The 129,239-nt window shown below is 45.6% G+C and overlaps 6 protein-coding genes and 1 long non-coding RNA gene across 11 annotated transcripts; 3 read left to right on the forward strand and 4 right to left on the reverse strand.

The window, feature by feature from the left end:
• Positions 1–752: 752 nt before the first annotated feature.
• RASL12 (RAS like family 12) lies at positions 753–15,371 on the forward strand. The gene is made up of 6 exons (XM_081171316.1): positions 753–1,231; positions 5,573–5,697; positions 6,571–6,627; positions 12,071–12,144; positions 13,748–13,938; positions 14,771–15,371. The coding sequence occupies exons 2-6, from the start codon at positions 5,580–5,582 to the stop codon at positions 15,153–15,155; spliced, it is 825 nt and encodes a 274-aa protein (XP_081027442.1). The 5' UTR covers positions 753–1,231; positions 5,573–5,579; the 3' UTR covers positions 15,156–15,371.
• A 1,286-nt stretch (positions 15,372–16,657) lies between these two features.
• LOC308573938 lies at positions 16,658–78,484 on the reverse strand. The gene is made up of 2 exons (XR_014002260.1): positions 78,371–78,484; positions 16,658–17,253 (listed from the first exon to the last, which is right to left on the reverse strand). It is a non-coding gene; the product is annotated as an uncharacterized lncRNA (long non-coding RNA).
• Positions 18,616–26,398, reverse strand: SLC51B (SLC51 subunit beta). Its single transcript, XM_081171345.1, has 5 exons — positions 26,170–26,398; positions 23,502–23,592; positions 21,088–21,237; positions 19,900–19,990; positions 18,616–19,162 (listed from the first exon to the last, which is right to left on the reverse strand). The coding sequence occupies exons 2-5, from the start codon at positions 23,539–23,541 to the stop codon at positions 18,940–18,942; spliced, it is 504 nt and encodes a 167-aa protein (XP_081027471.1). The 5' UTR covers positions 23,542–23,592; positions 26,170–26,398; the 3' UTR covers positions 18,616–18,939.
• MTFMT (mitochondrial methionyl-tRNA formyltransferase) lies at positions 30,945–39,039 on the forward strand. Of its 2 annotated transcripts, none has more exons than XM_081171251.1 (9): positions 30,945–31,131; positions 32,466–32,678; positions 33,891–34,013; positions 34,830–34,932; positions 35,422–35,497; positions 36,244–36,335; positions 36,979–37,060; positions 37,608–37,690; positions 38,406–39,039. In XM_081171251.1, the coding sequence occupies exons 1-9, from the start codon at positions 30,965–30,967 to the stop codon at positions 38,598–38,600; spliced, it is 1,134 nt and encodes a 377-aa protein (XP_081027377.1). In that variant the 5' UTR covers positions 30,945–30,964; the 3' UTR covers positions 38,601–39,039. The 2 variants fall into 2 exon arrangements, with proteins under 2 accessions (XP_081027377.1, XP_081027378.1); XM_081171252.1 differs by lacking the exon at positions 30,945–31,131 and adding an exon at positions 31,180–31,700 and having other exon boundaries at positions 32,051–32,678.
• On the reverse strand, positions 41,073–65,527 carry CILP (cartilage intermediate layer protein). 2 transcript variants are annotated; one of them, XM_081171043.1, is made up of 9 exons: positions 65,397–65,527; positions 61,170–61,346; positions 55,350–55,433; positions 52,789–53,058; positions 50,944–51,129; positions 48,902–49,216; positions 48,537–48,645; positions 46,079–46,236; positions 41,073–44,307 (listed from the first exon to the last, which is right to left on the reverse strand). In XM_081171043.1, the coding sequence occupies exons 2-9, from the start codon at positions 61,231–61,233 to the stop codon at positions 41,960–41,962; spliced, it is 3,534 nt and encodes a 1,177-aa protein (XP_081027169.1). In that variant the 5' UTR covers positions 61,234–61,346; positions 65,397–65,527; the 3' UTR covers positions 41,073–41,959. The 2 variants fall into 2 exon arrangements, with proteins under 2 accessions (XP_081027169.1, XP_081027170.1); XM_081171044.1 differs by lacking the exon at positions 65,397–65,527 and adding an exon at positions 61,735–61,814.
• Positions 78,485–84,344: 5,860 nt separating the features above from the next.
• Positions 84,345–94,326, forward strand: LOC308573414 (gonadotropin-releasing hormone II receptor-like). Its single transcript, XM_081170300.1, has 4 exons — positions 84,345–85,203; positions 88,632–89,150; positions 90,834–91,035; positions 92,994–94,326. Exons 2-4 carry the CDS (start codon positions 88,635–88,637, stop codon positions 93,398–93,400), a joined length of 1,125 nt encoding a protein of 374 aa, XP_081026426.1. The 5' UTR covers positions 84,345–85,203; positions 88,632–88,634; the 3' UTR covers positions 93,401–94,326.
• A 131-nt stretch (positions 94,327–94,457) lies between these two features.
• PARP16 (poly(ADP-ribose) polymerase family member 16) lies at positions 94,458–103,081 on the reverse strand. Of its 3 annotated transcripts, none has more exons than XM_081170301.1 (8): positions 102,932–103,081; positions 102,358–102,452; positions 101,792–101,998; positions 100,567–100,704; positions 99,373–99,579; positions 98,362–98,533; positions 97,054–97,195; positions 94,458–96,310 (listed from the first exon to the last, which is right to left on the reverse strand). In XM_081170301.1, the coding sequence occupies exons 2-8, from the start codon at positions 102,358–102,360 to the stop codon at positions 96,169–96,171; spliced, it is 1,011 nt and encodes a 336-aa protein (XP_081026427.1). In that variant the 5' UTR covers positions 102,361–102,452; positions 102,932–103,081; the 3' UTR covers positions 94,458–96,168. The 3 variants fall into 3 exon arrangements, with proteins under 3 accessions (XP_081026427.1, XP_081026428.1, XP_081026429.1); XM_081170302.1 differs by having other exon boundaries at positions 102,801–102,938; XM_081170303.1 differs by lacking the exon at positions 102,358–102,452 and having other exon boundaries at positions 102,932–103,030.
• Positions 103,082–129,239: the final 26,158 nt, after the last annotated feature.

Here is a 129,239-nt window from a genome sequence, read left to right on the forward strand (position 1 = left end):
TTGGGGGCGTATGCCTGTTTGGAGGAGAGGAGTCTGAACCTCACCACTTTTCCTTCTGCGAAATGGGCATTTTGTAGTGCCCAAAACATACTGTTAGATTTCCAAATGCATCCAAAAAATTTGGGGAGCCCTTCTAACAGGTGCATGGCCCTATCTAAAGCTCACATACAGTATAAGACAAGGGTGGCACCCATGCAGACTGCAGGTACCCTCGGCCACTCTAAAGCTGGGGGGAGGCAGGGGCCATCTTCTCACCCTCCCAGAGTGGCACCCAGGGTGGCCCGCCCCCTCTGCCCCCCTTCCTATGCCACTGCCCTTGTCTCTACCCATTTTCTCCTTGCCATGCATAATGATATAAATGTACTATCATTTCATCTCTTAATTGCCTAAATTAATCAACCTGTATTTGGGTAAGAATTGCATACAGACGGAGTTGGTGGACAGTTTGAAGGACCCTGTGTGAGAGAGGGAAGGGGAGATCTCACAGGGTGAGAGGCTGTCAGAAGAAAAAGATGTTCCTAGGTGATAGCTGGTGGGGGGGCATATATTTTTCAGAATGGGACAAAGGATGGGATGCACTTGTGAGAGAAAATCTTGTCTGTTTCTATCTTCTTTTTATTATTCTTTGTGTGGGTTGTGGGTGGGTGGGTGCCTTTTATTGCATGGTGAAAATCTCAGGAAAGCTTTATTATCAACCTGCGACACAGGGTAGGCTGAAAAAGATGGCTCTGCTGCGGTGGGGGCATGTAGGTGGTTCTACTTTAAGAATGAAGCCAGAAAGATTCCCTTCCCCCTTTCTGGGCATCTTTTATATGATGTTGATTACTCGCCCAGAAGAAAAGGCCTCCTCCTCTTAAGCCTGCCCTTTGCTGATGGGAAACTCTGTCCATCAGAGGCCAGGAGAGGCAGCAGCTTTCCTTACAAGGAGTTTGGCAAGAGCTCAGCTGGCGAAAGTCTCAGGGAACGGGAGTTCCTCTTCCTCTGCCTCATTCATTCAAGTCAAATCGGAGTGACCTGCAGCTGTAGGGAGCAAGCAGACGCCTCTTTGTTCCCAGCGGTGAGAGAGAAGGGGGGAGCCCTCCTCGTTGCTCACTCCCTGCTTCGATTTGGGGAGGGAGGCCTTGGAGAGGGACTCTCGGCAGCCCGAAGGTGGAAACAGTTGTGGATGTGTGGCTGTCAAGTGACTGTGTCTTGCCAAGAGGTCCCATGGCCATCCAGCTCTAATCTGAAGGTGAGCGACTGCTGGTGGTGGTCCATTTTTGCTACTTCTTGGTAGCTCCATGGTAGAGCATCTGCCCTGCATGCAGGAGATCCTAGGTTCAATCCCCAACAGCATCTTTCCAGGTAGGTCTGAGAACATCCTCCCTCTGAAATCCTTGAGAGCGGCTGCCAGTCAGAGCAGACAATGCCGATCTAGATGGACCTGGTGGTCTGACTCAGAATAAGGCAGCTTCCCAAATCCCTGTGACCCTGGGGCCAAAAGGAAGGAGGGAATGCATGGCACCTGTGTCATGTGGGGTTGAATGAGGGGTGGGAAGAGTCAGCCAATGGATTTAAGACATAGGAGCATAAGAATCTGCCTTATACAGAGTTGAACCAGTGATCTAGCTCAGTATTGTCTACACTGGCTGGCAGCAGCTCTGCAGGATTTTGGGCAGAGGACATTCTGGCCTTACTTGGAGATGTCGTTCTGCATGCGGCACAGATGCCCTGATTGAGGCATAGATGTCCTTGCAGGGCTTTTTTGTTGCCCCACTGTCTTCTCTGCTTGAACAGGTTGTCTAGACTTCTACAGCATTCTGCTTGTTCTAGTTACTTTTTAAAATTATCTATCAAAATAAATTAAATCTCCCACTCTTCATCCAAAAAGAAGAAGAAAGTTCTCAGAGCAGCTTACGATTGTCTTTTTCTTTGGGGGAAAAAAGAAAAAGACAAGGCTTGCAATCTAAAAAGATACAACACTAAAGGAAAACAGATCAGGAGGGAGGAGGAAGAGTAGAGCACAGGAAACAAGGGTGCATACTCTGGGCCTTGTTGCATCTCTCCTATCAGCCTCAATACTCTATGGAAGAAAATATTGCCAGTCACCACCAGACTTTTAGAGAATTATGGGCTGGATGGGGGGATGAATTGTTGGTCTACCTATTTGCAGCTCTCAGACTTTCATATTCAGAGCTAACTCTGGATGTCAGATATTGTAGGCAGACATCTCAGAAGAGCTATAGCCGTGGCTTGTGAGCTTTCTAGAGGGATCTGCTTAGAAACAGAATGCTTGACCAGGTCAGTGTCAGTCTCACCCAGGAGTGCTTTGACAGATGTCCCTTACTGTGTTGGTGTGAAACCTGTTTACAGAATGCCAGTCACCCTTTGCTCACCTAGCCTCTACATTTTTCTCCCCTCCTCTCATAACTGTTACTTGCTGTTTAGATTGTAAGGTCCTTGGGGCAGTGACCTCCTCCCTCCATGAAACACCATTTAAGTGCATCGCTAATGATTTAAAATCAGGGACCTTGTCAGCTTGAAAGCTGTAAGGCTGCAATCTGGGAGCTGAGATGCAAACAGGAGCTTCACTTCAGCCAGTCATCATCGTCTGGACTTAGCTTTGGACCCTGTTTCCAGATCCAGGGTTCTACGCCAGCTTATGGAAAGGAATGACAAACCAGGCAGGGCCTCTGGGCATGTGCAGAAAGTTCTGCTCCCTGTCCACAAAGCAAGCTCTGCAGAGTTCCCTTCCCACCTAGGAAAGGGTGTGCGACACCCAGTTCAGAGAGGTGATCATGAGAATGGGAAATGCCCAGGTTTGAGAACCTTTGCGCTTCTGGCTAACAGTTGCAAGAGCAGGAAAGGCTGTTGGTTTCACGTCTTGCTCAAGTGGTTTCCTGGAGACCATCGTGGGAAGCAGAGATCCCTTAATGATCCCCAGTTTGCCAGGGATGAGTGTAATTTTATGCCAAGGACAGAAAATTAACTCATCTCATGAGAACTGGAGGAAGTCCTTGAATGAGTCAGATGTTCCTTGTTTTTCATGATGACCAGACTTGATCCTCAAAGCCTCTTACTTTGTTAGACAGGAGATAGTCAAGAGTTAAGAGTGGCATGAAGGAGGCATCATTTCCTATGATGAACACACATCTTCATTTTGACTTGCATCCAAAGCTGCACTAAGCCACTCGTTATATTAGTGCAAGGATTTCTGTTTGTGCAACAGAATGTTCTCTACCTCCCCCCATAGAATCACAGATTTGGAAGCAACCCTGAATGTCATCTAGTCCAACCCCCTGCAATGCAGGAATCCTGCCCACAGCTGTTCCTGAGTGGGCTTAAACCACCATCCACCAGCCAGATTCATTGCAGTCCCCATGCACCCCCTAAACCTGTTCTGGGGTTTCCCCCCAACTCTTCAGAACAGATATGGGGAGGGTGGATGGCACCTGAGATGAGAGAAGAGGGGCAAGTTTTTTTTGCACAAGCCAAAATCCTTTTGCTAATGGAACAAGGGCTTTAAATAATGTTCTTTGTCCCGCCATCGTCATCGTTGGTCATTCTCAAGATCTGTAACACAATGGCAGTGCACATGCTTAGCTTGCAGAAGGTTCAGTCCTCAGCATCTTCAGGTAGGGCAGGGAGACAGGCGTTTTTGAAATCATGGAGAGCCACTGCCAGTCATTGTAGACCACTGACAACTAACATGGTGCCCTTTGCATATTGTTGGACTACAACTCCCATCAGCCTCAGCCAATGTGTCCAACAGGGATGATGGGAGCCCAGTGAAACCTAGAGGGCACCAGGTTCACTTCCCCTGATGCAGACTATCCTGAGCTAGATGGACAAAATGGGGAGTGACCATAACTCAACACTAGAACATTTCTCTGCATGTAGGAGGTCGCCAGTTCAATCCATGACATCTTCAAGTAGGGCTGGGAAGGACTCCTGCCCCAAACCCTGAAGCCAATCAGCACTGAGCAAGATGGACCATGGTCTGGTGTGGTAGAAAGCAGTTCCTACGTTTCTAAGCAGGCTTGGAAGTTATCAAGAAACCTATCGTGCCCGCTGAGCAGAAGCACAAATGGGATTTTGTGAACACCCCACAGCAGGGGTAGCCAACATGGTGCTCTCCATATCTTGTTGGACTACAGGTCCCATCAGCCCTGGCCAGCATGGCCAAGGGTACAGGGCTGATGGGAATTGTAGCTCAACAAGATTTACAGGTTTGCCACGTTGGCTACCCTGACATCACAGACTTTGAAAATGTCATGCCAGTTCTGTGGACAAACTCTAGTCTTCATTGACAGTGCACAGCAGGGCCTTAGGGGGATGTTGTAACAGCTTGGTTTTCACAATTTCAGAAGAAAGAAATTGTCCTAGAAAACAGTAAATCACACTATTTATTTATTTAATTTAAAAATATCACTTAATAAATTTTTTTATCTCCGAGGCAATCAAACAAAACATTGGTATCAATTTGTAGAAAAGTACAAGCTTTCCTAAAAGCTAAGGAAAAACAGACCCGAAGTACAAATCACAGATTAAACTGAGCAGCTTACAAAACAGATAATTAAAAAACTAAGAGTCCAAGTCCAGGAAATCTGGAGTAAACAACATACCGGTATAAGTTTTCATGAGGTGTTCAGAGGTCATTACCATATCTGCCTCCTTAATCACCTGAGGGAGAACATTCCAGAGGGTGCATGATGTCATCGAGAAGGCCGGCTTCTGTGACCACTGGCTGGTTGTGGAATGATCTGCAGGGACTTCTCAGAATATATTCAAAACCAGCTTGGTATGTACTACGGGGGGGGGGCAGTCCACTAGGTATCCTGCCCCCAGTTTACTTCTACCTTGAACTTCATATCCACCAAGGAATTAGTGAACATGCTTGTGCTTCTGGCAGCGTGCCTGCTTATTGTGCAATTAAGAAAAACCAAATTATTAAAATTATTAGAAGTGTGTCCTAGGGTTGCCATATTCCCCAAAGTGAAAATCTGGTCAAAGTTGTTGGCCTTTATTGGGAACATCTCCCTTTTTAAATCGCTCTACTTGCCCATGGGGTGCTCTGGTCCATGGGGTCACGAAGAGTCGGACATGACTAAACAACTCAACAACAACAACAACTCACCCATATGTCCAGGTTTTCCCAGACATTTTGCAGATTCAGCAAAAATCCACACGGACGCCATTTTTAGAGCCTGATTCCCGGACATATGGCAGCCCTATATCTTAGGAGCTGTAATTTGTTAAGGATGCTGAGAGTTGGAGACCTTAGTCTCTTTATTCCCCTCCCAGAGCTACAACTCCAAGAGTAGTTTAACAATCAATCCCTCTTCCCAGGAAATTCTGGGAATTGAAGCTCTAGCAGGGGACCAGGTGTCTCCTACCAACTCTCAGCACCCTTAACACATGACAGCTCCCAAAATCCTTTGGGGGAAGCCATGACTGTTTAAAATGGTATCCTGGTGCTTTAATATGTAGTGTGACTGTTACTTGAGGCTGTCTCAACAGGACAGGCTGGAAAGAGAAAAAACGAACTGATTACTACCGGAGGATGTCCCCAAATTTGTTTCTGTTCCCACAGCCAGAGGATGTCTTCCATGTTCAGCAAGACTCGGACAGCCCACTGTGCGAATGAGCGCCATCTCCACACCTTTCCCCAGGAATGCAACGTGGCCATATTGGGGTGTCAAGGATCTGGAAAATCAGGTTAGGAGATGTTGGAGGACCTGGGAGTAGGGAGGGGGAAGAAATTGTAATTCAGCTCACTTGTAAAGTTGAACCTGTTTAATTCGCACAGGGAGCAGCACATTCCCATTTCTCCTCAGGTGGTGAAAAGGGACAAAAACCCCAACCCCCCATTATATCACAGCTTTCGTCCATCCTGGAACCCAAAGTGATGTTCATGTGGTTCCCAGGAGCTCACTTAACCAGGCACTGATAAGACTACGATTGTCTAACTTGTGGCCCTCCAGATGTTGTTGGATTCCATCAACTTCCAGCCCCAGCCAGTGCACCCAGCTGTCAAGGATGATGGGAATTGTAGTTCAACAACACCTGGAAGGCCACAGGCTAGCTAGTCCTCAAAAACACCCCAATCTGCTTTAGCTATAGCAAAGTGATGGTCCCATGAGCTCTCACATCATGCCCTGGGACCATCTGCCGCAGTAGTCCCAGCTGTGGTACTGCCCATGCACCTGCTCAAAAGCGGAACTGCTCTCTCTTCATGTCTACTGCTTGCAGGCTAGAAGGTAGGTCTTCGCAGGATAGGGTCCCAAGCAGAAGGGTCCGTTCCTTGTGTGTGTGAGGCTTTTCAGGGGTCGCTGGGAAGATGGCGGCTGTAACAACTTCTCCTTCGTGAACCCTCCGGATTACAAACCTTTTATAGCCTTTTATAGCCGTTTACTGCCATTTTTATAGCTGTTTTATTAGACTTTTAAATTATTTTACTTCTGTTACTTGTGTGCAAAACTGAGGTCTTTCTCATCCATTTCAGCAATAAAATAAAATAATAATCTTCCTCTTCTGGTGAGGACTCACTGCTGGAACTAAGTATCTCTCTCTTTCTCTGGCTTCTTTCAGCGTTGACAGTGAAGTTTCTAACCAAGAGGTTTATAAGCGAATATGATCCTAACCTAGGTAAGAAGACCTTGCTCTGATCTCATGGATTCCCCTTGCACCCCTCCTTCCTCCTCCCTCCTCCTCCCCTTCTTCCTATGTTCATTTTTGAATCAGTCCTTTATTCAGAACCATGAGGCCTAGAATCTTGCTTTATCATTAGGGGAAAGATCATAGATGAGTGATATAGTACATGCTTTGCATGCAGAAGGCCTAAGGTTCAATCCCCAGCATCTCTGGGTAGGACTGGGAGAGGTCCCTGGCTGAAACCTTAGGACTCCTAGAAACAATGCCTTATATGGAGTCTGGCATTGGGCTCATCTACCTCCAAATGCTCAAAATCCAAAGATCTGCTTGTGCAAATTTATTTATTTATTGCAATTATATCCCACCTTCTCATCCGAGTTGCTCAAGGTGGTTCTCCCCTTCTTCACTGAATCCCAACAACATCCCTGTGAGGTAGATTAGGCTGAGAGGCAATGACTGGCCCAAGGTCACCCAGTGGTGATTTGAACCCTGTTTTCCCAGATCCTAGACTAACACTCTAATCACTACACCACACTGGCTCTCTCTATTCTTTGCAAGAAAAGTTTGCTTTTCAATTGGGTAAAGGAGGGCAGTGGTGGAAGTGCCTCCCTTCCCTCAGAGGAACTTATCTTCCACCCCACTGTATTTCTAAATGTGCCTCTGAGAATAAGTATCGTTGCATGCCACTCCAGTCTCTGAGCGGTGTGAGATTCCAGGTGCTTACCACCCAGGGTTTGTATTTCCTTTTGGAAATGAGGCACAGCGGAGACTATGGTGTCTTTATGATAAATGGTTTACCTGAGCCTACAATGGAGGGGTTCACAGCATTAACTATTGGATCAACTATTGCTCTGCTTCTCGGGCTTTGCAGCTTGCTGCTTTGCTTCTCAGTCACATCACAACAAAACTCAACCCTAAATTCAGGCTTTGTCCCTCTAACAATCCCTAAATTGAGGGAGGGGCCCCAGCCTTTTGGCATCTGGCACAGAGTCCCCTTTCCTTTGTTCTCTTAATGGCCAATCTCTCAGGTGATTATCTCATCAGGAAACTGGCCTGACTTCTATTTTAACACTTGCTGGATCCAGGAATTGGAAAGGGTAGGGTACCCTGAACCCATAACAGTATTTATGCAAAGACAATTTATCTGCCTCCTGGATGAACAGAGCAATAGCACTTTGAGATCACTTGGGACAAACCTGCAACTCTCACCCACAAGGACTCCTCAGAGACACAAAAAAGGGGGTGGGTTGTTTGTCCTAGAAGTGTCCAGTAATAATTAAGCAGAAAAGAGACCCAATTGTTGGGTCTCTGGGGGACATCAGCCACCGTTCCATCTGCCTTCTCGGAGAAATGGCGAGATGGGGGGGTGGGGAGAGCTTGTCCGGAAATATTCCAAGGTATTTTAAGTTGCGATGTTTTTTTCCGCCATTGTTTCAAAACAAACTGCCAAATTTAGAGCACATACCAAGGGACGAAGCAGAGATGGAAAACACTGATTGTGTAGCAAGCAAAGGCAAGGCAGCCAGGATATAAAACGAAACCCTCTAAATATCTCTGTGTTGCTCTCTTTTACTGTTTGTGAGCTGGGAGGCTTGTGGACGGCATGCACATTTCATTGAGGCAGCGATAGTCAGCTTTCCCCAACCTGGTAACCTGAGGAGGTTGCTGGACTACAGTTCCCATTACCACTGACCATCCCTGTCTGGGGATGATGGGAACTGCGGTCCAGCAACATCTGGGAGGCCACATCTCAGTCACTTCTGTGCTACAGGGTTGTCCAGATAGTGGCTACACTGACTGATATGGGCTCTCCGAGGTTTCGATTTCCCAGCAATTTCTGGAAATGGCAGGGAATTGAAATTGCCATCTTCTGCTGCTCTACCACAGACACAGACCCTCTCATGTTTTGCCAAGAACCAGAAAATCAGGGGTGTACATAGAAGCAGTGACAGAGCTTCATGCTCCAGTACTGGGGGCGGGGCGGGGAGCAGGAGGGGGAAAGCCTGGCATGTGTCCCGGGGTGGGGCATGCCACCTGCAGGGGCGTGGCACCCAGCACTCTTCCCGCACTCCTCTTCTTCCGCCAGTGCATAGAAGACACAGGAAGAAGAAAGGTACCAGAAGATGGGACACAGGCCATATCTGCACTACACATTTAAAACAGTATCATCCCACTTTAAACAGCCATGTCTTCCCCTAAAGAATCCTGGGAGCCATAGTTCATTAAGTGTGCTGAGAGTTGTTTGGAAACCAACTCTCAATTCCCCAAATGGTTTAACAATCAATTCCCTCTTCCTAGCACCCTTTACGTACAAACCACAGATCCCAGAATTCTTGGGGGTAGGGAAGCCACGACTGCTTAAAGTGGGTCGATACTGCTTTAAATCTATAGTCCAGATGGGGTCTCAGATCAAATGTCCAATCTGTGGTTTGCTTGCTACTTCCAAGCCATTGCATTGAAAATGTGTTTTTAAGGGTTGAGGGTACAGCATTTCTGACATTCTGCAGTGTGATAAGCTGCGGTATACGGAGTCCCTTTTCTATGCAACTTTTAAGGATGCGATTGCCATGCATTTCCATGGGTTTGCTTCTGAAAGCAGCCTAAACACTAATATAGATACCTGATTCCCTCTCTTCCTTTTTTTATTTTTAAACATAGTCTAAATGGTGCAGAAACAGCTCTATCTGAATGCACAAACCTGCAATGCGTTAACTTTGGCAGGGGTCTTCTTTCTAAAAACAAATGGGTCTGGCTGGGCCAGAATTCAGCGCTCACAATTACCTTGTGCTGCCAATGTTAAACATTTCCAGCATACTTTCCCACTGATTGCATTCAAGCAAACGGGGCTGCTTTTTTTAATAGGCCAACCTCAAAGGGGATGGCAACGAGCCGCAAATGATTTATGGTGAGTTATGCATGCAGGCAAAACCCAGGAACTCATCTGAAGGCCTCCTCACTTTAATGGGTTCTGTGTTCCCAAATATTCATTCTTCAAATGTCGGCAATTATAACCTTGTTTTCAACAAAAGGAAAAGGAGTGGAGGATGCCGCTGCACCAGTTTTGAAGTCTCTGTGAAAATATTACTCTGCGGAAATATCTTGCTAGATGAATCACTGGGCATTCATTTAGCAGAGCAATGAAAAGGGCATGGAAATGTTTTTTAATTGGACCGAGAGAGTTTTCCCTTTGCTTTGAAGGTCATTATTGTCCAGCTTCTGGGGCAATCCAGAAAAGAGGTGGGGTGGAATTTCCAGTGTGGTTTCTTGTCCTCTGGGATGCCCGTCCTCTGAGATGAAAATGGTCCCTGGTGACTGCGGGGAAAACCCTTCAAAAGATGGAGCTAGGGGCTCTTTTGTCCTTGCAGAATAAACTTTGCAACCCCATGCACTGCTTAGTTAACCAGGGAAACTGTAGAGGGGCAAAGGATAGCCCTTAGCTTGGTCATGGGGCATCTGCTTTGCATGAAGAAGGTCCAGTGGTTGGGAAGGACTCTGAACTGTAAGTTAGGAGAGCTGCTGCTGGTCAGTGTGAACAATACTGAGCTAGATAGACCAAGGATCTGGCTGTATGTATGTATACAAGCAGGGAAATCTCGCTTGATTCTGGAGGGAAGGCTTAGTGGAAGAGCACACACTTTGCATGCAGAAGCTTCCAGATTCATTCCCTGGCGTCTCCAGGTAGGGCAGGGAAAGACTCTCTGTCTCAAACCCTGCTGCCTGTCAGAGCAGACAATACTGAACAAGATGGACCAAGAATCAGACCTGGGATTTTTTCCCCTGCTAATTGATGCATCTGCAGAGAAGAAGAGCTCAGGCTGCCAACAGCTTCATCTGTGTGTCAGTGACAAGACAGTTGAGATGTAATCTTGCAGAAATTCTTGGCAGGTGACTATTCTGAGTCAAGCCCAGAGGCCTGGGATGGGGAGAGGAAAATTTAGGAGAAAGCCAGAGAGCCGTGTGTGTGTGTGAGAGAGGTGGCAAAGGTCTGGACCTATCAAATCTCTTTCCTGAATGTAGAGATTCCAGGAAAGGGGGCTAGAGATTATGTTTGCCAGTTTGCCTGCCTGCCTGCCCATCCATCCATCCATCCGTCCGTCCGTCCATCATCTATCTATCTAACTATAACTGTCTGTCTATCCCCTCATCTCTTTTCTTGATTCAAGAGGAAACATTCAGGCAATATTTCTACCTGCTTTCTCAGCAAGAAGCAGATTCCAGATCCCAGTGTTTTGGCCAATCGGTCCAAAGGGGACCGAGATGACTGTCAAGCACTTGACACTTTCTACTTTTGCATTTTTAATGTGACGGAGCCAGTTTAGGTTTGAAGCACAGAAGACGCAGCAGAAGGCAGCCACTCCAGCCTGTAAGCCCAGGACACATCACTGGTGCCTTCCAGGTGGCAGGAGACAAAAGACATATTGAGGGCTTCTCCTTGCAGCCAATTGCTCATCTAGCTTTGATTATGGTGGGATGGAAGCAGGGCTAGCCCTACCATGAGAAGCAGAAGGAGGGGTCCACTCAGGAGGTAGAGGCTGGGGGAAGCAGGCAGTAGCAACATTTTGGAAAACAGAGCTGTGTGGAACCCACAGTTCTGTCCCATCACCAGGGTTGACATAAGATCAACTGCTTGCCTAATTGGCTTCTGCCCATGGAATGGGATGGAATCTCACTTAGCCTCAAGCAGAAAAAAGTATTGGATGAATCCTGGACAGAAAGGCTCCATTCTGACATAGCATGTTGCTTGAGGGTAGCCGGGTGGAAAAGTGGATGGGACTCCTGAACCTTTAATAGTGTGTAGAAGAGAAGATTTCAGCTGGTCATGCAACTATCAAAGGTGCAGGAGCCCAGTCCTCCTCCTCCTCATTATTATTATTATTATTATTATTATTATTATTATTATTATTATTACTACTACTACTACTACTACTACTACTACTACTACTACTACTGCATTTATATACCGCCCTATACTCACAGGTCTCAGGGTGGTTCACAAGATAAAATCATAAGATAAAAACACAAAATGCATAATAAAAATAAGAACAAGAACAACCTAATAATCCCCCCAACACACTTTTAAAGGGCATTGGATGTCAATCAGCCAAAGGCCTGGTTAAAGAGGAATGTTCTGCCTTGCGCCTCAAGGTGTATAATGAAGGCACCAGGCGAACCTCCCTAGGGAGAGCATTCCACAAATGGGGGACCACTGCAGAAAAGGCCCATTGTTGCGATGTCACCCTCTGGACCTCTAATAGAGGAGGCACATGAAGAAAGGCCTCAGATTATGATCTCAGAGTCTGGGTAGGTTTATATGGAGAGAGGAAGTCATTGAGGTATTGCAGTCCTGTTGACCACCCTAGTAATGGCTTGGGTTTGGGTTTAGAAGCTGGTCTGCTTCTAGATTAATGCCATTTTTAAAAAAAACATTGTCTTGCAGAGGACACATATGCTTCAGAAGAGGTGGTGGACCAACAACCAGTTCTACTGAAAGTCATGGATACAGCCGACCAGGTAATGGAGAACTGAGTCCTGGCACAAAGGCTCCTTTGCAACTGCACCATTCATGCACTATCTTACTGTGAACTTGAGCATTTCTGTTCACCAGAGGCACACTCTGCTTTGGACACTGGCGTCAAGTTGCCTCTTTCTCCTCTTCATTGCCCTGGAATATTTTTAAAGTTTATTAGGGACAGTGTCAGGTAAATAGAATAGGGTTTATTTTAAAACCAAGCTTCTTTTAATTGCCTTCTTTTGAAAGGCAGAATGACAGATTAAATGGATGAATGCCAAAGCCAGCCTGCAAGCCTATCTAAGCACAGGAACAAAATGCCCCATTCTTATAAGGCTCTGAGGATTAGTTGGCCCTAGGCACATCAGGAGTCAAATTGCATAATGGCTCTTGTTTCTAATGCTGCAAACAATGGACAAAAGCGGGAGGAAGAGGAGGGGAGCTGCTAGCAGCTGGCCTGCAGCACCTTTCTTGTGAGTAACAGCCAAAGCATTTTGAAAGTTTTTCAGTTTAGAAATAACAAGGCACGATGCAGATTTTTGACATTATACATGGTGTCTGGGGATGGAGAGAATTCTTTCTCCCTCGTAGCACTAGAATTCAGGGTCACTCAGTGGCATTCATTGGTTGGCTTTAGAGGCGGAACAGAGAAAAGGAAGCCCTTCTAACAACTCCTGTGACCAACTTGCAGAACTCACTGCTGTTATAAGTTGTGCTGCTGTCCTTAGTTGCTTTTAAAGGGGTGGGAGGCGGGGATAAACAAATTCCTGGAGGAAACAGCTATGAAGTTTAATTTATTTGTTGCATTTATACCCCCCCCCACCTTCTTCTGCAAAGAGCCAAAGGTGGCCTACATGGATTCCCCTCCTTCTTGAATCCCAACAAAAACCTTGTCAGATTGGTTGGGCTAAGAGGCTGTGAAATTCTTATGGGTACCGTGCAAGTTGCTTCATAGCCAAGTGGGGATTTGAACCCTGGTCTCTCAGGCCCTAGCCTAACACTCTAACCACTACACCAAGAGCCATTCAGCGTTCTTGGTGCAGTGTGGGACTAGGCTTGGGGAGACCTGGGTTCAAATCTCACACAGCAGTTAAGTTCACAGGATGGCCTTGGACCAGTCACCATTTTCCAGCCTACCCAACCTTGCAGGTTTGTTGTGAGGTTAAAATGAAGATGGGAGTTACCAGGTCCTTGCAAGCATCCTTTTTATTGTACTGAGGCAGTTATACCGCAGCATTCTGCAGCCTCCCCAGGTGCCTGCATTTCCTGTTCTGAAACAGCCCAATGAGAGGAGTTGCCTCATGTTGCCTTCTCATCATGGATACCCGGGAAGGCTGCAGAGTGTGGACCACTGGAAAGATGATTTGTAGAATGAAATCACAAACAACTTTCAGCCACCCATGAAAATTTCATTTAAATTTTCTCTCCCTTTTGAGGAGGAAGAGCAGGATATGCATGGGATTGGTAAATAAATTTTCAAATGCAATTTAAGAACATAAGATGAGCTTCCTAGATCATGCCAATGGCCCATCTAGTCCAACATGCTGTCCTCAGTGACCACCCAGATAGTCACTAATGATCCCCATGTGGTTGGTTCCCTGCTAGGATGTGCCAGTGAGCTGCGAGCGATACTTGAATTGGGCCAGCGCATTCATGGTGGTCTACAGCATTGACAACCGGAAGAGCTTTGAGGGAAGCCAGCAATACTTGGACATCATAGCACTGCACCTGAAAAATGCCCAGCATGAATCTCCGGTTTTCCTGGTGGGGAACAAGCTGGACATGGAACAATACAGGTAATGCCTTAAGCAGGCACCTACTGAGACCATTACTGTTTACACTGACTGGCAGCAGCTCTCCAGGGTTTCAGGGAGTAGTCACTCCCAGCCCTGCCTGGAGATGCCAGGGATTGAACTTAGGACCTTCTGCATACAAGGCAAGACGCTGTACCATGGACTTATGGCCCTTCCCCATAAATGAGAATGATGAAGAAGCCTGACGCTCCCCAAACAGGCTTCTTAGTTCAAATGATGATGTAAAATTGAGCACCCTATATCAGGGCTGGGGGACTTCAGGTTTTCTGAATCTAGTTTAAGAAAACCAGAACCCCACGATCTATCAGCCAGACCTATGCAGTGGCATACTTAATTTGCATTTTCTGAAATATGCAAACTGAAACTCAGACATCTTTCAAAATTCTCACTTCTCTGAATTTGCCATGCAGTTCCCCAGCCAAGAAAAGTGTGCAAAATTCCATACGCTAGCATGAAGTGTGCATAAAAATGCATGCGAAATAACATACAAAAATTCATTAAAGAAGGGAATATATTAGCGAAAGCATGCTTTGCAAAAATGTTGTTATTAGGAGCAGTTCACACAAAATCTTATGAATTGTCTTGAGGACTTTAAAACAAAAACAAAAAAACAAACTCAGAAATTGAAATGTGGAGAACTCAACTTAATGAGAAATGAGAAACAGAAAAACAAAAAATGGCCAGATTCACCCACCATCAGAGTCCCTAGCCCAGGCCTTGCAATGCCTAGACCCCCAGAGCACTATTTGAGCAGGGGTTATTTGTAGGTCAAATGGTCTGTTGGAGAGTGACCATTTCTGATTTCTTTTCTCAGGCAGGTGACCAAAGCTGAGGGGATTTCTCTGGCCTCCAAGTATGGCTCCTCCTTCTATGAAGTCTCGGCCTGCCTGGATTTTGAATCCGTGCAGCACATGTTCCACGAGGCGGTGCGTGAGGTGAGGCGGGAGATGGAGAGGCACATGGCGGTCCGCCCCTTGTTCATCATCGAGGAGAAGCCGTCCCTTCACCTTGTCCCTCCAGCCGCCATGGCCTCCAAGCACAGTCTGGCCAGCTGCACCTACAACACTCTCTCCACCGTGAACTTCAAGGAAATCCCTTCGGTGGCCCAGGCCAAGCTGGTCACGGTAAAATCCTCCAGGGCCCAGAGCAAGAGGAAGGCTCCAACGTTGACATTACTGAAGGGATTTAAGATCTTTTGAAGGGAGCCTGCAAAGGGCTGCTTCAGGATGGGAGAGCAAGTTGGGGCCCTTTGCCTGACTGCATTAACCCTCAGCAGCCATCTTAAAGGCTGGTGTACTGGCCTTCCTTGCTTTCCGTGTGGTCTCTCGTACTAGAGCAAAGCATGCTGGGAACATAAAAAGAGCCTTGCTAAAGATTCATCTAGTCCAGTGACCAGTTCTCACAGTGACCAACAGATGCTTATGGGGAAAACACAAGTAGCACATGAGCGGAACAGCAACTCTCCCTATTTGTGATTCCTAGCGGCTGCTGTTTTGGGACCTAACATCTCCAACAATAGTGGTTTTCAGTGACAAGGCTGCACCCTCCTGTTCAGGCTCCAGTTCAGTCACTGCTGTGCTGCTTTCTGCTCTCCCTCAACCCGGCTGATCAAAATCCTCCCCAGCTTCCACTGGGGCTCTCTACTCCTCGGGAAGGTCAAACGGGAAGAGCTGACATCCCTGCTCCCCCTTCCAAAGTGACTGAAGTCCAACCCGGGTCAGCACCCCATTTCTCCCTCCTCCATCAGAGCCTGCTATGCCAATGCCAAAACTGCAGGGCTAACGGCATCAAGCGACTGTGCTGCATGCAGCTTGACCAGGATTAGGATTGACGCTGCTCCAAGACCTTTTTCAAATTCTGCACCTAACGCACGGATACCTTACAACCGACAGAAATTGCATTGCATACTTGCATACTTTTGTCGCTCTTACAAAGTTTGTCTGCATTATGATTGGCATTTTGTAACTGCCAAACTGTGTGTGTGATAGGCTAGGAAATGGAGATAGCAGATGGAGATAGCAGGAGGACAGGCAAATGTGCTGGGGTGTGTGGGCAGGAGCACATGATGCATGTGCCGTTGAAACAAAAAGTGCCTGTTGTTTGGGTATTGAGGATGCCTCCACGTCCAGCTTTCCAACGCACTGCCAAAGAACAGGCTAAAGGGACACAGAGCCCCCTGGTGAAAGAATGACATATCGTTCCTTGCATACCTTTCCCGTCAGTGCTCCTGGAGCAGGGGTCACCAGCTTTTTTTGGCCTATGAGCACATTTGCAAACCGGAGAATCTGTCCTGGGCATCACACACACACAGCACATTCAAGTACACACTGCAAACCTAAAGTGCATTCAGAAGCGGAGAGTATTGTGTTCGTTTTCCTGCTAGCCCTTCTGAACTGATTTCTAATGTTCCTTTCACACTGCAGTGTCACAGAGCTCTGGCTTTATGGCTAAGATACAGGCCTGCCACTATAGGTGCCAACTCCCCAATAAAATATTTGAGGGGGTAAGTTAATGGGCATTGCCATTCAAATGGTGTTTGTGTGTGCCATATCTTGTGATTGATTATGCAGGGCAGGGCTTACCTGGGCCCCCTTGAAATATTTTATTCAAGTTGGCACCCAACAGTGGGTGAGGTGTGACACGACAACAAGCATCATGGGACCACATTGCTACTACCCACCTCAAAAAAGGTTTTTTTTTGGTCTTGTAAACAAAACAGCCCCAAAGACACCTGAATAGCCTCAAAACTACAGTGGTGGGGCAGGTAAGTTCCACTCTTTACCTGCTGTGCAAGGCAAAGAGAGCTTCCCTTGAAATGCAAATAGCAGCTTCTAAGGGGCAGTTGTGGACTGTGGCAGGGAGAGAGAGAACAAAACTTCGCAATCTTTGCATGCCCCAAACCCACCCTGTAACAGACCAGAGCTGGTCAGGCTCCATTGTGGCTGCTGCTTACACCTCACAAGAACAAAGATGCCAACTGCATCTGTGCCACTGAGGTCCCATCTATTTCTGTCCTTAAACTAGTTTTGGGGTCCAGAGAAGGATCTGTGAGTGAGGCTGGGAGGTTTCTAATAGGGGAATATAAGGTAAAAGCCCATTCTAGCCCATCATCTGGTTCTCACACTGGCTAACCAGCTGCTCCCAAGCAGGACCTGAGTGCAACAGTGCTCTCAAAATAAGGACATAAGATTTTCCCTACTGGATCTGGCCAAAGCCCCTCTAATCCAACACCCTGTTCTCACAGTGGCCAACCTAGAAGATATCCACAAGTAAGACCTTAGAGCAGCCTTTCTCAACCTGTGGGTCCCCAGATGTTGTTGAACTACAACTCCCATCACCCCTAGCTAGCAAACCCAAAGCTCAGGGATGATGGGAGTTGTAGTCCAAGAACATCTGGGGACCCACAGGTTGAGAACCGCTGCCTTAGAGGAACAACAGCACTCTTCACACCTATGATTCCAAGCAACCGGCTCTGACTTTGAAGGAACAGCATAGCCATTGATAGTCCTATCCTCCATTATAGCCTTATGTACAGAAGCCTGGTGAAGGCGCTGAAACTCCAGTTCTCAGTACCAGGCAGTGGAAGGGTGTGGGGAGAAAGAGATGGCAATTAAACTAGTACAAAACCAGCATCAGTTAGATCTGACCTCGGTAAACACCCAGTATCATTTTGCCTGTTCAACTGAAGTAATGAGTTAAATGGTACCTTAGCTTAGAATGCCTTCATTTTCTTCTTTTTCCCTTCTAAGTCTGATCTGTTTCCCACTTGCCCCAAATTATTTTGCAATCGAATGACAACATGCAGCAATGCTGCTCTAAAGGTAACCAAGAAACTAAGAGTGAAGAAAACCAGCGCGGCACTTTCATAATAAAGACCATTGATTTATTTCCCCATCTGTTCTCTTTTTCCGCAAGGGTAGTAGGAAGGAAGTGGGCTGTGTGTGCAGAACCAACTTTAGCTTCTATCTTGATGCTTCTTGGGGAGCGGTGACCTTTAAATCCAGCATTGCTATTTCACCCAACTGGTGCGGAAAATATTTTGATGAAGGAAACTTTGGGAAAGCCAAGTGCGGAATCTTTTGTTTCATTCTGCTTGTTGGCACAATTGCAATTTCCCCTCCCCCTCCCCTTCTCTGTTTAGGGTTTGATTTATTCAGCCCTAGGATCCTGTAATACCAAAGCCTTGTGCATTCATTCATTCATAGGGATTAATTACCACTCCTGGTTCCATTGGCGTATATAAAAGCTATATATGTAACTTTGTAATGTAAATGTGTTCATTTATTCATTCCTTCCATGTTCTTGGACATTCTGGTCACTCTCTCCAGTTCAGTTTCAGAATTCACCGTTTTAAACTGCACTTTTAAATTGTTATTTCTCCCCCTTTCTCCCCTTTACTGAGCTTTTTTGAAAATGCAAATTAAAGAGAAAGAAAAACAAAACAGATGCAAGGGGTACTGACATAACGGGCTTAAGATAGCTCAGTCATTATACAGGCTGATCATCTTAACGCTTCTTTCCTCCTGAACAAGCAGATGTAGCTCAGAACTGGAAGACCCTTTGGAATGTAAACAATATTGACCTGTCGTACCAAAAAGTTTGGCAATGTGCCTTTTTAGAGAAATGAACACACACAAAATGTAACAAGGGGACAAATGGTAAATTAAGAAAATATGGAAAGCGTTTATTGATCATACAGATGTACAGAATAATACCTGCCCTCCACTCCTTGATGTACAGCAGACCATGGAACTTTTGAGTTACTTTCTCTTTTCATCTCAAACCCCTTGTAAAGAAAATCTGAAGGAGCACTTTTAAATTATAATTACACCCACTGCATGAATAGAAATAGTCAATTTGGTACCTTGCACCACATGTAACATTAATACCTCCCCCCTTTGCAGCTACTTTGGGTCCAGTTGATGAATTTTGCTTTGCTTAGAAACCCAATTTCCAAAAAACTAATGGCAATCTTGTGTAACCCTATGCATCCTCTTCAGGCGCATCTGCAAACATGGTTGTAACGTCCCCATCCTTCCAATGGATCGTCACCTGCCCTGCATTTTCTACTTTTGGAAGGAAGTTCTCTGGGGGGGAACCAGAGTTGTTATCTTCCTTCAAAGGCACAAAAGCTTGCTTCATTTCCGTCTCTTCAGGCTGGCCAGCTGCATACCCTTCTTGGTGCATGAGGGCAATCTTCTGGGCTCTAGCAGGATGGGAGGAGAAGAAATAAATAAAATAAATTCATCAGGCTCAGATTAATTTTGAGGCAGGAAGAGAATGAAAACTATATTTCTCAAGGTTTCCTGGGGATAGAAAATGGCTCAAACCCATTTAAGTCTGTAGCGGAGACACATCCACAGTATTCAGGCTACATGGCTGGTGCTTCTGCACAGCTCCAACTTGCAGCCCCTCTGCACTATCACACCACATTGAAAAGTTATGGCTTCTCCCAAAGAATCCTGAGAAACATATGAAAAAGTTCAGAAACATGCCAATTTTGAAGGCTAGCTGCATTTCCTTTCAAGTATTGTTTTCAGGAAGTGTAAATGAGGTAAGTTTGTATTGAAAGGTACATTATTTTTTGCTCTATAAGAATCACTTTTTCCCTCCTAAAAAGTAAGGGGAAATATGTGTGCGTCTTATGGAGTGAATGCAGGCTGCGCGGCTATCCCAGAAGCCAGAACAGCAAGAGTGATTGCTGCTTTCACTGTGTAGCGATCCCTCTTGTTCTTCTGGCTTCTGAGATTCAGAATATTTTTTTTTCTTGTTTTCCTCCTCCAAAAACTAGGTGCGTCTTATGGTCTGGTGCGTCTTATAGAGCAAAAAATACGGTAAGCTGAACCAAATTTCTTCCTCATCTCCAGCTCCAACTCTGCAAGCCGACGTGCCCAGCTGAGGAGAGAATTACATAAGAACCCTCCATTCTGGCATTATCCTTACCTGTTTGCTGCAATATTTTTCCACAAGAGGACTATGCCTACAAGCAGAACCAGCACTGAAAGGCCGAGAATGCAGTAATTCCATGTAGTTGCTGCAAGAGAAAACAGGGAGCCATGATAATATGGGTCAATAGCTCCTGGGAATCGCTGTCCGGCTGTCTCTCTCACAGCCTGTCCCACCCTTTCTGCCTTTCCAACATGGGCTCCATCTGCATTATACATTTAAACCACCTTTGTACCACTTTAAACAGTCACAGCTTCCACCAAGGAATTCTGGGAACTGTGTTTTCTTAAGGGTGTTGAGAGTTGCTAGGAGCACCTGTTCCCCTCAAGAATTACCATTCCCAGAGTTCCCTGGGAAGAGAGATTGACTGTTAATTCACTCTCTAAGCTCCACCCTGGACTCTCAGTCGCCACGCTCTGAGTCTTAGAAAGACTGTCCACACATTGCACTGAAAACAGGTACAAGCTCTCTCTTACACATCGACGGGTGCATGTGTGGAGGAGCATACATTTGGTAACTTGTACAGCTGAACTGTTGCATGCACAGGCTGCGCACACGTCGAAGGTTACATGTGAAAAGCTCTGTAAGTGTGAAACTCAGCTATTACACAGAATGTGTGATGTGGGAACTGCCATAGGGCCTGCAACACTCATCAGTGACAATTCTGCAACAAGCCTATTGTGGTGATCACACAGGGTCCCAGGACGTTTGACAGTGTATTGATCCCTGTGCCACCACTGTGATTGCTTCCCCACTGTCACCAACTCGTTTCTCTCGGGTACACACGGAGTCCAGACAGTTGTTAACATTAAACCAAATAAACAAGTTTATTTTATAAGCATTAACAAGTTTATGGTTTCAGATAATTTTTCTTGTCAGTTTCTTAATCTTAGCTTCTTTACTGGCCTATACCTTCCTAATAACTTCTGACTGATTATCCCAACTGTCTATCTGACTCCTCTTAACAGATTCTCTCACTCTCTCACATCAAACTATCCCAACCCACAGACTTATCCTCCCTCTCTCTTCTCTAACACCCACTGACTCCTTAACAACACTAACTCTAACTCCTCCCCTTGGGTTCCCACTTGCCAATCACTTGACACTTATTTAACCCCTTCCTTATGACCCAGCATGATGTCACCTAGGAGGGCAAACGCCACAGCTATCTTTGTGAGAACTCACATTCTTCTCTCCGGAAAAACCACAGCAGCTCTTGCAGCATCGCTGAAGGCATCTCTTCTGTTTCAGGCTTACCGCTGATCTCTGGGGGATCTTGAGCATGCGGGCTAGACATGGCCAGGGCAGAGTGTCCACTCAGGTCTGTGTTCACTGCTGGGTGAGAGAACAGCACAAAATGAGTTTCCAGTCATACCTTTAACCCTGGGCTGTAATGACTATCAAACACTGTCCCTTGGTTCTGTATTTAACCTTTAAAACAACACTGTAACTCAGCCACCTCCCAACCCAGTGTCCTCCACATTATTTGGACTGCAACTCCTGTTACCTCTGACCATTGGCCCTGCTGGCTGGGGCTGATGGGAGCTGGAATCCAAAGCCTTGGGAAGGCACCAGGTTATGGGAATGTAATCGGAACCGGCCCATCATGACATGGAGTTGTGCCCAACATTCTCTGTCCGCTAGCGCCAGGGCTTTCGTGCTAGTGAACAGATGAGTTTTAATGTCACAGCAGAGGACTCCAACACAGCAGTAGTGCCAATGGAAACTTGCTGCACAACAGATTGTGTGTTCTACTGTGCAACAAGGTGAACAGCAACCTACTGGTGCAACGTCATGTGCAACAATGTTACACTGGTGCAAAACAGTACAGTGATACCTCGGGTTAAGTACTTAATTCGTTCCGGAGGTCCGTTCTTAACCTGAAACTGTTCTTAACCTGAAGCACCACTTTAGCTAATGGAGCCTCCTGTTGCCGTTGCGCCGCTGGAGCACGATTTCTGTTCTCATCCTGAAGCAAAGTTCTTAACCCAAGGTACTATTTCTGGGTTAGTGGAGTCTGTAACCTGAAGCATATGTAACCTGAAGCATATGTAACCCGAGGTACCACTGGACATCAACGGAGCAACTACAGTAAGCCCAGAACTTACGCAAATTTAACTTGTGCTCATTCAGCTTTACATGTGTGGCACAAAATTTAAAAAACAGAAAGGGAGTGGAGTTCCAGGGGGGGAAATGAATTGGACAATCCCACCCACCACCGAACCAGATGTGTTTTGACTATACACAATTTTAGCTTTGGGTGCAATCTCTGGAACGTAACCCCTGCGTAAGTTGTGGGTTTACTGTATACCACTAAGTGACATAAATTTGGTGCTACATTGGACACACAACCCGTGACTGGGTTTTAAATATGGTTAATGCATTGGACAGTTCATAATTTCCCAGGTTGTGAGTGCCTGCGCGTCTATAGAGCTCTCTGACAATTGTTTCATTCACTGGCCTGGACTCTTTGTTTCAGGTTGGGAGAGGCTCTTCAGATCCTGAAATGGAAGTGCCTTTCCCAGCTGTCTCACTTGACATTCTTTAATCCCAGTACAAGATATTGGACCAGGCTGAGATGCGACAGAGACAGATCATGCTAGTATTTGTACTCTATTGCATTGTACACATATAGTGAATAGTGTTAAAGACAGGAGGAGGCAGTTGGCAGTTGGCAGTTGGTTGATTATTCCGTTAGTTGATTTTTTGACTGAGAATGTTGAGTGGGGTGACTTCAAGCAGACACCTTCTGGAGGAGTTTCTGAGAATAGGCAAGGTTTGGATTTGTAAGGCATCTATTTTATCACAAACAGATAACAGATCATTTGCTCTAAGACCAGTGCCAGATTTATGTATAAGCTAAACAAGCTATAGCTTAGGTCCCCACTCTCTTCACTCCCCCCCAAAAAAATCACTATTAATATACGTCTTCTTAATTGTATTTCAGTTCAACAATTACTTTGATAAAATACATACTTTGTTATGTGCAAATGGCTTTAGATACCGTGCGCACCGACCCCTCTCGCTCTCCAGGCTTTAGGAAGCTCTGCGCAACCCTTGGGAGACCGGCTCGACTTCGCGCCGGGCTCCCAAGGGTTGCGCAGAGCTGCCTGCACTCCCGGGCTTCGCGCAGCTCTGCGCAACCCTAGGGAGCCCGGCACGAAGCCACGCCGGGCTCCCAAAGGTTGCGCAGAGCTGCCTGCATTCCGAAGCCTGGGGCGTGCTGAAGAGTACGCCCGGGCTTCGCGCAGCTCTCCACAAACCTGGGGAGACCGGCGCGGCTCCCTAGGCTTGTGGATAGCAGGCTGTTCTGGGGGCTGGGGTCGGGGGAAGTTTGAGCGCCAGCCCCGTGCCTGGGGGGGAATTTTTTTTTTCTTTATTCCCCCCCAAAAAAAACTAGGTGTGTCCTATGGGGCGGTGCACCCTATGGGGCGAAAAATACGGTACTTAAATAAAAAAGCGAAAGCTAGCTTATCCACTTCTTCCTTATTTTTGCTGGCAAAGGAGTGTACTCTGCTGAACTCACAAACGTAAGTAAGGAAGGATGATACCTAAGAAATATATCCTCTCCTAGTTTCTATACACACCCCTATACTTACCATACACCATAAAACAGAGGATTGCCCAGAAAGTGTTCATGATGGAGCAGGAATTCTTCCGGTCTTCTTTCAAAGGATCTTCAAATAGAACCTAGATGGGGGAGGGGAACCAATATGCTTATATGCGTACAGATTATTGATATTCTGAAAATGGACAGCATCACAAGAGACAGGGTCCAATTGCAGCAAAGCCCATGAGATTTGAAGAGGAAAACATGTTTCCATTCCATTCCACTACACACATGTACACACAGTAGCCGGGGGGAGGGGGCGGTCCACACTGGGGGGCCATAGGGCACCATGGGGGTCTTTTGGGTGGCATGGAGGTTTGTAGTGTTCAATAACTTGGGTCTACCCTAGGCACTGGCAGAGGCTGCTACACTAAGGTTACCAGATGTCCCCGTTTCCCAGGGACAGTCCCCGGATTTACAGGGACATGACGTATGACTGTAGATGGATTTTGTCATGTTATGTCCGCTTCATGTTATGTTCTTTGAGGTTACGTCCCGTGGCGACCCGGAAATACCGGAAAGGGTTACTTCTGGGTTTTGCCGCTCACGCATGCGCAGAAGCGCAAAATGACGTCACACGCATTCTCAGAAGCGGTGATTCGCAATCCACGCGTGCGCAGACGCATCACTGCGGGTTGCACACTTTTCATGTTGTGAACGGGCCTCCGGAACGGATCCCGTTTGCAACCAGAGGTACCACTGTACAGTGGTGCCTCGCAAGATGAAAAGAATCCATTCTGAGAGTCTCTTCGTCTAGCGGTTTTTCCGTCTTGCGAAGCAAGCCCATTGACGGATTAGCGGATTAGCGCTATTAGCGCTATTAGAGGCTTTTAGCGGCTTTTAGCGGCTTATCGGATCAGCTGATAAGCGGCTTAGCGGCTTAGAAAAAGGGGGGAGGGAAAAAAACCCGCAGGAACTCGCAAGACATTTTCGTCTTGCGAAGCAAGCCTATAGGAGATTCGTTTTGCGAAGCACCTCCAAAACGGAAAACTCTTTCGTCTAGCGAGTTTTCCGTCTTGCGAGGCATTCGTCTTACGGGGCACCACTGTATTTAGTAGGAAGTTGACAAGTGTCCCCGGATTCATTGAAAAAAATCTGGTAACCTTATGCTACACCTCTGAGTACACAATCAAATTTTCACAAAGCACTCCAGCCACTAAGTTTTAAAATCTGCACTCCTCCCATCCGCAGCAACATTTCTGACACAGGTTCATTTTAAAGATGTTTAGTATAAGAATAGCCTGCTGGATCAGGCCAATGGCCCATTCAGTTCAGCATCTTGTTCTCACAGTGGCCACCCAGATGCCTGTGGGAACCCAGCAAGCAGGACCTGAGCACGAGAGCCCTCTCCCATTCTGTGGTTTCCAGCAACTGGTATTCAGAAGCATCACTGCCTCTCAAGCTGAGCCACAAACATAGAAAGCCTCAATTGGCTGCTAACCCACTAGCTCTGAGTCATCACTATCAAGGGCAAAGAACACACATCCTTGCGGTTAGTGACCTCCTTTATCACTTTCCCTCTTGCTACATTCCCCTGGATTTAATCTCATAGCAGGTCAAAGTTCACCTTTCATGGCCAAAAGAGGCTATTGCAGTTATAGAGACGGAAAAGAGTGTTATAAGCTGTGCATGGCTCTATATGTCTGTGTAGTGACAACCACAGCATACATACCACTTTAACAGTCATGGCTTACCCCGCCCCCCACAAGAATCCTGGGAACTGTAGTTTACTGCTCACAGAGCCACTGTTCTCAGCACCCTTAAGGAACTGCAGCTACCAGTCCCAGGATTCACAGGGGGAAACAATGTACTTAAAATATATGGTGTGGGTTTTCAGAATGCCTTTCTCAATCAGGGAGACTTAAGTGCAAAAGAAGAGGAGCACACCAAAAACTTCACGAAAGGAGCTGTCCTCAGCCCGAGGGCCACAGTCCCTTCTGGCCAGCCTTTTGGGGTCCACCTTTTGGGGTGGGTGGGGCAACAAATGTAAATTTTACATTTTGGGGGGCTAGTTTTTACATTCACTCACCACACCCCTCTCTGTCCTCCATTCAGGCAAGCAAGAGGGATTCTCCAGTACAAAGACACAGTCCAACTGGGCAAAGACACTCAAGGAGGAGACAAAGCTGGACCATAGAGGGATGTGGCCTTCAGATATTGCTGGACTACAACTCCCATCAACCCCAGCCAGCACAACCAGTGGTCAGGGATGATGGGAGTTGGAGTCCACCAACATCTGGAGGGCACTACCTCGCCCCCCACCCCCATCCCTGTTATAAAGCTTAAGAACATTTCAAGGAACTCTGGACAGAAACATCTCTAAGCTTTGGCAAAATGTGTTACCTTCCCACTGAGGAGTCAGAGTGATCTCTTTGACATCTGGGAATTGGGGGCCCAAACTGCAAATCTGAGCTCTAGTTGTCATCATCACCATCTGTTCATTTGTATGCCACTTTCCCAGAAAATTATTCCCCTAAGTAGCTCAGAACATATCAAATGAATAACAATTCAATAGTATATTAAGCAATTAGAAATAACCATAACATACAGAAATAATAGTGTTCTCCTCTTAGAAACCAACTACCTTCTTCCCCTCCCTAACACACCTTCTTGGCTTCATCCCATTCCCCTTTGCAAACATTTAAGAATGATCTTACCAGAAAGTATGCCCTTTGTGCTCAGGAATCAATGGGAAGATAGGGTTATGTTGAATCAGCTTTCTGAAGATGCTGCCCCTCTGGGCTGTTCAGTGCCTGGGGTCTGTTGTGAGAATCTCAGCAATGACTCTTTGGTTGCAAAGGCTGCTGTTACTCGCACACACTCATTCATTCTCCTGTGCTATAGCCAAGGACCGCTGGAGCTAAGCACAGAAGAGAGGAATTTGTAAAGTCCCTGAGCTGTCCACACCCACAGCTCCAAGCCAAAGGTGAATAAACTCATCCCCAAGCCAAAAGCTGGGGCTTCATCATTTATTGACTTGTTACCCTGCTCACTTAAGAGAGTCCACGGTGGGTTTTTTTTCTTTCCCCTCTGGGAAAAAGAAATTATCGTGAAATGAAACCATGGCACAAATTTGGAGGGAAGCAGACTGGTGCATTATCTTTCACTGTGGATAATAGTGGCACTTATCTATACAGCATAAAGTCCTTCAGCTAGCGATAATGAACAATGCATACCTTTTAGTCAATGGACTAAATCAGGGGTCAGCAAACTTTTTCAGCAGGGGGGCGGTCCACTGTCCCTCAGACCTTGTGGGGGGCTGGACTATATTTTGGAAAAAAATAATGAATGAATTCCTATGCCCCACAAATAACCCAGAGATGCATTTTAAATAAAAGGGCACATTCTACTCATGTAAAAACACACTGATTCCCGGACCATCCACGGGCCAGATTTAGAAGGCGATTGGGCCGGATCCGGCCCCCGGGCCTTAGTTTGCCTACCCATGGACTAAATGGATACTGGCGTCAATGGACACTGGCCTGGCCAGGACAGCTTTCCTTTTGTATATTTTGGACTTGATGAGGCATGTGACCCTCACCTATCCTGAGCCTATTCCAGCTGAGGAATCACACACCTCCTTCCTGAGCTAGCAAGCCCCACCTGGGCTGTGGGTCCTTGCCTGCCTTCCCTTGGAACTGACAACTGTAAGTTCTGGAATCCTGAGGTGGTAAGTCCCATTTTGCCACCTGAGGCAAAACAGGAAATGCTACCTTGCTCTGCCCCACCACCACCAGTGAGACACTCACCACCACAGCACCACCTGTCGGTGGCGCTGCAGCTGTACCACCAAGCTGTGCCACCTCTGCCACTTGTGGAGAAGCGGTGCTGGCATTGGCCCCGATACCCTGAAGGAGCTTGCAAGATCTCACCCAAATCTCATAAGATCCTTTGCTCTCCTTTTGCTCCTGCAAGACTTTGATGAGATCTTGCAAGATCTTGCAAGAAATCAGTAGGAAATCAGCACCTATACTGGGACTGCTTCTCTAGCAGAAGTGTGGGCATGGCAGGAGGCACCCATGAGGCAGCTATTTCATGCCACTTCGTAGGTGGGCTGGCTTTGCACACGGGTTATCTGTTTACCTGTAAGCACATACCTTTACTTTTTTTTAAAATACAACTTTTTCAATCTACCAGATTTGCACAAAACAGCAGCCGTGTGTGTGTGTGTGTGTGTGTGTGTTGCTCCAAGCCAGGAAAGCTGAGATACTTGAGTATTTGTTTGCATGTGCACATACACCTTTTGTGATCTACCATGAGTGCACAAAAGAGCAGTCCCAAAATAAAAATAAGCGACCCCTCACTCCAAACTAGGTAAGGATTTGGAGTTGTTCACATGAAAGGCTGCTTATCGCTTCATTTCTTCCCCCTTTCCTCCCCATCCTCTGTACCCATGGACGTAGCCAGGGGGAGGGGACAGGGGGGCAACTTTGATTTCCTAAAGAAAGCTCCTTTCGCCCCCTAACAAAAATCCTGGCTACACCCATGGCTTGGACATTGAGCTTTTAAGCACGGCGAAAGGTAAGTGTGGGTAAACCCTTATTGTTGGCAGAGGAAAGACAAGGCTAGTTGGACCACTGGTATCCCAATGCTGAGTGGGCACTTATTGGAGTTGAAGTTCAAACCATCTGAATGCTTTGAATTCTAGAAGGATACAAAGTTCAGAAGAGCTGAACCATTAGAATTCAAAGGTTTTAAGCCAGATGTAGTAAATGTAGTACTCTCCAGATGTTGTGGACTACAACTCCCATCAGCTGCAGCTAGAATTGGCAATGTTAAAGAAATATGGGAGTTGTAGCCCAAGACATCTGGAGGGCACTGGGTTGACTACCCATTTCAATTGTTGCCCTGTTTCACACTCTTAACCACTTTGAGAACTTTTTGTGGGAAAGTGTTATATAAATGTTCTAAATCAAGGGTGGGAAACCTCAGGTCTGGGCCTCTATCTGGTCCCTGGGACCCTCACTCAGCTCACATCCCCTCTTCCTACACCCTTCACTGGCCTTGTTTGGCACACTCCCTACTGCATTTTCTAAATACCAGCCCAGGCAAAGTTTACTGCAAGCAAAAGGCCTGCGTATTCTTACCTGAAAGATTACTCACCAGGAACATAGTTGCAAAGGTGAGTTTCGCCCTTGATATATCTAGGAAGAAACTGCAATCTGGGATGTAGTATATTTCAGGTTGTTTATCAGTTCTTGTAGATATTGCCTTGTGTCTTCAGTGTCTTTGACCTCAGATCCCTGCCTGGTTAGAGAATAACTAGTGCTGCCTGCAAGCCAAAACGTATGGCCAGCCCAACCATTAAGACAGGATGATATGTGTGTAGCCAGGATTTATGGGGGGGCAGACATTATTTTGGGGGGCACAATTGGTCAGTTAGTTAAGTATTTTTATTTATTTACTTTATTTGTAAAGTATGCCCATGCAGGGTGAGGCCTTAGGTGACAGAAGCCCCTGAAGTGGGACCCCTGCTGTTGCCCCACTTGCCCTGCAGCCTCTGACAGTGGTGGTGAAGTTGTCCCTAAAGATGGATTTCCTTAATCTTTTTTGTTGAGACTGGCAACCCCCCCCCAAAAAAAAAAAAACCAAACCCCTTTTGAACACTTCAGTGTAAAACAAAAGCATTCTGTAAGAAACAATTCTTTAAAACTATAGGTTTGAACTGACAATGTTATATAGCAACATGTTATAATTGTGGCTGCAGTATTTATTTATTTATTTATTTTTGGAACACTTTATTTTGTTTTCAAAAGTTTACATAACCATCAACTACGTTTAATTAATCCGTTGACTTCCCATCCTCCCTCCATGATGTTCTATGTTTATCCTTTAATGCTGCATATTTTAACTTATTAAAACTCCTAAATCGTTAGCTTGAATGTCTTTCTGACATTAGAAAGATATGTATTAAATTTGCATACCACCCTTCATCCGAGGATGACTAAGCGGTTCACATTGTAAAAGCATAAAAATATGTAATGTAGTAACAAACAAAAGAATAACACCCACAAAGAGAGAGAGAGAGAGAGAGTTTAAATCGCCATAGACACTTATTCCGCAAACTGCTTTTGAGCACAATGCTGTCGGTGGGAAAATGTGGTATTCATATTCCTATTTCAATAGTAAGGGAAGGCAGGGGTGCAGCAGGTGACATCTGCCTACCACCACTGACATCTCCACGCCGGGGGGGGGGGGCGGGGACGACGACACCTGTCCCTGCTGTCTGTTTTTTTAAAAAAATATTTTTTTATTTGCTTTTCTATTTCTCCAAGAACACACACTTTGTTACAGCCATGCACAAACTGGTAACAGAAATGACTGCAAAAAATATAAAACATGAACAGGTAATAATAAAATACGGTAAATAAAATCTTTATTGCGGTCCAAAGACCCATCAAACAATTTCAGAACAAAATACAGTTAAGACAGCTGACCACAAAAGAGAGAGAAACCGAGGCGGTCATTTTGTTTTGTCTCAAGCATGCTGATCCTTGTTACTTTTAACTTCCGAGAGAAACTTTGCCACGGCAGTGTAATATCATTAGACCTGTCATCCAAGAGATATTTAATATGGGAGGCTTCGGATTTTCCTGGCCGATTTGCCAGTAGGGGTTTGATCAGTTGGTCCCTTGCTTGCTCCTACTGCCCACAATGCAGTAAGATATGCTTCATGCAATTGACGAATAATAATAATAATATCTATATTCCTTCAAGCTATTTAGATCCTATGTGTTTTTTACTTTTACTTCATTTCTACTCTTTCCATGGTTTCCTATCTACTGTCCTTTCAACTGTGTTTTCTTCCATGTTATTTTCACGGTCTTACGTAATGTCATGTTGCGACATAGGGGCCGCTGAGTGTTTTTCCCCCCAACCTGTTATGATTATTTTCTTGTTTAGGTTTTCCCTTATAGTTTCTGCCTGAACGCCTGCTTGCAACGCAGCTCTACCTCTTTCCCCCCGTTTCTTCCTAATGCCTCAACAAAAGGAATTGATTTGTAAAAATGTTACATGGGGAGGAAAAACATGAGAGAGAGACATTGCATACTTTTGTAAATCAACAAAATCTTTAATAAAAAAGAAAGAAAGAAAGAAAGAAAGAAAGAAAGAAAGAAAGAAAGAACAGGGGAGAACAAGACAACCCTCCTCCTCCTGCTGCGAGTAGCAGGGACTGTGGCAACAAGAGGACAGGCTCGAGGTAGGCCCCGAACAGTTGCCATGGATACGGCTTGCCCCTGGTTGCTGCGGTTACCGGATTAACACCGCCCAGCAATCCCACAAGGCCACGCGGCGAGCCAAGCTTGGACCCGAGCAGTTGTTGCCCCGCCCACAAATGCGCAAGTGGAGTGTCGCGCGGGGCTACTACGTCATTCGCGCCGCGACGCTGGAGCGCACAGGCGGGGTGGGCGGCGGCGGCGGCGGCCTGTGGGAGCTGCCGGCGGAGGGGCCATGAGGGGCCGGATTTTGCGGGCGTGGCGGGGCCGGTGGAGCCTGGGGCGGGGCTACGCTTCGGGAGCCGCAGAGTCTCCGAGGCGGGAAAAGCCGCCCTGGCGGGTCCTCTTCTTTGGGACCGACGGCTTCGCGGCGGAGACCCTCCTAGCGCTCCAGGCTGCCCGGTGGGTCTCTAGGGTGGAGGAGGGAAGGGGGGAAAGGCCTTCGGGAGCCGGGACAGAGGTTATGGTTTGTGGGACAGGGAGAGGGTGAAAGGGCATCGAGTGAAAGGGAGAAGAGAAGCTCCAAGAACAGGAGCTGCCCATTTCCAGCTCACTATGGCTATTTATCTATCTAACCCAGTAGTGGCTGCTCTGACTGGCAGCAGCAGCTGTATTTTGAGAATTGGTATTCCTCATCAACTAGCTACTTCGCTGTTATTACCGGTATCATTATCATTATTTTTCGTTAACTCCTTCAGCACAATTTCCCACCGTGGGTTGCAGCATTTTAAAGGTACATACAATATTAAGACCAAGTTAAAACGGATGCAGTCAAAAGAATAGGAAGGGTCCATATAGGCCTTCCAAGCATTCCATCCTCAAAGATCCTAAAGTGCCACCTTGGAAACAGCATCATTTCATTTTTATCAAAGCAAGCTGATTAAGGCAAGAGACAAAATGTTTTGCAACATAAATTATAAAATACTGTTCTGTTGGTTAAGCACAGTACTGTGTGGGTATGTATATAAAAGGTAAAGGGGACCCCTGACCATTAGGTCCAGTCGTGGCCGTCTGGGGTTGCAGCGCTCATCTCGCTTTATTGACCGGCGGAGCCGGCATACAGCTTCTGGGTCATGTGGCCAGCATGACTAAGCCTCTTCTGGCGAACCAGAGCAGCACACGGAAATGCCGTTTACCTTCCCACCAGAGCGGTACCTATTTATCTACTTGCACTTCGATGTGCTTTTGAACTGCTAGGTTGGCAGGAGCAGGGACTGAGCAATGGGAGCTCACCCCGTCATGGGGATTCGAACCACCAACCTTCTGATCAGCAAGTCCTAGACTCTGTGGTTTAACCCACAGCACCACCCGCTTATATCAGGTGTCAAAAAGCCAGTGTAAAGAGGAGTGACTTGAGGATGGAGATGGAGGGGGGTTCCCTCACTGCCCCAAGGTGTTTGCTTTGTGCAGAAGGCATTGGAGAGACAAGAATGATAGGGACACATGTGGGAAAAGAGGGACTAGCTCAATTGGCAGAGTGAATGCTTTGTATGGAGAAGGGCCTAGGTTCAGTTGCTGGCAATTCCTGTTAAGTAGATCTGGCAGATGGTGATGAGAAAGACCATAGACCTTGGAGAGCTGCAGCCAGTCAAAGGAGACAATACCGGGCTGGATAGACAAAGCACCTGACCTGGTATAAAGGAGCTTCTTGCGGGAGGGCATTTACTGGGGTGGTAGCAGCTTGACACTGTTCTCAAACATTGTCCTCCATGATTCTCTTTTATGTCCTGTGGCAGAGAGGCCAAGTCAGGTCGTCTTGTGGACCGTCTGGAGGTGGTAACGCTTCATTCCCAGCTGCCCAAGGGTCTCCCTGTCAAGAGCTGTGCAGAGCAACTTAAGCTCCCCATCCACCTCTGGCCAGATGTAGGTCTGTGTGACCACTTTGATGTCGGTGTGGTGGCATCATTTGGGCGCCTGCTCAGTGAGGACCTCATCCTGAAGTTTCCATAGTAAGGCTGTGAACACAAAATGTGTTGAGTAGTTTGTTTATATTGCAATCTGGGCTGTGTGTTAAAGGAAAGTGGTTGGAGCAGGATAATATGGGAAAGGCTGTATTTCTTAATGAGACTAACTATGTGCAGGATTTTAGCGCCTGAAGACATTAATAACAAATGCTCTCTCATATGCATTATTGTCCAAGGGGGTACAATAAGGGTTGCTTTACAGGCACTGTCAGTCTAAAATGGAATTGATTTAGTAACTCGTAACTTCCAATGCAAAATATGTAGGGCTTTCACCATAAATTGATGCAGAGTGTACAATTCTTTGTACATGCAGTGGGGAACCTATTGGGATAACTGTGTTAATTTCCTATTGAAACCCTTTAGTGTGCAGAGTCAGCTGCATTTGGCTAGTGAATCTTGGTTAGAGAGTAGACTTTACTTGTTACAAGCACACAGGTATGCTTGTGTGTAAGAAAATAATAAAGTTGTTTATTGTAGGAAATGCATAACTTGGATAGAAAAGGTTTCTCATTCTAGTTCAACTAACTAGTCTAAAGAAGAAAAAAGTATCTATGCTTACTCCTTTGTTCTCTCAGAGGCTAGTTAAAGATGACCTCTCATCTTGAGGAGGAGGAATTTGTAAACAGATTGCAATCTAAGACATATCAGTCTATTAATAATAATAATAATAATAATAATAATAATAATAAATACTATTTACTAGATTTATATATCACCTGTCATCAAAAGATCTCAGGGCAATTCACAAGACAAGTTCTAACAACAAGCAGAGAGAGAGAGAAGTAAGCTGATAGGTCATGAGTGTGTGAATGTTCCTTACTCTGTCAGTCTATCAAAAGTGTTTACATCTCAACCTGCTAATTCCAGTTAGCCAATTTTGATGTTCCTTAAAGGCATGTTGTCATGTGCTCCCTGATTTTCTTTTTCTTACCCTTCACTTTTCTTGATCATGTTTTCCACTGTTTATCAGTGGGACAGTTTACTGGTTATAGCAAAATACAAAAATGGGAGAATACCTTTTTACTGTATGCATAATTATGTAATACTAAGTTTTCACATTATATTTTCATATCTTTGGGCAGTTACAATGAATGCTAAGTTGCATTTTTTAAAGTGAGTTCTCAAAATGGTTACTATTCGCTTATATATGTTACAGAATTACTGGTCCTATTCTAACTTCCAAATGTTCTGATTCAGTGGTGTGCTGAATGTCCATCCCAGCTGTCTTCCAAGGTGGCGAGGCCCAGCACCAATAATCCACACAGTGCTCCATGGAGATACAGTTACTGGGGTGACAATTATGCAGATCAGGCCTAAGAGGTACAATAGCTATTTAATTCAACAGAATGTTAGTGCAAACATGTCCTTTTTAGGAACTCATAATTTCATGGGTGCCAAATAGAGATGGGAGAAGAATCTGGTCAGCATCTCTAAATAGGCTGACGTGATCAAGTGCTCCCAGCTTTGCTTGTGGACCCAAACACAGTTCCCAGTCATTTCTCCAGATTTTGCAATGCATTTTCAGTGCACTAAAAATGCACCCAAGAATGTATTTTCTATGCAAAAGATGTGTACACAATGTGCAGTTAACTGGTAAATTAATTTTATGTAAGAAGTGTGTAGAAAATGCATAAAATGGGATAGAATTAGTTGTTCAGTCCATCCATAGTGCTGGGTAATCTTCTCAGTGTCTTAAATTGCTTTGTGTTACTATTAAGGCAGTGGTTCCCAAATCTTCATCCCCACAGATCACTTGAAAATTGCTGAGGGTGTTGGCAAAACACTTAAATGGGGAAGGGCTTTAGTTCAGTGGTAGAGCATCTGCTTTGCATGCAGAAGGTCCCAGGTTTGATCTCTGACCTCCCCAGGTTGGGTTGAGAGAGACTCCTGCCTGAAATCCTGGAGAGCCTCTGATGATCAGTGCAGACTAGTGTTTCTCAAACTTTGGTCTCCATCTGATGTTGGACTACAACTCCCATAATCCCATAATCCCATGTCCTGTTAGCTATGAGCAGGAGTTGTAGTCCAACAATAGCTGGAGGCTCAAGTTTGAGAAACACTGGTATAGACAGCATTCAGCTAGGTGGACCAGTGACAGCTTCCTGTGTTTCTTAAAGTTGTGTGTTGTGTTCCTAGGTTTGATGTAGGTCCAATTATCAAGCAGAAAACATTTGCAGTGCCACCCTGTTGTTCAGCAAAAGAGTTGGAATCCATGTTATCCAAACTTGGTGCAAGTATGGTAAGTTAACACTGCTCCCCCCTCCTAAGTTGCATCTCTAAAACAGTTGAAAACTTATGAGATGCTTAGAAATTCCAAGTTATGGGAACCAGTTCAGTTGAAGCATCCAGTTTCTAAGAGACAACAAGTTGAACATTGAGAAACTCACTTTCCTAAGTTCAGAATATAAATACAGTGATACCTCGGGTTAAGTACTTAATTCGTTCCGGAGGTCCGTTCTTAACCTGAAACTGTTATTAACCTGAAGCACCACTTTAGCTAATGGGGCCTCCTGCTGCCGCTGCACCGCTGGAGCCCGATTTCTGTACTTATCCTGAAGCAAAGTTCTTAACCTGAAGCACTATTTCTGGGTCAGCGGAGTGTGTAACCTGAAGCGTATGTAACCTGAAGCGTATGTAACCCGAGGTACCACTGTAACACTATTATTGTAGTCAAAACATTGTTTTCATGCTGTGTGATGTATGTTTCAGTGTTTTTTCTTCCTTTCAGCTCATTTCTGTTCTGAAAAACCTACCTGAAAGTTTAAGGAACAAGACAGAGCAACCAAAGGATGGAGCAACTTTTGGTATGTACCCGATGTTTCATGTTTGTTCTTGTGAGCACATTGCAATCAAGCCTACAGTTCCGGAATGGCAGCTGGTCTTTCTGATAGCCCAGAAGAAATGGATCATGACCTCCCCCGCAGGCCACTTTGACATCAGTTGACAACCTTAAAGAGGCACACAGTCAGTGCCGATCAGCTGGCAGGCACTGACAACACACCTTCAAAGGGGGCAGCTGTCAGCAAGAGCAATTTGGTGTGCAGCTGCATTTTTACTTGCCACAAATGTCAGATGTGGGACAGGTGAGCATGGCATAGGTGAAATGGCCTGGCCACAGTAGGATCCCTGCCCAGTTTCATTAGACCCACAGGCCAGAGTTTTTCCCATTGCCATTCCACCTTGGGGCAACAGCATTGAGAGAGGGAGGGTGCTGAGAGGCCAGTCTGTGATAAAAGCCCCTCAATTTGCAAGGAAAGAAGTGAAGCGGTGAAACCACAATGCATTGCAGTGAAAAAATATTGGTGGTGCAGTCATTTGAACTGTAGGGGTTAAGAATGTAAGACAAGCCAGTTGGATCAGGCCACTGTTCTCTCTTGAGCACAAGAGCCTTCTCCCCTTTTGTGGTTTCCAGCAACTGGCATTCAGAAGCTTCCTGGCGCCAACTGTGGAGGGAGAGCATAGCCATCATGGCTAGAAGCTGTTGGTAGCCTTTAGCTCCATGAACTTGACTCAGAGTGCATCCATTAAATTTTGTTTTGTTATCTTCAAGCTCCTAAAGCCAGCATTGCAATGAGCTGCATCCAGTGGGAAGAACAAACTCCTGAGCAGATACTGAGGATGCATCGTGCCTTGGGAGCAATGGTAATGCAGTGTGTTGCAAAGAAGTTCACTAAAATCCTAGGCTACAAAAGAATTTCAATAGCCTATCAATTATATATAATTAAATGCTGATTTGGGAGAGAATTTCTCCTACCCTTTATTATTCAGCTTTGGAGGAAATGGGTTAACCCCACCACTTTTCAGCTGTTCTGGGATTGCAAAATTAAAATTTAAAAAAGCCGGAGGGGGGGGAATGCTAGTCGATTTTTTACTTTTTACGTCGCTATAGCTTCAAATGAGCAACTCGTTCACCCACAGTTACATATTAGCTTTTGTTGCTCAGATTCCTTTGAAGTCCTGCTTACCGTAGATTTAAACTGCATGCCTTATTTCCAACAAAGCTACAGGGCTGGCAGGTGAAGGCTGACCTTGATTTTTAAAAGTTGTTTTAAATCTAAAATGCACTCAAATTTCATACACCTTGGGGAAACTAGTTTGCATCTGACCTAGTCTTCTTGTATTTGAAATGCTTCTGCTAATACACATCAGAAAAAAGCGGAAACTAACCCTAAATTTGTGTTTGTATTGCTGACTGAACATGAAAACAGTTTGACAACTCTGGATTCATTTAGCTGAAATGAGTGTGAACATCTGTGGCTAAGATACCTTACTGTACCTTTTTCAGATGCCTCTGCAAACACTCTGGATGGGTACTACTGTAAAACTCTTGGATTTTGTGGAAGTGGAGGCATTACATGACCACAATGGTATGTACATACATCTCAGCAATTTTGGTTGTTAGCTATGGCACAAAAAGTAGTTAAACATAACACTGGAGGCACCTGTGAAACTGAAGTTATATATCATTCCTTGCCTTTGCTGCGAGTGTTTCAAATTGCTGTGTGGCCTTTTAGCTTGGTGTCATCTTACCTTCTGGCCATAAATGAAGACCCTGCCTTTGATCTCTAAAACCTTTTATAACCAACAGAAACTAACCTGCAGGGGCAGGGTTCAGCAGAGGCAGTGATTTCTTACCGTGACAACTATGATCAGCTAAGAGAACCCTGTTTGGGTTGGCCTCCATAAAAAATATGGATGACCTGGGGAGTGTAAATCCTTTTGAGTGGCTTCCTGCAAGTTATGCAACCTTCCCTTGGATGTTTACTAAAACCTGAGCTTAAGCAACACTTGGAAGCTTTGCAAGATATTTTCATTTGGGCTGGTTCTATGTGGCTGATGATACATCGGTCATGCACAACTCCACAACAGCCTGTTGTGGGAAAACTAAGTCTAGAACATGTGTTTTGTGTTCAGATAGGTTAGCAGCTGAAAACGGAACCGTCCCAGGATCAGTGTTCTATCATAAGCAGTTGCAGACACTGGTGATCCGTTGCAAGGTATGTTTGTATGTACAGTGGTACCTCGGGTTAAGTACTTGATTCGTTCTGGAGGTCCGTTCTTAACCTGAAACTGTTCTTAACCTGAAGCACCACTTTAGCTAATGGGGCCTCCTGCTGCCACCGTGCTGCCGCTGCACGATTTCTGTTCTCATCCTGAAGCAGAGTTCTTAACCCAAGGTACTATTTCTGGGTTAGCAGAGTCTGTAACCTGAAGCGTATGTAATCTGAAGCGTATGTAACCCGAGGTACCACTGTATGTGGTGTTTCACTTTTCTTTCCTCAGATTGCTATAACTAGACTGTTCACACGCAGCTGCAGTAAGGGGAACAGTTTGCAAATCAAATTTATGTTGAAGTTGCTTGCTTTTACCACTCAGTGGCTTGGAGAATCAAACTATGCAGAGTTCGCCAGCATTTCCTAAATCCGTCCCCCCTTCCCATTGCATTACAGTAACTTTGGTTTTTAAACATGATTGAGAACTGACAGGATACTGAATTTCATGGATTGTATCCAGTGTTTGTCCTTCTCGGAGTAAACATCTTGTAATTAATGGGCATAATTTTACTTAGTTCCACTGACTTCAATGTGTCTATTCTTGAGTGTGTAAGTCAGTTGGATACAACCCCATGTTTTTTCTGTGTGACTTCAGGACTTGCGGGATGTGCTGAGACCTCTCCAAGACTCAGCTTCACTTTGTTCTTTTCCCCTCCAGGAAGGCTGGGTTGGAGTTAAAGCTGTGGTGCTTAAGAAGAAGCTGACAGCTGCTGACTTCTACAATGGATACTTACATCCTTGGTTCCAGCAGAATTCCAAAATGACTCCTGGGACGTGCAGGTTCCAAACACTCAAGCTAGCCCCAGCGAAAAGGAGTCGTCAAGGAACACCGTTGCATGCTCGCAACACATAGCAATGAAGGCCTGGTACGCTGTCAGAATCAACCAGGTGTTTGTTTATGCTGGCAGGGTTGGAGACATCACCGCGCCATATCATCTCTGCATCAGAAATTGAGTCTTGGTGTCTCCCTGCGCAGCCATCAATTGAAACAGGGATGGAAGGAACAGGAAGATGTCAAGAGGCGGTGGAGTTTGACTGTTGCTCCTCTATGGGTCTCCCAAACGGTTTTCATTCTGGCTACCCTGAACAGTGTGTTCATCCCCAGTATCTGTAGCCTTGAAATAATCTTTTCAGCTCTGCGAGAGGGATTTATATGGGCATCCTTTCTCTGGCTTTCTAGGTTAACAGTACATTAATCCTTGTACTCAAAAGTGCAGGTTTGTAAAGTTACCTTAGATAACAATGCTACACTTACTGCAATATCAAATGATAAATTATTTTTTATATAAGTTTATCTGAATGATGTGGTCTTCTGTGACTCTTACAGTGTCTGTGACCTACACTCTGATTAGCATAAGAACGTCTGTGTAAAAACAAGTCCCCTGCATTTTTCACATGCTAGGATAATCAAGAAGAAACAAAGCAGCTTTGTGTATTGTTTTGTTTTTCTTCAAACACTGGCTTCCTCACCAATAGCAGGGAACAAGCTTTGTGTTGACAAGGGTGGTATTTGAGAGTATATCCATTTACTTTTCCCTGTAAGAGTGAGGAGTAAAGTGTTGCTTTGGGGACAGTTGCTCCTCAGGGTCTTGGGCTAAGAGAAATCTTTCTCTTACCTGCAACCCTCAAAAGGCGGGGGACTGTTGGCAGCACATGTGGGGGCATCTTGAAGGGGTGGGCGGATGCAGAGCCAGAGGGAGTCCAATTGCATGAGTGGAAGTTGACTCATAGCATTGAACACAACTCAGTGTGCCTGCATTCTATGCGCTGTGCAGCGCTATAACACCTTGCAGTACATAAGTGCTCTCTCCACACACAGTCCACTTGTCATGATGGTGGTGTTTTTTTACTGTTGTTTCTAACATTCTTGGCGGTGCTGTAGCACCAGTAAGCCAACAGGTGGCACTCTGTGCTTCTGAGCCTAACATACATGGTCAGCCAACATTACTCCTTCAGCTGGAGTAAAAACAGTATCTAAAGGATGCTGTTAGATTAAACTCAAGCAATCCACAGCAGAAATTCAGAATAATAGTAGTCAGCAGGCAGCCTTTGCTAATGAAGTTGCTATTTTTGGGCTGGGAGTCAGCCATATACTTCAAATGCAGGTGGTGCAATTAAAGGTTATCTGGCAGTCATGCATGACAAAACTGCCCCCCAAAATAGACCTTTGTGATAAAGAGATAGTAAAATGCACCGGAGAGGTAAGACTTGCTTAACGAAACATCATCTAACCTCCCAGGAAACACATCAGAATGGAGAGTTGGATAAACAGATTGTTTGGAAGCATTGGAGCCAACTCATAGGGGCTGAGGTTCCTTCAGGGCCCCCAATAAAATATTTGACGCGGCCAGGCTCCACCAAGTTCACAGGCATTGTCATTCAAATGGTGTGTGCATGCTGTGTTTTGTTATGTGGGGCAGGCCTTACCTGGGGGCCCTCCGCATTTTATTCAAGTTGGCACCCCTGCAATGGAAGTGACCGGAAACTCCTCTCAACTACAGAAGTGATTGCTGTTTCTATTTAAACCCACTTATTCTTCCTCACAAATGGGCATAATGTTGACTACTGATTTCATAGAACAGGTGTGGGGAATCTGTAACCCTCTAGTTGTTTGCTAAACTACAACTCGCATCATCTCTAGCCATTTGCTGTGTTGGCTGGCATGGATTGGAGTTGTAGTTCAACAACTGAAGGTTCCCCCACTTCCTGTTGTAGAGGAGCCTTTTTCCTATGAAGGGCTACTGACTTACAGGAAGAGTCAATCAGCTGACCTACAAGTTCCCTAGGCTGGCTAGGTATAGCATGGGCCCAACAATTCTGCTTCAGGCCTCAAAACAAGAGTGATGGGGCACATGTTAACTCTTGATCCATAATATTTCCTGTTTCTATTTTAGGGAAGTAATGTAAGACTTGTGGGCCAAACTCATCCCTGCAGACTTGTCCCCTGTGCTCTATTTAGTTAAGCACAATTTGTGCTTAAGTGGCACTGGCTTCTTTGACTAGAGCTGGGGAAATTCTAGGCTGAAATCACTAAGCCACAGAGCTCACTGGGTGACTTTGAGCCATTTGCTGTCTCTTGGCCTCCCTCATAGGATTGTTGTAAGTACTGGCGGGTGGGTGGGTGGGTCGGTTCACAGAAGAGCCCATACATGCTGCTTTGATTTCCTTGGAGGACGTGTGGGGTGAAAATGTAGTGAATACATTTACGTAATTGGCATTTCTGTGTTCTGCAAACAAGGGAAGAAGTTTGCAAGAGCAGTATGGCAGGAATGAAAACACACACACAGTTGCAGAGCAAATACAGAAATAAATATCATTGTTCACATTTACAGAGTCTTACAGATACTGTAGATTCAATATGAAGGAATAGCTTCCTTTTTATTTATCATTTGTTAATGGGGCTGCCAAAGCCACTTATCAGAAAAAGAATTTATGTACATTTTTTTTTAAATATTCGATATAGCTTCTTCCACCCTTGCAGAGAACATTTTTTTACAGTTTTAAACATTCTTCTGAAAAACAAGATCATAATTACATATATTAGGTGTTAACTCTTCAGCTGCATTTGGTCAGAGACTCTTAAAATGCAACCTTCCTCAAAGGGAATCTTCAGTACTGGTATTGATTAAATGCAGTAAGTTCTAAAATTTCAAAGAAAGGATTTGCCGGTGATGCAGAATTTGGGCTGAGGCTAGCTTACATACAAATATTCATTCCCTTTTTAAGAGGTATGCAAAATTTAATCCAGGTGGAAGGAAGTGGTGAGGGGGGGGGGTTGGAGCACATCAGTGAGAGAAGGGCCTTCTTGTTGGTGCATCTTGGTCTGTCCTGCATACACTCTCTTCCTTTTTTATTATTTATTTGTTGAATTTATATACCGACCTATACCCGGAGGTCTCTTCAGACAGTACTTCACTGAGAGGTGCTACTGCTTAAGCCAGGGACAGCCAGTGTGGTTTTATCAGATGTACTAGTGCTTGCTATTTATCTTGTTAAGTATTTCACTGCATTCTTAGGATGAGATCTGAATGTTAATAAAAGGTGTCGAAGGACTCAAGGAACTTCATATGGGTAGAGGCTTCCCCACATAAATCAGTGTTTAAAAAAATACTATTGTCCATGTGATGCTGTCCCCAGAATTTACGTGTGTGCGCGCTGGCAAAGACCCTCTGAGCCCCATGGAGCTGTTGGATCACGTTGGATTATAAGATCTTATTGGGTTCTTTGAGGAACTCTGACAAAGGGGGTGCCTTTCCCCCTAATCTGACCAGCACGGCTTTCGCTTGACCTTCTCACCCCTACCCTCCCTCTAAGAGGGCTCACCGGGTACCTGTTCGGCACATTGCGCAGGGATTGGAACAAGCTTTGCTGTTGCGCGTCTCTCTCTTGACAGTTGAAGGTGAGCGCTATGCCCACGTTGGTCTTCATAATTCTTGAGGCTCCGTCAGATGTTCCGTCGAAGCACCTTCCCAGAGCTATCTCCTTGGCTGTCCTGGGATCCTGGTCTGTAACTGTGTAGATCCCATAGTTGTGACCAAGAGGGTCAAGAGGCGCCAACATGGTGTACTGACTGGAGTCGTTGTTGACCGCAACGGGAAGGTGGTTCACCAGATACTCATGAAGTGTGCTGCTGACACTCTCCCGGTAGCAGTTCCCTTGTGGGATGATTTTCACCAGTGTCCGATCAACACGTTCCTGGTCATACAACATGCCGCTGCACTTGAATTCCAGGCATGCTGCTGAAATGTTGGGTCGCTCTTGGTCACGGATGCTACGGACATCTCTGATGCCATACAGCTGGCCAACTGTACGTGGGTGCGTGCCCCCCATGTTGCGAGACCTCACATTCACCTCCAGGGGCCCGTTGATCCTCACCTTGACATAGCAAGCCCTAAATTCCATCGGTTTAGGCCACCAGGCCAAGTAGTCTTCTGTCCAGTTCATGGGGTCGTCCTCGTTGAAAGGAACTGTGTTGTAGTCATACCTGTCTCCTTCTACCCTGTAAAACCTAAAGTGAGCGGCACTATGTGGAGCCATTTCACATTCTCGAAGTTTCTCGTAAGGGTATATGGGGCCGTTGCTCTCTTCAGCAGCGTTTGGAGTGGGCTTCGCCACGCTGATGCTGAAAGCGGTCTTTTTCACGTTACGATCCATGTGGTCCGTCCGCCGGTACTTCAGCTTATTGAGATACGGCTGCGGGACTCCAACAGCAGTAGGACTAAGCCTTGGAGATGAGGAGACAGCTTCAAGCTCCTCCCCTCCAAGGCTCGCCATGACGTAAGCGCTGTAGGCATCTGGGTTTTGGTCATCGCAGAAAGCGGGCACGCAAACGCCGTTGGAGCCAGTGACAGCGCTGTCAAAGCGGCCCCATGCTCTAGGATTGGTCGAGTAGCCTGGTGTGGGCTCCATGTTGATAACGGAAACCACGACCCCCGTAACTTGCTCACTGGGCAGGTACCTTTCGCTTCTGTAAGTGCGCACCTTGATATAGCACCGCCTGCTCTCTGGGACGTCAAGGTTGAAAAGCCTCCTTTCCCTTATCTCCATGTTGCCTACCAGAAATGTCCGTTCTTCTCGCTTGTTGCGCCTTCTCTGGTCAAGCTGGAAGTCTCCTTCTTCTTCCCATAAGCCTGTCTGGGGGTTCAGAGACCAGAGCTTCATTCCCTTCAGGTGTTCTGGCATCCTCACCTGAGCGGAGTCTAGGTGGACTTTCACTTTCCCTGCGTTGAGGGTTTCGGCGGAGGTTTCATCCGTGAAATCCATGGAAAACATGCCATACGTCCGCAGAGGGAGCATGTCGCCTTCGTCGTCTACAAAGTTCAAGTCGCTTTGTGCTATGGCTGCACTAGAGACATTCCTTGGGTCCAGGAAGGTCACACTGGCTTTCACCTTCCCAGCATAGAGTTCTCCGTTCTGTCTATAGAACGTATTGGGGGGAATTTCCAGTTCGGCTATCGGGTCATCCCCCTCCATAACTCCCAGAGGTATCACGCTGGTCTCTGTCGACTCCAGCGTGACGGGCGGATTCTTCCTTAACATCTTGATCTCATGGAAGACGGTCCCGCCGTTTTTGTTGAAAGGCAGCACCTTGGTTGTGTTCACAAACTTCTGAAGGCGATCGACGAACGTGAGGACCAGCCTCTCTGTGTTGGGTGGCACTTGAATAGAGAAGGTTCCCTTATAGCCGGTCATGCTCACCCTGTTATTCCCCATGTATATATGGCCAAACCTCATGGGCTCTTGCGTGTCGGAAGCCACGGCTCTTCCTCGCACCGTCACCTTGGCTTCAACGCACTTCTGACAGCCGCACCTCACATTGACTTTGATGGGAAGTGTGTACCCGGAACAGGTTAATTCTCGTGTCTCCATTCTGGAGACCCCACAGCAGTAAGCGGCAACGTCTTTGCAGCGGAGGCCGTTATCCAACATCCCAAAGCAGGCACTGGATGGGCATCTGCCAACGTCATAGTAGAAGGAGCCTGTTGAGTTTTGGAAGCAGTCGTGTGGCAGCCGGATGAGATAGCTCTCGGGCCTTGGGTTGCAAGGAGCTTCATTCTTTGCTGTAGAAATAGATTTCATATGTTAGTTTCTTGTGCAGCCATTTCTGTGAGAGTTCAGGGACTTCCCTTATGCAGGAATGTTGTTCAAGCCAAAAAGTGAGAGTTCTGAACCCATGTAACTAAGGGCCGAATAACACAGGATACTAATGACATGGGTGTCCATTGAGTGAAGAACTTTTCTCTGGAAAGTAGCTAGCAATAGGGGAGAGTCATCAAATTGTAACGTTGGAAGGGACCCCAAAGGTCATTTAATCCAACCCCCTGCAATGCAGGAATGTGCAGCTGCAATCCATTTGGGGATCGAACCTTGGCGTTATCAGCACCGCATTCTTACCAACAGAGCTAAGCTGGTGAAATTCAACTCAGTTTGCATTTAAAGGCAAACCTGCGTAATTCACACTCTCCAAATGATAAGCAAACCCAAACACAGCACTCCTTCAAAATTCACGCTTTTCTGAAATTTGCAGTTCTCTGGCCACGTAATGTGCACCAAAAAAATGCACCAGCTAGGGAAAAGTGTACATAACAATGCACACATTTGTCAAAACAGCACATTGTAACACACTATATATTAGGCAAATTGCATACAAAAATGTGTGCATTAGGAAAAAGCCGCATAAAAATGATGGATTTTCATGAGCTTGCTGTCGTTGTTTTCAAGCAAACGAATGTGGAAATGTTGGAGAATTGAACTTAAGGTTGGGAAAATGAGAAACTGAAATTTGACAGCTTCACCAATCCTTGCAAGTAGCCAAATGGCACGAGAGGTGGTGGTGGGGAGTTTTTACAAATTGCCAGCATAGGAGACTCAACTTGGATTGGGACCCTGGTTTGGGAGGTATGGGGGCTCTAGACTGAGTCCTGGACATTATAGATGGAGAGAACAGCTGTCCCATCATGAGTGCAGCTTGGCAGCCAGATTACAAACGGGGCACCTACTTCAGGTCTGTTTGCCATGGGGCCTAGCTGCTATGGCACCATAGAACTCCAATTTCCTGCCCTCCATCCTTCTCTCCTGTTTCTAAATGTTTCATTTGTTCCAAGTTCAGCTGAGCAACAGTTTTTACCCTATAGATGTCAGGTATAAAATACAGGCAGAATATTTGCAGCTGCTTTTCAGATACCTTTTTTCATTTAAAAAAAAAGCTGAGATGGCACTACTTTGTTTTTTTGCAAAACAGTTGCCTGCTAAAAAATAAATAGATGCCAAAATATTTTTTAAAAAAATATTGTTTAGGATATGCATTTAGAAATGCATACACTAAGATAAAATAATGTTGTGTAGATTTTTTAAAAAACGGCAACAATGTGTGAAAGAGGGAATTGAACAGACTTCTGAATGGACATCTGTGAAATCAACACAAACTATAGAAATCCACGCATCCTTTCTTGCCTCATGAAGGCAATTTCCATTGCTTGAATTAATTAATTAATTTATTTATCTCATAAAATGTATATACAGTGGTACCATGGTAGTCAAACATTCAAAGCTCCTGCAGCCAATCGGAAGCTGCGCCTTGGTTTTCGAACCGTTTCGAGAGTCGAACGGACTCCCGGAGCGGTTTAAATTTGAGAACCAAGGTACAACTGTACTGCTTAATTGGAGTGGGGGGGACAACCCTCCAAGCGGTCCAGTCCCACTTCCACTCTGTGGTGTGGGTGTGCACTGGGACTGCCCCACTTGCTTCCATACACTATAAGTAAGGAATAGGGAAGATTTGAAGTCCACCACCACTTCTGCCTCCCTGCCCCTCCAAAAATGGCTTCTTACCTGTTAGAGAAAGTGTGGCTGCTCGGGACTTCACAGATCCTGCATCACTGCTGGTCTTGCAATAATACTCTCCAGCTTGGTCCATTTTCAAGTTCTTTATCACCAGGTTGCTTTTGTACTTATAAAGCGAAGGGTCTAGCAAGGTTTCGTTGTGGAACCTGTAGTATTTTCAGAAAGGGAAGACTCAAAGCTTAGAATCAAAGAGATATATTTTTTTGTTAAGTTGTGGGTGAACATATCCGACGACACAGCGATTCTTCAAACAGCTCTTGTTTATTCACAGGCCAGAACTGAACTGAACTGAAGGGTTCAGCCAGCCTGCTTATATAGAGCTCCACTAGAACGCAACAGTAACCATTTTCTGTAACTATCTAATCACTGAACGTCACTTTCAATCCCTTATTTGCATATGTGGACCTGAACTATCTACAGTATCCCCCTGCTGGCCCAGGGTGAGAACTTCAGTACATAACATTTTCCTACCTCTCTTTGCTTTTGTGGATTTTCCAGGTCTGCTGTCTTGATGATTTCCCTTTCCCCACCCTGGCAATGGAAAGCTAATGGGAGATCTGTGATAAAAGTTTATCGAATCAATAGCAGCCTCGTACTCGGCGTTGCTCAGGAATTCTAAGAAACCCAAAAGATCAGTGCAGTTTTGAAAGGTCGGGTCTGCCATTGTGATTCAAAATGGCGTCCAATTGCATCCAAACATAAAAAGCTGCTTCCTGATCTGAGGAACCATTGTGCAACATTTGGTTAGGGTGTCTTAAGCAATGTCCCAAAGAATAGCGAACAAACAAACAACGTTCCAAAATATATAGTAGATAAATAATGTGAAGAAATTAGCAGTATACCTCTAAGAACCAAGTGTTTGGGACAAACAAACAGGTGGTGGGTTTATCACCCAGACTCCTCCCTCCATCAGTTGTCACCTGGCAGCAGTCATTCCATCAGGCAGCAGCAGATGCGTGAAGATAAAGAAGCAGGACTGCTCTATCAGCACAGCAACTTCTGTTGCCTCCTCTCCCTGAACTTTTTCATCCCAGCTGGACATCAGAACAATTTGTAACCTTTCAACTTGTAGATGAGTTTGCCTATCTCTTCCACCCTCCCAATCCATTTTCCTTTTGCGCTGTGTGTTTGTTTTTTTGTAAGCCTTTTAACTGACTTGCAAGCCACCCTGCAAGTCTCTCTCTCTCTCTCTTTTTTGCTGAAGAGCGGGATTAAAAATTGTCATTGTCAATAAATATTGTGGTTGGTATTCAGCTAGGCTTTACTCAGACTAAACCCATTGAAATGAACGGAACTGAGTTTGTTGTTTAGTCGTTTAGTCGTGTCCGACTCTTCGTAACCCCATGGACCAGAGCATGCCAGGCACTCCTGTCTTCCACTGCCTCCCGCAGTTTGGTCAAACTCATGCTGGTAGCTTCGAGAAAACTATCCAACCATCTCATCCTCTGTTGTCCCCTTCTCCTTGTGCCCTCCATCTTTCCCAACATCAGGGTCTTTTCCAGGGAGTCTTCTCGGCCAAAGTATTGGAGCCTCAGCTTTAGGATCTGTCCTTCCAGTGAGCACTCAGGGCTGATTTCCTTCAGAATGGAGAGGTTTGATCTTCTTGCAGTCCATGGGACTCTCAAGAGTCTCCTACATCATCATAATTCAAAAGCATAAATTCTTCGGCGATCAGCCTTCTTGATGGTCCAGCTCTCACTTCCATACATCACTACTGGGAAAACCATAGCTTTAACTATACGGACCTTTGTTGGCAAGGTGATGTCTCTGCTTTTTAAGATGCTGTCTAGGTTTGCCATCGCCTTTCTCCCAAGGAGCAGGCATCTTTTAATTTTGTGACTGCTGTCACAATCTGCAGTGATCATGGAGCCCAAGAAAGTAAAATATCTCACTGCCTCCATTTCTTCCCCTTCTATTTGCCAGGAGGTGATGGGCCCAGTGGCCATGATCTTCGTTTCAACCAATTTTAGTGGTCTACGTTGATTAGATCTTGGTTGAACACCACCCTATTTAAAGAATTGTTTATTCTAGTGCTATTAGGAGGCTCCATATGTTCTGGGCTCACAATTTCCCCCCTCCAAAAGCTTTCCCATCTGCAATTTTCCACATGGGCAATTACTTTTATAACTACACACGTCAGAAGCACCAGGGCGGGTAGCAGCTAATGTTGATTTTGGGACAGAAAACATCCCTCCTTTTGCAGGTTGCTTTGTGTTCCTTTAACAGCTCCAAAACCATGTTGGGGAGTCACAACATTCAATTCCATGTAATGTAAAAGGTGCCGCTTCACGTGGTTACATTTGCTGCTTTAGAACAAAACTAATGTCAGTGGGAGCTTAATGAAATAAAGACTGTAGCATTAGTGTAATGACTTAATTATAGCTTTATGCAGTTTTTATAACCTATTACGGAACACACTTTGCCTGTGTGAACTTTAAGGACTTACCAAAAGTATCGGTCAGGTACCGGGTCTCCAACAGCCTGACAACAGAAAGAAACACTTTGTCCCTCTCTCCTGGCTTTGCTCTCGGGATGCGTCACCATGTGCGGTTTTTCTGGGGGCAGAAAATATTCCTCACTGAGTTGGCTTACATAGCTGGATTTACCATTTCCTGTGTTTGATCCAGACCTGGAGAACCTCAGGCCTGCCGGCCTAATTAAACCCACAAGGCCATTTCCTCCCAAACTACAGCCACCTGCTCCACCCTTGATGTCATATGTGAGCTCAGGTGTGTGGCAGGTAACAAGAGTGTGGCTCCCATGCCTTTGAACAGTTTGCACCGAAGTTGCTTGTTAACAGACTTTGTTTACCTGCTCTTTCCAAGTGGATGTGGACTGATGAGGAACGTCCAGAACTCTCGGGGACGATGACCAAAGCTGTTTTGTAATTGGGCTTTTTGATCTGCAAGGCGGTTTTGCCATCAAGGCACACGCCAGGAACCTGAAACTCCCCATTGCTGTCAGTCACTGTCAATAGTTTTGTTGGCTTGGTTTGCAAGGAGACGGCCGCACCGACTGCAGGGCCACCACCTTGCAAGGAGACTTTGCCACGAAGCAGGTGTTCCTCGCACATGCAGGTGTCACATTCGGCATTCACGTGGCCCATGGAGCAAGTCATGTTGCAAACTGAGGGATGGAGAAAACAGCCGGTTATGACACATCACATCATTTTTTATTTGACTACGTACACAGCTTGCACACAGAACACAGTACTCCCCAAAGAATGCTGGGAACTGTAGTTTGTTAAGGCTGCTTGGCATTGCAGCTCTGTGAGGGGTGAACTACAGCTCCCAAGATTCTTTGGGGGACCTCATGTGCTTTAAATGTATGGTGTGTACACGGTCTTCTCTGAAACCAGCACAATTAAGGGTTGCATCCAATGAAGTTACAGACCTACTTAAATTATGGATCTAAGTTAGGTGTGTCCATTAATTTCAGTAAGTCTACTCTAAGTATGACTGGTGTTGGAGACAACCCCAAAAGAAGGAAGAAAAGAATTATCCTAATAAACACATTTTTACTTGCAGTTTTCTGACTAATGTACACATTTTTGCAAGGATTGTAAAAATGTCTTTTACTAATGTGTTCATTTTTACACACACTTTCCGCTAATATTTTCATTTGATGCCATGAGTGCTGGAAAGAAGACTGCTCTCTGCTACAGGGCTCATTTCCACCTGGCCCACTATTATTATTATTAACAGTCACTGGAGAACCACACTGTAAAATTCAGACAAGTGTGAATTTTGGGTGGCTATATTTCGGTTCTCATATTATTTGAGAAAGTGAGAATTTGATAGATTCCCCTTTAAAAGTGAACTGAACTGAATTTCCCTCCCATCCCTAGACAGAGCTGAAAGGACCACAGTCACCACCAGCCTTTCCTCCAAAATCCACATTTAGGCAATGCCTTTGTTAGCAGTAGTATAGTGGCAAATTCAGATGTGCAGGGTCCTTCCATGACAAACACTGCCACACCTCCTCACAGCCATGCCCCCTTCTAAGACTATACAAAATTCCGAGAATATGGCTATAATTCTACAACCACAATAATATTTGTTGTTGTTACAACAAACAATGCAAATCTCCATTGGTTGCATTTCTATTTTCTGTGGACATAACGTGGGCAAATGATTTGAAGTCCTCCAATATATTCTTTCTGTGTGACTTATTTATGTTTCCTTGAAGTTCCATTGTATATAACAGAACTTGCATACCATTCCCTTGAAACGGAAGCACCTTGCATTTTCAGTGTTCATAAATGCTTAGCTTTGGAACATACAGAACAATGGCTCCTCTGTGTATCTGAAGAAGTGTGCATGCACACGAAAGCTCATACCAAGAACTAACTTAGTTGGTCTTTAAGGTGCTACTGGAAGGAATTTTTTTTATTTTGACTATGGCAGACCAACACGGCTACCTATCTACAAATGGCTCCTCAGTGATCTTACCACTCTCTTTCTCCAAAGTGACCCTTGGAGCCAATCCTCAGTGGCTGACTCACCTCCTTTCACTCTGATTGGCTCCAACCAGCAGAAAGGGTGGGAAGACTTCATCTCAGTGGCCAAGAAGCTCCCCTTTCATGCCGATTGGTTGACCCCAGTATGCTGGAGGGAGGGACCCTTCTGGGACCCAGTTGAAGAAATAGCAATGGGTCTTCAGCCCCAGACCACAACACCTCTTGTTGGTTAGGGACCAACCAAACTCTCACAAAATTGTGACAAGCTTTTGAGTTCTCTTCATCAAGCAAGGTGCTAGACGAGGCATTGTGGGGACGAGAGTTTGAGGTATGGGGGGGTAATATGCAAGTACAGTTGACCCATAACACAGTCTTAGAATTTTATTGGGGGCACCTGAGCAAGGAGGTCCAGGACAGCGTCGTCCTTCCTCGCTCACTTCTTTGCAGTGTGGCTCCTGAAGGCTTTCCGCGAGACAGGTCCTGGTCCGAGTCTGGACACCATCCTGTTCACATTTTGCAGAACATTCACTCCACGTTGACCACGAAGACCATAACATTTTGGAATCTTGAGGTAAAGTGTCTGGCAACAAGATTGTCACTGTGTTACTGAGGTCTGGCCTCATGCATCCAAAATAAAACAATTGGGGCCTTTCTCTTACAGTGATTTCTTTCTTTTTTTAAAAAAGAGTGCTTTTAGTGAATAATAGAATTAGCCTTCTCTACCTCATCTTCTCGAGCATATCTTGGCCATAAATCTTTCCAAGGAAGACTACTTTCTCCTTGGGCAAAACCTGCTTGTGCAAAGACCCTCACTAGGAAATCTCCCAGTCATGCCCATCCACTTGGGTGACTTTAAAATGGGGGTATTTAAAGTGCAGTCAAACCATCAATTCATGTTTTGCTAGACAGGCACATGTTAGGAGCTGAATCTCACAGAGTTTTCCTGTAAGTTTGCTAGAGAGAACTCTGTGCCCTGAGCTATACATATTTTCCTACCAGCCTAGGCATATCATCTTCTTTGTCACTATCCACCAAGCCAGAAATTTGAGAACATTTGCTGCATTTGAGCTCCAATGTTCAGACACCATCTTAAGCTAGGCTAAAGTATGTCTTTCTAACAGAATTACCATTTTAATCCTGAACAAAGTCTGAACAAAGCTGCTGTATCTGTTACTCTCCAACAAGCATTCTGAGTGAGTAAATGTCGTTTTTACCTTTTTACAAGACTGTTTGTGCAATTATTGTTTTAAGGGGGAAATACTAGGAGAATCCAGTCTGCCTTAAAGCATCCTGGATTGCTTAAACTAAAAGTCTAAAACTAGCCTATCTATGCTTCCCTTTTAAGTTGCAAAGGGATGGCACTCTGCTGAACTCACAAACGTGAGGAAGGAAGGATAATATCTAATAAATGTAGCCTCTCCTAGCATCTATTCACACCCCAACATAAAAGAGGATTAGACAAATTCCTGGAGGGTAACGCTAATGGTGGCTATGCTCTGCCTCTACTGTTGAATACCAGTTGTTGAGAATCACAAGCGGGGAGAATGATGTTGCAGCCAGTTCCTGCCTCTGGGCCTTTGGTTGGTCACTGTGAGAACAGGATGTTGGACTACATCTAGCCTGATCCAGTGACCAGGCCCTTCTTATATGATACAATACGATAATCTTTATTGTCATTGACCCATACAGAACAATGAAACTGAAAAAAATCTACAGACATTCAAAAACCAACAAGCCTGCTAACCTAGCTATCCCAGCCTGGTTAACCCCCTAAAAACTCTGATACCCCATAATTAAATACAATATACTCCCATAGAGACAACCTTATACTGGGTTTAAAACCAAAATCACATTTGGGGAGAAACTGTTTCTCAGGCGGCTAGTCCTAGTCTTTATAACCCTGTACCTTCTTCCAGAAGGCAGAAGCTGAAAGAGATCATTTCCGGGGTGCACACTGCACTATCTCTGCAGCTTTCTTATGACACCTGGAAGCATAGATTTGATCCAAGGTAGGAAGAGTGCACCCAATTATTCTCTCTGCAGTCTTTACAACCCTGGATAGCATTGTTTTTCCCCTGACGGTGCAGCTCCCAAACCACACACACTGACCATAAGTTGATACACTCTCAACAGTACAATGGTAAAATGCCATCAACAGGTCCTTTGAGAGATTGTTTTTCTGGAGGATTCTCAGAAAATATAACCTCTGCTGTGCTCTCTTCATCAGGTGAGCACTTACCTCTGGGGCACAGGAAACGCACAGCATAATTCAAGCATGTTTGCCCTGCAGGCTGCTCCTTGTTCAGGCACCAGAATCCCTCTTGAGCATTGGAGTGAACCACCTGGCCTGTGCTGGCGGCAGGGATCCAGTCTGTCGTTCGGGCTTCGACGCGGATGGGCCTGGGACACAACCTGTCCCGATAGTAGAAGCGGATGGCATCTGTGCGCTCGTAATCCCCATTGCCTCCAGGGTGGTCAATGTTAAACCAAGTGGTCCATCTCACATTGCCTGGATAACAGAGAAGGATGCAGGGTGCCTCTCACGTACCTGGAAACCTTCTTGTCTTCCATCAGTTTTATTGTTTAGAATTAACAAACTCCCTAGCTTAGCAAGATGGAAAACATGATTTGGAAAAGACACTGGTGGGGGGACCCTAGCTAAGTGCTGAGACATCTGCTTTGCAGACAGAAGCTCCTCATCCTTAGTTGAGATCCTTGCATCTCCAGGTATGTCACCTGGGAATGTCTTCTGCCTGAGGCCCTGGTCACTGCCAGTCAGTGTAGATAATGTGGAGCCAGATGGACCTATAGTCTCTTAAATGAGGTTTCATATGGCACAGCCTTGCAGGATCTCATCTAACTCCAGAAAGCTATTTTTAGCTAGTATGTATATAATTCAGCTCTGTTTTAATTTGTCCCCTCCTTCTCTTCACCCCTTTGATTGGTTAACTGTCTACTCAGCTTTCATTTTCTATTTTCTTAATCCAATGTAAACTGGAAAGTTTGCAGGGAAGGGCTCAGTGTTAGAGCGTCTGCTTTGCATGCAGAAGGTGCCAGGTTCCATTTCTGACCTCTCCAGATAGGGCTGGGAATGTCCTCTGCCTGAAATCCTGGAGAACCACTGCTAATCAGTGCAGACAATACTCAGCTAGATGGACCGATGGTCAGGCTTCATAAGCCAGCTTCCTCGGTTCCTCCACTTGCTCTTAGACATATTCAGAATCACTTTACACAGTTAAAGTGGTATTGTATACTGACGAAGAGACTGATCTATGGATCAGAAAGTCCCTGGTTTGAACCTCGCTTGTGCCATAGACCCTTTTGGTAAGCCACTCTCTTTCACTCTCTGCCCCGCAATCCTCAATTTCTATTTTATTTATGTATTTTTCACTCTATAAGAAGCACCAGACCACAAGACGCACCTAGTTTTTGGAGGAGGAAAACAAGAAAAAAAATATTCTGAATCTCAGAAGCCAGAACAGCAAGAGGGATCGCTGCGCAGTGAAAGCAGCAATCCCTCTTGCTGTTCTGGCTTCTGGGATAGCTGTGCAGCCTGCATTCGCTCCATAAGACGCACACACATTTCCCCTTACTTTTTAGGAGGGAAAAAGTGAGTCTTATAGAGCAAAAATACGGTATATAGGATTTGATTACTTAAAAAAAGCAACCCACAACCTCACAGCAGTTTACAAAAAAGAATAAAACAACTAAATTACCCGTAAAACATAGTAAAAAACAACAATTTAAAATCTCTGAAAACAGTGTTTCCCAAACTTGGGTCTCCAGCTGCTTTTGGACTACAATCCCCATTATCCCTGGCTAGCAAGACCAGTGGTCAGGAATGATGGGACCCGTAGTCCAAAAGCAGCTGGAGAGCCACGTTTGGGAAACACTGCTCTAAAAATAAGTAACATCAACGATAAGCTAAAAACCAGATTAAAGCATATCAACATTACAGTGGTACCTCTGGTTACGAACTTAATTCATTCCAGAGGTCCATTCTTAAGCCGAAACCGTTCTTAACATGAGGCGTGTTTTAGCTAATGGGGCCTCCTGCTGCTGCTGCACCGCCAGCGCGCGACCTCCGCTCGCATCCTGGTGCAAAGTTCGCAACTAGGGGCATGTACTTCCAGGTTAGTGGAGCTCGTTAACTGAAGCATTCGTAAGGAGGACGGTATGTAACACGAGGTTCCACCGTACACATATCTGGAAAGGCTTGCCTAATCAAAAACGTTTTAGCAGGCATTCCAAAAGAGCACAGTGAAGGTACCCACCAGATGTCAATAGACAGGGAGTTCCAACTTTCTGGGTGCTGGGAAATGATAGCAATTACCATGGCTAACCTTTGCTCACCCCCCACCAAACCTTTTTGTAGCTACTGAATGCTTGACTAAGGTGGGCTTTGGGCATGATCTAGAAAGGCTCCCTTTCTGTTCTCGTGAGGAATAAATGGACCAGGTGCTGCCACCGCTCCTTACGCCAGCCCAGCATCTACTGCCTGAGGAGGCTGCCTTCTCTGCCTATTGGCAGGACCGGCCTTGAAATGGGCTGCGGTTCTATGTTTGACTTTCGCTGTCCAGCAAACGCAGCCAGGCCGATTCTCTTTTGCTGCTCGCCAAAAGTTGTTCAGCAGTGGCAGGACTTACTTAGTATGTTTTCCATTACTGAAGAAAGTCGTGGAGACAAACTGGTTGGATCTGTTGTAAATTAAATCATTCTCTTTTTTTAAAGGAATGGCAAAGTCCGAGACATCCTCCCTCTTTCCTAAAACAAAACTACTAGAGATGGGAAATGACTTACTGTCTGGACCGCGTTTGATCAGAGGGTTGTACAGTTTCTCTCCTGGCTTGATCTTGCTGACTGATTGCTTTAGAACTCGCTCGCCTCAGGGAGAGAAAAGTCAGGAGAAAAACATAAGCAAATGAGCTGGAGAAAATAACATATTGAAGTGATAACAGTAGCATAAATTCTACTATACCCAGCTATTAGTTTCTAGAGAATACATACTGGGAGTCCTCAATACTCCTTGTGATGCTGGAATTTTGTAAATGCATGTCCACTTCAATTCCTGATGTGTAGAGACACTGTGGTTACTGAGTGTAGGAATGGGTGAACCTTTCAAATTTTGGCTTCTCGTTTTTTCCAGCCTTAAGTTCAGGTTTCTACATTTCCACAAAAGTTTGCAATATTTTGTTTCATGTCCTGATGAAAATTCACCAGTATTTTAATACCAATCTCTCCTAATGTACATATTTGTAGGTGCAGTCTCTCCTTATATACACATTTTTGCAAAGCAGTGTTCCCTAGTATAATACCTAGGGCTCAGCCTGGATAGCTCAGTTGGTTAGAGGGTGGTGCTGATAATGCCATGGTTGCAGGTTTGATTCCCGTATTGGAGAGCTTTATATTCCTGCATTGCAGGTGGACTAGATGATCCACGGGGTCCCTTCCAACTCTACAATGCTACGATTTTAGTATGGTTTTTCTGCTCACTATAATATATACATTATGTGCACACCCTGCCCTAGCATGTGCACATTTGTACACATTCTGCGGCTGGAGAATTACACTGCAAAACTGGGAGAAGCGCAAATTTTGGTTCACGGATTGTTTCAGAAAGTTCATACAGGTTTCCCTTGAAATGCAACCTGAATAAAATTTCTTTCCAGCCCTACTAAGGATCCCTTGTACATGTCCATAGGTTCACATATTCCAAAGCATCCTAAATAGGTTCTGGGACTCAGCCCTGCCTCAAACAGAGCCTTAGTTAGAGCCAAAAAGAGCCAGAGGCAAATCCCTTAATATAATGGCATCAGTGCACAGGCTTCTTTATAGAGAACATGGAAAGGGGTTTTTTTTGGGGGGGGGATCCCTGCCTGAAAGTGCTCACTGTCTCGGATCTCAATTTTTAGTTGCCCATGTTACTCTCTAAACAGAAGGGGGGGAAACAGGATATGGGGGAAATGGAGAGACATATTTGACCCGCTAGACCAGGGGTCAGCAGGGTTTATCTTGCCTGGGCCGGATCAGTCCCATGGAGATCCCTCCGTGGGCCGGATTGTGCATGTGTGCGAGTGATTTTTGGCATCTGTGCGTGAGCAGACACAATTTTCAGCGCGGTGGAAGTGAGTCCCCGCGCTGCACTGCATAGGTTTAGCCCAGCGCGCAAGCGCGCAGCTTAGTTTGGGGACAGCTTGTGGGCTGGTCAAACGATCTCCGCAGGCCACTTCTGGCCCATGGGCCCTAGGTTGCTGACCCCTGCTCTAGATTCAACTAGCCATTTAGATTCAACTTAACATTTAAACGTTTTTCTATTCTGTTCTAACCAAAAGTGGCTTATGACACAAAACAGCGGAAGTACAGTGGTACCTTGGAAGTCGAATGGCTTGGCTCCCGGGCAAATTGGCTCCCGAATGCCACAAACCTGGAAGTGAGTGTTCCTGTTTGCGAATGTTTTTTGGAAGCCGAACGTCCGATGTGGCTTCCGCTTGACTGCAGGAAGCTCCTGTGGTCAATCGGAAGCCACGCCTTGGTTTTCGAACCATTCCAGGAGTCGAACAGACTCCTGGAAAGGATTACGTTTGAGAACCAAGGTACCACTGTACGATCTAAGGTATTAAAATGACATGTTCGATATTGCCATGTCGATAATATATTCCAGCTGCTGCTCCTCTTCCTGTCCTCCACACAGCAGAGTCTCTGAGATGCCAACCCAGATTCTTCAAAGGACCACCCCAAAGTGCTGTCCTCCCATGACCTCAACCCAGAGGCAGTACCTGCCCCACCCCCCAGGCACCAAGACTTCACATTTGTGGTGTTCTTCTGACCCTTCTGGGCCCTACCTGGCCTGCAAAGGTGACACTCTGCAGGTGTCAGGGTGGAAAGATTGCCCCATCCCCTGCCCCAATTCTGCTGCTATCTCTGTTGGTAGAAGCCTTATTGGCCACAGTGCTGGGCAGCCTCACAGCTGTAATAACAGCTGCCAAGTAGAGCTCTCTGCATCCACACACACACCCAATAGATGTGCGTGCAAAGGAGAGGCGAGGGGGTGCATGTGAGCATTTGGCAACGTGATGCAAGAACAAAATTGTATAGTCTGCTGCAGACCTTTTCCCAATTTTTGTGTTCTATACAAGACATTAGGCATTAAGGGGAGGAAGGGAAACAACTCCCAGACTCTAAAAGGAAGCCACATGACGATTCGAATGTAAATGAAAAATCCAGAAAGTTAAGAGAGGAAATGACTGGCTGATACAACCTCCCTTTGTGGTTCTGTCGGCTCGGCTTACTTGTCGCTGCACAGACTTGGCTGAAGCTAAACTCCTCTTCTAATTCCTTCCTGTGGAGGTAGAGCATGGCTTGTTGGCCAAGTCCCCGGCACTGCTTGCCCTTGACTGCAAGGAAGGAAGTGATCCCGTTGCCAGCACTGAAGAAAGGACTTCGGAGCAGTGTGGTGTAGTGGTTAGGGTCATGGGACTTGAGAGACCAGAGGCCAAACCCTCCATCAGCCTCAAAGCTTGCTGAGTGACCTTAGGCCAGCCACTTTCTCTTCTCTTTGCCTCGCCTACCTCATAGGGTTCTTGGGAGGATAAAATGGAGAAGGAGGATAACCACCTTGAGCTCCTTAGAGGAAAGGTGAGGTAAAAATGTGATTTGAAAATAATATCATAGATGACCTATTTACTGAGTGTTCACCCTGATTTGATTACACATTAGGTTTTCTTGATTACTCAGAGGGTTACACAATAGCGTGAAATGCATCTCACACAATTATTATTATCATTATTTATTAGATTTAGATACCATCCTTCATCACAAGATCTTAGCGTGGTTCACAAGATTAAAAGTACATGGTAAAAGCACAATTAATAGTTAAAACAAAGACAACAAAATAATACTCCCCTCCCACGAACACGTTTAAAAGGCTGATTTTAATCAGCCAAAGGCCTGGTTGAACAGATATACAGTGGTACCTTGGGTTAAGTACTTAATTCGTTCCGGAGGTCTGTATTTAACCTGAAACTGTTCTTAACCTGAAGCACCACTTTAGCTAATGGGGCCTCCTGCTGCTGCCGCACCGCCGGAGCACAATTTCTGTTCTCATCCTGAAGAAAAGTTCTTAACCTGAAGCACTATTTCTGGGTTAGCGGAGTCTGCAACCTGAAGCGTATGTAACCTGAAGCGTATGTAACCCGAGGTACCACTGTATAATGAAGGCACCAGATGAATACACTGTCCTTGCATAGCAATGAACCTGAAGTCCCACCTGCATGTTTAACAGTCATGTCTTGTCCCAAAGTGTTCTGGGAGCTGTAGTGTGTTAAGGGTGCTGGGAGTTGTTAAGAGACACCCCCTATTCCTCTCACAGAGCCACAATTCCCAGAGTTCGCTGGGAAGAGGGAGTGCTAAAAACCACTCTGGGAATTGTAGCCGCCAGCACCCTGTACAAACTGCAACTCCCAGGATTCTTTTGGGAAAGCCACGGCAGTTTAAAGTGCTGTCAACACACAATGTAGATGGGACCTCTGGTTCATTGCTATGCGGGGGGCAGCGCCTCTGTGCGAGATGCGTTTTCAGAAGAACAAATGTTCGCGGTGCCTGCCGTTGGTGTAGTGGTTCATTTTATGGCAGCCGACCCAGCCTGTGGGGCAAGAGAGCAGCTGGTTTGGGGATTGGAAACAAAAGGTTTTGTGTCTGTTCCCTGTCAAATTTGGTTTCCACTTGAGTGTGCCAAGCGGCAGCTGTCTGCGCAGGCTGTCGAGCAGAACCTCTTGCAGAGTTGAAACCACGACAAACCCGCCTCCCGCCCCCACTTGAATGCATCCTCCGCTGAGGAAGGCAAGCAAGGTTGTTGGGGCAGGCAGGGGAGGCCAGAAATTCAGCCCACAGAGAAGCAATCGTCCCATCCTATTCCCAGCACAACTCCATCAAGGCCGGTCCTACTGTTAGGCAAAGTGAAGCAACTGCCTTAGGCCGCAGATCTGAGGGTGGAGGCAGCTTTCCTAACCCACCCACCACAGCCATTCCCAAGGGGAAGGCAGGTGTGTGTAAGCAAAAGACAAGCAAATCTGTCCATTTGGGTTTCTCACATTCTAATCCCCCCCCCCCCCCAGTCTTGAGTTCCGTTCTCCCCACATCAGTTTTTTGGTTGGGGGGATTTAAGCCCTCGTGGGTAAGTCACAGGGATGTCAACTTGAATAAAATTTTGAGGGGGGAGGCAGGTAAGCCCCACCCTGAATAATCAATCACAAGACACACACACCATTTGAATGGCCCCCACAAATATTATATGGGGTGGTGAAGGGACCTTGGCTCCTATGATCTCCCAGCCTAACCTACCTCACAGGGTTGCTGTGAGATAAAAATGGAGACGACGAGAACCATGTATGCTTGAGCTCCTTAGGTGGCATATAAATGCGACAAGTAAGCATGTAAATAAATAAAGTATAAAGAAATTGAATGTGAAAATAATTTAATAGTGTCCCCCCTTACATTTAGGCTGTGCATACACAATACATTTAAAGTCCCCCCTCAAAGAACCCCAGGAACTGTAATTTGCTAAGGGTACTGGGAATTATAGATCCATGAGGGGCAAACTACACTTCCCAGGATTCATTGGGGGGGATTTAAATACATGTTGAGGTGGCCAAGGAGTACCTTTTATTGGTCTGCACTCCACAGCCTTCCCAGGTGTTTCCTGAAAATCCCATGGCATCCTGGGCTGGGAATTCCTACTCCCTGCTGGGCACCTCTTTTTATTTTCAAGTAACACATTTACTTTTTCACTTTTGAAGAAATCCCTGCAGAATTTTATTTTAAGGTACAAGGAATGACTTTCCTTAAAAGCAAGGTCTGCAAGCACACCGATCTCTGGCCTTGGCAAACAAATCTCCCTGGCCTCCTGTGCAACAGTTTGCCCCCTGAGGCAACTCCTCCATTGGGGCTTTTTCAGATCAAGAAGCAGAGGCAGCCAGGGAGGCTGCAAAGTGTGAGGGAAATGTTTACTGGGAAGAATAACACATGCCATCCTTGGCCACCTGCAGGGCCAGGCCACTTTGCCACTTGAGGCAAAACAGAAAATGGCACCTCTGCCGCTGCTGCTTCCTCCCTCCACCCCCTGCCGCACTTCCATTGCTGCCTTAGGCAAGTGGAGATGGCCAGGGGAAGCCCTGGCATGTTGAAGGAGGTGGGGCAGATACAGGAAGGAGCAAGCAGGGTAGCAGCAAAGGAGGCAGAGAGCGGCATGCTCCTTGGGGGCTGGATCTGCCACAACTCCCAGCCGTCCCCAGCCTGCTACTGAGGTGACTGCCTCATGGGCAGGTCAGCCTGGTCACCTGGAAACATTAAGGTAAGCTCTATACTTCACAGCCACCAAAGTTATAAAGGAATCCTCAAATGCCCTGCAAATGAGATGCAAAAAAACAGAAGCATTGTTCCTTCAGGAAATTAGAGAGCAAGTTTTGGCCCAGCACAATTCTTGGTGGACCTTTAGTCTGACCCAACAGAGCTTTTTTCTGATGGTCCTTCCAGGGCATGCAAATGCTGCATGAAGAAGACCATTCTTAGACCTGGATAGCTAAAACAAAACAAAATAATAAAAATTTCATCTTTGATGCTCACCGAAAATGCCTGCCACTCCGAGAAGGATGAAGGAAGCCAGGAGGCATCGCTGTGTTGCAGCCATCCTCCAGGGACAGAACTGGTTCCTCGTGGGGATCTGAGTCCCAGTCAGATTGGATGCATTCAGGTGGTGCCCCTCTGGTCTGAGTAGATGTTTAATCTTCCTGCATGGAACAACTGGTGGGAAAGGAGGACATGTCTATCAACAGGAGCCTGACCTTGAGAGTCTTGAGACTTGGCAGGGATCTGCTTGGCCACTGAAAAAACAGGAGGCTGGACTAGATGGGCCATTGGCCCAATCCAACAGGCCCTTCTTACATTCTGACAAAGTTAATAGATGTGATTAATATGGGTAAATTCATCTCAGTGGGTCTGCTCTGATTAGAATTTAGTTGGATACAGCTGTGATGGGTAAAAGCCCCGGAAAGCGTGGGATGAATGGAAGGATTAACGGGAAGACGTATAAACACTCCACCCACAAATAAGGGTGAACGGAGGGTGATTGCCACACGTCATATAACCGCACTCCCCAAAAAACAAATTAGAGTGAAAGCTCAATAAAGACCAAAGTCTAACCTCCATGTAAGCAAATCTGGATGAATGCTCAATAAACAGGGCTTCTAATGGAGCACCCGGAAAAAAACCACCCATGCCCTCTTAGGCTGTTTTCTCGGGACAGTGACGTCATCACCAGAGAGGGTCTGTTCCCCGAGCATCTTGGCCAGGGAGGACGCAGCAGACTGCACTTTTGGGAAGCTGGCTCTCCCTGCTCTAACTTATTGGAAAATCGAGTGGATGTTTCCCCTCTCCGCCCCCCGCCCTGAAACTCCTGGCATAACTTCTCTAGTATAGCAAGAGGGAAGCATGTAGCAGAGACAGTATTCATATCTGTCTATCCACTTAAGCTTCCACACTAAATCTGTTCTGCAGATGATGGCTTCTTGCAATCTCATTGGAGGCCCCCTTTTAAAAGGATTAAACGCCCCCAGAACTGAAATGATTCAAGAATGCTGAAATAACGGAGCTTGGCCACGGCATATCCATCCTGTAACACAATCCTCCCTCCTGAGATTGGAACATCCTCCGAGACATATGCTAAGGAAAAGAAATATCCTTGTTATAGCCAGTTTCGCTCGCAAATCAGATAGGAATGTAGCCAGAAATGATGAGGAAGTGTAAACCCTTTCCCCAGAGCCCTCAGACACAGATGTGTACATGCACATGCTACATGTTTTGATTTGCACTGAGAGAATATACAAATTATTTTACAAGTTTCTAGTCCTGTTGGTGTTAGGATTTTTTTACAAAAATAAAATGTCTGTTAAACGGTAAAGGGACCCCTGACCATTAGGTCCAGTCGTGGCAGACTCTGGGGTTGCGGCGCTCATCTCGCTTTATTGGCCAAGGGAGCTGGCGTACAACTTCCGGGTCATGTGGCCAGCATGACTAAGCCGCTTCTGGCGAACCAGAGCAGCACATGGAAACGCCATTTACCTTCCTGCTGGAGCGGTATCTATTTATCTACTTGCACTTTGATGTGCTTTCGAACTGCTAAATTGGCAGGAGCAGGGACCCAGCAACGGGAGCTCACCCCGTCGCGGGGATTTGAACTGCTGACCTTCTGATCATCAAGCCCTAGGCTCTGTGGTTTAATCCATAGTGCCACCCACGTCCCTAAAATGTCTGTTACTAAGTACTGAATCCTCTTCCACCCAAACAAAATAGAATATGAGATTGTCCAAGCAGCTAGGCAAGGAAGGAGTCTAGCAGCAACTGAATTCCTAACCCCCAGCCATTGAGATTCCTACTGAAACTCCACTGTGGAGAGTTTCACTAGGCACTGCCCTCATGTCTTCAAGCCTATCATGATGTTCACAAGGTCTAGAAACTTTGATATTTTAAAACTGATGTTATAAGGAGTTTTAATACTGTGTCTAATGCTATGTCAGGAGTTGTGTGCATTTGCAGGGAATCCCTATGCAGAATGCAAACCGTCCTGGTAGAATCCTTGCAGCAGGCAACACATTAAGATTAGGGTTGTAATAAAACCTTGCTCAAATCCAACCTTTGGTCAGGTTTTCAAAAATTCAAATCCAAAGTTAGAAATACGTTTTAGGGGCACTTTGGAAAATGCTTCTTGCCATTTGTTTATTTATCTGTTTAAAAGATCTCTATCTCACTCTTCATTAAAATAATCCCAGAGCAATGTGCAATATAATCAAAAGTATATAAACCAGCGAAACGTTTAAAAATCGTTTTCTGACCTGGTGCCCCAACCAACATTATAAGGCAAAACATTTGGAGGAGTCCAGGTTGGAGACAGCTGAGTTAAAGCATCCTTACCAACGCAAGTCACAAAAGACCTCAGCCATAAAACTGTCCCAAAGGAAACGGAACATTACAAACTTATTGATGTTCTTCATTCTTGTAAATAAGCTTAACTTTCCAGCATCGCCATGTGGTTAGGGCTGGGTGAATGTATCAATTTCACCTTTTTCTCAGTTTCTCATTTTCTTGATTTTAAGTACAGTTCTGCACATTTCCACGTTAGTTTGTGATTAATGGGGGGGAAAAGGTTCTCATGAAATTCATCAGTGTTTTTGCAAAGCAATTTTCTCTGACATACTGCATTGTTGTATGTTATTTTCACTAGCGCAATTATATGCACACTTTACCTAAGTCTACGTATTTTTGTACACATTACTTGGCTAGAGGACAACATTGCAAATTTCAGAGAAGTGCAAATTTCGAAGGATGCCCGTGTTTACATTCTCGTATTGTTTCGGAAAGAGTGAATCAGATAGGTTTGACAAGCATAAATTTGAATTTCTCCCCCAAATCCCTACATACGTCACCCTGTGTTTTTTAGAAATCTTGAAATAGAACATCATATATAATTGGGAACGCTTCCAGACAGCCTAAGCATTCATCTTGATTTGTTTGCACTAAGTTTGTGGGTAGGTTATAATATGACTTTGGGTCAAGCAATTGTCATCCCATACATCCAATGCATTTCAGCATCACTTTGGGGGCACAGCAGGTTTTGTTACGCAAGAGCTCTGGATCAGCTTTAACTGCAACCACCCGAATTTGCTGGTATGTGATTAAATCTCACCCGAAAATAGTGACAGCCTGGAAGGGCCTTGTTTTGTTGCAAACAGATGAAATGGAGGAGAATATGCTATTGCAATTGCCTCCCACACATCTCCTTCAGATCCCTCTGAAGTAAATATGTTTGTGGGGGAATCCATCTGAAGCCTAAAGAAGGTCTGTCCAAGATGTAAACAAAACAGAGTTTAGACGGTTGAATGAAAAAATTCTTTCTTTCTTTCTTTCTTTCTTTCTTTCTTTCTTTCTTTCTTTCTTTCTTTCTTTCTTTCTTTCTAAAACTCTTGTTCACATTTGCCAATACATTTCATTTTAATGCAATTAAATAAAGCCTGAACTTTTTTTGGTTGTTTTTTTTTGCAGGGGGGGTGGGAATCATCCATTCCAAGCAAAGCAAAAGGACTTCATATCAGAGACTTAGGCACATCCATCCATTTCTCCGCCAGATGAGAAGCTCTTCATGCTGCCTGGATCACGGCAGTGGCTCTTTATTGAACATCTTTGAAAATTAACACTCCCCTCCTTTTTTCAAATTCTGAATGTTGAGTGATAGCTGGAGAAAAATCGGGAGGAATTTATCCAAGTCCTGAATTCTCTGACCTGATGGTGTGAATAAATTAGGGACAGCCTGTCCTAAATCAGAGGTTCTGTCCTGGCTGGTGTGGTCCCTTCAACTTTCCCAGTCATTGCATCGTGATGAACCTGCCTTGCAAATCCACTGTTTTCACACTGCAGAACAATTTGTCCTCTGCTCCTCTGACACAACTGCCTCTTATAAGCTTCTAACTTGCTACTTAACCAAGCATTCAACAGTTCCATGGTTAAAAACAACAACACATTTTATGTGTTTAGGATATATATAACCCATTCTTAAAGAAACCTATCAAGATAAATTAAAGCACAGTCTAAATCAAGCAAGCAGCAATAAAATTTTTGTTCCTACCCCTGCCTCTATTTCTTCATGTTGTATGTAAGTGGTTTTTGCATATAACAGCATATAAAGTCAACCCCACACCATTTTTAAAAATGGACTTAATGATGGAGAAGCTCAGATTTAGTTCTGCCTAGTCAAGCTCTAAGAAGTTTGAGATGCTAAGAGAAATAAGTGTTGCAGCTTACCCCAGGCTCCCAGTTCTTTGCGCCTTCTGGACTCCTGTCTAAATACATCCGCTCTGAGTGTTTTCCAACTGCTGGGGTCTCTTATATAGCCTTGTGTAGAGCTTAGGGGGTGGCATTGAGCCACACAGATGGAAAACCTGCTCTGACAGCAAGGAAACCAGAGACTTTTAAAATCCCTTTAAAGGAGGAGATGCAAACTTTTTCTGGACGATCAGAAAAAAATGTAACGGCCAGCAGGCTAAGTGGCAGTGCTCTGGAACACACTCATGTATTGAATAACTTGTAAAATCACCTTATTCTGAGGTCCTAGTTCTGAACCACTGGGATCAGTGGGGCCAGCTGCAAAGGGTGGTACGTTTGGGCATTTGCTGGGGCCCCCAAGCCCATCGCCCCAATGGTGCTGCCCTCAAGTCTTATGGAGCACCCCAAAATGTCAGCATCAACATGAGACAGTTGGGTTTGCACACCCTCTTTCATTCAGGTCATTTCCCCCCACCCACAGATGGAAAATGCACCCCAAAAGTCTGCACCACATTTTGCATTCGTGGCAGAGATTTAGCCTGCAGTCAAATGTTTTATAAAAATTAGATTAGATTAGATTAGATTAGATAAATTTATTGTCATTGTCCGTATATACACAGTATACACAACAACGAAAATCAAACACCCACCCAAATCAAATCAAACACCCACCCAAAGACCGGGTTCACATATACATTTGCACGTATCTCCGACTCTCTCATCCTATTCAGACATAATCTATAAAACATAACATAATCCAGAATATAACATGACCTATTAAGGCATAACATAACCTAAAACCTAAAACATAACCTAAAACCTATCTCATTCCTTCCTACTCTCTGCTTGCTAAACCTTGCAACTGGCCCTGAGATCATTATTTAGAAATCTCTCTGTTCAACTGCAAAGCTTTTCTGTTTGTTTGTTTGTTTCTATTCTATTCTATTCTATTCTATTCTATTCTATTCTATTCTATTCTATTCTATTCTATTCTATTCTTGAATAGCTCAGAGTTAAGCATCCAGGACTTCTGTTTCTCTTTTCCTGCATATTCTATCACCTGTACATGTTTGCAAAAAATATTTTCTTTTTCTTTTTTTTAAATAGTATTTATTAAGGTTTTAAGTTTACAAAAAGGCAAAAGGAAAAACACCAAATTAAACAATAGCAAAACAACACATCACAATAAAAAAAACAGAAAAATAGAAACAATTTTAAAAAAAAAACCAAATCGAGCCTTCTCATGACTTATCTTTCATTTGCTTGTTTCCCTGACCTCCTCACACCTCCCTTTTTTGTATTCTAAGTCAATTATCCATTTCAGCAAATCCTTTCCCTCTCTTCAAAATTTTTATCCTGAAAATTTATCTTGATCTTAATATAAGTTTACTTTCCCTCTTTTCACCAATTAACAGTCTATTTTCCTTAAATCTTTGATACATTTTTGCTAAAATCACCTAGATTCATTCCAACATCATTCCAACATTCATTAATTTTACAATGTTTCTGTAAATAGTCTTTAAATTTCTTCCAATCTTCCTCCGCCGACTCTTCTCCCTGGTCTCGGATTCTGCCAGTCATTTCCGCCGGTCTACCCACTCTGGAAGAATGGCAGATGAAGGTGATAGACTATATGGAACTGGCAAAAATTATTTTCATCAGGATCACTCCTAGGAATGGGTAAGGAATTTATTCAGGCAACTTTTCACAGCAATCCAGTACTCCCAAAGCTGCCTACGTTAGTTGTGTTCATTCATTTTAATAGGTCTATTTTGAGTAGGATTAGAATTGGGTACAACCTTTTCTGTGCACAGAAAATGCATATTTTATGAATGAATGCACTGGAAAGCATCAAAACATTTCTTTTCTACATTTTGAGCATGTATTTTCTGCAAAAGTGCACACAAAGTGCATACTATTCAAATGTGGGCTTTCCACTAGCCATTGTTTTCCCCCAGGTTGCTGGCATCCGTCTGTCTTGAGAGACAATGGAGTGTGCTACTGGGGGTGAAGCCAAACGACTGTACAGTGGTACCTTGGGTTAAGAACTTAATTTGTTCCAGAGGTCCGTTCTTAACCTGAAACTGTTCTTAACCTGAAGCACCACTTTAGCTAATGGGGCCTCTTGCTGCCCCCGCGCTGCCGGAGCACAATTTCTGTTCTCATCCTGAAGCAAAGTTCTTAACCCGAGGTACTATTTCTGGGTTAGTGGAGTCTGTAACCTGAAGCATCTGTAACCTGAGGTACCACTGTATTAGCAGCACCAAAGCCCGAGCCGTGTATATGGAGGCCCTGGGTTGCCCAGAGGACATGACCCCCCTCTCGGCCTTGCTGGTGTGGTCCAAAGGAAAGCAGAGCAATATGTTCAGCACCAGCTTGTCTGCAGGAGTTGCCAGAAGGAGGCAAACAAGGCACCAGCCAAACGTCTTAGGGACTCTACTCCAGATTTGTGTAGGGTTTACTCCTTAGACTTTTCTTCTCCTGAAGATATCCCACAAGGCAGTGGAGATTTAGAACCAGAGTTCTTCTTCTCCTAGATGGGCTACCTTTCCAGGCTGACAAGCCCCATTTGCCCCTCACTTCCATCTACAGCAGGGGTAGTCAACCTTTTTATACCTACCACCCACTAATGCATCTTTCTTGATGGTAAATTTCCTTACCGCCCACCGGTGCTTGATTTAAGGAGGATTCAGCTTGTGCCATAGAACCCCCTACCGCCCACCTAGAATCCTGAAACGCCCACTAGTGGGCGGTAGGGACCAGGTGGACAACCCCCGATCTATAGCAAGTGCCGAAACTGCCTTCTTGACCATTGGACCCACTATTGGTCTTGTCTACTCAGTCTGCCAGAGCTTGTCTTCACATGCATGGGAAGTCCCTAACTCACTGAGGATTTGAGACCCATCAGCTACCCTCACCTAATTTAGCTGGCCAGTTGAAGCCATTCCCAGGGCGTGGCCGCTGTCGCATGCTGCCAGCTTCTAGGATAAACAAACAAGACGTAACCAGCTGTGTTCTTAGAGAAATAAGGTATACAGTGGTACCTCTGGTTACATACTTAATTCGTTCCAGAGGTCCGTTCTTAACCTGAAACTGTTCTTAACCTGAAGCACCACTTTAGCTAATGGGGCCTCCCGCTGCTGCCGCGCCGCCGGAGCACGATTGCTGTTCTCATCCTGAAGCAAAGTTCTTAACCTGAGGTACTATTTCTGGGTTAGCAGAGTCTGTAACCTGAAGCGTCTGTAACCTGAAGCGTATGTAACCCGAAGTACCACTGTACTATTCATTGTATCAAATTTCAACAGAAATAGCTCATAAAGTTCAACAAATGAACAAAGCAGAAGATCCAGTGGATCAAATCATTCTCTAGTCAGTTCATGCATAAGGTCCATCCATGTAATACTGTCCTTTCCATTTGATACAATGATAGTATACCTTATTTATCTAAGAACACAGCCGGTTATGTCTCGTGTGTTTATTGAGGATGCTTTACGTGACCACAGGTTTGTTTGTTGTTGTTTTACCAGCTTCTAGGAGCCACAGGTGAGAGCCGAGTGCTGGGTGAAGACCAAAGGTAGACAAACGACCCCAGAAAGAGCATGACGTGTCCCCCACCAGAGTTACTACCCCTAACACCCCCCTCCCAGATTTTCCAGGTACGCATCTGAATTTGAGCAGAAGGTTGAAAACAGGAGTTTGGAAGGCTTGTAGGATTCAGGGCTACCCCTGTCTAGGGCCTTCCCAGCTCTGCTGTGCGATGGGGCCAAGGGAAAGAGAGAGAAATGTTTGCAAAGTTGTCACTGAAATAAATAACCGGCCTCTGATTGCACTGGGTTCAATTTATGTTTGCACAGTAAAAGAACAAAAACAGATGAGATCACTAAAGGTTACTGCAATAACATAAAAGGTGGCGGGGGGAGATTGTTTTTGCCTCCTTTGCATTACAGTGGACTCTTGTTGCCGGAGAGCAGTTTGTTTACTGGCCCATGCACAGGAAATTACAAGAAGACAAATGTATTTTATACAACTGTCTAACTAAAAAGTGCCTCTAAGCAATAGCAAAGGCAGATGTGTTCTGCTCAGGCTCTGCGTCTCAAACATTTTGAATTCCACTAAAGAATGGGCAGATCTGTCAATTTCAGTTTCTGTCTCAGGTCATACCCACACCAGACATTTAAAGCACATTTAAGGCACATGGGGAACACCATCAGAGAGCACTTACAAACTATAGCTTCCAGGATTCTTTGGGGATGAATGTGCATTCACTGTTTGGTGTGAATATGGCCCACAATTCTCTTCTTAAGTTCAGTTATCCACATTTCCAGATACGTTTGTGGTTGTTTTCTTTTTAAGTCTTTGTGAAAGTTTATCAGAATTGTGATTTTTTTCCTTTAATACCCATATATTGGTATGCATTTTTTACTGATAAACACATTTTTGCAAAGCACTTTCCCCTAATATGTTTTTATGCTTATTTCATTATTATTATTATTATTTTCATTTTTAGGCACACGTCACTCTGGCATATGCATTTTTATACAGTGGTACCTCGGGTTAAGTACTTAATTCGTTCCGTAGGTCTGTTCTTAACCTGAAACTGTTCTTAACCTGAAGCACCACTTTAGCTAATGGGGCCTCCTGCTGCTGCTGCCACCATGCTGCCGGAGCACAATTTCTGTTCTCATCCTGAAGCAAAGTTCTTAACCTGAAGCACTATTTCTGGGTTAGCTGAGTCTGTAACCTCTAGCATACGTAACCTGAAGTGTATGTAACCTGAGGTACCACTGTACACATTATTTGGCTGGAGGAGTGTATTGCAAAAGTTAAGAAGTGTGGATTTCAAAAAGGATGGCTGTGTTTTGATAAAATGTTACCTTTCAACAAAAAGGCAGAATTTGTGTTTGTTACACTGCCCATATTTTGCCTCTGGTCCCACCCATCACCAGTGGGTGGCCCTCAGAAGGCTGTCAAGGAAGGAATGTGGCCCTCAAACTGGAAAAGGTTCTGCAACTGTCCTGGACACTTTTCATCTCCAGATCCCGAAATGCTCCACCTGTGGCTTCCTGTGTTTTAAATCCATGTTAAGGCCAGAGCCACAGAAGCCAGCTGTGACAGGCTTGTTTCCTACCCATTTGGCTGGTATATTCATCTTGCTTCTTCTCTCTCTCTTTTTTGGTCCACATGAAATAATAGGTTGCGCCAATGGGGCTGCAACCTGAACATAAACAGTTCTGTCATGCGGAAGTGCGCATGACGAGCTCTTGGCCCTGCAAAGAGAACATTTCTTCCCGAGCAAAATTGAATTAAGGCTGCTTTGCTCGGCTATGGAAGGCGCCCAGGCTGTTGTTGCATGTGAGGGGCGCAGAGATTATTAGCGAAATGAAATCTGATTACTTGAGGAGTGCCGTGTGCCAGAAGGTCCCAGGTTTTGACACACCCGATCCAAAACCAGCCTGTGGCTGATTTTCTGCTTTGGAAGAGGTGGCAGCGTGAGTCACACCATGGTCAGAAAGGATGGCTCCTCCTTCTCTGGCCAGGATACAGAGATGGGGCTGTGGGCGCCTAAGCATCATGGAGAGCCAGGTCCTGCTGTGTTCGGGGAAGGGTTGTAGCTCAGCGGCAGAGCATCTGCTGTGTGCGCAGAAGGTCTCTGGTTCAATCCCCAATGGCATCCGCAAGGAGGGCTGGGAAGACCCCCTGCCTGAAATCATGGAGAGCCACTGTCAGTCACTGTAGGAAAACAGGAAGCTGCCTTACACTGAATCAGACAATTGGCCCGTATATCTCAATATTGTCTATACTGACTCAGTCTCTTTCCCAGCCATTTCTGGAGATACCATTGGGGATCGAACTTGTGACCTTTAGCATATGAAACAGGCGCTCTGCCACTGAGCTACAGCCACATCCTAGAACCACTGCCGCTGACAGGAGCAAGCCAACAGCAACCACACCTTTCAAGCTGGAGTTAACCGTTAGCAAAAACACAATTTGCACAGACTTGATGGAGTGTTTAGCCTAATGAGCACAGCAGCTCATCCTCAGTAAGCCTTGCCCCATGGATCAGTTGCTGAGTCTGAAAGTCCCCACCTCCCCACAGTTCCTGCCTCTCCAGGGTTTTCCCCAAGCAATCGGAGACTACACCTGCATGAAGCCAACCTCTCTTCCACTCTTTTCATGCCTCTTCTGGTTCTGGGAAACAATTGGGAAGGGGAACTTTTCACAGCAGGAGGGAGAGACACCTGTGACTCTTCATCAGCTTGATTCATATCTGCCTCTTGGCCTCTCTCCTCCCATGCAGTGAATGAAAGGAAAACTAGCCCCAGAGTTAATTCTGGAGCTGTTGTCCTGCAGGTGTATAAAGTCCTGCATAGCACTTACAGGTACCTGTATGAAGAGTTGTTTGATGTTCATGAGAACACAGGATCTAGTCAAAGAAAGATGCAAATAGACCTATAGCTGGGTCTATTTTCTCCTACCTAAAACTTCAGAGTTTAAAAAGTGATTGGCATGATACTTGCAGAGATTGCACTACTCCCTCGGGGCATCATATCTGCCAAACGTCAGAGAGATTGGACAAAGGGTGTCCATTTTGAGAGGCATTTATATAAGGGGTAACCTCTAATGAACTTTCCATTAGATTTAATGGAAGGCACACTTCAGTATTTTCAATCTGAATGGCATGAAATTTGCATGCATTTTTCTCACAGCACTTCAAACCTGTCAAGTTCCCCAAAGCTCAGACAAATGGGGCCCATTTTACAGACATTGAAAAAAAATAATGCCTTTTAAATTGCTCTGAACTTGGGGGAAGATGGAAGAGGGAAATTAATTGTGCTCAGTGTCAGATCAAAGCCCTTTTTGCTTTTTTTTTTTTTTTTGCAGAGATCTCTTTGCATTCCTGATTTCAGAGTTTTCAAAATGTTTCATATCTAAGCCCCCTTTGGCTCATAGACACGGAGGTATAGCTAAAGAGATCTGGAATCAGGGAGGCAGGATGAGACTGCCGTTTGGTATTGTCACCCAGATGTTACCCACAGATAGAATCTGTAGAGTTGGAAGGGACCCATAGGGTCATCTAGTCCAACACTCTGAAATGCAAAAATCTCACCTAAAGCATTCATGGTAGATGACTATCCAACCTCTGCTTAAAAACCTCCAAGGAAGGAGAGTCCACACCTTCCGAGGGAATCTGTTCCACTGTCTCTTACCATCAGAAAGTTCTTCCTAAGGTTTAGTCAGAATCTCTTTTCTTGACATTTAAATCCATTGGTTCAGGTCCTACCCTCTGGAGCAGAAGAAAACAAGTTTGCTGCATCTTCCATGGAACAGCCCATTAGATATTTGAAGATGACTATCCTATCTCCTCTCATCTTATCCAGCCTGAACATACCCAACTTGCTCAACTGCTCCTCATCACGCTTGGCTTCCAGACCCTTTATCATCTTGAAATCCTGGAGGCACGGGGGTGGGAATTGTGTTTTCAGATTGTTGTGTGTCTGGGAGCTGACATCTGCCCGATGCATATAGCCCAGCTGGGAAACATATCAATGGATGTGAGGTTTGGTGGAGGCAGGGGATGGAAACCAGAATGTTGTATCCTCTTTTCGCTCTTCAAAGGGAGGCATCTCTCTTATCTTAAACTTTTTATTCCAAATGCAAAACAAACAACATACCACCATGTCCGCTAATGACAGCTTATTTGCAAGAGAAACCAATCAGATGTCCTACAGATGTTTTGGATTCTAACTCCCATCAGCCCTAGCCAACATAGCCAGTCATTAGGGATTAGGGATGTCTGTTTGGACAGCTAACCACCCATAATTTAGTGACCCCCTTAAACGGGTTGTTAACTTTGGCTGTTGGGAAAGCCCTCTTTGACAGCCACTGAGACTTCCTAGTAAGATGTTCCATTTGCTCAGCACTGACCCTGCTGAAAAATAATAATGTCAACAAATATTAATGCTGGTTTCACTTGCTTACTTGGTCCTGCTTGTTTTGAAACATCTTTTACATACAAAAGAAGCTGCCTATGTTAAGCTCCCAGGAGAATCCCTCTCTTTTGGTCTGACTCTCTCTATTTACATTCATCTAGTTCCTTCTGCTTCTGTTGTTGTCAAGTGCACCGAGTTCTTCCTTGGAAAACTGGGTTCCCTTCCAGATGAAGTTTATCTTGAGCAAACGTCCTGATTGGCAGACCACCTTCCCCAGTACAGAAACCAAGCCAGATTTAAAGATCTCCTGCAGAGATGGCCGTTCCACAACCAGCGGATTGTCACTTGGGGACAATGCAAAGGAAACCATCTCAGTGGTGGAGTAATGACCTTGAAATACCTCTTTAAAATTGTTGTTGTTGTTTAGTCGTTTAGTCGTGTCCAGCTCTTCGTGACCCCATGGACCAGAGCATGCCAGGCACTCCTGTCTTCCACTGCCTCCTGCAGCTTGGTCAAACTCATGCTGATAGCTTCGAGAACACTGTCCAACCATCTCATCCTCTGCCGTTCCCTTCTCCTTCTGTCCTCCATCTTTCCCAACATCAGGGTCTTTTCCAGGGAGTCTTCTCTTCTCATGAGGTGGCCAAAGTATTGGAGCCTCAGCTTCAGGATCTGTCCTTCCAGTGAGCACTCAGGGCTGATTTCTTTCAGAATGGATAGGTTTGATCTTGCAGTCGATGGGACTCTCAAGAGTCTCCTCCAACACCATAATTCAAAAGCATCAATTCTTCGGCGATCAGCCTTCTTTATGGTCCAGCTCTCACTTCCATACATCACTACTGGGAAAACCATAGCTTTTACTATACGGATCTTTGTTGGCAAGGTGATGTCTCTGCTTTTTAAGATTACCACTGCCTTGGAAAGGACCCTATGTGTTTGTTCATCTTTCTTGGATTTTGACTCTTAATAGTTAACACTTCCTTTTGGACACCCAGTTTTATCTGTGCTATACTGTTTTGCTGTATTTTTATCTAGCTTTTAGGAAGCTGCATCAAATGATATCATTGTGCTTTTATTGCATTTACGCAAGCCACTTAAGAGAAATTTATTATATTAAACGGTGGTGTGGTCGTTTTTAAAAACGTAAATAAATTTGTCTTTGCAAAATGTGCACAGAGGTTATATGATATCACCATCAAATAGTTGTTTTCCTGTATTTCTCACCATAGTTTTCCATTCGCTGTTGTTTCTGCAGACGTGTGACAGCCTGGGCATACCCCAGGGTAAGATACCCCAGGGTTGTTTTCATTCAAGGTGAATGTCTGAAAGACAGGCTTCATGACCACAGCCATCGAGTTGATTTCTGGAACACAGGGTATTTTATTTAATTTTGAAAATTCTATAATTTCTACAAGGAGACTCAAGGCAGCAAACAAATGCTAATAAAAACAGAATAAAACAGAAATTATTCTTTTTTTTAAAAAAATCAAATTTTATGATATTAAGTGGTATATAAGTTATACAAAATAAATCATGACTTTAATAACTTTCTAACAGCCCAAATGTAATGAAACAGGGGCAGCAAATTGACACACTAGCAGACTGGGTCAAGGCTACCTTGGAAAGTACTTGATTCAATCTTCTAAGTAACTCAGCTTCATTCATTTGTTATCTGAATTGTTTTTCTGGCAAGGAGCTCAGGGTGGTGTAACTTCCTTTTCAGAGCCTGCTGTGATTTCTCTTCCTTCCTTGCATCAGTCTTTTTGTAGAATCTCATGCCTGCTCAATACCAGTTGTTTTTTTTTAAATGTTGGGTGAATCACTCAGACGTCAAGTGCAGATTCCCAGCTCTCTGCAGTTAAAGCCAGGCTTGAAACAGGTGGCTTAGCAAGGAAGGGGGGTGGAGCTGAGTTGTGCCAGCCAGGAAATCATAAATCCAAGCAAACTATTTTGCCTATTGGAAATCTGGTTTTTTGACAGCGAAAGCCTGCCCTCCTCATAAAGACACATTTCACTGCTGGGAATCCAGTGAGAAAATGTGGGCAACTTGTCTCAAGGCAAGAAACCTGAGTACAAATGAGAAAGCTCCAAACCCATGTTTTACAAATGGATAAGCTCGCACACCTTTAAAATGGGGGTTTGAGTTTACACTGCACCTTGTTCACCACAACTCAGGTTAGTAAGGACTGGCGCTTTGTAGGGTGCTGGAAAATTTAGATATGCATGATCCCTACTAGGCCCCCTCACAGCCATGCCCCCTTCTAAGATTTAATAACAATAACAATGTATGCAACAATCAGTGCTAATCTCCATGTGTTGCCTTTTCACTTCATCTATTTGGAGATTTGCATTGATTTGCACTGATTGTTGCAATGCATTTTTACATGGGCAAATGATTTTCAGTGCTGCAGGATCTTCTTCCAGAATGACTTCTGTTGTGTTTTCCTTCAAGTTCCTTTGTACATAATAAAACTTGTGCACCATTCCCTTGAAACTGAAGCACCTTGTGTTTTCAGTGTTCCTGAATGCTTAGCTTTTGGAATATATGGAGCAATGCCTCCTCAGAGATCGTCCCACACTCTTTCTCCAGAATGACCCTTGGAGCCAATCCTCAGTTGCTGACGCACCTCCTTTCGCGGTGAGTGGCTCCAATCAACACAGAGGGTGAGAAGATGTCTTCTCAGTGGCTAAAAGGTTCCCCTCTCAAGCTGCTGTCAGGCAGCTTCAGGATGCTGGAGACAAGGACCCTCCTGCAAAAATAGTAATGGGCCTTTGACTCCCTGCAACCTCTATAAAACCTCTGCTGGTGCTCTATAAAACAGAACTGAGTTGGAATATAATGACATATAGTGAGATCTGCTGGATCAGGCCAATGGCCCACCTAGTCCAGCATCCTGTTAGGTAAAGGACCCTTGGACGGTTAAGTCCAGTCAACGGCGACTATGGCGTTGCGGTGCTCATCTTGCTTTCAGGCCAAGGGAGCCAGCGTTTGTCCACAGACAGCTTTCCAGGTCATGTGGCCAGCATGACTAAACTGCTTCTGGTGCAACGGAACACTGTGACGGAAGCCAAAGCACACGGAAATGCCATTTACCTTCCCGCTGCAGTGGTACCTATTTATCTACTTGCACTGGCATGCTTTCAAATTGCTAGGCTGGCAGGAGCTGGGACAGAGCAACAGGAGCTCACCCCGTGACGGGGATTCGAACCACCTTCTGATCGGCAAGCCCAAGAAGCTCAGTGGTTTAGACCACAGTGCCACCTGCATCCCTAGTTACAGCATCCTGTTATCACAACGGCCAACCAGATACCCATGGGAAGTCTGCAAGCAGAACTTGGGTGCAGCAGCTCTCTCCAAACAACTGGTATTTGGAGGCATATTGTTCTGTAGGCAACTCACTGAAAGTCAGGTGTCTCCAAAGCGTTAGCACAGGTGAGTGTGTACTTGCAAGGACTCCTCTAACCCAGAATAAGCTTGCAATGCTCTCCCTTCAGTGCTTAGGATCAGAGCGGAAAGAAGCACACCTGATGCTGCGGTCTACTGTTTTAGAGTGCAGGTGTAGCTCTGTTCAGAAATGTTCTCCATGCCTGGGCAAATCCATGGGGCAGCTGGAGCAAGGCTGCACCTCCACCTCCACCTCCTGCCCCAGTGTCAGGTTCTGTGCCAGCCCCACCCAGTGGACACCTGTGGTCCCAACTGCACAGAGCACCTATGTGGAAACAGTTGTTCATGTGTAGGTGCCCCTTGCAAGCATCTGTATTCAATGCATGAAGATGTGCCTCCAGGCAGTTACTCGTGTTGGGCTGGCATTTCTGGTACATATGGGGGCTGCTTGTTAATACTTTGATTTTTATTTTTTTTTAAACAGAGAATTCTGCTGAGCCAATGCAGCTGCAAACAGATTGATTTACTTTAAAGCTTTATTTTTCCAGCTCTTTTCACTGGAAAACAATGAACTATTTCCCCAAAGCCTCTTTCTCTTGCAAATTCACACTCAGCAGACAAAACTGAACACTCTGAAAGAGCTTATCTATTGATATCTTTCCCTCTCTTGTTGGAAGTAATTCAGGAAAAGTATTACAATCATCTTTTGGCACTGGTTTTGCTAGCCTTCAGATGTATTGACGGACAGACTCTGTTACGTTTTTAGGCCATGAACCAGGATCTTTTTTGTTTTGTTTATAAGAAACAACCACTATAAACCAGAGAGCATAGGAATTATCAACACAGTGCCCGTGGGCACAATGAAGCCCTTGAGGTCTTCTCTTGGTGCCCACAAAGCCCCTGAGCTCCTTCCCTGTAAGTGCTGAGGGTTGTTAGGCAGCCCCCTAAATCCCCTCACAGAGCTACAAATCTCATAGTGGCTTAAAAATCAACCCCTCTTCACAGGGAACTCTGGGAAATGCTGTTCTGTGAGGGAAACAGGGGTCCCCTAACAGTTGACAGCACCCTTTAAAAAGTACAGTTCTCTGCATTCTTTGGAGGAAGCCATGACTACTACTACTGGAAGGTCAGATCGTGAAGCTGAGGCTCCAATACTTTGGCAACCTCATGAGAAGAGAAGACTCCCTGGGAAAGGCCCTGATGTTGGGAAAGATGGAGGGCAGAAGGAGAAGGGGACGACAGAGGACGAGATGGTTGGATAGTGTTCTCGAAGCTACCAGCATGAGTTTGACCAAACTGCGGGAGGCAGTGGAAGACAGGAGTGCCTGGCGTGCTCTGGTCCAGGGGGTCACGAAGAGTCGGACACGACTAAACGACTAAACAACAATAACAACAACATGACTACTTAAAGTGGCATGATGTTGTTTTAAATGTATGTTACAGACGCTTCGCTGTGTCAAAGCAATTGTTATCCCACACTTGCTTGTCACTTTCCTTCCTGCAAGAAATCCAGTTTTGGGGGGAAGTTGGCTTGTTCCATAAGAGTCCCCCATCAACTGCACAACCTGAATTTGCTGGCATGTGATTGACTCCTATCCCCCCCCCCATGGCAACAGTCTAGAACAGCCTTTCACAACCTCTGGGTCCCCAGCTGTTGTTGAACTACAACTCCCATCACCCCTAGCTAGCAAGGCCAGAGCTCAGGGATGATGGGAGTTGTAGTCCAACAGCATCTGGGGACCCACAGGTTGAGAACCGCTGGTCTAGAAGCATACAGAGTTGAACTCCTTATCACCTACCACCTTCATTTTTTTAAATAAGTGCTTCATGTTTCTCTACATCAGGAATGGTGGCAATTAAGGACAAGAAAGCTGAATTTTCTGAAACCCAACTGGGTTGAAAAAGAGCTTCCTTGATTTGTTTAACGCAATATTTGCCAACTTGGTGTGCTCCGGATGTCTGGGAGTTAAAATCCAAAACATCTGGAGGGCACCAGGTTGAGAAAGGGCTGGTGTCAGAGCAGCTCAAGTTCTTGCATTTCTTGGGTATTTCAGATATTAACAGGCCTCCAGGGAGAGAAATGGGCAACTCTGAGATTTTCCAAACCGCTGCCTGTTGACCTAGCTTTCTTTCCACTAAAATTTACAACCAGTTTAACACCCTGACTTCAAAAAAATATACAGTTAGGTCAGCGTTCAAAGCACTGGAAACACATTTTCATTTAATGACTTGCATTTAAATCCAAAAATCAGAAAAAAATATATTTAAAAACACAATGTAGCTTGGAGTCGGGTTATCTGGGGGGACACTTTCTCCCATACAGGCCAGCCTGCTTAGTCAGTAAGATCTTCTATGCTGCAGCCTACAAAAGCCCATCTTGTGATGACCAGGAGCAGAGACTTCCCAGTGGTGGCACCCAATCTGTGGGATGGGCTCTCCTTTGGAATAAATGGGGCTGGCTATGAAGTCATCGGGGCAACAGAGAAAAGGTTATTTGTTGTCTGTGGCTTTTGCTGGCTATTGGTGTCAGCTCGTGGTTATATCCGTGTAGTTGAACTTACTCAGGGATGGAGAGCCTGTGGTCCTCCACATGTGGTCGGCCAGTTGCAGGAGCAACTGGAGGGCACCAAGTTCCCAATGACATCATCTCTAATTGGTACAGAATTAATGTGATTCTGGCTGCATCAAAATAAAGGACATCATTAACGTGCATTGCAGAAGACTTGCAGTGTTCATCTGCTGCGGCAAAAACAACAGAGTCTTGTGCCATCTTAAAGGTAAAGGGACCCCTGACTATTAGGTCCAGTCATGGTTGGCTCTGGGGTTGCGGCGCTCATCTTGGTCCCTATTTATCTACTTGTACTTTGAGGTGTTTTCGAACTGCTAGGTTGACAGGAGCAGGGACCGAGCAACGGGAGCTCACCCCGTCACAGGGATTCGAACCTCTGACCTTCTGATCGGCAAGTCCTAGGCTCTGTGGTTTAACCCACAGCACCACCTGACTAGCAAATTGATTATGGCATCAGCTTTTGTGGGTGCTTGTTTGCTTTATTGGCATTCATTTACACTGGCTAGTTTGATCTTGCCTGCAAAACTCAGTTTTATTAAAGTTGCCTGGTGGCTTTCAAGCCTTAGACCACACGCTAATGGTGCTTTTAACGATTAAGAAAATAAAAAATAAGCCCTTGGCAAGTATGTTTTTAAAACCCCTGACCTTTCTGGCTGCTTCTGAGAACCTGGTGTACCTCTTGCACTCATTTCCTTCCAGTCCCAAGGAAATGACTTAATGGTTATTGATATTTACTCGCATAGCACAACGTCCCCTGGACTAGACATTCTGCGTAGGATCCAGCATGAGACAGATTTTTCCCTGGGCATGTGGTGTTGGAGAGCGACTTAGGCTTTTCAACAAAATACTGAAAATAGTGGGGGTGGAGGAGAGAGAGAGAGAGAGAGAGAGAGAGAGAGAGAGAGAGAGAGAGAGAGAGCTTTTGTCCCACATAGCTACATTGGATAAGCAAGGAAGGGGACAATACACCAGGAATGGTGGGGGAGAGAAATTACATTCTCTTTGCATTTAAAGGCGAACCTACTCAATTCACACTTTCCAAAGCAGTATGTGAGCCAAAACGATGCCCCCCTTTGAAATTCACACTTCTCTGAATTTTGCAATGCAGTTCTCAAGCCATATAGTGTATACAAAAATGCAAATGTTCTTGGGTATGTGTGTAAAAATGCATATGTTAGGGAAATTAACCTACAGAAATGCATCATGGAATAGGAAATTGCTTTGCAAAAATATATGTATTAGGCAAAATTGCGTGCAAATATGTGTTCATCCCGAGCAAGGTTAGGAGTCAAGGCATAAGATCCTTATGGATCAGAATCTGGTTAAAGAATGGAAACAGAGAACAAAAATAAATGGACAGCCCTTCCAGTTTAAGAAGCGAGGTCCCCCAATGATCATTTGCCTAGGCCATAAGGCCATGGTGGGGCAAAATTTGAATGAGGGGCTTGATAAGTCTTGGCCTTCGTTTCCTGGCCACCATGCTCTATGAGGTTGGAGATTCAGGGCACTTCCAGGCTTTTGCTATTTTCAGATGGGATCACTTACCAGCAAATTTGGGTTGTGTGGTTATAATTGATTGGGAGGTCTTGCACAACAATCCCACTTCCCCCAAAAGACAGGACTTTTGTGGCAAGGAAAGTGACCGGAAAATGCACTGAAAAGTGGGGTTAATACAGTGGTACCTCAGCTTACATACATTTCAGGTTACATACGCTTCAGGTTACAGACTCCGCTAACCCAAAAATAGTGCTTCAGGTTAAGAACTTTGCTTCAGGATGAGAACAGAAATCGTGCTCTGGCGGCACGGCGGCAGCAGGAGGCCCCATTAGCTAAAGTGGTGCTTCAGGTTAAGAACAGTTTCAGGTTAAGACGGACCTCTGGAACGAATTACGTACTTAACCTGAGGTACCACTGTATTCACTTTTTTCTGATGTCATCCACAAACAAATCAGGGTGTTCAGCAGACATTCTGTTCTGGAAGCTCGCTCAGTGACCCCACAGCTGGCACAAGAAAGCCTGCCCCCTCTCCTAGGCATTTCACCCCAGCAACATCTGCCCCCTTTTAAAGGCTTCTGGCGAAGTTTGCCCCTCCGTGGCCCACACAGCCTGAGTGTCGTCCAGCTGGCTCTGATCTGCCACTTCAGCCTTAAGTCTGATCTCCTTGGGAAATTATTGTGAAATTGTTGAAACAACGTTTAAAATGTGTTGGCCGCGGAAGAGGCTGGGTGTGTTTGTGTTTCCCCTCTCCCCCTCTCAGCGTAAGTCGCCCACCTTGCATCCTCTGGGACAAAAGGCGTATTATAACAAGGCCTAATCTAGAAAACAGGACCATGGTAACCCAACAGGGGGGAAAGAACCTTTGGAATGTCAACGGTTTTCTTTCCAAGCGGCAAAGTGCGGAGAGAGGGAGTGTGTTGTGGTTTTCCCACCCACCCCCAAATCCCACACCTCCAGTTGTCGTACTGGACTCACAGCTAGCACATGTTATATCTGGCACATGGTCAGGTCTGGGGGAAGGACACTGATAGCCACAATGAGTTTGGGGTCCCGTTGCGCTGAGGTCTTGATTTCCTTTTGCAGTTTTCTGCACCAGCCGCTCAAAATCACTTTAACCCAGGCTGATTTCTAGTGGGTTTTGCTTCCTTGATGATGGCAACTACTGTTTGACGTACACTGGTACTTCGGGTTAAGAACTTAATTCCTTCCAGAGGTCTGTTCTTAACCTGATACTGTTCTTAACCTGAAGCACCACTTTAGCTAATGGGGCCTCCTGCTGCCGCCGCGCTGCCGGAGCACAATTTCTGTTCTCATCCTGAAGCAAAGTTTTTAACCTGAGGTACTATTTCTGGGTTAGCGGAGTTTGTATCCTGAAACGTCTGTAACTTGAAGTGACTGTAACCCGAGGTACCACTGTATTTATAAAGGATGTTTGTATGCCACCCCATCACTTTTAATCACATTAACTTTTCTGGGCGGGTTACGATACCCAGGGTGGTACTGAACATATACTTGGTATGATCCCTAATGAATCCAGTACCGCAGCTCTGCTGATGCAATGGACATCAGAGAGCTTTCTCTTCATCTCCTGTCCTCCCAGCTCCACCCCAAGCCCTCAAAATCAGCTCCAGAGAGTTGGGAGACAGATCTGGGGAGCACATGAGAGGAAAAAATGAGATGGAAATCCCATTGTGCCAGCAGAACTACACAGGTGGGGCAACCTCCCCCCCCCCAAAAAAAAAAAACATGAGGCCAGTCCTGCCAATAGACACACTGAGGCAGCTGCCTCAGACAGTAAATGCAGTGGGTCCTGCACCCTTTAAGCTGCCCTCAGGTGTGGTGGAGGATGATAAATAATAATAAGAAGAATTATTAATATTATTATTATTAATTAATTAATTATATCCCCGCCCTCCCCAGCCAAAGCCGGGCTCAGAGCGGCTAACAACAATAAAATAATACAGTATTCTAAGATCAGTTCATTATAAAATCAGTTCACTGGCAAAAGACAGATCTCAAAGCAGACTCATCTGCTTTTATCTGAGGAGATCATGACCCAGATCGGATCACGAGTCTGTTTCAGCACCGGCAGTTCTGTAGATTCCTTTATGAGGTGTCTTGCAGCGCTCTCTCCTCTTTGTAAGGTGGTAACTCCCCCCCCTTCCTTCTAAAATATTCAGCCATCCAGCCGCCCACAGCCTGGAGCAGCTAGCTGCCACAAGTTTCAAATGGAGTAAAGCAAATCCCTCTGGGAGTGACAGGCTGCTCCATCATCTCAGTTGGAACTGTACATAAAAAACTTGGCTGCCCTCAGTGTGTGCTTCTAAAACATCTATTTTTTAACATCTATGTCTCTGCACAGATTTTTAAGGACCGTCCCCTGAAAATCCACACAGAAACAGCATGTATGTACTTAGTCCCCTGCCAATGCAGAACTTTGATGGAGAAAACTTTTATTGGGTCTGTCCAGCCCTACTTGTTGTCGCCGTGCTGAGGTAAGATTCAGCTCTCGGTCCAGTCAGCTTCTATATGTGGAACAGGGAGGACTCCTCTTGACCTCAGGTGGCAAAACAGGCCAGTCCTGACTCTCCATGTGTCTGTCAAAACCAGCAGCCTGTATGATCAAGCTGATAGAAGAAGATATGGCCTTCAGACCAAACAGATGGCATTATCCTTCTCACAGGGAACTCTTACCACAAGGTGAAAGATCAGAACAATTCTTCTTCAGTTCCCATGGCCAGCTTAAGACATTTTGCTACCTGAGGCAAAGGACAAGATGGCGGCCAGACAGGCAGCTGAAAGTGAAACAGCTGAAAACTAAGAGCATGACAGTCAAATCAATCAGATCCTTCTTCCAGATCTCCACTTGAGACAAGACCAAACCCAGCCCCATGCTGCCAGTAGAAGTTGCCTTGGCATTCCCATGGAGCACCTAAATAGCAAAGCATTTCAGCGAATGGACCCAAGTGAAGACTGCTCAACATCTTGCCAGCCACGTCCTGTGTGTAAGGACCGTTGCTCTGTGGTAGAAGATCTGGGCCCCAGGTGCAATAAAACAGCATCTCCAGATAGGGCTGGAAAATCCCTGCCTGAAACAGCAGCCAAACACCTGACAAGGAGGCAGTGTGTGGGAAAGGTGGTCTCAGGGGGTCACTAGGAGCACTGGCAAGTCGAGGAACTGAATAAGGAGAGGGCCCAGAGGTGAAATGGCACAGGGCAGGCAGGTGACCTGAAGGCAGGCTGGGTGGAAACCTTTCCATTAAAAATTAAAAGCTTATTGTTTCCCCCAAACTTTGGCTCCATCTGCACTAGACACAGAAAGCAGTATCATCCCACTGTAAGCAGTCATGGCTTCCCACAAAGAAACCTGGGAATTGTAGTTTGCTCAGGGTGGTGAATTCCCAGAAGTGGGGCTGATTGTTAAACCACTCTGGAAATTGTAGCTCTGTGAGGGGAATTGTGTGTGTGTGTGTCTTCTAACAGGAAAAAAACAACTCAGAGAAGTTTGCGAATTTTTCTTTAATCTCCTCATGAAAATTCACCAGCATTTCAGTGCAAATTTCTCCAAAGGTATACATATTTCCATGCACAATTCTGCAAGCAATTCCCCCTAGGCTAATGCATTTTCGTACATTATCTTGACAGACAGAAACCTTTTTCCTGCACACTTCCCCCTAAGATCCACATTTTTCTACATATCCATCGGTCGGATACCTGCATCGCAACATTCGGGTCAGTGCAGATTTCAAAGGATAGCTAGTGGTGTGAATTAGGAAGTGCGAATTCGCCAGCTTTGCATTAAAATTCAAAGCGAAGCCAGTATCTTCCCCGTCCTAAACTCAAGGCGCAGTGGGGGGTGGGGGCAGCGAGTGGAGGAGGGCAGTAGTCCCTGTGCATGTCCCTAGCTTTGATTTCTTCCTACATCTGCCAACCTGAACGGCAGCACTAAGCATATAACCTAAAATGTTGCCTGTTACTGCAGAGAGCATCTCTGCCTGCCTGCGTGCCTGCCTGAAGCGCTCTCTGCAAACCCACTCTGTTGTGGCATCGCGTCCTCTGCACGGTTTCGCAGCCTCTGTGCTTTGACAAAGCCTCTTTGCGCTTCCCGCAAAGCTGGGGGGAGGCTTAAGGGGGGGGGCCTGGAGGCGACTGACTCCAAAGCCGGTGGCAGGAGCCGAGGCAGGCAGAGACTCTTGGGATGGCATCTCCTTTGCCTGCAGAGAAAGTCCTAGGGCAGAACTGCCAGCTTCCCAGCTCACCTTTCCCGTCTCAGATGCCACCCAGGAGCAGAAATGCGGTGCTGAGGGCACTGCGGAGAGCCGGTTGGTAAGACTTGGCACCAGCCAGGGAAGGAAACGAAACCGGGCAGCCTTTTCTTGTCTCTCTTTTCAAGGACATGTGCAGGTACAATAGCGGGACTCGGACCGGGACTGGGCTCCTGATTGCCTTTGAAATGCCTTGCTGACTTTTGTTTTAGAGACTTGCCAATTACGGGAGAAAGAGCCTGAATATGATGGGGCTCTTAACTTGGGGGTAAAACCCTGTAGAACTGAGCCAAATTGTCTTCTTATGCAGAGAGAGGGTCGGGCTGTTGATCAGCTTGGTCCTTTTCCTACTTTTCTTTTTTTTAAAAAAAAAAAGTCGATTTCTTTAAAAGTCCCTTATTTCCAATTTCACTTACATGATAGCAAAAGCATGTTAGCCTCTTATTTATATATGTGAAGTAGATAGCTAAGCGTCCTTTGTTTTGCTAATATTTCTGTACTGTATAGAAACGGTAGAATTCCTACTCTCAATGTATTTAAAACTATCGACAGAAAACAGTCGTTTTATTTTACTTTATCATTGACTCCTTTTCTCATTTCTTACCCCTTTCTCCCCTAGTACAGCTATTGCAGCCCCCATTCTCTAAATAAGTATGATGGCTCATATTTTTATTAGACTTGGGTGATATCAAGCTGTCCACTCTGATTATTGATATCATCCATTTATTATATAGGTGATTTAGTGTGACATGTGATGCTGTAGATTCTTATTTTTTCTAATTCGAAAGGGGGGGGGGAGAGTATTGTTGTTGAGGAGCCATACATTTTACCATATTTAAAGCATGTTCCCCTCCTCCAAGAATCCAGGGAACTGTCGTTTGTTAAGGATGCTGGTAACTGTAGCTGTGTGTGTGTGTTTTGTGTGTGTGTGTGCTTTAAATGCTTGGTGTCTATGCAGCCTTAGTTGACCATTAGGAGGAACTTCCAGGCAATAAGAGCTGTTGGACAGTGGCGCAAACTCCCTCAGATGGACTGTCATTGGAAGTTCTGATTGATGGAGCCATGAGTATGCACTCAGATTTAAATTGGCATTTACTGGGATTTTTACGTTCGCTTACTGGAATTTTAGAACTGAGCTCAGTACGTCATTTTATTGATTGAGACGCAGTAAGCGCCGAGTTCTCAAAACTGGCTCTGCTTCAAGGATTCCCTGCTTGTTTCCTAAGGCTGCAGTCCTATGCCTGCTCAGCTGGGGAATCAGTCCCATTGAACTTCATGGGACTTGCACCTGAGTAGACCTGTGCAGAATTACATTAGAGGCTGTGCAGAATCACATTAGAGGTAGACAATGTGTCTACCGTGAGCGCAGAACCAAGGGAAAGGAAGGGGAGGCAGGAATCGGGGCCTGAATGGGGCCATAGGACATTTTAAATTAAAGCAGGGGTGGCGGACTTATTTCAGCCCAAGTGGGTGAGTCTCATGCCAGAGTCAGTAGGCTGGTTTCTACACACACAAACACACACACACACACACAATCTCTTTCCTCTGTTCAGACCAGCAGGAGACATATAATACTGGGTGACCTTGAGCCAGCCATAGTCCCTCAGCCTAACCTACCTCGCAGGGTTGTTGTGAGGATAAAATGAGGATGAAGAGAAGAAGGGGCCTTGAGCTCCTTGGAAGAAAAGTGGGGTTTAAATGCAATAAAACAATAAATAAACAAATTACCAGAGTTCAGGGACAGTTAAGGAGGGTGCGAAGCAGGGTGGGTGGAGTGGGTGGCAAGGGAGGTGGTGTGGCTCGGTATGCTGTCGTGTGATTGGCAGCCACCCACCTGTCAAATCTGGCCCCGCAAAGCAGATCCTCATAAGGATTTGACCTGTGGAGCCAAACAAGTCCCCACCCCACTGTTGAACTTATGGCAGTACTCCATACCTGACTGCTATTAAAGACACAGGCCCCAATCCCCCTCTCCTTGCACTTCGTTGTGCCTGGCTCCTAGCCCCATGACGGACTGAGCATCTGAAATGCCTCAGGTGCATCCAGCAAATTCACTAGGGGGCTGAAGACTATATTGCTGGCTAGACACGTAAATCTCCCTTGCCAGATCAGAACATCTTAATTAAGAGACATCTTAATTAAGAACCTATTTTTTCCCCAGATTCGCAAAGGATGTGTGTGCGCGTTTGTGCGCGTGTATGTGTACGTCAGCCAACACCCACACATAACCTGTTCTTCCCATCTGTGAACAACGACGGAGCTTGAGAATAATTATGGATGCCATCATGTTGAGCAGAAGGGAAGATAGAATTGGCAGGATGGTGCGCATTCAAAAGATGCCCTCATCTTCATTACCTTGCTGATTTTAGATATACATATGTTGGTGGGTTGTCCATTTGCCCTCCCTAACTTCCAGATTCAGCCTTCCCTGCCAAACCTATCATCCAAATAAACAATGTCATTGGTTGGGAATTGTCTATCAGCCCCATTCCATAATAATCCAGCAAACTCCTCTCTCTCTCTCTCTCTCTCTCTCTCTCTCTCTCTCTCTCTCTCTCTCTCTCTCTCTCACACACACACACACACACACACACACACACACACACACTACTGTGTTTCTCTCTGCTAGAATCAGAACCTGCTGGACCAAGTCAGTGACCCATCTAGTCCAGCATCCCATTCTCACAGTGGCCAACCAGACCATGTCGGCTGTGAGTCCTGGAAAACCTGCTCCCTGCCTTGCAGGCCTTTCCCCTGGTCTGTGGAGGTGGGGTCCTGACTGACTCCAACTACAAAAGCTGTTCAAGAGTGGAATGGACTACCTGAGAAGTGGGTGGACTTGGAAGTTTTACGCAGAGGTTGGGTGGCCACCTGTCGGGGATTCTTTAGCTGTGATTCTCACATTGTAGGGGCTTGAGTTACATGACCCTGGGGGTCCTTTCCAACTCTACAGAACTATGATTCTAGGACTTTTGTACTGTACCTGGAACATTATATCCTGGGCATTTGGATAACCCATATGGACTGATGAGATTCATTCATGTTAATATACAACCCAATACCTGTTATGGGGGTGGTGGGATGCCATGTTATCTTATTTGTGTATAACATATAGATGATAGATAGATAGATAGATAGATAGATAGATAGATAAAGGTAAAGGGACCCCTGACCATTAGGTCCAGTCGTGGCCGACTCTGGGGTTACGGAGCTCATCTCGCTTTATTGGCCGAGGGAGCCGGCATACAGCATCCGGGTCACGTGGCCAGCATGACTAAGCCGCTTCTGGAGAACCAGAGCAGCGCACGGAAACGCTGCTTACCTTCCCGCCGGAGTGGTACCTATCTATCTACTTCCACTTTGACATGCTTTCGAACTGCTAGGTTGGCAGAAGAAGGGACCGAGCAACGGGAGCTCACCCCGACGTGGGGATTCGAACCACCGACCTTCTGATCGGCAAGTCCTAGGTTCTGTGGTTTAACCCACAGCGCCACCCGCATCCCCAGATAGATAGAGCCAATAAATTAAATAATAATAATAATAGATTATGATGATGATTTTCTTCAGGTAATGACAGACAGAGAACACCTGATGAATCACCCACAAAGATGCCACGTTGTGGATGAGAACATCTCTGCATCTGTGGTTTGCCCAAAGGGCTGGGTGGAGCCAACCTTCACACTCGCTGCCAAAGCTCGAGTTGTCATCACGGGCTGCTTCTTCGTCATTGCAGCATGCAGCAACCTTGCCGTCTTGTACAGCGTCACGAGGAAGAGACGGAAATCCCACGTCCAGCTGCTCATCCTGAGCCTGACCATGGCCGACTTGCTGGTCACAATGACCGTCATGCCCCTGGATGCTGTGTGGAATATCACAGTCCAGTGGTATGCTGGCGATGCCCTGTGCAGGCTCCTGAACTTCCTCAAGCTCTTTGCCATGTACTCGGCAGCCCTGGTGCTGGTGGTGATCAGCTTGGACCGGCACTCTGCTATCCTGCACCCCTTTTCGTTTGCTAACTCCAGCCGCCGCAACCGGATCATGCTCTCTGTCGCGTGGATCCTCAGCATCCTGCTGGCCGCTCCCCAGGTAGGAATCCATCAGGACAGAAGGCTTGTTCAGGGAGGTGCACATATTGTAAGGTAAAGATAAAGGGACCCCTGACCGTTAGGTCCAGTCATGGATGACTCTGGGGTTGTGGCTCTCATCTTGCTTTATTGGCCAAGGGAGCCGGCGTGCAGCTTCCAGGTCATGTGGCCAGCATGACTAAGCTGCTTCTGGAGAACCAGAGCAGCATACGGTAACGCCATTTACCGGTACCTTCCCGCAGGAGTGGTACCTATTTATCTACTTGCACTTTGACGTGCTTTCGAACGGCGTGGTGGGCAGAAGCTGGGACCGAACAACGGGAGCTCACCCCGTTGTGGGGATTCGAACCGCCGACCTTCTGGTTGGCAAGCCCTAGGCTCTGTGGTTTAGACCACAGCGCCACCCGCGTCTCGCACATATTGTACCAAGCCACAAAACAGTAATGGAATACAGTGAGAAATACAAAACCAAACAATGACAAGCACCTCCCTCCCTCCCTCCCCACAATGCCAGAACCCAAGTAAGAGATTGTATACATTTCGGTGCATCGCCACAGTTGCCTATTTAATTCGCTTCCTGTGTCGTTCTTGCAGGGATCTAACAGAGTATTTTGCTGGGGTAATGTCACTATTTTCATCAGCCAGGATACTGAAATACAACGTTCATAGCAGAAATATAAACACGACACCCGAAATATATCAGGCTTGTTCATGCACTGCACAGAACACAAGTACAAGCTGTCTGTACACGTTTACAAGCGTTTGTGTGACAGAGTATGCACTTATTCATTTTTTCATCTCTGTTAGTGAGTACAGTGGTGCCTCACAAGACGAAAAGAATCCGTTCTGTGATTCTCTTCATCTAGCGGTTTTTTCGTCTTGCGAAGCAAGCCCATTGAAGGATTAGCGGATTAGCGCTATTAGCGGCTTTTAGTGGCTTATCTGCTGATCGGATCAGCTGATAGGCGGCTTAGCAGCTTAGAAAAAAGGGGGGAAGGGAAAAAAAACCAGCAGGAACTTGCAAGACATTGTCGTCTTGCGAAGCAAGCCCATAGGAAATTCGTTTTGCGAAGCACCTCCAAAACGGAAAACTCTTTCGTCTAGCGAGTTTTCCGTCTTGCGAGGCATTCGTCTTGCGGGGCACCACTGTACACAGGTGCACAGATTGCATACTGAATGCACAGCTCAAGGATTTGTGTAAAGAGGTACACAGAGATTGTGCACTTCTGGAACATAATGTGTGAACACTCTATAAAAGCGGCCTCATGGGGAACAGCTTCCTTAGATACATGATTTCTGAATCATGCAGTGTTTGAGCATGAAGGCTGAAACGGAGAATGCTGGCATTTAGAATGTCATTATTACTAATTTCATCCTTCTGACCTTTTCCCATCCTGAATTTATTTGGGGGCGGGGAGGGAGAAGGGGGAAAACCGATGCCTTCTTTTACGGTGGGTTATTTTAGCTGCCTAAAATAACCCACCGTTATTTTTAGCTGTGTGTGTGTGTCATTATGCATTATTTACAAGCCTTTATGTACCGCGCAGTATTTCAAATCTCAGAGTGCTGCATATTTGTACATAAATAATAATGCATTGATAATTAATATAATAACAAACCAATACATGTGTGCAAATTAATTTAAGTGTGTATATTATTAGACTGTTTTACCTTTCCATTTCAGCTCTTCCTTTTCCACCTCTACACCATCCCGGGCGTCAATTTCACCCAGTGCGTGACGCATGGGAGTTTCAGAGAGCACTGGCAGGAGACCACCTACAACATGTTCACTTTCACCACCCTCTATGTCACCCCGCTGACCGTGATGGTCGTCTGCTATGTCCGCATCTTATTTGAGATCAGCAAGCAGCTGAAAATTAACAAAGGTGAGTTGGCCTCCCCTCAACTGCATTGGGTAGGAACAAGGAAATGCCCTTCGGCTTGTGTTTTCCCAGTTTCTCGAAAGGTTTCTCTTCCCCTGAAAAACAGCCTTCCATTTTTCTGCCTTGTTCTCATGGTTTGGCACTGACCTTATTGCTACGAAATGGCTGAGGATAGTGCCTGTATTACTACTACTACTACTACTACTATTACTTCTCCTTCCCCTGCCCCCTATTATTACTATTACCACCTGTGATTTATTAATCGCCTTCTGAACAATTGTCTCAAGGTGATTTGCACATATTTAAAAGCAGTTAAAAACACAAACACAGCAAATGCATTTATAACAACAGTGAACCCTAACAAGGTAGACACTTGAAGACCCATGTCTCCAATGGGAAAAGCTCTATGGGCCCCTCCAGATAGTCTTTTTTATTGCACATTCATGATGATTTGTGCTCATGTTGGTGTTGGGGCAGTTATATACAACCGTACTTCCGATACTGTTTTCACCCGAAAAGAGTTTCAGCTTTGCTTCCAGTCAGTGCACGTCTCATAACTTCCTGCAGAAAACCTGAAACTTTTCATGCCACAAATGTTCTGGTCTAATTAAAATTTTTTTGTCCCACTTTTGGTGAGCTATAGCACAGGATGGCAATAATATGGTAATGTTGGGGAAGTGTCACACGACTACTAAAGCAGATTGGTGTGTGGATTGTCCAGTATAAATCCACCGTTAATGCACTAGTATTGCCTTGATGACATGTTACAGGAATAGGGTTGCCAGACCTCTGGGACTAACCTGAACTCTCCAGGTTTGCCTGGCCCCCTCCAGGGGAGGGCTTGAATATCCAGGTGACTTAAGTCTACGTGTGCATCTTGTAAGCTTCAGTCCAGCAGGAGCAGCCTGCAAAGTATTGCACAACTACCTGGAGGGATCTGTCCTCCTCCTCTTCCTCCACCCCTCTCCCAATTAACCTCCATTTCCAGGGTGGAAGGGAGCACAGAGGAAGACTCACCAGGGGCTGCCCCTGAAGCTCAGGTTTGGCCCCTGCAATTTCAGGGTCTGGGATGCTCCCGGCCTGGCAACCCTATACAGTAGTGGTTTTCAACCAGTGTGCTGTGGCACCCTGAAGTGCCTTGAATGATGGTCAGGGGTGCCGCAGGCAACCCTGGCCTCTGTCCTTCTTTCCTTCCCTCCCTTCTCTGATGCCCTCATGCATCTCTGCCTCCCAAAGGCTTGTGTAGCTGTTTGTTACAACAGCCCTGGCTACAAGCTCCCTGAGTGAATGGTGCCTGACAACGGGGTTCCCCTTCGGTTAGTCTCCGTCAGACTGCTAGAGCTAGGGGCACCCTCTTCCTAGGCCCCTGTGGGGTGGCATGAGGAGGCACCTCTCTTTGGGGTGGCGGCTCAGAGACCAGGGGCAGTGGCGGCAGCTGCATGGAGAGAGGAGCAAGAGGAGGCTGAGGGAACACTCCACAAGGGAGGGTGTTCGAAAAGGAGTGAGGGACTGCTGGCTCTGCAGGCAAGGAGTAGTAAAATTCCTGAAACCCACAAAGTTGGGGTTTTTTTACATCTGGGTTTCCCCTGAGATTTTGCCGATTCAGCAAAATTCCCCAACACCATTTTTACACCTGAAAACCAGGACACGTCTGGAATTTTCCTGACGTATGGCAAGCCTAGCAAGGAGTGACATAACTGGGCTTCTGAGGCTCAGAGCATGGGGAGCCGCAGAAAGAATGTAGTTGGTCAAGGGAGCCATGGACTCAAAGGTTGAAAACCTCTGCTATACAGAATACAACTGCAAAGCAACGACGTCATCACCCGTCCAGAGGGGCCCCGTCTTGTTTTTATCTGCCCCACCTGCTCTTGGATCACTCCAGCCCAGAGTGGGGCCTGCATTTCATTCAGAAGAGAGCAACCTTTTGCCCCACAACTGATTCCTTTGAGCCTCTCCCACAGGTCTCGCCAGAGGGAAGGACGACCACATCTCCAAGGCCAGAATGAAGACACTCCGAATGACGGTTGTGATTGTGGCTTCTTTCATCGTTTGCTGGACCCCTTATTACCTCCTGGGCTTGTGGTACTGGTTCCAGCCTGACATGATCCGCAGAATGCCGGAGTACATCAACCACTTCCTCTTCCTCTTCGGCCTGCTGCACACTTGTACGGATCCCATCGTCTACGGCCTTTACACCCCGTCCTTTCGAGAGGACATGAAACTGTGCATCAGGAACCTGAAAGCGACGGTGGCCCACCAGGAGAAAAAACTTGCATCTGTTTCAGAGATGAACCATAAAGACTCTCATGACCAGGGTCAGGTGCCGTCAAGTGTTTCCAACGGAGGGACTATGCACACTGTGTTCTAGAGGGGAAAACCCTCTGGGAGGGATGAAACTCAGGGTGAGCTCACTTATGCAGGCAGAACACCTGAATTGCTACACCTGTCTTAACTTTGCACTTGAGGACTAAATATCTGGACCAACTCTCTTAAGCTGCACTAGGTTTAAGGTGATCTAGGGATATAGGAGGGTGCCTGATCCCAAGTCACACACTTGGTGAATCCAGCACAGTATCGTCCGCATTTACCAGCAGCAGCTCTCCAATATTTCAGGCAGGGATTGCCGCCAACTGTGCCTGGAGATGACTGCGACTGGAACCCGGAGCCTTCTGGATGCAAAGCAGATGCTCTGCCACTGAGCTAATGGGTTGAACAGTTCCTGCACACGCAAGTCACCAATTTATGCCACAGGCATCAAGCGATGGACAGGCATGTATGAAGCAGGCCCCAGCAAACACTGAGTGGGGCATTCAGATTCTAAAACCCCATTTGTACTGAGACCTCAGCATAAATGGAATTTAAGATGTCAAGCTGTTGTTAAACATTTGGGAGTGGGGAGGGTCGAACTGTGTCCCACAATCATCCTGAACAAAATGCGGCCACTTGAGACCCAACACATTGTGCAATGTCAATTTTTAAAGCTGTATTAGGCCAATTGGATACGTTTTCAGAAATTATATTATGCTTTATTTGGGGTAGCATGATTTTTGTTCTAGTTTTATTATTACTATTAACCATTATTGGGTCTGTGACCATATAATAAAATTTGCTGTATTATTATTATTATTATTATTATTATTATTATTATTATTACTGCCTGGATGAAGGAAGATGGGTAAGTGGGTGCGTCCAGAAACCTCTGCCTTTGGCATGGCTGGAATGTACCCAACTGCCCCAGGGTTAAGAGGCAAATGTGTTGGCCTGCCCACTCTTCCCTCTGCCCCCACCCACCACTAGCATATACGAAGACCCAGCTCACTCCCTGGGGGCTTAGATGAACAGTTCCTTGGAGCTTAGTGTCTCAGGGCAGCCCTCTCCCCACCCTCAAAATAGGAGCGTCATGACTTACCACGCATATGTCGCAGTTCTAATGTTCAAAGTGCATGAGAGCCTTTATTGCAATTGCCTTTACAACAAGCTTGCGAGGTAGGCCGCCACAATTCCCATTTTATCAATGGAGGGCTGGTGTTGACAAGTGATTTGCCCAAAGGCCTGTGGAGAAGAGGGGACTCGAACCAACTGCCCTCGGTGTGTGGTTTGTAAAGCGGCTGCTACGCAGAATAAAACCAGGAAGGCAAATGCAAAATTCACCCAGAAGGTCTGTTTTGCAAAGTCCAAACCGAAAGAAGTCCATTTACTTATTTTTCCACCTTCGCAACTTGAGCCACCCTCTGCCTCTTACGGGTGTTACCGTCCTGAGCTGCAGCGGAGGTGATCTTGCCATTTGCAATATCTCTTCCAGTGCTCAGCCGGCGTGTGGTTTTTTCCTACAGTCAGATCACAGGTGGAAACCCTGCGTTCCTGCAGGGGCTCTTAGACTCTCAGCAGCTCCCCAGCAGGGCCAATGGTCAGGGATGATAGGAGCTGGAGCCCCACAACATCTGGAGGGCCCCAGGGTCCCATCCCTCTGAGCCAGGTGATCAGATTGCTGCTCCGAGAGCCACCTGTGCCTCTCTGCTTGAGGGCAGACGCTGCTCCACACACTGTTGCCTCGCTTTGGGGAAAAGGGGACTTTCTGGAGAGAGATGGTTCTCCTCCTTTGAGGAAGGTGTTCCCGCAAGATAAGCCCCAACCAGCTGAAAGGAGGGCGGCAGCAGGCTGGTCACAGGGAGAAGCAAGAGAAAGAGGAACAGGGAAAAGCACAAAGGAAGGGGGAGCCCAGCAGTTGAGGAGAAGCAACAGGATGCAGACTGCATGCCTTTGCTCTCAGACTAGGAACGTGTTTCTGACTTGGGCATTTGGCAGGCGAATGCTGGAGTGGAAATCATGTTTCAAGGGACACAAGGTCTCTTGTCTTCTTTCTCACACCCAGAGTTGCGCTCATTCCTACTTGCATGCTTCTCAGGGGTATCTGGTTGAACACTGCAAGCACAGGCAGCTGGGCTAGTTGGGCCTCCTCTGACAGGGCTCTTATGTTGCCTTGGGCCAAATCAGGACACAGGAAGGTGCCTTAGGTGAGTCTGTCTAGCTAGGGATTGCCTCAGCATCAATTTCTGGCAATCACAAGTCAGGCAGGAAAGTGCACATGGGTCCTGCTTCTAAACTTTTCATTGGGGCATGCAGGTGGCCACTGTAAGAAGGGCTGCTGGGCAAAAGGGCATCTGGTCTGACTCAGCTCTTCCGTCATTTATATGGTATTATGGAGGGGGGAGAGAGAGAATTCAGGAAATTTCTTTCCAGTGCCCAAATCAGAAAAGAGTGCAAGGGGGAGGTTTGAGATGAAGAACATCACCCTTACTTGCACAGGGCATTGAAGCTCTTGCTAGTGATTACAGACATGGGAGCCCACCCTTAAGTCTTGCCAGTCCCTGTTCTGCAGGATTTCTGCACTTCCTGTCACCTGCATTGTCCTGCTCCATCTTTAAGCTAAGGAGGGTCCACCTACTTGACTCGTGTTCAGAGAAGCAAGGCAAAACCAGAGAGATATGAAATAGCTGTGCCGGGAAAGTTAAGGCAGCTGAAACGTCCTACCCCAGCCCCCAGAGGGCCCCCCCAGCTTCAGAGTGGAAAGTTTCATGAAGGCTCAATATTAAGGCATATGGTGAGGGTCAGCAGCCCTGTCCCATCCCCACAAGTTCATTGTTTTAAGTCAAAAACCCTGTTCCAATAGTAGAGGAAAGCTGGGGAGTTGCTAGCCCCAATGGCAACCAGCAGCAGCAGATACAGGCTCATCATGATAGCAAAGCGATGCTTAGAGACCCACGACTGGCTAGCAGGCCTAGAGAGAAAAAAGAGACAGCGATAACTACATCCAGCCACAAGGAGGCGCAACTTTTCAAAGCCCCTACCCCCCGCAATGTGATTATATGCCCAGGCCAAAGCTTTGCTGCTGGTTTAGATATGGCCGCAATGGCTCTTTTAAAACATAGAATTGTAGAGTTGGAAGCGACCCTGAGGATCATCCAGTCCAACCCCCTGCAATGCAAGAATTCTGCTCACAGCTGTCCCTGGATGGGCTTGAACCGCCAACCTTCTGGTTAACAGCCAGACACACTGGCCCATTGGGCACATACTGTGTCTTTTCAATGTGTGCATTTTTAATGTATTTTCATATGGCCGATTTTGAAAGCTGTTTTATTGTCATTTGAATACTTGTCCCCTTTTGGTTGCCCGTGCTGAAGACCACTGGCAAAAATATATATGTCAAAATACTACTATGTGTACAATGTGTGTGTGTTCAGGATTCTGCATATGCATTTTTCCAAAAGTTAACAAAAAGATAAATTGAACTTCTGCAACCAAAGCAGCGAACTGTGTTTTTTTGCATTTGTGCAGAAGTCTTCTGAGCGATGCCAACACTGCAAAACAACTTGTTTTGCACACTCATCCCTTACAGTCCTGTCCGTCATGTTAGAGGTTTTCCTGCATTTTTGAAGCACACGCTTTCAGATGAACTTACAAAGCACTTGCACCCCTGGTCAGGGTATTTGGGGGCAGGGAGGGTGGCAGAAGGGCACTTACCTCCGGTGCTGCTTCTGCGAATAGACGAGCAAGTACTTCACCCGTATCAGCTGATTGTTCGTGACGACAAAGTATTTCTGGGGAACGTCGCCCCCTTCGCTGTTCCTCACTCTGGCTCTTTTCTTGTCTATTTCTTTAGAATCTGGTCAAAATGAGCAGAAGAGGACCTCTTAGACAAGGAGGTGAAAGATACAACCGCCCTGGAGGTCTCAGGGCAAAGGGATCAGTTCCTGTCACCAGCACAGGTCTTGCCATGTGCCCCATGAATTGCTGTGTCTGTTTTCTGAGTAAAGTGCAGGCATCTCAAAGGAACACAGGAAGATCCCTGATACTGAGTCGAACCACTGGCCCATCAAGCTCACTACTGTCTACTCTGACTGGCAGCAGCTCTCCAGGGGTTTGAAGCAGGGCATCTCTCACAGCCTCAAGCAACAGATTTTGGAGTGACCATATTCTCTCTCTCTCTCTCTCTCTCTCTCTCTCTCTCTCTCTCTCTCTGAGAGTCACTGCCTCACAGGAGACGGTAATGGGCTAGATCAGGGTGGCCCTCACTCTAACGTCACATGGCCCTCGGTGCAATTTCAAAAGCCAGCAGTTCAGAGCTTATCTGATCCTCTTGCCTACTGGACAGAAGAGAAGGGGGGTCAGAAAAAGCTAGAGAAAAAGGGGACGGTGGCCTGCTTCCTTTTGACTCTGGCCCCTCCCACTGCTGGCTTTTGACTCTGGCTCCTCCCACCTCCAGCAGGTGTTCCTGCAAGGCTCTCGAGAGACAAAATGTTGCCCAGCCAAGCTAGATGGACCAATGATCTGATCACACGTGAGGCTGCTTCAGCCCTGCCTTCCCCAACTGCGTGCCCTCCAGATCGTAGAGTTGGAAGGGACCCTGAGGATCGTCTAGCTCAGCAGTTCTCAACCTGTGGGTCCTCAGATGTTGTTGGATTACAACCCCCATCATCCCTGAGCTCTGGCCTTGATAGCTAGGGGTGATGGGAGTTGTAGTTCAACAACATCTGGGGACCCACAGGTTGAGAAAGGCTGGTCTAGTCCAACCCCCTGCAATGCAGGAATATGCAGTTGTCTGTCCCATATGGGGATCGAAGCTGCAGTCTTGGCGTTATCAGCCCCACACTCTTAACCAACTGAGCTATCCATCTGGTGCCAGATGTTGTAGCCTACAACTCCCATCAGCACCTGCCAGTACAGCTGCACCGAGGATGGGGCTGATGAGAGCACGGCTCTGCTGGCTGGGGGCTGACAGGAGCTGGGGGCCTAAGCAGGTGCGCCGAGTCAAGTCTTTTCTAGACTCACCTTTCTTTTTCACCTGGCATTTTACATCTGGGTGATCAATGATCTCACACACGGCAACACAGCTGAGGATCGGTCCCATCAGGCTCTGCTGCCAGCCGAGGCCATGGGGGCTATAGAGGAGAGCGAGGCTCAGGTCACTGGTGAGGTAGGTGCCTTCCCCAAATAAGGAGGTCTAGAAAAAGCAGGACGGGGTTGCACATGAACTGGGCTGCAAGCTGGCAGCCAGCCATTTCAAACATATCCAATCACAGCAAATCTGTCTCATTCCTAGAAGCGTTTTAGGAAGCTGATTTAGACCTAGTTCAGTCTGAACTGACCGGCGGCGGCTTTCTGACCAAGCTAAGCAGCCTAGAGCAAAATATACATCAGGAGGCTTAGTATGGCCAGAATCAAGTATACACTTCCAGAGCGAACGCTAAATACATTACGGTGGAACCTCGGTTGTCGAACGCTTCAGAAGCTGAACAATTCAGAACCCGAAAGCCGACAACCCGGAAGTGAATGCTGAGGTTTTCAAACGGGCCTCAGAAGTCATCGCCTACCCATATGCTATCTGAAACCAGAACTGGTTGCCAGATGTGAAATGTATTCAATTCTGAAATACAACCCAGACTCAAACCTTTGTTGTTGTTGTTGTTTAGTCGTTTAGTCGTGTCCGACTCTTCGTGACCCCATGGACCAGAACACGCCAGGCACCCCTGTCCTCCACTACCTCCCGCAGTTTGGTCAAACCCATGCTGGTAACCTCGAAAACACTATCCAACCATCTTGTCCTCTGTCGCCCCCTTCTCCTTGTGCCCTCCATCTTTCCCAGCATCAGTGTCTTCTCCAGGGAGTCTTCTCTTCTCATGAGGTGGCCAAAGTACTGGAGCCTCAGCTTCACGATCTGTCCTTCCAGTGAGCACTCAGGGCTGATTTCCTTATTATTCCCATATGCTATCTGAAACCAGAACTGGTTGCCAGATGTGAAATGTATTCAATTCTGAAATACAACCCAGACTCAAACCTTACCCGGTTTAAATGGCACTGTAGCCCATTGTGCACGATGGAGTGGAAGTTCTCCAGCCGGCTCCCATGGAATGCATAGATGAGGTCTCGTCCCGCCTTGGTCTCTTCAAATTTGGCATTCATTTGACTGGAATAAGTGATTTCAAACAGGAAGTCTGGTGCAGGGACGGGGACGCAGGGCACTCCTGTCAGTTCCTGGATCTTCTTATACTTCAATGCCAATAAAATATATTGAAGTTACTGGGTTGCTTTGAGAATCCAGGGCCCTCTAGATGTTTTGGACTACAACTCTCACCAGCCCCCGGGCTAATGCAAGTTGTGCTCTGAAGCACCCAGCAGACCCCAGGCTGGCAAAAGCTGATTTAAAGGCAGAAATCATCCCCATAGGAAGCAAAATAGTATCTTTAAGAAACATAGGAAGCTGTTTTCCCCTGGCCCATCTAGGTCAGCACTGTCTGCACGGACTAGCAGCAGCTGCCCAGGATTTCAGGCACGGGTCTTTCCTGGAGAAGGCAGGGATTGAACCTGCAAAGCAGTATGCCACCACTAAGTTAAGGCTCTTCCCCCAAGTCTTGGGACTCCACTTAACAAGATGTACCCCAGTAATACTGAAAGCAGTGGGCTGCCCCAGCTCTTCCCTGGCCCATGCTGAAGCCAGCAGGAGGCTGTGCATTTTTAAAAGGCATTCAGTAACCTCTGAGATTTCAGTGTCTCCCCTGCTGGGCTTTTGGCTCATTGATGCTCAGTTAACTTTTTGTAATCGATGAGGACATATTGTAGTAGAAGAGGTTTGAGCAAAGACACTGTTGAGGTGAGGGGGTGCGGAGTTGACTTACTAAGCAATGTAATTAGTTGATTTGATGGTTAATGTGAAAAGGTTTGAAACATTTAAGAAAAAAATTATGTGTGTGTGTATGCTATAGGTTTGACTCGCTCCTGCATTGCATTTTTGTCATCTGTTAACCACCTCACAGGTCCTCTCTTTTGTCCAAAAAATAATTTTAATTTTTTTTTTAAAAAAAATACCCTAAAACAAAACATGTTATCCCATTTGTCTAGATTCTGCTTTAACATGCTTACTCTCCCCCGCAGCCTTGTGCCCAGATGCAGATTGCTGACACCCCTGACACCTCCAATATTCCTTGGATCCATTTGCACACGTTCGATAACTGGGTTGTCGCCAGCGTCGCTTCTCACCTCCTTTTTGCTTGTACTGTGTATGCACAGGGCCTTGGAAGACAAAACCCAGCCCAGCAACTCCCAGCCTCTCGTGCCTGTATCTTGGGCCAACTCAAGCAGCTCTTTCAAGCCCACCAAGGCATTTGTATCTGCAAGCTGAGAGAGAGAAACAAGAGAGAAACATGGGTTGCTGGCTTTCCTTGAGCATCTCACACAGTCAGAGACCCCCCTAGTGGTGAAAGAAAGGCAACTTCTCCAACACACGTCTTCAGGGCATTAGCTGGCAAGCAAATCCCTGTGGACAAACCCTATAGGCCTTCTTATTCGCCCCCTTGGAACACAAACTCCACATGGACGGAGACACACACACACACACACACACACACACACACACACAGCTTCCTGTTCTCTCCTCAATCCATCAAACTTGAACCATTTCATCTAACAGATCCTCATAACTGGTGGCATTTATTTCCACAAGCATGGTGGCACTGTGAACAACCCCACAAATGGCAAGGGTGGAATTCTTTTAGAACACAACAGAGCTCAACTATCTTTCATTACGAAACATCACTCCTCTAACGACTCCTGGGTACCATTGCCTGCTTAGAATGGGAAGATATTTGCAGAAAGGGGTACTGTTTCTGGTTCATCCAGTCCAACTAGATGCAGGAATCTCAAAGCCCCTTACAAGCAGAAAACCAGGCAAAACAACCTCCCATCCCCTACATCAATTCCAAGCTCGGGTAGGGAAGAAGCTTGTTTTTGAAATTCCTGCTCCCACCACTGCAAGCTGGGGAGAACAGCTTGTTCCTGGCCTTCAGCTGCATTTCAGAGGCAACGTCAGGGACAAGACCCTCTCATGAGTTCCCTAGTTGAACTATGTGCTGTGTGAATAATAATTACTGATAGAATCATAGAATTGTAGGCATATAAAGGGTCATGTCGTCAGGGGACGACAGAGGACAAGATGGTTGGACAGTGTTCTCGAAGCTACAAACATGAGTTTGCCCAAACTGCGGGAGGCAGTCGAAGACAGGAGGGCCTGGCGTGCTCTGGTCCATGGGGTCGCGAAGAGTCGGACACGACTAAATGATTAAACAACAAAGGGTCATGTAGTCCAACCCCTGGCAATGCAGGAATTGCTGCAATCATCATCATCATCATCATCATCATCATCATTCCAGGCCATTCAATCTCTGTTTAAAAACTTCCAGTGAAGTAGAGCCCACCACCTACTCACCAAAGCCTCAAAATCCTTGGTCTCGTCCGTGGTATAGAGTCCTGGGAAGGGCCGAAGGACAGAATCCCGCTTGTAGCTCTGCAGGGCAGAGACGAAGAAGCTGCACTTCAGGTCTGCAGCCAAGAGATCTGCCTTGAGCGCCTCTCGCACCCGCTCTCGGAGGCCCGCGACCCCGGCAGCCGGCACCTGCATTGCCAAGGGGCCCTCCTGCCATTAAAACACAGGTGGAAGTTAGAAAAATCAAGAGTTGGGAGAGGCCTGGTTCACACAACACCATTAGCCAGGCTATAGCTTACTGGGACCAAGCAAATGTGCTGCCTCCTGGAGAGGCGTTCCCAGGCACTCTGCTCCCTCCTTCCCTCGTCTTTTGACTCTTGTGCTGCACCAAGCTAAGACAGTGTTTGGCACGTCATCCCAACCTAGACTCACAGGTCTTGGTTCAGATGACAAGCTCAGCATCGGGGTGGGGTGGGGGGAATAATACCAGGGAGAAGCCAAGCAGCTAAGCGCTCCTCTCTGGGAACCCACACATTTGCATAGTCCTCAAAAGTCCCCGTTTGGCTTACCATGTCATGCAAACCAGGCCATAAGGTCTCCAGCAAACATCCCCACAAGCAAACAGACGTTTCCCGGGGAACAGCGATCCTACTCTTCCCAGACGCTGAGTTGAAAGAACAACAAAAAAGAGATGATAAAACACATTCTGCAGCATTCAGAATTAAAGTTACCCTCCCTGGGGCCACCCGAGGCTACGCTTCTACCCTTTAAACCGTCACCTGGCAGCCAGGCATTCAACAGGTGAGACTTTGCGCAGCTGCATCATTGCACCTTCCAGCTTGGAAAACCCAGCCCCACCCCACCGACCCAAATATGGCAGACTGCAAGTATTTTGAGGGGTGGGGAAACACAAATCAAAAGATACAACTGCCTAGCAAGCAAGTGTTTTAGCAGCTCTGTGACGGGCTGAAGCCCAACAGGTCTGTTTTTATCGTTTGCATCCAAGCTTCACCTGTTGAACTTCTGCCTGTAAGGCAGCTGTTAAACGGGCAGGATCCCACGCTGCCCAAAAAGCGTCTTCCCCTTTCTCCTTGACATTTGTGTGTGTGTGGTCTTTATTCTTCCCCTCGCCCTCCGGCCTACCTCAGGGGCTACTCAGCAAAAGGCGACTCTCACTGAGGTGGAAGAGGAGAAGAGGCCCTCCCAATTCCTACTGAACATGCTCAGTTCAGCTCAGCCATGCGCAGTAGCAGGAGCTGAAGTCGCATGCGTGCCAGCAGTTGATTATGAGCGTGCGCAGTGGCAGGAGCTGAGCCGCCTCCCTTACCCTTACCCTTACCATGCCTTTGCTTACTACGTCACCCTGAGCATGCTCCCTAGAAGCACCTGCCGGCCTTTGTTCTTAGACAGGCTCAGTAAGCAGCAAATGAAGCCACACTTTGCCCTTACCTGATTTTAAGCATGCTCAGTATAAACAATGAAGCTCAACCCCTGGCCCTGGTCCTGCCCTCATCCAATCCTGAGCATGCTCAGTAGCAGTAAGTGAAGCTTCAGCCTTGACCTTTCTTTCACGTGGAGAGTGTTCAGTTAACTGGCGCGTACAATCCTGCCCAGGTCAATTCAGAAGTAAGCCTTCAGCATCAATTTATGTTCCCATGCTGTCTAAAAATCAGTAAAAAGCAGGGGCAGCAGCAGCCACTGGCAGTCTTATACTTCGTCAGTTTCTCTCTAACCGCCTTTTAAAACCATCCAACTTAATGGTCATTATTGCATCTTGTGGTGCCAAGTCCATAGTTTAACTAAGGTCTGCCCTTTGTTCTGCATCTTCCAACATTCAGCTTCAGTGGATGGCCCTAAATTCAAGTGTTATGAGAGAGAAACGTCCTCCATCCTCTTACTTCATGCCATGCATGGGGTGGGCAAAACTGATGTATCTGGTCAGTTGGTTAAGTATTTCTATTGTTTAACTTGATCTGGGTGGGCAGCTCCTGTCCGCGCCCCTTGGCTACACCCATGCATGCATAATTCATACCCTCCAACATTTCTCCGATGAAAATAAGGACATCCCATTCCATAACAATAATTTTACTATTTATACCCCACACATCTTACTGGGTTGCCCCAGCCACTCTGGGCAGATTCCAACATAGATAAAAACACAATAAAACATTGAACATTAAAAAACAACAACTCTTCCCTGTACAGGATTGCCTTCAGACAGCTCTGGAGTCAAATAACTACATACACTCCAACATTTCTCCAATGAAAATAGGGACATTCTACCATACCCTCTAACATTTTTCTGATGAAAATAGGGACGTCCTAAGGGAAAGTGGGACATTCGGGGATCAAATCAGAAACCGGGACGGCTTCTCTAAATCAGGCTTGTCCTTGGAAAATAGGGACACTTGGAGGGTTTGATCATTTTTACTCCTCTTATCATGTTCCCCAGTTGCTCACCTTTTTTCTAAACTAAAAAGTCCCTGTATGTTGTAACCTTTGCTCATTACAGGAGCTGCTTCAGCCAGTTATTAAGAGTCTGACTCTATCTGACTCCTAGCAGTGAATGTTTGACCAAATTTGGCAGCTGACATGCAGCAGCAGTTAACATTTGACCGGATCAGCCACACAAGCAAGCAATACTTGATAGTATTTGACAGAAGAGTAGGCAGTCAGTGTTTTCCCATGGATTTGCAATACAGTGGTACCTCAGGTTACAGACACTTCAGGTTACAGACGCTTCTGGTTACAGACTCCGCTAACCCAGAAATAGTACTTCGGGTTAAGAACTTTGCTTCAGGATGAGAATAGAAATCGTGTGGCGGCAGCAGGAGGCCCCATTAGCTAAAGGGGTACCTCAGGTTAAGAACAGTTTCAGGTTAAGAACGGACCTCCGGAATGAATTAAGTTCTTAACCTGAGGTACCACTGTATAACGTCTACTCAGAAGCAGCTCAGTGGGAATAACTCACACCAGGTAAATGAAATAAGATTGCAGCTACATAGCCCACAAGCATAATAACATGTTCTGATATATAGAATCCCAGAAGGACAGTGTGGCAAAAGATTTGCTTGAAGATTCAGGGCAGAAAAGAAAGGTACTTCTTCAAGCTGTGCATGGTTCACCTTTGGAACTCACTCCCACAGGAAGCAATGATGGCCACCAAAATGGATGGCTTTAAAAGATCAGTTATTGGGCCAATCCAGCAGGCTCTTTTTATGTTCTTATCCTGGCAGCTAAGGTTTGTTAAGGGTAGGAGTAGCAAACTACAGTTTGCCAGATTGTGCTTTACATACATGTATGATGCAGGTTCAATGAGGCAGCTCCTGATGTAGTAAGAACAAACTTGTGCGCTGTTTCTGCCTGTTGAGGGCAGCAGAGTCTCTTTGGAAGACAAACGGGTCCTGCCTTGTTAGAGGCAACTAATGAAATGGAAGGTGAAGGAAGAGTGTGGAGCATTCAGCTCCTGCCTTCATCTTTCCATAGCAGCGAGAAGGTTCTTTTCCTAGCTGACATCTGTCCCCCCTGCCCCCCCCCCGATTTCCCCTCCACCAAATAGAGCAATGCAAGTTAATATGGCAACAAGAGGCGGCATCTGGGACAAGTCAGTAATTTCAGCTAGCTAGTTGATGTGGTTCAGGTAATTTGCCCTCTAGAGGGCAAGAGTGAAGGGAGGGGGCAGTTTTCACCGTGGGTGGGAAAGGAAAAAACAAAGGTTTTTGCAATGATATCAATCACACAAGAAAACTCTGTGGTAAGAAGAAGGATCCAATCTCTCTCTCTACACACACACACACACACACACACACACACACTTGAGTTTTCATTTTTCTACATTTGAAATTAAACTTTTTACAAACTTTAAAATACCCAGTGGCTTTCCTTCTTCTCCTTCCATGGTTCATATTACATATCATAGTTTCCTGCACATTTTACTATAACCATTCAAATCAATTTTCCACTTTTACATCAATCAAATATTATTTACTCTCAATGCTGCCAGCGTTCTCAGCGGTGTACAATTATTTTCCATATATCCAATAAATATTTTCCACTCTTCTTTAATCCCCACGCATTTCTCTAGGCCTTCTTGGTAAGGTTTATCAGTGTAGCAAATATGGTGGGCTCCGTTTTGCATCCAGCAGCTTTGCAGATGATATCCTCTGCATGAGGGTATCAGATCTTCCTTCCAAGAAAAGCAAGACAAGGGTTGGAGGCTTCCTAACCAAGACAGAATACCTAGAGCACAGCTGTAGCTCAACATCTGGAGGGTCACAGGCTGCCCAGCCCAACTCAGTACAATGACTGAAATCTGATTGTGTGAACCGATTCCACAGAAAAGCATTAAATCTGAGGTGACTCCACAATCCCGGCTTATTTTCACAGAGAATTGGCTGCACCTAACTTTCACCAGATTGTGCCCCATTAACAATTTCTGGGCAACTGATTAGCATGTAACACATAACACATAGCCATTCATTCATGAAACCAGATTCCACTTTTCAGGGTCAAAAGAGTTTCTGTGGGAGAGATTCTGTAATGGAAATCCAACCCATCATATTCAACTCTGAATGGCCAGTTTTGGAATCCAAGGCAATTTGAGGGGTTTTGTTGTGTCGTGTTTGTTCAACTGTTTTTCTTTTCAACACTTTCATCTTATGCCGCCTTGTGAGGGTTTGTGCAAAAGGCAAAGAAGAAAGAATAATTTTATTTACAAATAAACATGCGCTGCATATGTACAAGTTCCTAGGTCCCATTGCCTTGTCACATTCTGGTGTGACAAAGAGATGGAACCCAGGGTGGAGCTATGCTGAGGTCATGCAACACAGACTCACGTCTGAGCTCAGCCTCTCCTAGGTGAACATTGGAAGCTGTCTCGTACTGAGTTAGACCACTGGTCTATCTAGCGCAGTATTGTCTAGAAATATGGTCAAATCTGAAGTTATCATTGCTAGGCCGAATTGCTGTGATAAAGATGAATGTATTGCCAAGGATGTTGTTTTTGTTTCAAACATTGCAAATATTGGATAAAATTGAGTGTTTCAAGAAGTGGCAGAGAGATATCTCTAGGCAGGGCAAAAAACCTCGAATAAAATTTAAGATATTAACTGATGCTAAGGAAAGAGGTGGATTTGCTCTGCCAGACTTAAAATTTTATTATGAATCAGCCGCTTTTTGCTGGCTGAGAGAATGGATGCTTCTTGAGAACACTGATGTGTTGGACTTAGAAGGTTTTAATAATGTCTTTGGGTGGCATGCATATCTGTGGTATGATAAGGTCAAAGCACATAAAGTGTTTAAAAACCATATTGTCAGAAAAGCACTGTTTAATGTTTGGATAAGATACAAGGATTTGCTTGAGAATAAAACCCCAAGGTGGTTGTCACCAATGGAAGCGAAGGCTCAGAAAAAGCTCAATATGGAGGCTAAATGGCCGAAATATTGTGAAATTTTGGAACAAGAGGGAGACAGATTAAAACTGCAGAGTTTTGAAAAATTAAAAAATAAAGTGCGAGACTGGCTTCATTATTATCAGATAATGGAGGCATATAATTTGGATAAAAAAATTGGCTTCCAGGTGGAAAAATCAAAATTGGAAACAGAACTGTTAGACTCCAAAACTAAGAATTTGTCAAGAATGTATAATTTGCTGTTGAAATGGAATACTCAGGATGAAACGGTAAAATCTGTTATGATTAAATGGGCACAAGATGTCGGACATAACATTATGATGGCTGACTGGGAACAGTTATGGACCACAGGTATGAAGTTCACGGCATGTAATGCCTTAAGAGAGAATATAATGAAAATGATATACAGGTGGTACATGACACCAGTCAAGCTTGCGAAAATTTATCACTTGCCCGATAATAAATGCTGGAAATGTAAAGAGACGGAAGGTACATTCTTTCACCTTTGGTGGACATGCCCAAGGATTAAGGCTTTCTGGGAGATGATCTATAATGAAATGAAAAAGGTATTTAAATATACCTTTCTGAAGAAACCAGAGGCCTTTCTCCTGGGCATGGTCGGCCAATTGGTGCCAAAGAAGGACAGAACTTTCTTTATGTACGCCACAACAGCAGCAAGAATACTTATTGCAAAGTACTGGAAGACACAAGATCTACCCACTCTGGAAGAATGGCAGATGAAGGTGATAGACTATATGGAACTGGCGGAAACGACGGGCAGAATCTGAGACCAGGGAGAAGAGTCGGTGGAGGAAGATTGGAAGAAATTTAAAGACTATTTACAGAAACATTGTAAAATTAATGAATGTTAGAATGATGTTGGAATGAATCTAGGTGATTTTAGCAAAAATGTATCAAAGATTTAAGGAAAATAGACTGTTAATTGGTGAAAAGAGGGAAAGTAAACTTATATCAAGATCAAGATAAATTTTCAGGATAAAATTTTGAAGAGAGGGAAAGAATTTGCTGAAATGGATAATTGACTTAGAATACAAAAAAGGGAGGTGTGAGGAGGTCAGGGAAACAAGCAAATGAAAGATAAGTTATGGGAAGGCTCGATATGTTTTTTACTTTTTACTTTTTTCCTTTGTTTTTAATTGTTTTTATTTTTCTGTTTTTTATTGTGATGTATTGGTTTTGTAATTGTTATTGTTTAATTTGGTGTTTTTTTCTTTTGTCTTTTTGTAAACTTAAAACTTTAATAAATACTATTTTTTTTAAAAAAGAATAATTTTATTTAATAACATTTTTAGATCTTATTGCAGTGAACCTCAAGTATGCAATAAAACCATCAATATAAACCACATTGACTGAAAGAAATATACTACTACTATGCCACTAAAACATTTTAAAAACCTAAAATTAAAATACAGTGTCATAAAATGCAGATGGGTTAAGGTCTAGTGATCCAGGAATATATTGAATAACTAAGGCAGGCATTGAAAATATAGCACTTTTCCTTGATGGATGCACGAAACCACCATACAGATATTATTCAATATTTCAGTGGTGTTTAGAGTACCAAGAGCATAACCTTCTCACCCCGATCCAAGAAGGAATATTCATGACAACTGAATTCAGTGCTGATTTTTATTCTCTCTCTCCCTCACTGAATTATTTAACTGTGGTAATGAATAATGCAACTCAGTCTTAATCTTGGTAACTATCCTTATGTATGTTGGGCATCCCTCATTTCCTTTTGAGGTGTTGGGGAGAGAAGAGATCTGGGAAGGCAGTGGGATAGAGTGGCCTTTTCTCCATACTACATAGGCAGAACTCGGGGAGCTGACTGCCCTCTCTCCTATCAAGGCAGAGGAAATAGAAGGAATTGCTTTGCACCGCAGGCAGAAAGAGCTTCTTGCAGAGAATCCTGAAGGGCAGCAACCTGGAAGGTGAGAAGACAAATGCAGAAAAATTATCCTTCCTTTTAGCACATATATATGCAATGGCAGCTGCCTGAGGCAATTGTCTCAATGTGCCTAAGGATTGGGCCGGCCCAAACATCCCCCTCGTTTTCTTAGAATGGCAGTGGCATTTATGGCTTTTTTCCAGCTGGAACTTGCTGGAACTCAGTTCCGACACACACACACACACACACACACACACACACACAATATTTGGGTTTTACATATTTAAAATTATAATCACACCGCAACATATCCACAGTTAAAATATCCCTCCAAATCTCTGGACTTCCCACCTTCTCCTCCATGAGTTCTGTTGTTAAATCTTTTCTACTGCATCTTTTTTCAATAATCCAAGCTTTTAAAAAACTGCATTGTGTCCATAGTTCTCATTACATTACAAGTGTTATTGCAGTCCTGCTAATGTTTTCAACTGCTTACAGTGGTCTTTAAGGTAAATTATAAAAAAAATCCCATTCCTTATTAAAGTTTTGTCCTTCCTGGTTCCTGAACTTTCCAGTCAGTTTTGCCATTTCGGCATAGTCCATCAACTTGATTTGCCACTCTTCTCTGGTAGGGACTTTATCTCCCTTCCATCTCTGGGCTAACAACATCCGTGCAACTGTCGTCGCATACATTTAAAATCTTTTCTGCTCCCTTGGAATTTCAGCACCTCCTAATAAAAAAAGCCTCTGGTTTGTTTTTTAAAATAAAACTTATTTTAAACATTTTTTTCAATTCATTATATATCATTTCCCAGAATGCTTTTGTTACCTTATGATAAAAGGAGCCTTCTTTTTCTTTACATTTCCAGAAGATATTTGAGTTCCGGCACCTCTGGTGCCATTGCCATTTGAAGAGAACAAGGGAGGTGTTTGGGCCACCCCAACCAGAGGTGCATTGAGACAATTGCCTCAGGTCAGGGAGGCAGCCAGCAGCCATTGCACAGAGTCCTCTGCTCACTTGCTCCTCTGCCAACCTTCTAATGGGACCTTCTCCTGCCTCACTCTCAAAAAGGGTCATTAGAGCAAGGCATTCTGGGTAAGGTGGCAGGGAATAGCGAAGCATTTTGTTGAAACATTCAGTGGAGGGAGGCTGGTCTGTGAGGGCAAATGGGGAAGGAGATGGGGGTTATGGATTTAATTATCGCCCCCACCTTTCCCCTATAATTTGGGCGTTCTTTACCAATGCCCTGCTTTCTCTCTCTCTCTCTCTCTCTCTCTCTCTCTCTCTCTCTCTCTCTCTCTCTCTGTCAAATGATCCTGCCCTTTTGAGGGTCTTGCTTCTGAAATAAAAGACCTTTCGTCAATGGCACCGTGAGAATGCTTATTTCAACACCATTTGAATTTTCAAAAAGAAAAACTTTGAAGAAGGCAGATGGAGCTGGCAGTGAGCAGAGACGACGAATGTTGATGCTGTGAATGTAATAGCAGAAGCTGGCCATGCCCTCTGCACCAGATCCACGTGGGTGTTCCCAGCATAAACGTTTCCAGATTGGGGATGTCACAGCAATGGAATGCAGGCAGCAATTCTCATTATAATGGTGTGGAATCTTCCCAGGGACGCCAAACTATTTGGGTAGCTGTTGCTGTCATTAGGCCTGCTATGACTTATGGGTGTGCAATAGCCTCCCTCCCTCCCTCCCTCCCCCTACCATTATACTTCTGGGTGCAAAACTTTAATAGAGACTTATAGAAGAGCTCTGGAATTTGCAACGATAATTTGGGCATTGTCTTGGAGATGCAACTGAGCTAAACTGAATACGAACTGTGCAAATGGGAAGTGGCGCCCATTCATATATTTCCAATTCACCAGGGACAGCCCCAGGAACACAGGATTCGGACATGTTATCTACTTTGACTGGCCGCGGGTCTTCAGGGTTCAATAAACGTGACTTTTTAGGTGCTTCCAGATGATCAGTTTATTGAGCATTTATCCTGATAAGTTTGCAGGGTGATTATACAAAACTGGCTTTTTTAACAAGCATTCTGATTTGCTTGCAAGGAGGGTAGATGACATTGCATCAAAGCAAGCATTACCCCACGTTTCCCAGCACATTTTCCCCATCACTTTCCTTCTTGCAAAAAGCCTGCTGTCTTAAGAAAATAGGTTTATTGAACAAGACCTATCAACTATAATTGCGTAACCTGGATCTATAATTGCATAACCTGTGTGATTGGATCCCACCTGAAAATAGAGATAGTGCAGAAGAACTGCTAGTTACCTCCTAGCAGAGGACTTTAGTACACAAAGTAAGCTGGGAAGGGTTTTTTTTTTGGGGGGGGGGATATTGAATCTATTAGGACCAAAATGAGGGTCATTCATATTTTATTTACACTAAAGTGGGTGTTTTCATGCACAATTTACCCTAGCATCTGCATTTTTATATATGTTACTAGGCTGAAGAACTGGACTTTGAAATTCAGAGAAGTGTGAATTTAAAAGAATGACCGTGTTTCAGTTCACATATTGTTTTTGATAGTGCAAATTAGGTAGGTAGGTTCACCTTTAATGGAGAAATGAATTAGAATAAAGCCTATATCTAAGTATGCTGTACTTTCCCCCTTGGGGTTCTCTTTTGACTTGGTTCAGATGAGCTGGCTTTGTTCCCCAAGGTCATCTCAATGTCAGGGGAGCAGCCCCTCCTCCTCAGCTGAAGGGAAAGGTATTGATCACGGATGATGAATGATTCACGCTCCCTGAAGTAAGAATCCTTAGTTAATGGGTGAACCATGTGAGCATGTCTGAAGAGTTGATGTGCTCTTCGGTGTTTAATTTTCCAACCATCACTTGTTGCAAAGCTCAGCTCATTGTCTTGCAATTTCTTTTTTATTTAAAGCCTTAATGTTAGTATGACATTAATTGTTGTTGTTTTCTAGTCAAGGGATATTCTGCTTTCTCCCTCGGCAAAGGAGGTGCTCTGAGTGGCTTACAAACAGAAAAGGAAGCCCAAGAAAGCAACAGTGACTCAACAAATGACCAAAAATGAAAAACAGCAGTGAAAATTGAAAACACAAAGAGCAGGGAACAGCAATCAATACATGAAGCAGCAACAGAATTAAAAGCTTGTTTTGTTGTTTTTTAAATGTCAATTACAGGCAGAAAACAGATTAAAAGGAAAGTGACCTAAGAAAGATTAGCCTCAACCAGAGCCAGGGCCTTCTCTTTTTTTTTTTTTTATAATAATTTTTATTGCGTTTTTTTCCAAATTACAGATAGAAAAGAAAGAACATAGACAGTAGAAAGAAAGAAAAAACAGAAAATCTCAACCATTTCAACAACTTATTTCAGATTTCTGTCGGACTTCCCCACATCTCCCACATAATGCATTCTTAACAATAAAATTATCAGCAAATTATAACCTTGTTTCATGTGTTTCTTATTACTTTCAATTGCAATTTAAGTTTAAATTTCTTGTTTTCCATTTACTTTTAAAATATAACATATTGTCATTTTTACCCATTTAAACCTTGATTCTTTTATAAAAATTATCCAATTTCTTATATAAACCATTTTTGTTGCTGGGGCTGATATTCCAAATCATACGGCGTCTTAAGATTCATATAACTTATAATACTTTTGCAAATAGTCCTTAAATTTACACCAATCCTCCTCCATTGCTTCTTCTCCCAAATCTCGGATCCTTGCAGTCATCTCGGCTAATTCCATGTAGTTCATCAGTTGCGTCTGCCAGTCCTCCAGTGTGGGCAAATCTTGAGTCTTCCAATGCTTAGCGATAAGAATCCTTGCTGCAGTAGTAGCATACATAAAAAAAGTTCTATCCTTCTTTAACACCTTCTGGCCGACAATGCCCAGGAGGAATGCCTCTGGTTTCTTAGGGAAAGTGTATTTAAACACCTTTTTTAACTCGTTATATATCATTTCCCAGAAGGCCTTCACTCTTGGACAGGTCCACCAGAGGTGAAAGAATGTCCCTTCAGCCTCCTTACATTTCCAGCATTTATTATCGGACAAATGGTAGATCTTAGCAAGCTTGACTGGGGTCATGTACCACCTGTATACCATTTTCATAATGTTTTCTTTCAAGGCATTACATGCCGTAAACTTCATACCGGTGGTCCATAACCTTTCCCAGTCCTCAGACATGATGTTATAACCAATGTCCTGAGCCCATTTTATCATGGCTGATTTAACTGTCTCATCCTGAGTGTTCCATTTAAGCAGCAAGTTATACATTCTCGATAATAGCTTGGTCTTTGGTTCTAACAATTCTGTCTCAAGTTTCGATTTTTCCACCTGGAATCCTGTTTTTGTATCTAGCTTAAAAACCTCATTAATTTGGGCATAATGAAACCAATCTTGCACTTTACCCTTTAACCTTTCAAAGCTCTGCAACCTCCAGTTATCTCCAATGTTTTCTATTATTTCCCAATATTTCGGCCAACCGGCCTCCATATTGGGTTTTTTCCGAGCCTTGGCCTCTATTGGTGATACCCACCTCGGAGTTTTGCTTTCTAATAAGTCTTTGTATTTTTTCCAGACCATAAATATTGCTTTCCTGACAATATGGTTTTTAAACATTCCATATGTTTTTGCCTTGTCATACCACAAATACGCATGCCAACCTAACGAGTTATTAAAGCCTTCCAGATCTAGGACATCAGTGTTTTCCAACAAGATCCAATCTTTCATCCAGCAGAAGGCTGCAGCTTCGTAATATATCCTCAAGTCCGGCAGGGCAAATCCCCCTCTCTCCTTTGCATCAGTTAGTATTTTAAACTTTATTCGGGGCTTTTTGCCCTGCCAGACAAATTTAGAGATATCCTTCTGCCACTTTCCAAAACATTCCACTCTGTCCACAATCTGCAAGGCCTGAAACAAAAACAACATCTTTGGCAAAACGTTCATTTTTATAGCTGCAATTCGGCCTAACAAGGATAACTTCAGTCTTGACCAAATTTCTAGATCTTTTTTAACTTCTGACCAACATTTCTCGTAATTATCTTTAAATAAATTCAAGTTCTTGGAAGAGAGATTGACCCCCAGGTATTTCACTTTTTTAACAATATTTAGTTCTGTTTCCTTCTGAAACCCTTCTGTTTCAGTAGCTGTCAAATTTTTCCCTAACACCTTAGTTTTTTGTTTGTTCAACTTAAAACCCGCCACCCGACCAAATTTCTGTATCAGTTCCAGAACTCTTTTTGTACTAGATTCTGGCTCCTGTAATGTTAAAACCAAGTAGTCTGCAAATGCTTTCAGTTTATATTGTTTCACTCCGACCCGTATTCCTTGTACCTGCCGATCCTTCCTTATCATGTTCAGCAAAACCTCCAGGACTGAAATAAACAATAAAGGGGACAGGGGGCACCCCTGACGTGTTCCTTTTTCAATCTGAAGTTCTTCTGTCACCACATTGTTCACTATCAACTTAGCTTTTTGTTCGGAATAGATTGCTTCTATTCCGTTCTCAAACCCCCTTCCCACTCCCATCCCTTCCAAGTTTCTCTTCATAAATTTCCAAGAGATATTGTCAAAGGCTTTCTCCGCATCAATAAAAATTAACACTGCTTTAGTGTTAATATTTGTTTGTAAAAGTTCCAGAATATCAATAATGTTCCTGGTGTTATCAAACAAATGTCTACCTGGGAGAAAGCCTGCTTGGTCCTTATGAATTACTTCATTTAAAACCTTTTTAAATCTATTTGCCAAAATGTCTGCAAATATTTTGTAATCCACGTTTAGGAGTGAGATGGGACGGTAATTCTTGAGTTGAGTCTTTTCAGTTTCCACTTTAGGTATCAGTGTGATGAATGCTTCTTTCCACGTATCTGGTGCCCTCCCTCCCCCCATAATCTGGTTGCAAACCTCCATTAATGGTTGTGTCAAGTAGTCCTTTAACATCCTGTAGTACTTGGAGGTAAGTCCATCAGGGCCTGGGGATTTGCCTAACTGCATGTTCTGTATGGCAACCTCGATTTCCTGTTGTGTTATTTTACAATTCAAGATTGATCTCTTCTCTTGAGATAATTCTGGTAGGCCATTATCTTTCAAGAATTGTTCTATCTCAGTCACTTCCTCAGGCCCTTGGGTGTACAGTTTTTTAAAGTATTTCTGGAAACACTTTCTAATTTCTCCTGGTTTCTGAATATTTTTTCCTTCAACTTCTAGATTGGTAACATAATTTAATTTTTGTCTCTTTTTCAACTGCCAAGCTAGCAGCTTCCCACATTTATTCGCAGATTCAAAAGATCTTTGGTTCATTTGTTTAATTTTCCATTCCACTTCTTGGTTGATCAATTTCATATATTGTGACTGGTGAAATTTAATTTCTCTTAAAGTCTCTTTTGATTTTGGATTCAGTCTTAATTTTTTCTCAACACTGGCTCCGGCCTGCAGGAACGCTCTGCCTCATGAGACCAGGGCCCTGAGGGATCTGATTTCTCTCCGCAGGGCCTGTAAGACAGAGTTCTTCCGCCTGGCCTTTGGCTTGGAGCCAATTTGATTCCCTCCCCCTCTTTCTTTTTCCTTTCTCCTCCTGTGAAGAGGCTGCATCCTAATGTTTTAATGTTATATTTTAATCTTGTTTTTTAAATTGTATTTTAATCAACTGGTTTTTATTATTGGTTGTTAGCCGCCCTGAGCCCGGTCTTGGCTGGGGAGGGCGGGGTATAAATAAAATTTATTATGATTATTTATTATTAACCTCTCAGGGCGGGGAGTTCCACAAATCAGAAGCTACCACAGAAAAATCCTCTCACATTTTGCCACCAATCTCACCACAGAACGCAATGGCACCAGTACAGCAGCTGGTCTTAAAAGGAGATGGTCTTTCATGTGGCTCCATCCCAAGATCTTTAGAGCACTATAGATAAAAACAGTACCTTGAATTGCACTTGAAAATGAACTGTCAGCCAGTGCAGCTGATGCAAAGAAGATCACTTGATCAAAGGAATGTAGGAAGCTGGTCCATCTAGCTCACGATGGTCAATACTATCTGGCAGCGACTCTCTAGAGTTTCAGAAATGGGATAGCCCTATCTGGAGATGCCAGGGGTTAAATCTGGGACCTTCTGCACACAAAGCAAATGCTCTACCACTGAGCTACTGCCTGTCCCCAAGCGCTTGCCCCATCAAGATTTTAGTGACAGCTTTAGGCACCAGTTGAAGTGTCTGAGTTGTTTTCAAGGGCAGGTGTGTGAAGAGTGTGTTGCAGTACAGTGGTACCTCGGGTTACATACGCTTCAGGTTACACACTCCACTAAGCCAGAAATAGTGCTTCAGGTTAAGAACTTTGCTTCAGGATAAGAACAGAAATTGGGCTACGGCGGCGCGGCGGCAGTGGGAGGCCCCATTAGCTAAAGTGGTGCTTCAGGTTAAGAACAGTTTGAGGTTAAGTACGGACCTCCGGAACGAATTAAGTACTTAACCCGAGGTACCACTGTAGTCCAGTTGAGAGAGAAATAATGCATTCAGGACCACGGTCAGCTCTAACACTACCAGGAAGAGGTGCCACTGGTGCTCCAGGCCACAGGCAACATCTGAGCATCTGGCAACAATTCTTGGTCCAGTTGTACTCCCAAGCCACAAACCTGATCTCCTAGAGACAAGCTGATATCCTATTCCTTAACCAGCAAGCTTCACGCTAGCATTTCTGCCTTGTCTGGATTTAATTTCAGTTTTGCCTACCCTCATTCAGCTCATCACTGACTCCACCGACTCCATGGATGAAGCTTTCAATTTCAGTTCCTCTCGTTTTCCCAATGTTAAGTTCAATTCTCCACATGCTCACATTGGTTTTTTATTGGTTTGTTTATCTTAAAAGTCTCCATGCAAATTTGGAGAGCCAGTGTGGTGTAGTGGTTAGGCGCGATAGACTAGTAATCTTGGGAACCGGGTTCGCGTCTCCACTCCTCCACATGCAGATGCTGGGTGACCTTGGGCTAGTCACACTTCTCTGAAGTCTCTCAGCCCCACTCACCTCACAGAGTGTTTGTTGTGGGGGAGGAAGGGAAAGGAGAATGTTAGCCACTTTGAGACTCCTTAAAGGGAGTGAAAGGCAGGATATCAAACCCAAACTACTACTACTACTACTACTACTACTACTACTACTACTACTCTTCTTCTTCTTCTTCTTCTTCTTCTTCTTCTTCTTCTTCTTCTTCTTCTTCTTCTTCTTCTTCTTGTTTGCATTTAATGCCTTTTTTTCAGTCAGACCCCGCCCCCAATGGAAAAGCTGTTGTTTGATTCCGCTCTTTTGACTAATGATTGGCAGGTGTCCAACATTGCATTTTGGGGCAATTTGTGCTGACCAAACTCCCAAGAATTCCTAAATGAAACTGATAGTTTGGATCCATTTCAGTCTGGATTCAGGTCTCGTTGGGGGATGGAAATGGCCTCGATTGCCCTGATTGGTACCTCCTCTGGGAGCTGGACAGTGGAAATGTGTCGCTGTTGATGCCATTGGATTTCTCAATGACTTTCAATACACTTGGCTAGGTCGGGATAGCATGGGGATGAGGGACCAACTCCCTTCTCTTGCGGGGGCCCAATTAGTGCCATTGCCTTCCGTTAAGAGTTTGGGTGTAATCCTTGACGCCTCCCTTTCCATGGAGGCGCAAGTCACAGCAACAGCCAAGGCGACATTTTTCCACCTTCGCCGCATCAAGCAGTTGGTCCCTTACCTTTCCCGCCCCGACCTGGCCACAGTGATCCATGCGACAGTCATCTCCAGGCTTGACTACTGTAACTCGCTCTACGCGGGGCTGCCCCTGAAGCTGTCCCAGAAACTCCAGCGGGTACAGAATGCTGCAGCGAGGCTCCTCACAGCGTCTCTGCCATGGGAGCATATTCATCCAGTGCTTTTCAAGCTGCACTGGCTCCCGGTGGAGTACAGGGTCAGATTTAAGGTGCTGCTTTTGACCTTTAAAGCCCTTCACGGCCTAGGACCCTCGTACCTACGGGACCGCCTCGCCTGGTATGCCCCACGGAGAGCCTCAAGGTCCATAAATAACAACACCCTAGTGGTCCCAGGCCCTAAGGAAGTTAGATTGGCTTCAACCAGAGCCAGGGCCTTTTCAGCACTGGCCCCAACTTGGTGGAACGCTCTGTCTCATGAGACCAGGGCCCTGCAGGATCTGATCTCTTTCCGCAGGGCCTGTAAGACAGAGTTGTTCCGCCTGGCCTTTGGATTGGAGCCAATTTGATTCCCTCCGCTCCCTTTTTCTTTTTTCTTTTCCTTCTCCTGCAATGAGGCTCCATTTTAATATTTTAATGTTCCATTATTTTAATGTTGTATTTTATTTTTGTTTTTAAGTTGTAATCACTCATCTTGTAAGCCGCTCTGAGCCCGGCCTTGGCTGGGGAGGGCGGGGTATAAATAAAAAATTATTATTATTATTATTATTATTACTTCTTTCAATTATATTGCAGTACATTTCATTGCATTTCTTCTAAGCCTCCTTGCACTGGTGATCTTGGAAGGAGGTGGCCATTTCTCAGCGGTGCTGGTCCTTCATTACAGATGGGTATCAGAAGGCAGTTTAGGAGAGGCTCACTTGGACTTTCCCCCTATAGGTTTCCATATATTTTATTTTGGTCCCCCTTGCTTTTCAACATCTGCAGCGAATCCCCCTAAAACAGATGACACCCAGCACTTAGGAGTGGGAAATGATTTAGGCTTGACCATTAGCAGGAAAGTCATGTGCAGAAAATGGATTAATGGGAAGAAGAAGAAAAACCAGCCGCTTTCCATTAGAATTAGGCCAGGTCAGATGGGGTTAAAACTGGGTAAATGAAGCAGGAAACAGTGCAGCGTGTTACTGAGCAAAGACGATCAAATGCCTTGACATCTGTAACTTTCCCCTCATTGCCCCGACATGCTAAGAGAAAGCCTCTGAAGTAGGCACACCCCACACCCTCAGCAATATGGTTTCGGTCTATATTTTTATTAGACTTTAGGGGGGTTGTGGCACAGCCTTTCTAAGACCAGGTTGGGGGAAGGCTGGTCCATGGCAGCTAGTAAACTAACCTAGCATTCCCCAGACTGGTGTTCTCCAAATGATAAGGGGGAAAGCTCCGTAGCAGGCTACAGTGGTACCTTGGTTCTCAAACGCCTTGTTACTCAAACAACTTGGAACCCAAACACTGCAAACTGGGAAGTAAGTGTTCCGGTTTGCGAACTTTTTTTGGAAGCCGAACATGCTCCGTTTTAAGTGTTACACTTCCAATTTGAGTGCCACACTTCCGTTTTGAGTGTTACGCTGAGGTCTGTCTGTTTTTCCTATTTATTTTGTGTTTTTGTGGCTCTTTTTTGTCTTGTTTTAGTGACTGTGTGGCACTCAGTTCAGCGATTGATTGATTGATTGATTGATTGATTGATTGTGCGACTGCAGTACATTGTTTATTGCTTTCATTTTATGGATCAATGGTCTCGTTAGATAGCAAAATTCATATTAAATTTCTGTTTTGGGGTTTGTTTTTAAAAGTCTGGACAGATTAATCCATTTTGCATTACTTTCTATAGGAAAATGTGCCTTGGTTTTGGAACGCTTTGGTTTTGGAACAGACTTCCAGAACAGATTAAGTTTGAGAACCAAGGTACCATTGTACACAGTTTGCATGGAAAAAAGTCCCAGGTTCAATCCATGATATCTGCAAGCAGGACTGAAGAAGCCTGAAAACCCAGAGAACCACTGCCATTCCTTGCAGGCTACACTAGGCTAGATGCACCAAGGATCTGACGCAGGGCAGATGCGCACCATCCCTCTAACACACATCCAGTGCACATTTAAAGTGCATGGCTTCCTCCCAACATCCTGGGAATTGCTGTTTCCCCCCCTTATAAAGAGACAACCGCCATCACCCTTCACAAACGACAGTTCCCAGTATTCTCTGGGGGGAGTCAGGGGCATTAAATGTGTGTTGGATGTGCTTTAGAGGTATAAAGCATGGGTAGGCCCAATCGCCTTCTAAATCCGGCCCGCAGACGGTCCGGGAATCAGCATGTTTTTACACGAGTAGAATGTGTGCTTTTATTTAAAATGCATCTCTGGGTTATTTGAGGGGCATAGGAATTCATTCATTCTTCTTTTTCAAAATGTAGTCCGCCCCCCCCAAGGTCTGAGGGACAGTGGACCGGCCCAATGCTGAAAAAGTTTGCTGACCCCTGGTATAAAGCATCTACGATACTAAGGTAGCTTCCCCAGGGTATCACTGTGTTTTGGACAACAACTCACAGCAGCCCCAGTTGGCCTGTGCCTAAGATTTCAGATTAAAACTGCCACTGCTGGAAGGAAAGGAGGACCTTTTTCTGCCTCCCCACTTCCAGCCACTCTCTGAAGACTGGAGAAGCGACCCCCATAAGAATATTAGGGGGGCAGGCAGGGGGAATATGGCTTTGTCTTAAGATGAGGACTAGACCATGTGAAAAATAAACATAAGGTTTTAGCTGCAGTTCATTCGGTTTCAGCTTTGTATTCTTGTTACATAAAAGAAAGTGTGTCTACTCTAGACACTCCATTGCGGCACCCATGACCTAGGTCTAAGGCGCCATTTAGCTCCTAGCTTTCATATCTCTGTTTCTAACACTGCCTGGGACTGATGGGAGTTGTAGTCCAAAACATGTGAAGGGCACCAAGTTGGGGAAGGCTGTGCTGATGCTTTTGGCCACTGATCCTTGAGAGCCATTTTGCTATAAGGCATTTTGCTTTAATGGCTCACCTGACAGATGAGCTCAGTCCTGAATTCTGTTCAGGCACATTTTTTTTCCAGCAGCAGCAGCTGAATTAAATCTATCTGTGAACATTCAGGAACATGCAAGAGAGAGATAGAGAGTGTAATGATGACTCCGTTAAATTGCAACGCTCATAACCTGTTTTGAATAAGAACCACTGTTGGCGTAATTTGGAAATGGACCGAGTCTCCATACATCTTCATCTCCCGTGCTTAATAATAATACCCACCAGGTTCATGGCCTCTGAATCTATAGCCCAGCTGTAATAGTATGTTGCATATTAATGGGACATGTCTGAAAGTGCTTTCAGATTATTAGAATTCATACAAGTGATTTATGGAGGGGAGGGGGGCTTAAAACAGCTGGCTGCCAATATAAATGGGCTTAGGGAAAGTCGAGTGTAATATTTGCAGGTCCGGATAATGACAGCCCTCTCCCCCACCCCCCCAATACATCCAAAAGGCTGAGAAGCAGAAAATAATTTCCTGGCTCAAAAGATAAAGCAAAGGCTTTGGGGCCGAGGTGGTGAACCCAGCCTGTGAAGAATTTGTGCTATTCTCAATTAAATGTCAGGAGCTGCTTCTCTCGATTTAAAAACTGGTGGATTAAGACACCATAGCTTTATATTTATAGCCCAATAAACAGCACAGCCTTTCTTTTGCTGATTCTGCCAGTGGCAAAGCAAGATTCAGGGGAGTGCAACTGGTTCTGTCACAGAGTCTTGAGGGCACCATAGCGGGTGTCACAACCATTATTTAGAATGGAGCACAAGAGGTGGCGGGGGGGGGGATTTTGACTTCACACAGGGTGCCACTGAAATTGGAGACCGCAAGGTCCCCCGCTGCCAGTGGGCCTGAACTGCCTTCACTGGTAGCCTGAGAAGCAGAATCAGCTGGCGATGGTTTGCCTAAGGTAAAAATAAATGCAAATTTGGGGGCCATCAGGAGCCAGGCTCATGAATTGCACATGGCCCAGCTCTGCCAGTGGGCGGAGGGGAGCAGCTGCCTCAGGTGGAAGATACTGTTGGTGCTGACCTTTAAAGCCCTAAATGGCCTCGGTCCAGTATATCTGAAGGAGCGTCTCCACCCCCATCATTCTGCCCAGACACTGAGGTCCAGCGCCGAGGGCCTTCTGGCGGTTCCCTCACTGCAAGAAGCCAAATTACAGGGAACCAGGCAGAGGGCCTTCTCCCTAGTGGCGCCTGCCCTGTGGAACACCCTCCCACCAGATGTCAAAGAGAACAACAACTACCAGACATTTAGAAGATATCTGAAGGCAGCCCTGCTTAGGGAAGCTTTTAATGTTTGTTGTTTTATTGTGTTGGGAGCTGCCCAGAGTGGCTGGGGAAACCTAGCCAGATGGGTGGGGCATTAATAATAATAATAATAATAATAATAATAATAATAATAATAATAATAATAATTACTATTATTATTAGGTGCAGGATGCTATTCCACTATCATTCTTGGATTGAGATTCAGCTGCCAGTTTAATCAGCTTATGTACAGGGATCCTCTCGTCTTTGGTCCCCATAGAGGAAATGCATCACTTGCCAAAAAAAAAAAGTGACCCAATACAAATTTGCAGTAATGCTTCTGAATACCAGCTGCCAAAAACTCTTGTGCTTGGGTGCTGCTTCCAGTTTTCCCACAGGCCTCTCTCTGGTTGGCCACTGTGTGAACAGGATGCTGGACTGGATGGACCATTGTTCTTATATTGTCTACTCTGACTGGAAGCAGCTCTTCACAATGGCTTTTCTCACCACCACCACCCCCTGATTTTTTTTTTTAAAAGGGAGATCCTAGTAATTGGACTATGGGGTGTTCTGTCCGCAAGGCATGTGCTCTGCTACTGAGCTCTATGGACCAACATCCTCTGGAGGGGCGCCGGGTTGGGGAAGGCAGATGTTGAGAGAAGCCTGCCAATCTGCATACGGCTGATGAAGATGTTCCAGCCCTTGATTTTTACAGATCGTTTTCCAGCATGGCAAACATCTCTATAAAAACGGTTTTATAGCCTCTCGGTTGAAATTAAGCATGGATTCATAAAAGTGTCAGCAAATGAGCCCAAAGGACCCGATGCAATCTCAGAGGAACCCAAATGACCTTTCAGGTAGCTTGACTTTTATGGGGTGTTATAAAATATATATTTGCCAGCAGCGTTGGAGTGAGATTGTGGGCAGCCTGCTCCCGTCTTCAGCAGACCAGCCTTTCTCTCTCTCGTCTTCTGATTGTGTGGTTGCCAATGGACTCAGCGAAAGGGGCCTGGCCTGCTCCTTGCACTTTGACTTGCTTTCGAACTGCTAGGTTGGCAGGAGTAGGGACCGAGCAACGGGCGCTCACCCCATTGCAGGGATTCGAACCGCCAACCTTCTGATCAGCAAGCCCTAGACTCTGTGGTTTAACCCACAGCGCCACTCGCATCCCTTCAGGACAGGTAGAAGAAAGGAATTCTTCATGTCGCACACAGGTAAGCTATGGAACTCGCTTCCATGGGAGGTAGTGATGGCTACCAACTTGGATGGCTTTAAGAGAGAATCAGACCAATTCATGGAAGGCAAAGCAGTCAATGGCTACTAGCCATGATGGCTATGTTCTGCCTCTATGGTCATAGACAGTAATGCTTCAGACTGGGTCTTGCTGGCTGGCTTCCCAGAGGCACCTGGTTGGCCACTGTTAGAACACGATGCTGGACTAGATGGGCCTGATCCGGCAGGCTCATCTTAGGTTCTTATGACGTGTTGCATGCAATCTCTCATAACACGTTCAGGAAAGCTACATGCATCTCAAGTCTGTGCATATATACTTTCAAGTAAGCCTCACTGAAGGCTCTCTCCCAAGGGAGCCTGCAGCCCCAAAAGCTTTCATAGCATCACTTGGAAAACCATCCATAGTTTCCAGTACAGACAATGGAAGCTTCGCATTGCTGGACCAGTATCCAGGTTCTAGACTAATGTGTGGGACCTCAGTCTGAGGTCCACATCCCCGTATGGGAAACTTTCTGTGGGGGGCTGCACACCTGTGGTGGATGTGGCCAGAGATACCCCACCAATCCACCCACCCAAACTCAAGCCTCCACCCAGCCAAGTGGAGCAATCAATCAATCAATCAATCAATCAATCAATCAATACTTGCTATAAATATTAGAAAACCGGATTTTGAAAACCAGGTAAGAGTTAGAAGAGAACCACACTTCTGAATGTGGTTTCCTTTCCTTTTTTAAGCAAGTTGGTGCTAAAAGAGGAGCCCTATCTAATACGACTTGTTTAGAATATACTTTAGCTGTCACCCAGCCTTCCGAGAGCCAAGCGGCAGGTCTTTAGGCTGCGGAATATGCCTTGGTTGATTTTCTTACCCAGCCAAGCAGAACGCGCAGGGAGAATCACGCGCGTTGAACAGTGAAGCCTACGAGCTTAGTTGCAGATTTAAACCGAGGAGCGGTGCCCTGTGGGACTGGCCTTTCTGATAGCAGTTAATCCTGAATAAACATTCACTAGGAAGCATTGCCTTCTGCCTAATGCATTTGCTTAGGGCTCCAGCGAGGGAAACTCCATCCCTAGGGAAAGTCACGCCGTGGCTTCTCTTTTCAATTCCGTGCAAATTTCTGAAAGCCAAAGCCACACAGCTGCATGCGTTGATTACGTGCAAAACTGCTTTTGTCAATACGCTGGCAGAGGCATGGTGTGCCATGAAACCTTTAATAAGCCAAGATTGAGGCGCCACGTGTTATTAGGTTAACATCCGTGCTCTCAAACTGCTCCTTTGTTTTCATTTCCCTATTCCTGTTTTGTCCCATTTAATTTGCCTTTTGGCAGCAGAGGTTGCTGGGGGGATGTGCAGAATGCGCATTTAAAAATGTTTGTTGACAGCTTGGAGTTTCTAGACTACTTTTCTTAGGCAAGGAAAGTGTCACATAGGATTTTGCCTCAGTTGACTGTCCAATGTGAAACTGGAGGTAGGCTAGCAAACAGTACCTGGTGTTGAGTAGGAATTCCTAGAAACCAAAAAAGCATTCATAAATGGATAAGGTAATTAGTTAACTTTCTAGGGCAGTGCATATATACACACACAGAGAGAGAGCACATTTTAAGCCATGGGTAAAATGTGGTTTCTGGGGCAAATGGAACCTTTTTGCCATTTGAATTTTCCACAACATTCTTACCTTATGTCATATTATGGCACCTCCGCATTTAAAAGCCATTTATAGAGCAGTAACTGCCTCTCTTTGGAACAGTTTTGGCTTGGGGCTGTTCATCCTTTCTCACTCACCACCATCTTATAAATCTTCCTTCTTTATGACATGCCCCACAAGACAGCCATAAAAATATGCACTCAAGAAAATTACAGCAGTTATTTTTGACTACCAAATGAATTTATTTTCACACTTTTATTTTTTTTAAGCTGTGGGCGATTTCTGACATCTTTCAAGCTACAGTTTCACAATTCCTTCCCTGCCCACCCCCAAATTTCACTCCTGAAGTTCCTCAATGCAAAAAGAAGAAGGGTATTTGGTACGAAGGTACAAGTGGGACAAGGGGAGGGGAGGGGGCTAAATATGCTCTCTGTTCCTGTTTTAGAAAATGCAAATAATTTATTTTTTTTAAATGCTAAAAGAAGAAGGCTATATGAGTGAAGCTGTGTGATATGCCAAGATGACGAGCCTCAGAGGCTTTCCACTAGCATACTGTAAGTTTGGCATCAAGTTTTTTTTTGGGGGGGTGTCTTTTAATAATATTCTGCTGTAGGACCAGCCCAAAATGCTTTGCCGCCTGATGGGGAACAGCAAACAGTTCCCCTCCTCCAAAGTCAAAGGGCATACCGTATTTTTCCATCTATAAGACGCTCCTGTCTATAAGATACCCCGTATTTTGGGGCCTCAAAATTTGGAAAATAGGGGGGATTGAGCTTTTGGGGAGGATTATTTGGGGGTAATGCCGAAAATCGCTCAATTGCCGGAACGCAGCACACAACCGCTCACGTCGCAGCTGCCTGATCACTGCCATTAGCCCTCCTGCTTGCCTCTGTGGCCGCCAATCATGCTCCCGCTTGCTGCGACAAGGGCAGTTGTCTACAGTATTGGTTGATTTTCGGCATCCACCCCCCCCCCCCAACAATCAAGCGGCCAATCGCCGCTTACAATCTTGGGCTCGCACCAAAAAACCATTCGTGCACCCCCCCTCAGCACTACCCATGTATAAGACGGGCCTAAATTTTGAACCTCATTTTTGGGTCAAAAAAGCTCATCTTATACACGGGAAAATACGGTATTACCCAGGGCTGGGCAAGTTATTTTGGCACCTATATGCGGAAATATTCCAAAAAGCACCTCTCATGGGAGTAAAAAGACAATAACCGCGTATTAAATGAAAAGCAATTTGCTGCCATTTCTTGACACTCAAAATTAGCTGCCTGAGGCAACGGCTTCACTTTGCCTAATGGTAGGGCTGCCAAGTTTTGTTGCTCCTTTTTGAAGGCATTGGATAAATAAATGGACAAAGAAGGCTAAATGGAGGTGCAGAGAGCATTGTTGCGCTCAGGAGGGGAGCTGATTTAGGAAGCTGCCTTTTGCTGAGTCAGTCCAGCAGTCTATTTCTAACTCACGATTGCTTCTAAATACCAGTGAATGGGGAGCCCAAGTGGGGAGAGCCCTGTTGTGCTCAAGTCCTGCTTGGGGGCTTTTCCTGGGGGTAACTGATTGGCCGCTAGGAGAACAGGATGCTGGACTAGATGGGCCACTGGCCTGATCCAGAAGGGTGATTTTATGTCCTTAAAAGGGGCCCTTTAAGAAGGAATTGTGTTGGAGCTGACTGAATACTGTGGAACCTCGGGTTAAGTACTTAATTCATTCCGGAGGTCTGTTCTTAACCTGAAACTGTTCTTAACCTGAAGCACCACTCACTTTAGCTAATGGGGCCTCCCGCTGCCGCCGCACCACTAGAGTACGATTTCTGTTCTCATCCTGAAGCAAAGTTCTTAACCCGAGGTACTATTTCTGGGTTAGCGGAGTCTGTAACCTGAAGCGTATGTAACCTGAAGCATATGTAACCTGAAGCGTATGTAACCCGAGGTACCACTGTAATCAGCTGGGATTTGGTTGGAAATGGCCGACTATTTTTTTTATTGTATATACCTAGTTGGAGTAGAAAACGGGTTTGCTACCATCTCCTCTATATGCAAGGAGCTCAGTCAGGTGGACTGACACATTCAGAGAAACCTGCAGCTTGAAACCATCCAGAAGCACCTTTCCTGGTTGATTCTGCCAAATGTACCAACAGCCTTAATGCCTGCAATGAACGTAGATTCTGAAGTACGTCGAGAGCCTTCAAGAGGTTTTGGGTCCCCTTGTGTGTGATCTAAAGGCACTTCAGCCTGGCAACATTGCCACTTCTCTGCTTAGCTCCAAGCAAGGTTCGCCAGTCAATTACCCTCTCTCAGAAAGCCTTTGTGCACTTACTTTTAGCATCTCTGTCTCCTTGGGTGTTTCTGTCACTTCAGAACCGTGTGACAGAATAAAGGAGCAGCCTTGAGTTATCTTTTCGATGCAGTTAAGCTCGCAAGAGGGAAGGGCTGTGGCTCAGTGGCAGAGTATCTTCCTTGCAGATGCAGAAGGTACCCAGGTTCAGTCGCTGACAACATTCCAGGTAGGATTCTTGCCTGAAACCCTGGAGGAGCTGCTGCCACTTAGTGCAGACAATATTGAGCTAGATAGACCAATGGTCTGACTCACTGTAAGGCAGTGAGAGCCAGTGTGGTGTAGTGGTTAAGAGCGATAGACTCGTAATCTGGTGAACTGGGTTCGCGTCTCCGCTCCTCCACATGCAGCTGCTGGGTGACCTTGGGCTAGTCACATTTCTCTGAAGTCTCTCAGCCTCACTCACCTCACAGAGTGTTTGTTTTGGGGGAGGAAGGGAAAGGAGAATGTTAGCCACTTTGAGACTCCTACGGGTAGTGATAAAGTGGGATATCAAATCCAAACTCCCAAACTCCTATGTTCCTAAGTGTCAGAGCTGCTTCCAGATCCTAGCTCACAGAGGATCACGCTAGCCAGCGGTCATTAAGTAAAAGTCTTTATTGAATTACAGTTTCCATTCTCACGCTGCTGTCTGCAACTCTACGTCTACTAGCTAGATCGGCGAGGCTCCGTCTGAGTCTCCGCCCCGTGCGCACCAACTTAATATCCTAGCCTTGCTCCACCTTTTCCTCCTGACTGTCCTCCTCTGGGTCCCTCTACCCCCCGGGGCTTCTTCCTTCCGGGATTCTTCTGACGCTGACCCGGACCCTTCTGCCTCCTTGCGCCGGGCTTTAGGACCTGGTTCCCTTTCGGGGCTGCTCACTGCGCCGCCTTCCTCTGCATTTGAACTTGGCGCGCGCGCCCAACCTTCCACTTTCCTCTTAACCGTTTCTTCGCTCCCTGATGGAGGTGTGGCCACTCCTGACTCCTGCCCTCCCTCCTGTGGTGAGCTGCCAGCGCTTCCCCCCTGGCTCCTTTCCTCTTCCCTGCTTCCTGGCGGTGACGCTGGTCCCGATTTCCAGCTGCTCCCCCCTGAGTCTCCTCTGGCTCTATCTTCCTGGGGTGCCTCCCTAGACTCCCCCCTTGCCCTGGCCACTGGTGCTCCTTTCTGTGAATCCTCTGATTCACTGGAAAGACTGGGAGATCTCGGGTCGTCGTCATCACTCATCCTTTCCTCTGTCTCCTCCCCTTCGCTCTCTGTTTCCTCCCTTGCCCGTGCCTCTGCACCTAAACCCCTGACATCCATCCCCCCCTCGAAGCCCCCCAGTCCCCCCTCCCCTCCTTCCGGTGCTGGAGCTGGGGGCTGCTGTTGCAAAGGGACGAACGTCGGATATCGGTCGCTTCCCGTGGCAGGCCTCCATCGGAACTCTTCCGGGTCTTCCTCTCTGCTCTCGTTGACGACAGTCACCTCCTCTTCCATCTCTGTGCCGCCGTGCTCGAAACCCGGGTCGTCCCCGAAAATGTCCATGTCCGTCTCTCCCGCACTTCCTCCAGGCGGCGTTGCTCGGCCGGAACAGTCCAGCCACTTCCTGCGGAACTGCTCCTCCGGCCTATCGTCCCACCAATACGAGGGTTCTGAGACAGATCCCGAGGGTGACCCCTCCGGGGAACGGACGTCTCGTGTTGGTTCCTCGTCCGAGTCGAACCCCCTGAACGTGCTGTCCGAAAGCGTGGGCGTGAAAAGCCAGTCGTCGAAAAAGTCTGCTGGCATAGGTCTATGTGGGAAGAGGGCATGAAACTCGTCTTTGAGCAGAGGTTCGTCCAAAGCGTAGCCCGGCACCCAGCTGTTCGCACTGGCCGGGGTGCCCTCCCTGGCGAGAAAGTATTCTACTCCCTCTTCCCCCCACCTGGAGTCCAAAATCTCCGTGACTTCGT

The sequence above is a fragment of the Podarcis bocagei genome (genome assembly GCF_964188305.1).
Source record: "Podarcis bocagei genome assembly, chromosome: 14".
NCBI lineage: Eukaryota > Metazoa > Chordata > Lepidosauria > Squamata > Lacertidae > Podarcis > Podarcis bocagei.

Bases quoted from the DNA above. Each gene is read 5' to 3' on its own strand.
- RASL12 (XM_081171316.1), top strand. From the start codon at position 5,580: ATGTCTTCCATGTTCAGCAAGACTCGGACAGCCCACTGTGCGAATGAG. The intron at 5,698-6,570 runs GTTAGGAGATGT...GGCTTCTTTCAG, and splicing joins TCAAGGATCTGGAAAATCAG to CGTTGACAGTGAAGTTTCTA. The intron at 6,628-12,070 runs GTAAGAAGACCT...ATTGTCTTGCAG, and splicing joins CGAATATGATCCTAACCTAG to AGGACACATATGCTTCAGAA.
- SLC51B (XM_081171345.1), bottom strand. From the start codon at position 23,541: ATGAACACTTTCTGGGCAATCCTCTGTTTTATGGTGTATG. The intron at 21,238-23,501 runs GTAAGTATAGGG...TCTCTCACCCAG, and splicing joins CCTCTGTTTTATGGTGTATG to CAGTGAACACAGACCTGAGT. The intron at 19,163-19,899 runs GTAAGGATAATG...CCATCCTGCTAG, and splicing joins AAAAATATTGCAGCAAACAG to AGCCCAGAAGATTGCCCTCA.
- MTFMT (XM_081171251.1), top strand. From the start codon at position 30,965: ATGAGGGGCCGGATTTTGCGGGCGTGGCGGGGCCGGTGGAGCCTGGGG. The intron at 32,679-33,890 runs GTAAGGCTGTGA...GTTCTGATTCAG, and splicing joins CTCATCCTGAAGTTTCCATA to TGGTGTGCTGAATGTCCATC. The intron at 34,933-35,421 runs GTAAGTTAACAC...TCTTCCTTTCAG, and splicing joins CCAAACTTGGTGCAAGTATG to CTCATTTCTGTTCTGAAAAA.
- CILP (XM_081171043.1), bottom strand. From the start codon at position 61,233: ATGGCTGCAACACAGCGATGCCTCCTGGCTTCCTTCATCCTTCTCGGA. The intron at 51,130-52,788 runs GTAAGTGCTCAC...TCTTGTTGCCAG, and splicing joins GCGTTTCCTGTGCCCCAGAG to ACACTTTACCTCAAGATTCC. The intron at 49,217-50,943 runs GTGCCCCCAATA...TCCATCCCTCAG, and splicing joins TCCTGGACCTCCTTGCTCAG to TTTGCAACATGACTTGCTCC.
- LOC308573414 (XM_081170300.1), top strand. From the start codon at position 88,635: ATGACAGACAGAGAACACCTGATGAATCACCCACAAAGATGCCACGTT. The intron at 89,151-90,833 runs GTAGGAATCCAT...TTTCCATTTCAG, and splicing joins TCCTGCTGGCCGCTCCCCAG to CTCTTCCTTTTCCACCTCTA. The intron at 91,036-92,993 runs GTGAGTTGGCCT...CCTCTCCCACAG, and splicing joins GCAGCTGAAAATTAACAAAG to GTCTCGCCAGAGGGAAGGAC.
- PARP16 (XM_081170301.1), bottom strand. The intron at 99,580-100,566 runs GTGAGAAGCGAC...TTGGCATTGAAG, and splicing joins ACAGTACAAGCAAAAAGGAG to TATAAGAAGATCCAGGAACT. The intron at 98,534-99,372 runs GTAAGGTTTGAG...TGCTTTTTCTAG, and splicing joins TACAGTGCCATTTAAACCGG to ACCTCCTTATTTGGGGAAGG.